Raw genomic sequence first — 140900 nt, forward strand, 5'->3', positions numbered from 1 at the left:
TTTGATGACACATGAGGGATAGGTGTGATTTTGGATGGTATAGAAGGAATTTTCTCTAGATACAATATCCATTTGGAATTGGAGGTCGCTCTAGCTCTATCTTTAGCTAATTAATGCAATTTAACTGATTTTATAGAAAAATATGCTAGGATATCAAATAAAATATTATCAAGATATGTTTCATGATGTATATGACGAAGCTAATTTAATGTTGTAGATATGAGTGCACTTTTCGATATACTTGGTCATGCCTAGATAAACCAAAGTTTGATACGAGACAAACCAAAGCGACTTGTGGAATATTATACATCAAACAAATTAATTGAGATTTTTGGTCGTATAATCTTCACGGGAGATACTCCCTAGTCCATGCCATGCATACATGCTGGCCTATTACATTCTTCTTTAGTTTTAAGGTCATTCACACCAGAATATTCCATGCAATTAACACCTTTTACTTTCCTACTAATCCTCTTTTAGGTTGTGTTTTGTTCGCGAAAAAGTTTGGGTTTTGGTACTGTAGCACATTTCGTTGTTACTAGACAAATAATATCCGATCATGGACTAATTAGACTTAAAAGATTCATCTCGTGCTAATCAGTTAGACTGTGTAATTAGTTATTTTTTCAACTCTATTTAATGCTTCATGCATGTATCAAAAAATTCGATGTAACAGATACTTTTTTTTGGAAACTGAACAGGACCTTATTACTATTCTCCCCACGCGCTGTGGCAGACGTTCGCTCTCAACGCGATCCCCATTCTCTCTCTCTCTCCTGGAGCTGGAGGTCCCAACTCCCAAGTTTGAACTGGACTCGCGGAGTCGCGGATCGATCTTTTCACACTGGCCAGCCAACTCCTCGCGCTGGCACGGTTTCTCGGACGCGAACCCGGAGACGAACGCGGGGGACCCCTAGCGGCCCACTGCCTCGCCCCGCCCCTCATATACCCCCCCGCCGCGCCACCCTCTGCCACCCCTTCCCTACTCGCTACGCGTACGCGCCCACACGTACACGCCTCCTCACTTCTCTTCTTCTCCTCCCCTCACTCCTCTGACCACGGCCGCTGTGCCTGCGCCGCTGCGCGTGTTTATAGCTGTCTCCTCCCCTCCCCACCTCCTCCTCCTCCTCTCTCTCTCTCTCTCTCTCTAGTCTCTGCGCGAGGAGTACGCGTCACTGCGCTGCACATAGAGAGGGAGATCGCCGCTGCGCCGGGGGATGAGATGAGAGGAGCCGTGTTCCTGGCGGTCCTCGCCGCCGCGGCGGCCCTCGGCGCGGTGGCGGCGGCGGCGGCGGGGGAGGGGCGGCCGGCGGCGGTGGAGGTGGACCCGAGGTGGCGGTTCCCGAGCCGGCGGCTGCGGGACGCGTACGTCGCGCTGCAGACGTGGAAGCGGCAAGCCATCTTCTCCGACCCCCGGAACCTCACGGCCGACTGGGTAGGGCCCGGGGTCTGCAACTACACCGGCGTCTACTGCGCGCCGCTCCCCTCGCCCTCGGCACCCCGCGGCCGCGGCGGCGGGGAGCTCGCCGTCGCCGGGGTCGACCTCAACCACGGCGACATCGCGGGGTTCCTCCCGCCGGAGCTGGGCCTCCTCGCCGACCTCGCGCTGCTCCACCTCAACTCCAACCGCTTCTGCGGCGTCCTCCCGCCCGCGCTGCGCCGCCTCCGCCTCCTCCACGAGCTCGACCTCAGCAACAACCGCTTCGTCGGCCCGTTCCCCGACGTCGTCCTCGACCTCCCCGCGCTCCGCTTCCTCGACCTCCGCTTCAACGACTTCGAGGGCCCCGTGCCGGCGCGCCTCTTCGACCGCCCGCTCGACGCCATCTTCCTCAACCACAACCGCCTCCGCTTCCAGCTCCCGGACAACGTCGGCAACTCGCCGGCCTCCGTCGTCGTCCTCGCGCACAACACCTTCGGTGGCTGCCTCCCGGCGAGCATCGCCAACATGTCCGGCACGCTCAACGAGATCCTGCTCATCAACAACGGGCTCAACTCCTGCTTCCCGCCGGAGCTCGGGCTGCTGCGGGAGCTCACGGTGCTCGACGTCAGCTTCAACGAGCTCGAGGGCCCGCTGCCGCCGGAGCTGGCCCTGATGAGGAAGCTGGAGCAGCTGGACGTCGCGCACAACCGCCTCACCGGCGCGATACCGCCGGGGATTTGCGAGCTGCCGCGCCTCAAGAACTTCACCTTCTCCTACAATTACTTCACCGGCGAGCCGCCAGCGTGCGCGCCCGTCGTGCCGCGGGACAGCGACCGGAGCAACTGCCTGCCCAACCGCCCGGCGCAGCGGACGCCGCAGCAGTGCGCCGCGTTCAACGCGCGCCCGCCCGTCAAATGTGCCGCGTTCCAGTGCAAGCCGTTCGTCTCGCCACTGCCCCCGCCGCGGCTTCCATCACCGCCGCCGCCGTCACCGCCCCCACCATCGCCGTCTCCTCCTCTGGCATCGCCACCGCCGCCATCTCCACCGCCGCCATCTCCACCACCACCATCACCATCACCGCCGCCGCCGTCTCCACCGCCGCATTCACCGCCTCCTCCCGCGCCTGTTCACCGCCCACCGCCACCCCCACCCCCGGCCGCTCCACATTGCCCACCATGCCCCGTTCTGCCCGCACCGCCACCCTGCACGCCAACGCATCCATGGCCGCCGCCGCCACCGTCTTACCCTGGCCCATTGCCACCCATAGATCCTGTTAGATACGCATCACCACCGCCGCCGCCGCATTACCCCGGCCCATTGCCACATACAGACCCTGTTCGATACGCGTCACCACCCCCTCCACTGCATCACCAAGATCCATGGCCATCAGTACACCCAGTTCAATATGGATCGCCGCCGCCCCCTCCACTGCATTGATTAAATCTCGAAGGAAAGAAATTTGCTGGATAGTTGGTTTGGTTTAGCTCTTGCCCCTCGCCTCCTTCAATGGCTAACGGCTGCCAGATTTCCCGATATACGTGGTCATTGTCATGCTTAGCTAATAGTGTTCTTGGTTGATGACGACGTGTGTTAAGAGAGCGTGGTAAGTTGTTGGCAAGAATTTTCTGAATTATGGTTTGTCGGTGTCGGTCCAGCCGTTGGTGCTGAAAGGGACTGGATTGAAGGCGATGGGTGGGACTTTGGAGCATTTAGGCTTGGGATTAGTGGTTAATTGGCTGTGAATAAGAAGAGATTGAGAGGGACAGAAGAGGATTGTAGCCTTGTAGGTGCAGGGATATCATATATCTGGGTGTATAGAGAACTTCAGTTCAGTTGTTCAGTCAGACATAAGTTTAGAACAAGAAAATTCAACTGCTATTTGTTCTTTTTGTATCACAGCTATTATCAGTTTTTTAATCTTATATTATTTAGTTCGATTCTTTTAACATTATCGTTTCTACTTATATCTTTGTTTTCTGGTTCTGTTTATTCTCTGCTGGATTTTCGCTGTGTCCCCCTCCCTCCCTTTGCTGTGTGCTGTGACTTTCTGAAGGTGGTTCATTGCATACTGCGGTTTGCACAGCAGTGAACCCAAAACAAGTTCTGGATGAATGTTTTTCATTTTTTTATGTACCTTGTTTGCACATTGTACCAACCTGAATAATTGGTGGAGGACCTGGTGTCCCTATTTAGTTTGAATGGCTATTTCTCTCTTGTTGATCTGAATGTGATGGGGGTTGTAATGGTTTATTAGGTCATGATATTCTCTCAAATCAAACTGGTTCCATGTCCTGCTACCTAGTACTAATTGGCATCTACTCTTGCTCCTTTTGATTTCTTTGAACAGCTTCCAGTGCATGCTAAAAACTTGATTAGCTTCCAGTGAATTGTTGTTCTGATGAAAGAAAATCCATTCAACATCTATGCTACTACTATAGACACCTCAATCATGCAGCAGACTTTTGAACTTTTCAATTCAATAACAGGATTTTAAATTAATACTATGGGTGTGTTTAGTTCATTTTGCAAAAACTTGTAAAGATGTAAACATGGCATTTGAAGTACTAAATGAAGTCTATTTGCAAATTTTTTTGCATAGATGGGTTGTAAATCGCGAGACGAATCTAATGATGCTAATTAATCCATATTTAATCAATAATTAGCGGATGATTACTGTAGCATCACTGTTGCAAATCATGGATTAAGTAGACTCATTAGAATCGTCTCGCGATTTACAGCCCATCCATGCAAAAAGTTTTGTAAATAAACTTCATTTAGTACTTCAAATTAGCAAGATTCTGTTTCACTTTAATGCGTTTACGGTTTTTTTGTGTTTACCTGTAAAGATCTAAATAGGGCCTATATGTATTGTGAAATGGCATGTTATCTTTCAAGTACGTACGTGGATGAGAATCTGACAAAGACACAACAAAAATATATAATGAGCCATGCTACTTTCTTCAGGATTTGGTGTCTTTGTCTCGGTAAGGCATGGTCGAGGTGCTGAAATCCTGGCTTTCCTGCCATGTGCTTTGCTTGCTTGCTTCTGAAGTATTCCGGTCAGGAATACGATTTTTTTTCCCTCCCAAGAACAACACTTCTCATCTTGTCGATAATTGTTGAAGAAGCAAATATTTTGCCTGGCCTTCAGCTCCTGTTACTACCATTTTTTATCATGATGTTTGCTGCTACTGCAGAGCAGGCTTGGACTGTGAATCTTCTTTCAGCAGCACTGTATCAATCAGGCCTTTTTTTAGCAGTTTTTAAATTGCTTGTTAATCCTTTTGGTTTGACCCACTGATTGCTGGTTGGAATATCTGCCGGTCATGAACTGCAAGTCTTGCAAGTGGCAGACATTGTTTATCCATCCATGTACCCTTTAACCCAGAAGGTTGTGACTGCATGTTGTTACTACGCTTTGCTTTTGGGGGACTGGGAGAGCTGTCCCACAAGTAGTGCTCACTTTGGTTAAAATAAAACTAACCAGGTAAAAACTACGCCAGCGAGCTTGACAGCCAAGCGGATGTGATTGGAGAGTGCCCGCCTTGGGTTCTTTTGAGGGGGAAAAGGAGAGATAAATCTGATATCGGTTTGCTTTTGTGGTGCTTGTGCCCCAGATGACCGTTATACCCGTTGGTTCTTCAGCTTTTGCTGCTGGAATCGGCATGCCCGATGCTTTTGCACAGTCCTTTTCTTTCTGCATCTACGATTTTTGGTTAAAAAAAATGGTCGAAGAATGCTACTTCATGTCCAGAAAAAAAAACATTTTTTTCACTGTTAGGTATTGAAGCTGCACTGTATCACTGTATGTGCAACTAAAAGCGCACTGTGGTCGTGGTCGACCGACTGTGCCCCGGTCTTTCTCCCATGTTAGGCACTGTAGCTGCAGAGCTTGGAGGCCCATCTCCACCGGCGGAAATGTTGCAGTGGACGGCGGGGGTCTCCCACTTCCACGCCATCTGTGGCCTTGGACACCGCAGGAAGAAAACAAAAGCTTTTCCTCATCTTTTTTTCGAAACAAAAAAAAGCTCCTCCTCATCTCTTGGAGTAGAGAAAGGAAACTCTCTACCAATCGCACTCAGGGTTCATCTAATAGGTGGGAACCGGTCCGGTTTGACCGGTAACCGGTCAAACCAGTCCGGCCCGGTTCCGGTTTGGGTCGGTACCAAACCGGCCCGAATTCAAAATTTAAATTTAAAAAAAATAAAAAATTCCTAAAAAATTTCTAAAAATACTTTAAGGTTCGACAAATATAATGGTGTCAAATTTTCTCAAAAAATCGTTCATTTAGTATAGTTTGCGGGGATTTGAAGTTAAACAAAAAAAACGTGCATACAAAAGTATACAAATACAATATAAAATTAGTACAAAAGAGGGTTGAAGGGTTCATTTAGACTAAAATATGTTATACAAATATTTATTTAGTATACTTTGCGGGCATTTGAATTTAAACCGAAAAAAGAAAAAAATTGAATTTGACCGGTTACCGGCCAAAATGGCCGGTATACCGGTCAAACCGGCCGGTATACCGGTACAAACCGGTTGAACGGCGAAATTTGAATTCAAATTTGAATTTGACCGGTTCTGACCGGTAACTGGCCAAACCGGACCGGTATACTGGAACCGGACGGCTCCGGTTTGGCCGGACGGAAGGTAAACCCTGATCGCACTAGCCCACTGCTGATCCTTGGTCGCATGGGATGAGCCTGGTGGTGCCGGTCCGTTGATCCTTGCATTTCCGTCGCCGTGATTGTCGCCTAAATACTCTCTCTCTCTCTGTCTGGGGTCAATGCTGTAGCTGGCGAATGGGCCACTAGTAATGGGCAGCTGATAGGGATGCTAAGTCCCATATTTTTTTGGGTTATTGGGTCGACCCAAAACGTGATAAAATAAACTAGAATGACATGCTATGTAATTAATTTGAGGAAGAAAATAAATTAAAATGAAAAATTCAAAAACACCAATAGGTATCCACTAACACCCCTAGCAGCTGATAACCTATCCTTTTCCTTCTCATCGTTGCGTACAACTGTACAAGGGCACCGAAGCGTATCAGCATGGAACCGTGCAGGTTGAGATGTAAGGTGCGTGACATTTCTTTTCAGAGTAAATGGATCGATGTTACCCAAGACCAGTGCATTTTTTTAAAAAAACAAAAAACTATAGCAATGTGAAGAGGAACTTTCACTCTTTGGTTTTCAGATGCTTTCAGCGTCCAACCACTCTCGAGCAGCAGTCGAGGCCGTAGGAAATTCCATCATTTTCGGACGAACCATTGTGATCCCGGGGAAGAGCGGAAATGGAGGAGTGCTTATGTGACAAGTGTCGGAGTATCAACGAAAAGCTAAAAAAAAAAGTTGTGATTTGGCGGAAGTGTCGGTGGCTTCTTTGATGGATGGATTTTTTTTTAAATCTCTTGATCGATGAATTTTTACCACGACAGTCCACAGGCTTCTGCACTTCTGCCTATTCTTCTGTGTGTGTGTTTTTTAGAAATGAATTGGATATCATTAAAAAATAACTCCTTTTACAATGGAGATCTCAACATAAAATAAAATTACATTGAATCACGCCACTGGGTCATAGAAAGAGGATTAGACCAACGTACATCGATCCATCATTGAAGAATGCGATGTCTCCGAAGAAAACGACACATCCACCGGAGAAGATCCAGTATGACATAGAAAGCCAGATTGAAAACATCAAAAAGACGATCTAAGATTTAACCTAATTATTCTAGAGAAAAAAATTATTGAAAAAAACCTAATAATAAAATAAATCTTCAAGCGAATGGACCCCGTCCCCTTGCCACCGGCTGAGAGTCCGGAGACGTGAGGAGCAGGGTTCACCTAATCGGTGGGAACCGATCCGGTTTGACCAGTTACCGGTCAAACCGGTCCGGACCGGTACCCAACCGGTCAAAATTCAAAATTTGAATTTGAATTCAAAAAAATGAAAAATTCCTAAAAAATTCCTAAAAATACTTCAAGGTGCGATGAATTTAATGGTGTCAAATTTTCTCAAAAAATCGTTCGTTTAACATACTTTTCGGGCATTTAAAGTTAAAACAAAAAAGAAAAAGAAAAAAATAAGACGACCCATTAAGGCCCACTTGGTAAACCGGTCAAACCGGCCGGTAAACCGGTCTAACCGGCCGGTATACCGGTTACACATGTGATTTTAAATTTGTATTTGAATTCAAACCGGTCAAATCGGCCGGTAAACCGGTCAAACCGACCGGTAAACCGGTCGGTATACCGGTACGAACCGGGTGAACTGAGTTTTTTGAATTCAAATTTGAATTTGACCTGTTTCTACAGTAACCGGTCAAACCGGTCCGGTAAACCGGAATCGGTGGCCGACGGTTTGGGGTGTCCGGTCGGTTAAAAGAACCCTAGTGAGGAGACGGGGGCCAGAGGCGGCGGGCGGCAAGCGCCTCCCGAGTCGCCCTGGGGCGACGCGGGGGACGAGGCGGCTGGCGCGATCTGATGTGTTCAGATGCAGCGGTTTAGACTTTTCTGTGTGTGTGTGTGCGCTTTGAGAATCGCCTGTTCTTCTTCTTCTTTTGTTTTTCTTTTTTGTTTTTTTGAGAGGAACCTGTTCTTCTGGTGGTCCAGCCTGCTGTGTGCGACACCTCCCTTTCTTAGCTGCAGTTTATTGGGCTGCCTCTGTATCTGCAGCCTTGGGCTTGTTGCCTAAACAAGACAGCCCATCCATGTGTGCTTCCCTTCCTTTCCTTTTTCTTTTTGAGAATAAAATGCGTTTCCTAGAATTTTGCCTGATAGTTTTTTTAAAAAAAAAGACTTTTGCCTGGCAGACTTGGGCTTGTACCTAAACAGGAATTTTCTAGAGCTTAGACTTAGTAATTTTTTTCTCATCGAAGTATTTGCCCGACCTAGAACGACAGATTCCTTTACCGTGTTGCGCAGACAAAAAAGACCGAGCAACACGGAAATAAACTACTACTAAGCAACACTGTAGCTGCGCGTGGCCGAGAAGTGCACGACACCATGTGTGCTGCCCGCAACCATGATCTCCAGCATGGATTTCAGGGACTTTTTTTTATTAAATCATTTTCTTGCAAGTGATGCTGGTTGTTGCTTGCTTGCTCACGGGCCACGCGGATTTCTGTTCTGGCTGCAGACTTGCACACTACTGCATCAACACTGTAAGTCTGTAACTGATCAGTAGCTATTGGCTCCATCATCATTCTCTGCTCCAGTGCGCCTCTTGCTTCTGCTGGCTCAAGGGGCCAACTTTTTTTTTTTGATAAGGCTGTAGGGGCCGACTTGGGTGGCACTGGCCACAACACTCGGCATCAAACCCATGCCAACGCTAGTAGCATCTGATCCTCTGGCTGGAACAGTAGTGTCACAGTGGAGATGCAAGTTTATCATCTGTACTACTCCCAGAACCTGCACCGGAAGCAACCCATTTTCAAGTTCCAATCTCTTACTACGTGTTATGCATCTCTGCGCTAGAAAAATTCTAGTTCATGCACCAGTGGAACAATTGTTGTTTGAAGCACCCGATAGTTCACACACCGGCCTAAAATACAATTTGACCCAAGTAGCCCAACAAGAGGTTTACTCGGCTGCTTTGAGGTAGACGGTTAGACTATGAGCATTCGTAACACATGTTACTTAGCCCAGTTTGAGGCCTTACCTATGAAATACAATGAGCAGAAAAATTACATTCATGTTACTTAGCCCAGTTTGAGGCCTTACCTATGAAATGAAAAGAAATTACAAACGTCTTGTTCAAGAAACATGACCACTAACATGTATCCGAATGATTTTAAATTCTAAAAATAGCAAATGAAGTCTAAAAAATTATGAGATTTATCATGATATGATGGTATCAGACGTGGAGGCTGTGATAAAAGTTGAGAAGATTTAACACATTTTGTCATAACAATGTTTAAAAAAATCGAAACATCTCACACGAAGTATAAGTGATTATATGTGAGAGAGTTAGTGGATGTATTTTTTTTAAAACTTGTTTATATGATCTCATATGAAAAAAAACTTTATACCAAAGTCATACAACTCGACAAAATATAAAACTTTTTAGTTTTCAACTTTTATATTTGAGACTGTTTAATACTTCAAAATGTCATTATAAGTTATTTAATTTGAAATTATAAATTTTAAAACTTCCAAATGACTTCGGATGTAAATAAGTTCTATACCAAAGTTGTAGAGATCGCGAGATCTAAAACTTTGTAGTTTATAACTTTTTCATCTGAACTCATTTGCCTGTATTAAAATGCATTGGAAGACAGTTAAAGAAACAACCACATCATCAATCTAAAACTTTAAAATGGAGCTCTCCCATTGATCCAAAGAATATGAGCCGGATTCCTCTCCCAAGTCAAAGCCGCTGGCTCCTCCTCCTCTCTCCGTCATCTCTCTCTCTCTCGGCCTCCTCCTCAAGACCTCGACGACGGCGATTCGGGCGGCGGCGTCGGGCCCAGGCCGGCCAGAGTTCCTCCACGGCCCTCTCCCTCCACCTCCATCTCGCGACTTCTCTCCTCCCCCTCCGCTCACCCCTCACCGGAATAGATCGACCGGTGAGGAGGGGCGGCGGGGCGAGGAGCGGCAGCCGCGGCCAGCAGCGCCGCCGCCCCGGCCTCGGCAACGGGCTCCTCCGCGCGCTGGAGACACTACGGCATGGATGCCGCGCTGCTCCGCCATCGAGCTCCTACGGCGTGCGGGCCCTGCCCCTACTCCGGTGGCGCAGCACGGCGCGGGGCCCCGCCCCTCCTCCGGCGACGTTGCACGGCGTAGGAGCCCTGCACCTCCTCCATCATCTTCGGGTGACTACGCGACGGCAGATCTGGTGGAGGAGCTCCGGCGTGGTGGCGGCGGCGTGGTGGTGGTGGTGGTGGCAGCGGCGGTGACGTGGCAGTGCTGGCTCGGTCCTTTTTTTAAGTTTTTTTTCAAAAATCTTTACCGAGTGTCGAGTACTGCACATGGCAAAGTGCCGTGTGCCCGAAATCTAGCTCACAGCAAAGTTGCTCGTTGCCGGCCGATCTATGCCGTGGGCACTTCGCCGTGTGTTACACATGACAAAAATGATTTATCGTGTGTAAATCGGCTTTTGCCGGCACACGGCAAATGCCCTGTGCCCCGTAGTGATTAGAAAAAATGGTACCGGTGGGGGGTGAGGTGGGGGCATGGCCCCTACTGCCTCATCCAATGTCCTAAACAAATATCACTATATTTTTTTACTTTATTCTAAATAGAATTTATCTAATATTAATACCATTTTTAGCACATTTAGAGGGAGGCATGGATTCCCCATTTGTTAACGCATAAAGGATATGATCCCGAAGGTTGTGTTGATCTATATTTATCGACCCATCATCCCTATATCGCTGTGGTAGTTCTCATCATGGCTCCGATGGCATCTCGTTGACACGCACAGTTGCATCATGTAATGCAATGGGAGAACCGGGGCATATGTCCCCATACCACCCTCTCCGCAACCGCACACCGTTTGAAATTCCGGCCTCTCTCCATCTCACGATACCTTCAACACGCCGTTTCGCATTCCGGCCTCTCGCCATTATAAATACTAGCTCCCGGCCGCTCTTCTTCTCCACTCGCCACCGTTGCCATCCCCTCACATCACACAACTGCTCTCACGCAGCCTCCGCCGCCGCGATGTCGGGTTCAGGCTCTCCCTCCCGCCGCTCCCGCCGCCGACGCTTCGTTCAAGTGGTGGACTCGTCGTCGTCGCCGTCGCCGTCTTCCTCCCCCTCCTCCCCTTGTCGCCCTCGCCTTCGTCCTCCATAACCTCTTGGCGGAGGACTTCGATCCGGACCACCCCTTCGGCCACGGCGACGCCTAGGCAATCGGCATCCTGAGGTAGTCGTTCAACCAGTTGAACGACTACCTCCGCCATGGGAGACATCTTGTGAACGCGCCACTCGTGGAGAGCGTCGCCGGATATGTCTACGCCATATTTAGGGTGGCGGAAGTTATCAGGGAGTTACCATAACTATGTATACCGTAATTTTAATTTTATGTAGCTATCAGAATGCGGCAAAGCAACAAGGTCGTCGTGGCTAACGCACGGCTACATCATGCAGCGCAATGGGGAGCCACATCATGCAATGCAATGGGAGAGCCGGGGCATACGTCCCCATACCACTTTGCATCCTTCAAAGTCTATCTATTCCGATACGTTTAAAAATTCGATCATATATGCTCGCTCCCTGTTGTTCATCTCTATCTGTACATGTTGCTCATTTCTCTCCGTACATGGATGCTAGCTGATCCATCTTTTTTCCCGGCCACTCGTCGAATTTCACCGGATTCAATTATTCCCAAGCGGTTGTGATACACAAGTTGTGATATTCGCAGGTGATACGCAAGTTGTGAATTTGTGTGCACGTGGATGTGCCGCTACTTATCACAACTCGCGAGACGTACGGATCACAACCGTGCTCCCAAATTGCTTGTGCCGCCGGAACCAACGGTTTGAGTTCACTTGGGCGTTTGGATCCTTCTCGCGCCGTCCACTTTTTTTTTCCCTTTGGACCCCGTTGGGGCTGAGACCAGAGGTCGCCCGCCCACTTTTATTGTGGCGCTCGTGTCCAACAGCGTCCAGACGACACGGTCCTGAAAAGATCCGGATGCGCAGCACGTGTGTGGCTGTTCTACCATTATTCAGGCCATTTTTTTTGGACGTGCCTTCAGGCTATTCCTGTGTTTCTGAGCACAATCTGCCCGGCCGGACTACTTCATTTTGGCGCTTATAGAAACAAACAAATAGAGGAGCTGGCGCCGTCGTAGACGACACGAGCAAGGAAGGAAAAAAAAAATCCGGCGCGGTTGGTTAGTTGTGGCAGACACGGCGCCCGCGCGCAGCGAGATCCACAGCGCCGCTCGCCGTCTCGGTGTAGGAAGCGCTGGTGCCCACCCGAACCGGGCCTCACGGAGTAACGGTGTCCTGCCAGGTCTCGCGCACCCGTTGCCTGCAGCCTTGGCCGCGCGAGAACGAGCTGATCTTGAGTTGGTGCGGACTCGGTCGGTAGCAACCCAAGCACATGAGCCCAGTGCAGTGCGCGGTGCTCGTCACCGACGGAGAGGAAAATGATCTGGCCCCAAACCGGAAAAAGATTCATTCGAAAATGATCCATGCCCTACCAGAGGGTCTGTCTCTCGATCTCAGTATCTGCATGCCTCTTTGGGAGCAGTAGATCGACAAACATGCATGGTGCGCTAGTTACCATGGTAACTTTGCAGATTTTTGTTTTTGTGGTGCCAGGAGCTCTGAATTTCTCTAACCTGCCTGCAGCAACTAACGAACTGGAGTTCCACACAAAATTTCTCCCGGCGACACGGGTCTCCAAGTCGAGCCAAGTAAACTTCGTCGGAGCTCGGAACATCTCACCGGCGCCACACGTTTGACGGTTTGAGGTTTGAACCCGGTGGGAAAAATTCGGGACGTTCGCCGGCCGTCGCTCGCTTCCACTGCTGGAGTGGAGGGCAACAAGGCGATTCGCTAAAGCAACGGGCGCGCGGCTTAAAGCCGCGCGTGCTCTCTCGCTGCGGGAGAGATGCCGCGCCGCGACAGCGACGGCCGCGCACAGACAACGCTACCTCGCCGTCGCAGCGGAGACGGGGGGTCGCGCGAGTTGTGATAGGCAGCGGCACACGCCGCCACAGGCCTCGGCTCGCCGCCACCGGCAGTAGAAAACAAGCCGGCAGCAGCGCCCGGCCGCCCGCCTGAGGCGGGGAAAAAACGGGCCACCGCCGCCACCACCTCCGCTCGCGGCTAGCCTAGCCTCCTCCGACTCCACAACAATATAAGCTAGCTAGCCCTCTCCGGTGAACGCCATCGGCGAAGTTACGGACGCGCGGTGGCCGCCATGGATGCCTCCAGGTAGCTTAACCATAGCTTTGCTAGCTGGGAGGACGACGGCAACGGCGACAAGAGCTACCTACTAGCTCGAGTCTCTTCTCCGTCCATTGCTGACCTAGGTGAGTAGCCTCTCCTCCGATCCTCGTCCCTCTCCCCCTACATAGCTGCTGGCTGCTGCTGTGCTGCTCATGATCTTGGCCCGGCGAGATCGTTTGGTGTTGCGTCCAAGTGAGCCTGCCCCCTTGCCGGCCCCGTCGCTACTGCGGTGTACGCAAGCGCCATCATTACTCTAATGGTTTTCGCTTTCCGTGGTCGGGGGTCCAAGCTACGCGGCGTGCACAGATAGATGTACATGTTGTTTCTTGGCTTGCATGATAATCTCTCTTGCTGCTTCCATTTTTTTTCTTTTCCCGTACATGCATGCGCCATAGATCAGTGCTTGTTCCTCGCTCGTTGTTGTGTTGTTTTCAGGAAGACGGTTTGGTCTATACAATTAGAAGATGAACTGAATTAGTATGTGTTTCCTGAATCCTGATCCCGATCGTCGTGTTATCTCTTAGTGATGTTTTAGGGAAGAAGTTCTGTAAGTTTTATACATAGTTTCTTTTGATTATACGATTATAACCGGATAAGATTGGACGTCATGTTCCTTTGGGAGCTAATGGAGTTCAGGATATGCTCCAGAAAAGGAAAAGCGGTTCGATTTGTGCGATGGCAATTGCCCGAATCAGACATGAGCACCTACAGCAGCTGAACCGTACGATTTTTTTTTCAGTTGGTGAATTCTAGTTGACAGTAGTCAGTAAAACGCACCTTAAGTTGATTCAGTTCTAGATTAGAAGATGCATGCAGTGAATTAGTATGTTTCCTGATCCTTGTTATTTAATTTGTTCTTGAATGTTTTCGGAGCTAGAGAGGTTCTGTTGGTTTCATACGTGGTTCTATCTTGGTTTGACGATTAACTGAATTACGTCCTCATGTTCCTTTTGCCAACATAAAGTTCAGGATATGCTCCAGAAAAGGAAAAGCAGTTCGATAGGTGCGATGAACCATTACCCAAATTAGACATGATGAACTCCTCTTCTGTTCATATATGCTAATAGCTACATGAAAGTTTCAGGATAACTGTCTGCGTGAGAAATAAAAGAGACAAAACAATCCAAACACGGCTACCAGTCCTCAAGGAATTCAGTCATCCTTCATGATCACCGTCCCTTTGCTTTATTCCCTCTTACAACCATCATCCAAATGCTTTAGTTTTCCCTGCTGCTGCAGCTGCTTTGCTCTTTTTTTTTCCACGAACATCCAAAAGCCCTGTGTGACAGTCACAGAAAAGCCATGCGTATCCTCTCCAGCAGTCCATGGAGCTTTCGTCACCGCCTCTCTTTTACCCTAATCCTTGTTTAAAGCCAAGCTTTGTTGTATTACACACCGGTCGCCTTGCTTTTCAGATGCCTTTCACCTCTTTATACACATATACCCCTGTCCCTGTCATGACAGTCAATCCAGACTCCATAAACTACATGTGCAGCAGTTGCAAGGCTAGCTTCTGAATTTGGAACACACAATAGCCCCAACTGTTTCAAGGAAGAGGATGAGTGCTATTAAAATGGGGGGAAAACAACACTGTTTCCTGCAAGCTGCAACTGCCAGCACTCAGCACGACGGATTTAGCACTAGGTGTTAATGGCAGTTTGTTATCAAATTGGCATCACGAATCTGGTCAATGCGAGTGAAACAGTAGCACAGTAGTATTACAGTGTCGGAACCGGCGGTAATCTTGCCCACAAAGCACGGCAAGAACAAAGCACTCCGATCCTTTAGGGCGATGCTTTGGGGCAAAGAAACACATCGTTTTCGACCGAGGATGTCAGTCGAGCGAGACGTACGTAACGAACTGCGAGCTCTGCTGCCGCATCACGACTTGCGTGTGAGCAACTCTGCTGCCTCTAGTATTTTTTTCCCCTGATTGTTTTCTTTGGCTATGTGGCCGTGTGCGCAGGAAGCAGCTAGCCAGCTCGCCGCGGCGTTTCTTGGGTGTAGATGACGGTTGGTAGCGGCGTCGACATGGAGGCCGGCGGCGGCGCGGCGGCGGGCGGGTCCTCCGACGGCGAGGCGCGGTGCGGCGGGCGGTTCGTGGAGGAGTGGTGCTGCGCCTGCGCGGGGCTCCTCGCCGGGCCCAACCCGATGATGGCGCGGTACCTGTACGCGCTCATCTTCCTCGTCACCAACCTCCTCGCCTGGACCCTCCGCGACTACGGCAACTCCGCCCTCGACGAGCTCCAGCGTGCGTGCTAGTATACTCTATGCCTAATTGCCTATTGCCGGCAGGCTAGCTCGTGTTCACGCAAGTCTCGCACGCGTTGCCTTGCCGCCGACCAGACGTCACTGACCGCCGGCGTGCTCGTGCCGTGTGCGTGCAGGTCTCAAGGTCTGCCAGGGCGCGCGCTACTGCCTGGGAGCCGAAGGCGTGCTGCGGATCAGCCTCGGCTGCTTTGTATCCTTGTCGCAATCGATCGAAAATGTTTCCGTTCTGATTGATCATTCACGACAGTGTTGTTCTTGGACGATCACGGATGAACTTGTTCCAGCTCTTGTTATCCTTGACCATGGATGAACTTGTTCCAGCTCTTCTTCTTCGTGATGTTCCTGTCCACCGTGAACACGAGGAAGGTGCATGAGTGCCGGAACTCGTGGCACTCGGAGTGGTGGCCGGCCAAGGTCGTCCTCTGGCTGGGCCTCACGGCCGTCACCTTCCTCGCGCCGTCGACGCTCGTCCAGCTCTACGGTCAGTCCCCGGCCGACCACCTCGGCTCCACGACGACCTTGCTGTTTATTTCCAGTTGCAGATTATTTCCTCATGATGTTGCTGACGACGCTGGTGTTCGATCCTCCGATCTTTGCAGGAAAGGTCGCACATTTCGGAGCAGGGTATGTGCCTGCATTTCTTTTTCTTGGTTTCAGACCTTTCGTGTTCTTCGGTTTACGATCCAGATTCCATATAGAACATGTGTTCTAACTTGCCTTGGAATCAAACGCGAGCAGGGCGTTCCTGGTGATCCAGCTCATCAGCGTGACCAGGTTCATCATGTGGCTCAACGACTGCTGCCAGTCGGAGACCACCCGGAAGAAATGGTAGGTTCCCTCGCGCTCTTTTGCTTCCCGGTGGCTGCTCACCGGCCGTCCGATGCCGTGATCTGACGGTGGAGGTTCCCTGCGAGTGCAGCCACCTGCAGATTCAGGTTGTGTCCATCGTCACCTACGTCGGGTCGCTGCTGGGGATCGTGCTCATGTACGTGTGGTACGCGCCGAGCCGGGCCTGCAAGCTCAACATCCTCTTCATCACCGTCACCCTGGTGCTCGTGCAGCTCATGACCTTCGTCTCCATGAGCTCCAAGGTAACTTACTGCATGTTCTGAACAATGGCGTTCGCGAGTGAGGTTTGGAAATGCCAGCTGAATGGTCTGATGGGATCGCCCCTGAAATTCAGGTAAAGGCAGGGTATCTGGCGCCGGGGCTGATGGGGATCTACGTCGTGTTCCTGTGCTGGTCGGCAATCAGAAGGTGAGATGGGGACCCCGAACCTGAAACTCTGAACAACGCGACTGATTGCATGTTTGCATCTCAGAGTTGTCCATTTCACAGTAAGATTTACTTCCTTTTCTCTTGCCGATTCAGTGAGCCTCACACGGAGATCTGCAACAAGAAGGCAGCAGTTGCAACGAGTGCGGACTGGGTGAACATCGCGGTAGAGTTACTAGCTCTCTTTGGCGATTGATTGTTCATTCTTCATAAGTACCCATAGAAGTTCAGTAGAGAGGCATGCTGTGTACTAGTCAGACGATGAATCCGGCATCTATCTGACAAGAGCTGTATATGTCTCTGGCAGAGCTTTGTGATCGCGGTCATAGTCATCGTGGCGGCGACCTTCTCGACCGGAATCGACTCCAAGTGCCTCCAGGTATGTTCTCTCGTATGGCGGCCAGGGGCTCTGCCACACTGAAACTGAAAGTCTGAAAGCCTGAACGGCTGAACCGCTGCAACTCTTGCAGTTCAAGAAGTCGGACGGGGAGTCGGAGGAGGACGACATCCCCTACGGGTTCGGCTTCTTCCACCTGGTGTTCGCCATGGGCGCCATGTACTTCGCCATGATCTTCGTCGGCTGGAACGCGCACCAGACAATGGAGAAGTAAGCTCAGAAAGAAAAACTTCCCACTCTCTCTGGATCCCTCTGCAGTTACTGCAGAGGAACTACTTCCATTACCTTCACCTTGTTAACCTGATACCATGATCGATCATCTGTCACCTCAGGTGGACGATCGACGTCGGGTGGGCGAGCACGTGGGTGCGCATCGGCAACGAGTGGCTAGCGGTGATCGTGTACAGTGAGTGAACTGACTGATCACTTGTATCGATTGAGCTGAGTCTGACCAAAGCGTTGTCAGAACGTTTGGTCGGAGCGGCGCAGCATTTCAGATGTGTTTCCTGCATGTCAGCCATGCTATGTGTTTTCTGACAGGCGAATGCTTGCTTGCAATTGCAGTATGGATGATGATCGCGCCCATCATCTGGAAGACACGGCAGGTGGGATCATCGGCGGAGACATGAACTGATGAACAATCAACCACTAATGTGACATCAGAAAGCACCAAAAAAAAGAAAAGAAAAGAAAAGGAAGAGGTCTGATCAAGAAGAGTTCAAGACGCACTGCCTGCTGGTCAGCTAATTTTTGCTAAGCAGAAGAGGTGAAGGGAAGCCAAGGAGGGAGCTAGTAGTATTAGTAGTAACACCCAAGTAACCAAGGCGGCTTGAAGCTCGGCTGAGGAAGCGCTCCTCATCGATCGGACGATCGCTGCACAAAACTGAAAGCGTCATCTTTTGCTTGTCGCTGATTCTCGCTGCATTGATGCCTCGACAAAAGCAAGGCAGCATGCTACATGCAATTGTTGTATAAACAAGCACGGGCAAGTTGTATCAGTAGCTGCAGAGGCCGGAATAAAGACTTGCCTTCGCAAAGGTGAACGGAGTTCAGAAACCAGGCTCAGCAATCGATCCTGACGATATTGGGCAGCAACCCGCCGCGCATCGGCAGCAGCGTCCCGAGCTCCTCGCCGGCGATCCACCGGAGCAGAAACAAGCTCGGCCGGCATCAGGCGACACGCTCGCCTCGCCGGAGGGGCGGGGGAGTCGCTCGGGCCGCACCCGATGCATTTTTTTTTTGCTGCGCGGGTAGTTGGGGGCTTCCCATTTAAGCCCATGAGGCTTTGCAGGCTGGGCAGTTTAAGCCCATCTCACCAAATGAGGGTGTTTGTGGGCCCTTTATGACTTTGTTGCGGGACGGGCCTCCAAATTGCCGGGGGCTATATATTGCTGGCATGATAAAACTTGAAGGGAACGTATAAGGTGCAAACCAATCTCTCCGTGCAAACTATGAAAACTTTAATCTGAGTCATTAGATCAACATCCAAGGGATATGGGAGATTGGATAATTTTACAATCTGGACCCGTCCTTGGATTGGGTAATCACACTTTTGCAAATCCCCTCCCACCTGATGTTGATCTGATGGTCCAGATTGAAGTTTCCATAGTTTGCACAGAGAGATTGATTTTCACCTGATATGTTCCCAAACTTGAAACCATCACCTGAAGGGAAACAACTTCCCATCTTCTTCCTCATGCTCCGGTGGGCGGCGACGGCATGCTAGGAGAGGGGGAGGGGTGGCGAGCGAGGGGTAGTTGCTAGGGGAGGGGAACGTTCTCGCAAAAGACAATTAACACCTTATCGACGCATCACAAAAGACAAGAGATATTTTTTTTTCTAATTTTATACATAACATTGATTTGTTTGCTGTGACTATTTATTTTGGGAGAAGGAGTACGTATATTAATCTTCTCCTCGCAAAAAAAGAATATTTTAATCTTTGTCTCCATACCACCCCTAATAATGCAAGTGGAGTACTAGGATGCTAGAAGTAGTAGGGAGGAGGGCTAAACCATACTCCCTCCATTCCAAAATAAATGCAACTATAGAGTTTAAAATTTGTCACACAAAAAATGCTAACTTTGACCCACCTAACTTTAACTATAGAGTACTCCGTAGGTCAGAAACTTGTGTAGGCGCACAATGATTCTGAGTCGTCAGCAAGAGCAACAAAAACTCGCAGGAAGAAGAGAAGCTGGTGGTCTCGGCTTTTCCAAGCTTCCAGCATGGTTTGCTCTTTCTGAGGATGTCTGTTAGACTGTTACGTTACCAGGAAGGACAGAGCGTCTGAACGTGCAACCGCTAGACTGATGCTGACAGATGCGTACTGGTAGAGTACATGAGAACGGGCCTGGGATGGGATGATTAGTAGAAGCTTCCAGTTCGTCCTGCATCCTCCTGGCTTCTAGAAGCTTAGGAGAGAGCGAGGCCGACTTTGGTCGGTCCTTGCTCGACTGCTACTCTCATCACCTCCATACCCCCAATCATGCAAAATAAGATTCGTACAAGAAATAGGAGGAGAACGCTAATTAAGCCATCCCCTGGCCACAAACAGCTGGGACAAGAGCAAAATAATTGCCCCAACTAAAGATATGTAGCATGTGTCAGCAAGAACAGCAGCATTGTTGCAGCTGAGATTGAGAAGCTGCCCGGGAAGGTCGGCGGCCATGTGGCCCTTGCTGGACTCTCGACGCCGAGATCAAGATCAGATACGAGCAGACCAGACCTGACGGAGGTCGTCGTTGTGCGTGCGATCGACGCAGCAACCGGATCCGGATCCAATTCACCTTGCCCGAAACTGTATCACGCCCCGTGCTCGTACGACGATCCGGCCCACCGGTCCCCGCAGGGCCGGGGGGCGCCGCCGCTCCGGCGTGATCCAAGCCTGCCCGCGCCGCCGCGGCGGTCTCTGCTTGGTCTTGGGTTTGGGGTTGGGGGACCCAGAAGGCGTCAAAGCTTCGGCCTGCAGATTGATGGCGGTTTCCCAAATCGAGCTCGGTACGGCACGTCCGGCCGAGCCCCGCGGATCGGGCCCGGGGATCACGCCACCGAACACCAGTCACATCGCCGGCCGGCGCCGCACGGCCGCCGGGCGCGGTGTCGCGGGGAACGGCGAGCCGTACGTGCGCGCGCTCCATCATCTCCGTCTCTCTCTCGGCCCGGCCGCTTCGTCGTCATGGCGCACGTCACCGGCGCCGTGCCTGCCGCCCTGCCCCCAGCCGATCACGCTAGGGGCCACGTGCGGGCTCCCGCCGCCGTCGCCATCGGCCGTATCCATCGCCGTCCACCGTTGGGCACTGGGCTCGCCTTTTAGATTCCGGCTTGGGAGACCGCTGCTGTCCACCAGCCAGTCAACTCAACTGGTTAATTCCCAATGCACTTTTCTCAGATTTTTCTTTTACAGGATCATCATCACAGGCTTTTCACCTCCTCAGCGATTTACACTGGATAAAAACTGGAATTCATGGTTCTCTATGGGTTTGTGCTGCTGGTAATGGTTGAATGTACTGATGATCAGTAAAAACTGAAAGAGCTTGATGCATGCATGTTTGAAGAATGAAGATGGAAGTTAATTTTCCAAAAAAAAATGTTTGAAGATGGAAGTTAATTTTCAAAAAAAAAAGTTTGAAGATGGAAGTCGGAGGCTCAACTTGCATGCATGCATCTCCTCAGCAAGCACACCAGAAAACAGAAAGGCAAAGGCCAAAACGAACACTTCTGGTGCACCCTACCCTCAGCTGACCTCTCTCCATCCAGGGCCAGGGCGTGACGCTGCACGCAGGCTCCTCCATCGCCACAGAACGACTTTCGCCAGCTCAGCCCTCCCGGCACGGCACACCATGTCCAGGATCCAACCCAATCGTTTGGCTGATGATTTGGGCTGGAGCTGTACTCCTGTAGCCTGTAGCAATGGATATCTCGCTGGCATCTTGCGCCAGGCTCCACACATCCGCTCGGAGCCCCTGATCAAACTGGTTTCAAACCGGCCTAAATTTAAAATTTAAATTAATTAATAAATAAAAAATCCCCAAAAATTTTTAAAAATACTTTAAGTTGCGACGAATCTAATGGTGTCAATTTTTTTTTCAAATATTCATTCATTTAGTATACTTTGCGGGCAGTTGAAGTTAAACAAAAAAACGTGCATACAAAAATATACAAATACAATGTAAAACATGTTATATATTATATTAATGTAAAAATAGTAAAAAAAGGGTTGCAGGGTTCATTTAGGCTAAAACATATTATACAAATTTTTAAATTTTGAACTAAAGTGGGTTTTTCGTCGGTTTTTTTGTTCACCGGACCGGTAACCGGTCAAACCGGTCCGGCTTATTGGTCAAACCGGTCGGCTTACCGGTTGGAACCGTTTGAACTGGCATTTTTGTTTGAAATTTGAATTTGTCCGGTTTTAACTGGTAACCGGTCAAACTAGTCTGGTATACTACTACCGGAGGGCGGCGGTTTACCCTCACCGGTCGGTAAAAAAAAAATCCTGCTGACCACACAGGCACGGCCCCTGCGGCGCTGCTCCCCTCACCGTTTGCGTCACGACGTCACCGGCGTCCCCTCCCCCGCCGTATAAATGGGTGCCAGGTCGCCCCCACTCCTCTCCACCAATAGCATCCCACAGCTCGCTCGGTCATTGCCTGCCGCAGCCTGACAGCCATCAGCAGCCAAATCAGCCTCGCTCGCTAGCTTCCAGGAGCAACAGCATTGTCGTGGTGGTTTCTTGACTCGCACATCGCAATGCCGGCCATGGGCCCATGGTGGAGGAGGCCCGGGCGGCGGCGGCGCCCGGGCCGCACTTCCTGGTGGTGACCTTCGCGGCGCAGGGCCACATCAACCCGGCGCGCCACCTCGCGCGCCGCCTGCTCCACGCCACGGCGGGGGCGCGGGTCACCATCTCCACCACCGTGTCCGCGTTCCGCAAGATGTTCCCTGGCGACGAGGCGGCGGCGGCCGGCGGCGAGGGCCACCGCGACGCCTCGGGGGTGTGGTACGTGCCCTACTCCGACGGCTACGACGCCGGGTTCGACCGCGCCGTGCACGACCACACGCACTACATGAGCTAGGTCAGGGCCGTCGGCTCCCGCACGCTCGGGGCCGTCCTCGACCGCCTCCGCGCCGCGGGGCGGCCCGTCACGCAAGTCGTCTACACGCTGCTGCTGTCGTGGGTCGCCGGCGTGGCGCGCGGCCACGGCGTGCCCGCCGCGCTCTACTGGATCCAGCCGGCCACCGTGCTCGCCGCGTACCTGCACTTCTTCCGCGGCACCGACGGCGTCGACAGGGCCATCGCCGCGGCGGGCGGCGACCCCATGGCCACCGTCCGCGTCCCGGGCCTCCCGCCGCTCCGCATCCGCGACCTGCCGTCGTTCATCACCAGCACCGCCGAGGACGGCCCTTACGCGTTCGTCGGCGACATGTTCCGCGAGCTTGTCGACATGCTCGGCCGCGACGACAGCCCCAGCGTGCTCGCCAACACGTTCGACGCCATGGAGCCCGAGGCGGTGGCGTCGCTGCGCGAGCACGGCGTCGACATCGTCCCCGTCGGCCCCGTGCTCTCCTTCCTCGACGCCAAGAGCGGCGGCGGCGGCTGCGGCAACGACCTGTTCAGGCAGGACGGCACGGGCTACCTCGAGTGGCTGGACGCGCAGGCGCCCGGCTCGGTGGTGTACATCTCGTTCGGGAGCCTGTCGATGATAAGCAGGCGGCAGATCGAGGAGGTGGCGCGCGGCATGGCGGCGAGCGGGCGGCCGTTCCTGTGGGTGCTGCGGGAGGACAACCGCCGCAGCGAGGGCGCCGGCGGCGACGCGGCGGCGCTCGGCGGCATGGTGGTGGAGTGGTGCGACCAGGTGCGGGTGCTGTCGCACCCGGCGGTGGGGTGCTTCGTCACGCACTGCGGCTGGAACTCGACGCTGGAGAGCGTGGCGTGCGGCGTGCCCGCCGTGGGGGTGCCCCAGTGGACGGACCAGGGCATCAACGCGTGGCTGGTGGAGCGGATCGGCGCCGGGGTCAGGGCCGCCGTCAGCGACAAGGACGGCGTGCTGGAGGCCGACGAGCTGCGGAGGTGCCTCGACCTGGCCACGTCCGAGACGGTGCGCGCCAAGGCCGCCGTGTGGAGGGACAAGGCGCGCGCCGCGGCGGCGGAGGGCGGCTCGTCGGAGCGGAACCTCAGGGCATTCGTCGGGAAGCAGCTCGCTGGCGGCAACTAGCTAGCCTGTCGCCCTCGCTCTCTCGGTCGCGTCGTCGATGCATTGCTCTATGCCAACAAGGATGGCATGGCATAGTAGGATGATGGATGGAGTCTACAAGGATCTAGCTAGAAGACACCTACATTTTACACCTAATAATATACTGGACTTTTTTTTTTGAAAAGAACCTAATATACTGGACTTACATTGCTGTATCCGGTTCTACTCAAGTAAAAGCATCAATATTGTCACCATGTTCTTGGGAAATACAGATTATCGAACATCCGTGTACGGATTTTACGTGGCGGTAATTACAAGATTTTTTTTTTTAAAAAACAATTACAAGATTTAGAAAATTTGTTTGAATTTTGCCTAGTACGTTAGATTAGACTAATAGTGTCAGCCATACCTAAGATTTCGTCTTGCACCCACCACTGATTTGAAGTTAAATTGTTGACTGGTCGGAACTCAGTTTCAACGGGATAACTCTTGCGTGTCAATGGCGTCCAGTCCGTGGTCAGCAACAAGTCTATGACGACATGTGTCTGCAGTTGCTGTCACATGGCAAAGAGCATCCAGCCATCCACAAACTTACAGCTGAAATGTAGTGTACCGTAAGAAAGCTGAAAGTCTATTGGTGATTAGATACGCAGAGATCATCTTGTTTCACCTTGCGACGAAAAATGGTTTTCATTTTCATTCTTGTGAAGTTTTCTAGAAAGTTTCCCTAAAACCTTTCTGCACAGTCTCTAGCGTGGTTACTAACGGAGCAGGAAAGTTCAACTGCTGAACTGCCCCAGCATAGAACAAACCAACACCACGGTCAGTTCTATTGTATCACTCACCTTGATAAGCCGCACGTTCCAGTCCTACAAACTCTGTATGTTTATTGTATATTTTACAAAAACCCACGTCTCGAAATAATTGATAATTTTCACTTTTATTGTCAATTTTTTACTATAGTTTTTTTTGTTCTGGTATTAGTTACGTAAATCAAGAAAAGTACTGATAGGTTTGTAACTGAAGGTGCTTTAATTATGTCATATGTTTAAAGATATTTATATTACTATTTGCATAAAAGATGAATGGTCAAACATTGAATAAAGAAATGAAAGAAAATGACACGATTGATGTTTCGACCAAAGATTCGGGATCCGCAATAATGTTCGATTTTTTCAAGGTGAATTGTTTTTTTGAAGAGAACGGCAAGAGATTTGCCGTAATTTTTATTAAAAGGAGAAAAAAAATAAAGAGAAACAAACACACTTTCAACCCCAACACAACTGAAGATTTTTTCAAGTTGAATTGTACTTCTGCGTTCCCTGAATAATGGAATTATTGTCTGGAGTAACCCAGCTGTAACTGTAAGAGACTAGTCTTATACTGTAGGTCACTCGACAGTCAAAACGATTGCCTAGTATCATTTTGTTGTCATGTTCTAGGTGAGGCTGAAGAAACGAGACGCATTTTTGCGGATTGCTCTGGCCCAGAAGGATCTCCCAAGCTTGAGTTTGACACGAGGCTTATCGCTACACAGAAGCTATTCCATGCTCCAGTAATCAGCAAGTCGCTACTTTTCTTTGGTAGAGAGATATAGCTATCTGGTCTGTGGTTGTCTACACAGCTCCGTTTGGGCAAAAGAAAAGTTTCACATGGCAAGTTACGGATAAGAAACCATAGTTCTTATCGTACTTCAAATGCATCTCCTAGTACAAGCTTGCACGGTAGGTTTACGAAAACCAACAAGAAAGTGGACGAATTGAAACACGCCACGTTGTGAAAACAATTTCGTGACAATGGGAGAAAAGGGATGGTTCAATGTGGTAAGGAGGAAGTTGAATTAGCAAGTACTCCCTCCGTTCTAAATTATAGATCGTTTTGACATATTTCTAGGTTTGGTTTTGGCCATCCAACTATCGCCATGTGGCGTCCACGTTAGCAAACCACCCATTAAAACAGCCCAATGACCAAATTTGAATGGTTTTAATAGTTGGATTGTCAAATATTTCTAGTTTTGCAAACCAAACCGAGGTGATAGATGGATGGCCAGAAATAGATTTACCCTAGCAAAAACTATAGATCTAGAAGCCAAAATGACCTATAATTTGGAACAGAGTGAGTAATTAAACTCCTTTATATTTATTAAATAAGTGAAAATTTCTTAATTTCAATCATCATGTTATCCATTAGATCTACAACCAACCGTTCTTGCCACTCTCCTTCTCTCTCATCCTTATGTACATCCTATAATGCATTATTTTTTATGGGCACATCACCTACCACTTAAAAAAGTAACATTATAAATTCTAGATAAAGCCTTGTTTAGTTCTTGAAAATTTTTGCGTTTTGACACTATAGCACTTTTGTTTTTATTTGGCAATTAATGTCTAATTATGGACTAATTAGGCTTAAAAGATTCATCTCGTGCTAATCAGTTAGTCTGTGTAATTAGTTATTTTTTAAACTATATTTAATACTTCATACATGTATCAAAAGATTCGATGTGACGGATACTGTAGAAATTTTTTTGGAAACTAAACAGGGCCTAAGTCTAGGAGAATATGTGCACCATACTAAATTGAGGATTTGAGCCTATGTTTAGGAGAATAAGTGCTACTGAACAGTGAACAAACAAAAAAACAAAATACTTGGTTTTGAAAGGTATTGATAGTTGCACACCTTCGCAAAGTAGCATGTGTGGCCGCGCCACGCCCGATATATGGCCTTTGTGTCATTGTGTGGCGTGCAGTAGCACTTCACCAGCCACGCACTCACGAGTCACGACCATTGTAGACAAGGTTAGAAAACACCTTGAAGCCACATGTATGTGGATTTCCTCATTCACTGCTCATTTGTGCCGTACGTAGCTTGGGCACGGTTTACCTTGTTCTGTGTGGAGAATGCATATCTGCGACAAGTGGTATGCTTTCCGTGTTCGTGTCCTCGTTTACACCACTCTTATAGTGTATTCTTTGAGCTTGCAGCATTCTTGAAAGAAAGAAAGGCAGAACATGTATATACACCAGAGGGGCAACATGTCAGTTTCAGAGGCACTACACCCTGTACTGTGCCTTTCATTCATCTCTCATTGTTTTTGTATGATAGCGGCTAGAAGCCCCAAAGACCCAAACAGTCACATTCTATGGTATGAAGTGACTCAACCATGAGACAACATAGCCACTATGCGGACAACACGCCAAGATTGTACCAACAGATAGCTGACCTACAATTCTAGCCCATTCTTCACCGGGCAACATGCTAACCGGGAGGTCTAAAAAAGGAGGGGGGAAAAGAACAGTGAAAAACTATGTACAAGAGGTGCAAAGAGGGGAAAAGATAGGAGGAGCTGCTATCTACTGAGTCGGTGGACTGGAGCAAACAAGCTCCCTTCATCAGTGAAAGATCCAGCGAGTACAAGAAGCATGTACGCACCAAGAGCTCGCAGCAAAAAGAAGTAAAGAAAAACATGTCAGTGTTCCTCATCCCTTGAATCCCTTCTACCATCCCGGGAGGTGTCCCTGTTGGAGGATTTAATTGCGTCGGCGATCATGAGTGCCACCGTAGCCTTATGGAGGGCAAGATCAGCCTTGTGCATCAGGCAATGAGCCTTTTCCCTCTTGAGCTTCGCCACAGCAGCTGCATGCTGCGCTGCGCTCGCAGCATCACATAGTTTGAGCTCCTCGATATCAACGCGGGATGAACCTGGGATGAGATGCTTCGAGTTCTGCCATTCATGAATGACATTGTTCCAGTGGTCAGGCGCACCTCGCTTTACTTTCTGATGGCGGAAGGAAGGTGATGGCTGGTGATCATCAGAGAATGCAAAGCTTGCAGTCCTTTTAACACTATTGGTCCTGAAAAATCTTGGTGCAGAGCTTCTTTCTGAGGCATCAAATGCCCGAGGAGATTCTGTTCTTGTAGAAAACCTGGGAGAATACCCTGTTGGGGAATAAAGAGAACCACTTTCGTATGATTCACCTATCCTCCCATCTCCAAAGTATTCATTGTATTTCCTGCCTGATGCTGGACAAGAGGAATACACATCAGCAAACAGGAAAAGGCAAAACAATCATTCGATTGGTAGCTATTAAGGAAGAGTACCTTGTCGGTAAAAGCTGTCATGCTCTCTTGAAAAGCTATGGTAGCCTGTGGACATAAGCTTCTTATAAGAACGCTGCTTCGGTCCCTTGTGTGGTACATGGAGTCCGCGGGGCCTCAAACAGAATGCAAACAATGCAGGTTTGGGAGGTAATTTCTTTTCTTGGTACCCATTTGATGAACCCTGCATTCTGTATACTGTTGATTCCCATTCATGTAGCTGCTGCTCATAGATCTTCCACATAGCAGACTGAAAAATGAAAATGATGTAAAAGTTAGAATAAGTGTGTACCCATTTCTCAGCCATTATTTGGACCATAGCAATCTGTTTGGTAAGAAATATATGTCATAACCATAGTTCAGGAAAAGCAAACAATTGTTTACCAGGAAGCATTTGCTTTGTTGCCATTATTTACAACCATTCAAAAAGAAGAATTTCATATCTAGTTATGCAACAAATATAAAAATATCCCAAGAGGATCTAGCTCTATAGGTGGTCAGAACTCAGAACAATACTCAGGAAAACAATGAATTTGCAACCAAATGTAAAGAGCTTCAAAACCCTTCCTACTCACAGTATGGTGTTCACTTGATTGGCAGTATCAAAGCTGAGAACAAAGAAAGTAAAATTTTGTTTGCAAAATAATGTCAAGCATGCTTCAGTACTAAGCATTACTCCCTCTGTCCCAAAAAAAACTAGTCATTCTAGGATTCAAAATTTGTCCCAAAAAATAAGTCATTTTACCCTACTTAGAAAGTGCATGTGCATGTAAGAATCAATTACTGCCAAATATAGGTAATAAATAGGGGTAAACATGGTCATTTTACCTTCTTGTTAAGCTTTCCTAGAATTTCTAGAATGACTTGTATTTTAGGGCCGAGGGAGTACATGAAACATAATAACAGAGCAAGATAACAAATATCAAATGTTCATCTGCTTTCCATATAAATACATAAATATGTCCACAACTATATGCAAGTGTACTGCAGTATATTAAGTTGAAGCTTGGGACCATGAAGAAGCCCTGACCCCTTAGTAAACATTACATGAAACATGATAAACAGAGCTAGATAACAATTATCAAATGTTCACCAGTTTTCTGTATTACATAAACCAGAGAATCACTAAAACAATAACAATCTCAAGGCAACAGGCCGAAAAGGAAAACGCTAAAATATAAGCTCACCTGAAAATGTCGAATAAGTGGCATTCCTTTTTTCTGCCTCTTATCTTGCCAATATGCATGTATCACTTCAATAATGTCCAGTGGTACATTATTAATATCCAGTTCCTTCATCTGATCAATGCTGAGCTCATTGCAATTATGGCTATATGCAAACTTCTCTAATTTGTCCATAACCCTCTCAAACAAATCTTCTGCCAATTCATATGCAGTGATGTCATCTCCTACTAAGAATTTCCTCCAATTTGATATCCACTCTTCATCATCACTGTCCATGTCATATACCACACGGGATTCATCAAGAGCAATTTCAACATCTGTTCCAACGTGGCCAAGATAATCTTCAGATCGCACAAAGGATACAAGATCATTATCATCATGGACTTCAACCAAACGGACACCAGGGATTGGAATGTTTCTCACAGACGCTGCTCTGATGTTATGGCTATAACATTCATCATGCATTTGCTTGAAAATCAACCACTGGCTTCTATCAGGAAATTCTAGGCACCATTCAGCCCCACCTTTCCACATCATAGCATGTGTATAGCGGTTTGTGGCCCCAGGCTGCAAAACTTGGCAGACCTTGTGAGCATACTTGGTTCCTTCTGCAAGCTTCACACATATCCGCCGTTCCCTCTGACCATCAGAGTCCATTGTGATCTGGGTATCATACTCCCTCCAACCTCTATCACCCACTGTAACCAGAACATTTGCAACGCAAGTCAATGACTCCGGACTGCTATGCCCACTTCTAGAACTATCAGGAAGTTTCTTTGCATCATTTATCTTAGCACTGCTATGAGATTGTATCTTGCGAAAATGTCCTTTGTGTTTTATGCCAAATTCCTCACTTCTAGGAGAAATTGAGTATGAAACCTGACTTCGTGGCTTCTTAGAACCACCAGCAAAGCTCGTCAACATGAGGTCTTCTGGCAGTAATTTCGAACCATCTCCAAAAGCGTGTGATATAGATGTAAACCGATTCCGATGGTAGGTTGTCCTGGGGGCAGTTGGTGTAGTACGACCAATTGGATGTTCATTCAATTCCTGGACCAAATTAGATACTGGTTGCTTGTCTTTTTCATCTATGTTAAGAGGTTTGTCATCTGGCGCATCAATCACCTTATCTTGAGGAATATTGATGGAAAGATGCCTCTCAGAAGACTCATTAAGGTTGTAGGAACATGGTTTGTCAGCACCAACATAAGGCCCATTTTGATCTCGAAACTTTCTGCACATCGTGTTTGCATCACCAGTATTGCCACCATTACATTCTGGGCTTACATTGCATTCAGCAGTCTTGAATTCCCTACTAGCTGAGCTAGTTTGGTCTGTACAACTAGCAGAAGCTTGGTCTGTACAACTAGCAGAAGCCATATCCAATGGACTATCCGGTGACGAACCAAGATTAAGCAAACAAACTATAGGAGGTGCATGACGAACTGTACCAGATGCATGTCCTGTTACCAACTGCTGCTGATTCTCATCCAAAGCAAATGAAATGGATTGTTGAGAATTATTAATCGAACTGATTTCAGATAGTGATTTTAAGTGGTGGCAAAGAAGTAGAGAAGGTGCAGTTAGCATGTTGTGAGCAAATTTACACTGCTCATCAAGACAATAAACGACAGGATCGATATCCGAAAATTTTGATTCTGAAAGAAAGTCAGCCTCCTGAACATCAAAACCCTGTTTAAAAGAAAACATGGAACAATGATAAGTTGATTTTCTGCAAATATAGAAATTTAGCACAATGTTTTATAGCAATGCATTAGATCATGCTAACAACTATGTGTCGGACATGAATGACAAAATAATGGATTGCTCAGAAAGGAGCAGACCGCTAAACAAACAGCAATTAAAACGTGTATTTCCGCTGAAAACAGAAATCCAAAATTCATATATAAACCACAGGAGGCGTAAGCACAAGCAGAACATAAGGTGTTGAAGGATTACTGAGGCACAAATAACTTAACAAGAAATAATAAGTTGGAGGCATGATCAAGACAGAAGGATAATATAGAGACCATACGTACAACAATAACAAAATATTGTCAATACTAAATCACTAATCATTGACATGAGTAGGAAACAAAGAATACAGATGTTTCAATTATTCCAGTGCCCTGGAGTTTTTTAATGTAAATTACATAGGCAAGTATATAGACTCGATTGAACTGTAACATAACAGATCTGGCAAAGCAACATTATTGCAGAATTTAAACAATGCTAGCTGCCTAGCTATTCTAGTAAAAGGAGTAAGAAACAAGTACTCCCTCCGTCCCAAAAAAACAAGTCACTCTAGGATTCAAAATTTGTCCCAAAAAAACAAGTCATCTTACCCTATTTAGAAAGTGCATGTGCATGCAATAATCAATTAGTGCCAAATATGGATAATAAATAGGGGCAATAGTCATCTTACCTTCTTGTTAATTTGTCCTAAAATTCCTAAAATGACTTGTTTTTTGGGACGGAGGGAGTATATAGCATAATAATATACACAGTAAGAGAAAGACGACTGTCCATCACTTGGCCAGATAGCAGTTCAACTTCCTCAGATAACCAAAAACTGATAACGGACAACCTCAAAGAAATTCTAGGAGTACTTCCAAAAAGATGAAGCCAATTTAAGGCTATTGCTATTCTAAAAAAATAATAGAACATGTTTTGATTCGATACAACCAGAACTAAGCGTCGACAGCCCCATAAGGGGCTCCTGCTCCATACGGAGTGATATTGATGCCTCTATTTGTTAATGAGGGCAGTGCTCACAATATGAAAAGCATGCAAGGTTGTTTACATCCTTTAGGGAATGCAATTAAGATAGTAAGTGCAAACATCACTTAAAACAGCATCTGAAAAGCTGGAATGGTACCTTAGAGAAGAGATTAATCGAAGAAAGGCCTTTCTGAATGGCATCATTTGTGCAATCTTTAGAGAACTCCCTCTTTGAACAGTGGTACTGCAGCTTTCCTTGCAGGTGTTTCCATTTTGATTTATCTACCCCAACGAAGCTGAATAGCATAAACACTACTTGGCTTCTACCATGCACGCCAGATATCTGAAATCTGATTGAGGTGCTTGGCATTGTCAATGCCTTGGTAGTTCTCTGCCTAGAATACTGCTTGATGCTTCCAACAAGTAAACAAAAAAGAGATACTGCTGATCTCAAGCATGTCTCAAGAAGAATGTGTTTGAAGCCTAAAACATTATCGACAAGAAGCATGTCTAGATGAACAACAGGCCATAAGGCAACCAATGTACCATGCTGAAGGAGGAAGAGGGCATTGGAAACCCAAACACAACAGGCTTCACGAATCAACTTATAAACAGGTTTCAGTGGGTGGTTCAATAGCAGTATGACATATGTCAGCGAAGCACCAGTTTCAGTACCAGATTGCATACAAGGGAGTGCGCTAATTACTGTGGCAGGACTTGCACTTCTTCGGGAATTAAAATTCTGTTCTGACATGTTGAGAAAACCATTCTTTTTTCTGCAAAATCGCTTCCTAGAATAAACAAAGCGAAACCTCCTGTCCTCAGGTGCGATCCTATCCTTGAGAACTTCTGCGCCACCATTTGCAGGTGAACTACCTGGTATAGGATCATTAGGCCACAGCCCATCCTGCTTGGCAACATAACTGTGGCACTGCTTTTGATCAAATAAAATTGGAACATCAGAATGAGGGTGATCTTGCTTACTGATGTTACAAAATGTAGCAGATTTTGCTTGGTTTGATCGAGCCAACCATGAGCTGATAGCACCTGATTCAGAACTCTCTGTATCGCTTCCATCCATGCCTTCTCGGTCACCTTGTTCATACCTCGGTTTAAACACTGACCTTGAATTGTTGCATTTATATCTATTGCGAGCTTCAGCAGGCAAAAACAGGAGCTTAATCCTCTCATTTTGAAGATTGATCCATTCTTCATCCTTATCATCATACCTGACATGATGCAGCTTTTTAACTGGATCATATTCCTTGACCAGGCCAAAGTACCAAGTCTCATCAAGAGGCCAAAACACCCTAATCCTTTCTTTTACAATGCAAAATGGATCCACATCACGAGGGCTGACTTCATAAAAGTGCCGCCGTGGACGACGCTTCCTGAATGGAACTTTATCATCACGCTTCCTCAGCAACCTAGCTGGACCAGGTACATCCTTGTTCTTTTTGTATGAATTCTTGAAATGATTTGAATGCTGAGCAAAAGGTCTCTTTGATGACCTATCAGGTGATTTCATTCTCTTCCTTGGTGATCCTGCACATCTGTTATCTGATAGAGAACAGAGCATCCTAGCAGCATTTTCTTCCAAATTAACACCATCATCGTCTTTTACATGGACACAGCTACCCTTGTCAACATGAACAGCTTGAGGGGGTTCTCCTGAAAGATGGGACTGTTTTTCAACTGAGAATTCAGTTTCAGAACAGAACTTTGCACCAGTATCATGATTGCAAGTACCATTCTCAGTTCTCAAGCAACTCACAGGGTCATCACCACCAACTCTGTTTCCCTTGAGCTTAATCGATTCCGCCCTCCTGTTCCTACTCGGGAGTTGGGTAGATCTAGGATCTCCATTGGCTTGCGGAATATTATGACCACCAGTCCAACTCTCGTTACTGACGTATTGGGGCAGCTTCCTCAACCTCAGAACACCACGAGGCTGCCTGATCACTGTAACTCCAGCAGAAGTAACTGAATGCTCAGAGTGGTCATTCTTATTTCTCAACAATGAGGGTTGGTGATGGCCATCCAAACTATCTATACTCCAAGTGGAATCACCTGAACTGGAGCTCGGAGCCCCTGGCTCATTGATTTCCATTTGATCAGAACCCAAGTTGTCCCGCTTCCTCTTGCTCCCCGCAGATGAACTGCTTGAAGGAGCCTCCTTTGCACCCCCATTAGGCAAGCCAGGGACTTGCCTCGCTCCAACAGATTCCCTCTCAGACAAAGTCTCCTCACCATCTAAACCCAACACTGACTCAGTAGCATCTGTTGCAGTGGGCTTATCACCGCCACTGGATTCCATTCACGAGCCAACGGATCAAAAGAACAGATTTTCGCAGAATTTCTCCTCCCATCATACGTAAAGTCCCGCACCCAGATCAGGGGCAGACTTGGCGTGGGGCATGGAGGTTCAGTTGAATCCAAAGCAAGTTCAAAGAAAAAGTTTCAATCGTATCCTTTCATCTGCAATCCTACACCATCAATTCATCCACAATCACCTCATCAACCCGTTTTGCCATCCTAACATTAAAAGAAATCGCAGATCTGTGGACGGAAAAAATGGTTTACCTTAGAGGCCTATGTCAGCGTCAGACGTCGGTGGCGGACCAGCAAGGACAACTTGCCTCCGGGTCCCGGCAGCGTCTGCTGGGGCGGCGGAGGGTTGACGAGCGGCGGAGTGCTTAGTGTTTCGCAGACGGATCGAGAGAAAGGGGAGCGGGAGAGGCGGCGGGCGGCGAGAAGATCCAGCCACGGATCGGCGCCAAATTGAGCTGCCGAATCGAATCCGGGGGCGGGGGAGCGCCGATCTGTGGCAAAAGCCCCTTGCCTGGGCCGATCCAACGCGGCGAATTAGGATTTCGTCGGCGCCACGGGAGCCTAGGGTTTGCTCTTCTCGAGCTTTTTTTCCTCCTTTTCTCGGGGTTTGTTTTTTTTTTGTTTTTGCCGATTGAAAGCGGGGAATGGTGGGGTACAGCTAACTGGCGAGCGAGAGAAGGTGAGGCGCGCGGGAGTTGCGGGAACACGTGCCGTCCGATCTCGATTGGACGGAGACGATGAGGGGTTGCCGCTTCCGGGGTTTGGGCGGGCTTCGAGGCGCGCGTCAGTGAGCCAAGCAAACTTTGCAAAGGAGATTTGTAATTAGCCAGGTTTATTTATTTGTTCTTTTCCTAGAATTTCTTCTATGAGAAGGGAACCCCTCCTTTTTCTGTATATATTTTTTCCCATGAAGAAAGCAATGACGTGGAATTGCAGTACCTCTTAAGGAATTAAATTGCATGTGTTTGGTGGACTTTCTTCTCTCTATTATAATTTAGAAAGATAAACCAACCACTTTTATTTTTTACCAGGATTTACGAAATTTGAGGTAATTAGTTGAAAATGTGCATGTGCCGTTGAATCTTCCTTTATGGCACATAAGACTGGAATGTACATCGCCGCTCTTGGTAGGTAACGGACAGTTAAGTCATTCCTGAGACGACATTGCCATATGTTAGGATGCAGTTATACGTACACACTTTCTGTATTTGAGGTGTGGAGCTCGAATGCAATTAATGGTCAGGAGTCTCGGTGGGAGCCACAGTTATCTAGACTGAGAATTAGGTAACTGTGTCAGATGAGTTTTATTGTGATGAAACTCTTCTTACATCCCATGAAACCTCATCTTTCTCTTCTTGTCATGTCAGCAAAACTGATGATATTTAATATCATAAAACCCCCGTTAAGAAGTTGTATGGCAGCTGGATTTTGTGGGAGGCATTAATAGGTAGGTTTGCCCGCAAACATCGTTTTTAGTTTGCATTTTATAGTGCTTGCCAAAGCATGACTTGTCCCTACTGTCAAGTGCTCACAGCATGCACTGCAATTGCTACAACCTACGACATCTTATGATACATTGACATAAATCCACTTCCCACTGCTTGCCTTCTTTAACAACACATTTTCAAGCACTTCTTTGTGTGTTCCTCTTCCAGCTCCTTGTTCTCACAATTTTCTCTCCATTACACTCCCTAGAGATGTGCAAGATTGCTAGTGATTTAGTGAAGCAATTGCCTTTTGACAACTAGAGGCTAACGGACATCCGTATTTCCACTTCCTCTCTCTTTCTCTCTCAATCGGTGACATGTGGCTATAACCGACATCTTTCTATCATATATGTTTCTCTACTTTCTTTTTTAGGAAAAAATGGTTTCAATGATACAAGTTGAATTTTTTATTCTATTTTTACTAAGCTATATTAATTATTTATACATTGTCAAAGTGGCCAATGTTTTTGTGAAACTCTTTTAGTTGAAATTTTTTTTACAAGGAAATTTTAATCAAAGTTGATGCGAGTCTTCTATTTTGAAATTTTCATCAAAACACTATCATCAAAATTTTGATAAGACTAAAACATATTTTGCAAAATCTTTTTACCAAATCTTTCCCAAAAAAATTGATCTCAAAATTTTTACAACATTCTACTTGTTCTGGCACATTAGCAATTTTTCCTGCTTCTCAGTTGCATGCTGAGTTTTTCAACTTTTGGTTAAAAAGTATGATATTTACCTTGTCAATGTGAGTATATTGTAATTGAAATACTCCTTGTTGCCATATTAGCAAAGCTCAATGAATTGGGTCTCTGATTATAGAAGTAATTGATTATACATAGCAGTCTAAAAAATAAAGTAACATATACTCCCTCCGTTCCAAATCATAAATCACAAGAAAATACACATGCAACTCCATCTGCCAATCTTCTCGTCTTCTCCGACTCCGGCCACCGTAGCCAACTCCATCTTCACCTCGATGGAAGCCTCCACGCATAGGAAAAGCCGCATAAACCACCTCAATTACGCTGAACGGATTTCGGCAGCCCCAACATCAAGATCCAAAAGAGGAGAACTGCCATTGTCGAACGGACCCGGCCACCGAAAGAACAATCCAGAACTGCCGACTCCGCCGCCAGCCCAGACAAGGCACATGGGGGTGCATAAACCTCCCCACCTTTAGCAGAAGATAAAGAGGAACCCTAATCTCATAGTAGGGCCGTTGGAACACGCACCTCCGAAACCCGCCTAGAGGAGACCCATCCTCGTATGGTCCTCATTGGAGATGACGCCAACGGAGAGGAGAAGGATGAACAAAAGCTTCATGCCGCCGTCATCACCGCCGACAGAGAAGAAACGAGACACCCCATGGCAAACCAACTCCATGGGAGAGCTTATTTAGCACCTAAACTAGATATCTAGAGCTAAATATGTATAGCACCCGGTAGATCGAGCTTCCCCTCCACCTCCGGCGCCGACGAGGCCACCTAAGGGGAGGGGGAAGCACTAGAATCGAGCCGAAGCCAAGCTGTCGCCTTTCTCAGCCGCTCTGAATTGTAGCAAAGTGGAAAGGAAGGAGCGAGTTCGGGACTCGTATGCTACAATTACCAAATTTAGAATTATGCAATTTGCGAATTAGAGGATCGCAGCAACACATGTGACAATTTGCAGAAGCGCTCATGGGCTTTACTCTTTTTTTATAATTGGATGTGGAAAATTTTCTCTTCGGAATCCTTTACAAATGAGTTTTATAAGTGTCGGGTACCATGACTATGGGGCACCCTAACCCTGGGCTAAAACACGCGCAAAACATAATACGGCACCCGGGCCGGATCCTTCCCGAACTCGGACGCCCGAAGCCTCTTTAGGCACGGAAAGCCCAAGACGCGCTTGGCCCACGGCCCAGCACCACAATTCGGCCCCTCTAAGGCCTCGCTGACCGGAGACGAAATCTCCGCCTCACTCGAGGGTCGCCCGTCGGGGCCCCTCGGTGCGAGGATGAACTCCGCCTCACTCGAGGGTTGCCCGTTGGGGCCCCTCGATGCGAGGACAGACTCCGCCTCGCTCGAGGCTCCCTCGGCTGAGCCCTCCACGGGGCCTCAATGTGGGGGAAATCTCCACCTTGTTCAAGACTACCCTCTGCGGACGGAAGCTATGGCTCAACCACCCCACTGGACGGGACACATTTACTCACCAACCACTCCGCGGCGGGGGAGCGGGTGGCGGATGGTGTCAAGCGGCGTCAGCTGGCGTTGGCCATCATGCCACACAGCGGACGTGACCGACGTCTCATCAGCCTGCACCCGCCACTGTGCCGCTATTCCCGGCGCGGGGCGGGACTGTGGAGCTCTGTGCGGACTTGCCTGACACCCCCCGCTACTGTCTCGCCTACCCATTTTACTTTTCCTCTCCACATGACTTTCAGAGGGCATGGGCGGCGACCCTCGAATGTAGTACGGCTCTTGACCGAGGCAAGATTTGGGCGGCAGCACCCTCGACGCCTCACCTCATCCGACGTGGGGTTCCGCGCACTTTTACAGCCATCACCATGCCATTGACTGGCGCCACAGGACAAGGACGCGCTCCGGGCATGGGCGGAAGGATTCGCAAGGACGATGGCCATGACTTGCGCCACGCCCCACAGCGCTCGGCGACAGGGAGGACCAACTGTTCTCCTCCGGACCACGAGGGGAGAAGTAGACGCCCTCACTGATCCCCATGCATGTAACCCTACTTCCTTGAGTCTATAAAAGGAGGAAGGGGGAACGAATCGAACAAGGACGACGAGAGCTCACGCTCATCCCTACACGCTAACACCCCACCTGATATTGGCACTTGCCTTAATCAAACCCCTACGCACCAAGGGACTTGGGAGCTTTCCTCCCTCTCTCACCACAGCTTGTACCCCCTACTACGAGCACTTAGGTGCAAGTAATATAGTGCATACCCCTCTCCTGGACGTACGACCTCGTCGGCCGGAACCAGGATAAACCCGATGTCATTGTGTTTCTTCTTGCATCGACCATCTGGAGGCAGGGACACGCAGCATACTCACTAGTCGGTGCTAGACCGCGAGGTCCGGACACCGATAGTTTGGCGCGCCAGGTAGGGGAAAGCTGCGTGACAACTCTTTTCTATTTCCCAGTTGATCTCCAGATGGCGGGCAGACCAAACCCGTTTCCGATGGGCGTGTCGGATCCGTTCCCAGCCAGGTACGTGATCTGGTTCAGGAGCCTTGAGTTTCGGGCAACCGGCAACGGTTACCTCATGGAGCGCCCCCACCCAGAGTCAACTCCGACTTTCTTACACCACCACCATGACACCAGAGCCGCACGGGTCGACGCGCGTGGCAAGTGCGCGCCCAACGGCGTAGGGTGGCACCCCCTAGCCCCCCCCCCGCGTGGGTTGGAGCGAGCGTGCCACGAATTGGCGCCATGGGGGGAGACGCCGCCCCTTCACTGGCAACACCGACAGCGACGCTGACAGGAGGCGCGTCAAGGCCACCGCCCCTCCCTCACGGGATGCGGTCCTCTGCCATGACCTACGCGTCATCTGTCAGTAGGGATGAAAGCGGTCGGGAACGGTCGGGAAAATACCCTAACCATTTTTGTTTTCATATTTTTATGCGGGAACGGGTACGGAAACGGGAGAGCTCGATCAAGAAAACAAAATCGGATACACGGAAAATCGAAATCGAAATAATTCGATCGGAATCATGTCGATAACGGTCGGGAAATGGTATTTAAAAGTGGGAATATCAACACATATAACCACTTCAAATGTTCAACTCAACGCCATAGATTCAACCATGCATACATAATATATAAGAAAATAAAACTATGGTCCATAGATAAGTAAATAGCACCACGACATAACATTAAGTCATTAACATAATGATAGCATGCCATAGTCTCACACTGTCATAATAACCGATAACATGTCACCATAACCGACAATAGAAGTCCACACTCTCATACTGTCATACAAGTAACAAGCCGTGCACACTCATACAATACAAATATCAAGTCCACTGTCCACAGACAATCACACACCGAGACACACTGGACACACCATTTAACTTGAACATCCCAAGCGCTAGGGGCAGGCTGCAGGGAAGCAAACGGTCAGGGCCTCCTCGGCGGCGACGCGCTTGGCGAGGAGCTGAGTTGCTGGTCACCACTCACAGATCCAGGGCGCGACGACGGATGATTTGTCTCTTGGCAGAGGAGTGAGCCTGGACCCTGGAGGAGGGGTGCTGCCGACCTACCGTGTTGGTGCGGCTACTGCGGCGGGAGGGAGGCGCGCCGGGGCGGGCAGCAGTGCGCCGGCGCGGCCGCGCGGCCGCACGTGAGGGAGGCGCGCCGGCCCCGCGGGGCGGCCTAACAGGAGGGAGGGGCGCCGGGGCGGGCTGCAGCTCGCCGGCGCTGCGGCACGGCCGGACGGCAGATGGGATCGATGCAGTGCGGCCAGGGCCAGGGAGGGGAAGGATCGATGCCTTTGCCTGATGCCTCGATGGGGTGCGGCGGCTGCCTGACTGCCTGGGAGGTGGGAGCGGACTAGGGAGTTTGCTAGGGTTTGGACTTTGGAGCGCTACGCGAGTGGCCTCTGGGCCTTGGGGTGCGGGGTGCAATGGCGCTTGGGGCATGGGTGCTGGATGGGCTACTGCTAATTCGGGAAAACATACGGGAAAAACCGGATTAAAAACGGGATCCGCGAATTCGGTCAGGAAAAGTCCCCAACCGATTTCGATCTCGATTTCGCCGAATTTTACCGAATTTTTTCCTGTTTCCGTTTTTTCCCGAAAATGCGGTATTCGATCGGTAAAAATGAGATACGGTGTCGGTCGGTACGGGATTTTCCCGTTCCCGCTTTCATCCCTATCTGTCAGCACCAACATGAGCGCGTATGAGGATTTGCCTGGGCATCATCTGCTCTCGATCCGCAACCTCATCGCGTCTACGCCCGACAACTCATACCCTGGCTCCTCGGACGAGGAGTCTATCACCGCGCGAGGTCGCATGAACCCAGAGTGGGATTACGCTGGGGTCTGTGATCTCAAAGCTTTCTTGTCATTTCAGGCCGCGGCGGACTATTGCCTCGCCTGTTCCGACGACTCCAGCGAGAGGGACTACGATCCAACTCAGGAGTGCTTCGTCGCTGTGATAGGAGAGCCCGGCGACGACGATGACGACGTCGCGGCTGACGCAGCCCGTGCCGCGATGGCCGCGGCGGGTCCAGCTGCGGCACCTGGGCCATCCACCCCGGCAAGCGTGGTGGAGCAGCAGGCACAGCTGGCGTAATTCCGAGAGCTTGAAGCCAAGCTCAACGAGGAGCGCCGGCAAACGCAGAAGCTGCACCACACGCTCGAGAAAGGACGCACCGGTCACGGAACGGGAGCTCGGGAGTCGGGACGTGTTGCCCGGGAGCGGATCCTGGCGGAAGGCCGCGAAGGAAGCCCCTGGCGTTACCCAGGGCCAGCCAGAAGATCACCGCGGCGGCACTCCTGATCCGCGCAATGCCCGAGCCATCTACGCCCGAGGGCCGCAACCTGCGCAAAGAGGCACAGGTCCTCCTCGAGGAAGCTGCAATACAGCAGGCCGAGAGTTCCGCGTCTCGGCTGCTCTCAGCGGCCTCGGTGAGAGCTGATGAGGCGACGCGGCAGGACCATGAAGCCTCGGTGCATACCCCACTGGTGAACAAGGCGAAGGCACCCTCTGTGCACGATCGTGTCAAGCCGACTCCTGTGAAAGACTGACTTCAGGACACGCGCAGTAACGCCCACGACGGCGACGCCCGCAACGTCCTGAACCAGAAAAAGGAGGATGGTGCCGCTCACGGTTACCACCCTTGATGTGGCGGACGCTACGATCGCAAGGAGGATAGGAGCCCATCACTGGAGCCTTCGGGCACCCGTGCGTTTAGCCGGGAAATCCGTACCGCTCCCTTCCCCCCACGCTTTCGACAACCCACCACACTCACCAAGTACTCGGGGGAGACGGATCCTGGGCTCTGGCTCAACGACTACCGCTTGGCGTGCCAGCTGGGCGGCGCGACTGACGACGCGGTCATCATCCGCAACCTTCCTTTGCACCTCGCGGACTCTGCACGAACATGATTCAAGCATCATCCGGCCAACCAGATCTACGACTGGTCCGACCTGGTCAAAACTTTCGTGGAAAACTTCCAGGGCACATACATGCGCCCTGGGAACTCCTGGGATCTTCGAGGATGTCGTCAGCAACCCGACGAGCCCTTGCGGGACTACATCCGGCACTTCTCCAAGTAGTGCATCGAGCTCTCCAACGTCAAGGACTCCAAAGTCATTAGTGCCTTTCATCGGGGCACCACGTGCAGGGATCTCGTGTGCGAGCTGGGACGGAACCCTCCCTCCAGCGCGAACGAGCTGTTTGACATAGCGACCAACTTTGCCTCTGGCGAAGAGGCAGTTGGTGCTATCTTCGACAACGAAAGGGGCAAACGCAAGGTGGACGCGCCTGCGGAGGGCAGCAAAGCCAAGGAAACCCCGAAGAAGCCCAAACAGGGCAAGAAAGGCAAGAAGAAGGGCCCGCCTAACCAGCACGGTCAGGGGCGAGAGGAGGACTCTGACGAGGCTCTCATTGTCACCCCCGACGGCAAAGGTCCTCGAGGCCCCCTTGAGGTGGCGGTCTGTTCGACGATATGCTCAAGAAGCCATGCCCTTATCACAAGGGCAGGGTCAATCACACCCTCGAAGAGTGTGACATGCTCCACAAGTACTTCAACTGTCTCGGCCGCAAGGACGAGGCCAAGAAGGAAAAGGATGAGGACGACAAGGGTGGCGACGGCTACCCCTCGGTGGAGAACGTGTTCTTTATCTTTGGCGGGCCTACGACGAACATGACTGCTCGGCAGCGCAAGCGGGAGCGCCGAGAAGTCTTCTCCGTCACTAAGGCTACACCATCCTACCTCGACTGGTCAGAGGACACCATCTCTTTCAGCCGCGACGACCACCCCGACTACATCCCGAACCCGGGTCTATACCCACTTGTTGTCGACCCCATTATTGGCAACACCCGATTCTCCAAGGTGCTCATGGACGGGGGCAGCAACCTCAACATCATGTATGCCCACACCCTTGAGCTCATGGGGATCGGTTTGGACAAGCTGCGTCCCAGCGTGTCGCTGTTTCATGACATCACGCCGGGAAAGCGAGTTCGACCACTCGGACAGATCGACTTGCCCGTCTGCTTCGGCGCGCCTTCAAATTTTCGCAAGGAAGACTCACCTTCGAGGTGGTTGTGTTCCATGGGGCGTACCACGCCATACTCGGATGACCATGCTACGCCAAGTTTATGGCGGTCCCCAACTACACCTACCTCAAGATGAAGATGCCGGGTCCGAAGGGTGTCATCACCGTCGGCCCGTCGTTCGAGCACGCCTACGAATGCGACGTCGAGTGCGTCGAACGCGCCGAAGCTCAGGCGGACGACGAGGCCCTCGCGGCCACCCTCGACAAGATGGCAAGTGTCACACCCTGAAATTTTTGGATTTTCAGGATGTTATTAAAATTAAAAATAAAACAACAATTTTCTCACAATTTTAAAATTTTCTCAACATTTATTTTTCTTCACAGAGAATTTAGTGTAAAAGAAAATAAATATAGGTTGTTTATTTTTGAATTAAATAAGGTCATTTTGCTTATGTTGCATTCATGCTGCAATGCTATATTTTATTTGTTTGTTCAATTTGAATTTGAATTCTCTGAATTTAAATTTAGATTGAATTGAACTTGTTTGCTTCCTTTTCAAAAATGCAAAACCAATCTCCTTCCTTTCCCTGGTTTTCAGCCCAACCCACTCTCATTCTTTTCCTTTCTCCCACGGCCCAAAACTCCTCTGCCGGCCCACCTTCCTCTCCCGTGAAGCCCAGCCCGACGCCTCTCCATTTCCTCTCTCTGCCGCTGACAGGCAGGTCCCGCCTGTCGGGGTCGTCTACCTCGTGTGAGCGTCGCGGACTCAAGGAGTCCGGCCGCCGCACGCCCCGCGCTGCTCCTTCCTTCTTGGCCCGCACGCCAAGGCCCCAGCCCCGGCCTATAAAAGCGATGCCCGCGTACCCCTGGAACCCCAACCCGAGCCGCAGCCGTCGCCCAGTTCGCGCAAACCCTAGCCGTCTCCATTGACGAGCTCGAGCTCGGAGCCCGCCGCCGCACCGCCGTTCTGCGTGATTGCCGTCATCCCCGAGCCGTCCGAGAGCTTCGCGCCAAGGTTGTGGATCCCGCAGGCCCCTTCTCTCCCTCTCTCTCGCTCTGTTCCGCCCGGTCTTGTTCGCTATCGCCGCCATGCGTCGCCGCGAGCTCCACTCCGCCCGCTCTAGCTCTGCGCCACCTCCCTAGATGAGTTGCCCGCGCCGCGCGCTTGCCCCTAGTGCAAACCGCGCTCGAATCGAGCACCAGAGGACCAAATTTGGTCTACGCCGGCGAGGCGCCACCGCCACTAGCTCGCCGCCGGTCGCTTGCGCCGCTGCCCTCCGCCCCAACCGACCCGAGCCGTTAGATCGCGATCCGACGGACCGGATAAGATCTGACCCGAGTCAAACAAGCCTTATACCGGTCAACCGGGGAACTTTTACAAAAGAGACCCTTAGTTTAGTGCAAATCAACCCGCGGTCCAGCGTAGTTGAAAAATAATTAGGTTTAAGTCCTTTTATTTCTGTTTTAGCCCCTACGCTTTTGCAATTTTGAACCCGCTGTCCCAGAGCTACAATTTTGCAGGCTAGCCCCTATAGTTTAGGTTTAATCTCGTTTTAGTCCCTGGTTTCTTTAGAGCTAGCCCCTGGAAGTTTAAATCTATCGCAAACAAGTCCTTAGAACCTTGTTTTAGCCATATCTTTCACGTTTCAACTCCGTTTTCAGCGATTCTTGCGCTCACGTGATCCTTGCAATGTGTGCAATAGCTTTATAACCTTTTTTACCCTCTGTGAGCACACTTTGTTGTGTCTTACAAATCTTTTCTGTTAGTCCTTAACCTTTTAGTTAATCGCGACTAGATCCCTGAAGCACCGTTTAGTCTATAGAATCACCGTTTTAGTTCCGTTTTCCGCGTTTCTTGTGCTCTCGTAACCGTAGCAGTGAGCCCTATCCTTTAGTACATTCTTTTAAAGCCTTTATTTGTTTTGGTGTATTGTTCTTAGTTGTATCTTTTGTTTGTTGCTTTGTATGTTTGCCCGAAGATTGTTTCGAGTAGAAGAATCGCTGTTCGAAGATTGAAGATCAAGTTTTCCATGCGAGCAAGAGCTAAAGAGCAGTAAGAGTAGCTTTTCGTTGGAGAAAGGCAAGTGACCCTAACCATCTTTCTGTCTATGCTTATTTACGAGAGTATTATGATGATTTAATTGGAACATGGAGAACCACCCAAGAAAACAGTACAACCACAATATTATATGGCTCTGGTCTTGGCTGATTAATTAGAGACTCTAGCTTGTGACAATCTTACCGAAAGGGCAAGAGGGGATGCATCGATGGGGTATAGCTCGGTCCTCTTGGGGCAATTGGTATTGTTTAATGGTCCTTTGGCAAGGTACCACCTCATTAGGACAGTGTTATGACTGTTTTGACTTGAAACCTTAGCGGATTGTCATAGGTTAGGGAATCTTTGTAAAGGCCTCGTAGCGTCCCTATGCAATCACACCTCGGAAATGTGGTATTATGCCTAGCTAACACATTGCGTGGTTGGGTTCAAAGTTCTTCGGAACTTTTACGCGAATTGTGGTGAAAGTGTACAACCTCTGCAGAGTTAAAACTAACCGGTTAGCCGTGCTCACGGTCAAGAGTGGCTTGGACCCTCAAATGATTAATAAACTTAAAGATGGATATAAATCACATTCTGGTTATTTCTTGTGGCCTTGCTGAGTACCAACCATAAATGTACTCACCCTTGCTTACTGCTGCTCAGAAGGAGAAAGTTGTGGTGAAGTCTTTTGAAGATGTTGCTGAGTTCTAGGCGTACGCAACCCCAAGTCAATTGCCTGTGAAGTTGAAGCCATTGTTTTCAGGATAAGCTGTATAACTCTGATAATCTTTTAATTATTACTTTTACGTGATACTGTTACTGATTATTAACTTATAATGTCTCTATATGTATGAAACTTGATCCTGGCATATATATAGCTATGCATTCGGTTTTGTCCTTAAAACCGAGTGTGACAGCAAGTGAGGCCTTGGACTCCACGCGTCGGCACGCAGGCAGCTTCGAGCCAGCTGAGGGTATCAAGAGGGTGCCCCTCGACCCAAGCCATCCCGATGGCAAGGCGTTGAGGGTCAGTGACACCCTCAGCAGCAAATAGGAAGTGGTGCCCGTCGACTTTCTCCGCGCCAACGCCGACATCTTTGCGTCGAGTCCCTCGGATATGACGGGCATACCAAGGGAGGTCGCCGAGCACTCCCTTGACATCCAACCCAACTCCAAGCCGGTGAAGCAGTGCCTGCGACTCTTTGATGAGCTCAAGCGCTGGGCGATCGGCGAGGAGCTGCAAAAACTTCTGGCGGTCGGATTCATCAAGAAGGTATTTCATCCTGAGTGGCTAGCTAATCCTGTATTAGTTAAAAAAAAGAACGGAAACTGGAGGATGTGTGTAGATTACACTAGTTTAAATAAAGCATGTCCGAAGGTTCCCTTTCCTTTGCCACATATTGACCAAATCATCGATTCAACTGCGGGATGTGAACTTTTGTCCTTTCTTGATGCTTACTCTGGTTACCATCAAATCAAGATGAAAGAGTCCGACCAGCTCACGACTTCTTTTATCACACCTTTCGGCATGTACTGCTATGTCACGATGCCCTTTGGCCTCAGAAATGCCGGAGCTACATACCAGCGGTGTATGCTCCACGTATTCGGAGACCATATCGGGCGGAATGTAGAGGCATATGTCGACGACATCGTGGTAAAATTCAGGAAAACGGGCGACCTGGTAACCGATCTCAGAATCGCGTTCGATTGCCTAAGGGCCAAAGGGGTAAAACTCAACCCAGAGAAGTGCGTGTTCAAGGTGCCTCAAGGCATGCTCTTGGGTTTCATTGTCTCCCAGCGAGGCATCGAGCCCAACCCTGAAAAGGTCGAGGCCATCAGACGGATGGGACCAATCCGAGACTTGAAGGGGGTCTAGAGGGTCATGGGTTGCCTTGCAGCCCTCAGTCGGTTCATCTCACGCCTCGGTGAGAAAGGCTTGCCTCTGTACCGACTCATGAGAAAAACCGAATGCTTCACATGGAACCCCGAGGCTCAAGGAGCCCTCGACAAGCTGAAGGCGTCGCTCACTCACGCCCCTATTTTAATGCCACCAACGGACGACGAGCCCCTCTACCTATACGTAGCTGTGACGATCCAAGTGATCAACGCGGTGATCGTAGTGGAAAGACAAGAGGAGGGTCATGCTCTGCCTGTCCAACGGCCGGTGTACTACATCAGCGAAGTGCTGTCCGAGACCAAGACACGGTATCCGCAGATCCAAAAACTGTTGTACGCAATAGTCTTGGCTCGGCACAAGCTGCGTCACTACTCGAGGCCCATCCCGTCACCATGGTCTCGTCTTCCCCCTCGGAGAGATAGTCCACAATAGGGAAGCCGAGGGTAGGATTGCTAAGTGGTCAGTGGAACTCATGGGAGAAACCCTCACGTACGCGCCCCGCAAAGCGGTCAAATCCCAAATACTAGCTGACTTCATTGCTGAGTGGACCGACACCAAGCTGCCCCCACCACAGATTCAAGCAGAATGTTGGACCATGTACTTCGATGGGTCTGTGATGAAAACCGGCGCTGGCGCCGGCATCCTTTTCATCTCAACGCTCGGAGAGCACATGCGATATGTGATTCGCCTACATTTCCCAGCGTCCAACAACATGGCGGAGTAGGAGGCGCTCCTCAGCGGCCTCCGCATCGCCATCGAACTCGGCATCAAATGCCTCGACGCGTGTGGTGACTCACAGCTTGTCATTGACCAAGTGATGAAGGAGTCCGGCTATCACGATCCGAAGTTGGAGGCATACTGCAACGCAGTGCGCCGCCTCGAAGATAGGTTCGATGGCCTAGAACTTAACCATGTCCCGCGCAAGCATAACGAGGATGCGGATGAACTAGCTAAGATCACGTCGGGGTGGACCACCGTCCCCCCAAACATCTTTGCTGGAGACGTTGCCAAACCCTCCGTCAACTTCAAGGATCCAGAGGAACCGGGCCCCTCAACTGCCGAGCTCTCCGACGGGAACCCCTCGGCGGACGAGGCCGAGCCTATGGAGACAGAAACTGAGATCACCTCAGCGGATGGGGGTGAAGCCATGCAGATCGACGAGGCTTCACTTTCGCAAGACTAGCACGACTAGTACCTCGACTGGATCAACCGAGGGGTACTACCCTCGAATCGCGCTGAGACGCGATGCGTCGCCAGGCGAGCCAAGTCCTTCATCGTGATCGACAGAGAGCTCTACAAGCGCATCCCCTCGGGGGGTCCTGCAACGATGCATCCCTATCCCCGAGGACAGGGAGCTGCTTCGAGACATCCACGCCGGAGTCTGTGGCCATCATGCGGCGCCACACACCCTCATGGGCAACGCATTCCGACAGGGTTCCTACTGGCCAACTGCGGTCGCCGATGCCACAGAGATCGTGCGAACATGTGAAGGTTGTCAGTTCTACGCCCGTCAAACGCACCTCCCGGCTCACGCTCTGCAGACCATTCCCGTCACATGGCCCTTTGCCGTGAGGGGACTGGATCTCGTCGGACCGCTACAGAGAGCGCCCGGGGGCTACACCCACTTGCTAGTGGCGGTGGACAAAATCTCTAAGTGGATCGAGGCACGACCCATCGCCAAGATCAAATCCGAGCAAGCCGTGCAATTTTTCACCGACATAGTCTACAGGTTCGGGGTTCCAAACTCAATCATTACGGACAACGGCACCCAGTTCACAGGCAAGAAATTCTTAAGGTTCTACGATGCGTGGATTAGTCGGCTGTGGCGCACCCACAGACGAACGGTCAAGTAGAACGTGCCAACGGCATGATCCTACAAGGCCTCAAGCCAAGAATCGTCAACAAGCTGAACAAGTTCGGCCGAAGATGGCTCACGGAGCTACCCTCGGTCATCTGGAGCCTAAGAACAACCTCGAGTCGAGCCACAGGGTTTAGCCCATTCTTCCTGGTCTATGGCGCCGAGGCCATCCTCCCCATTGACCTGGAATACGGGTCCCCGAGACTCAAAGCCTACCAGGAGCACCAAAGTCGACAAGCCCGTGAGGACTCACTGGACCAGGTGGACGAGGCTCGAGACGTAGCGCTTCTACTCTCAGCGCGCTAGCAACAGTCTCTGTGATGATACCAGGCGCAGAGGGTTCGACGTCGTGACTTCAACAAGGGAGATCTCGTATTGAGGCTGCGGCAAGATAGCCGAGGGCGCCACAAGCTCACGCCACCATGGGAAGGCCCATACATCATCGCGGAAGTCTTAAAGCCTGGCACCTACAAGCTAGCTAACGAAAAGGGCGAAGTCTACACCAACGCTTGGAACATTCAGCAGCTACGTCATTTCTGCCGTGAAACTCCAAGTCGTTTGTACATACTTTGGACTCGTATCTTAAGTTTCCCAGGACAATAAAAAAGTATGCTTTACTTTCGAAATTTCTTGGGGAGTCGCCCGAGCCCTCGGGGGCTCGGACGCGCGCACAACACTGAGTGAGCCTCGGCTTTGCCCTCGGCAAAGCCGAGCCTCCCTCGGGGGCAACAATGGGGGGGAACCCCCAAAACGTCCCCAAAACGCTATGTTTTTTCCAAAAATTTCTTGCTTCCAAGTCTCTCGAGCGCTTAGAAAAACAAACGCAAGGCGTAAACGACTTGAGCGCGGGATCGGCCGAGCCGCGGGATCGCCTACGCCTCAGGGATACGACATCCTCACTCACCTCCCTATGCTTAAGTAGTTTACTGTTGGCGCTCCTTAAGTACCCATTTTATCCCTTATTTATCCTTGATAATGGCATGAATTTAATATCAAAATCACTAACCGTCCTAATCCCGGTCTAATTATTGGTCATTTTCATATTTGCACATATATTTTGGAGGAACTTCGTTTTTGTAGGTTTTTGGCCTATTTTGGAACATGAAATGACGAGGCCCGTGATCGAGCGCTAACACGGAGAAAGACGAAGGCCAAAGCCCAAAGGAAGGACCAAAGCCCATGTTGATTCGAAGGCCATTCATGCACATCCATCCTCCAAGAGAGCCCAAAGGACCAAGCCCATGAAGATGAGATCAAGATACTTCAGGATTAAGCAAAGCAAATGAAGATTTAAGGAAGGATTCCCTATCCTATCCTTTCCTCGAAGAAATCTTCAAGATAACGACGTCCAAAGGGGTGCAATCGTGAAGGACATAAACTCTAGAAGATGCGAGGAGTCTACAGGCGAAAGATGAGACCGAGGCGGGCCCGAAAGAGGGTAGGCCGGCCGGCCTAGGCCCAGGAGCCGGCCGGCCTAGCCTGTTTCCAAGGCGGTTCGGCCTCCCCTTCGACCGGTGGCTTCCTCGGCTCATAAATAGCTCGCACCTTATTCAACGCGGGGCATCCATCCACCCAGAACTCGACGAAAAGCTAGGGCCAATACCGGAGGGAGACAACGGCCGCCGCAAGTCTTCGAAGTTGTCTAGGAGATGGCTTAGGCCGCCCCTAGCCGCCATGGCCTCCCTGCATGGTTGTGCCATGGCGGAGTTCATGAGCTAGTTGGATTCATCGATGGTGTGCACACGGCAGTGATGATCCAAACACATCTATTATGTGAGTAATGATAATCATGTCTTCCGAATCTATTAGCGATCATGTCTCTCCTTTTTTATTTCGTTCTTGCCTTGGGTGCGCTTATTCCTAGATCTATTCTCGAGATAGATTGCATGGGGTGTTCTTGTAGCTATGGTGGCTAGGAGTTCATACCGGATGTACCCAAGGGGGTTCGACTCGTCTAGTGTGCTTCGGGGTGCTTTTGTCCAAAGGGAGCATCGTGACAGGGCATGGCCTGAGTAGGGGGTTCCCAAGGGGTTGGATTGGAGGTTTTGATTTAAAGATGCTATTGATTGAGATGCATGATTTATTTGATCGTTAGCTTGAACTACAACTAGATGACGATAGGCCTAGTCATGTCTTTGGTTTTGATATGGTTACGCCTAAGTTCATGGATGAGATCAACCTTTACACAACACTCATATCTATTAAAGGTTTACTCTATATGTGCAATTCATGCTTCATGTTAGGATAGACCCGTTAGATTAGATGGAAAACCTTAGGTAGTTCTTTGTCGATCCACAGATTGATAAACCTTGGGGGAGTACTCTAAGGGAAAAGCTACCACGATCCGTGCGCTTACGATACATAAATTGGGGCGCTAAGGAGCGTCAACAAGCTTTTCTGGCGCCATTGCCGGGGATTGGCAACTCGAACCCTAGGGCGATCTATCTAGTTTTTTTTGGACTAACCCTAATTTTTATTATTGCATATACCCTTGTTTTCTTGTTTGTGTCCTTGAAAGCAAGTGGAAAAAGCTAGACACCAAACTTGGACTTCGAGAAGTCCATAATCCACTTCAACAAATTTCAACAATCGGCAACAAGATGATCGAGGAGCCTCGACATGGAACATGACGGCAACAACATCAAGATTCGCTCTTTAGTGGTAGGTGCTAACTTTTGTTAGTGGCCCAGCATCCGCTATCGAGTCCCCACTCCCCAAAGTAAAAGATGATAAATAAGGTACGCCGCCGTGTCAATTAATTTTAAAGACTAATGCTTTTGGGAAGAAATGTTTGTTCAAGCAATAGGTATGAAGCATGCCCGCGAAGAAAATTTTGCGATCATCATCATCTATGAAGTGTTACTGTTGTGATGAGTTTTTCGTCCAAGATCAGAGAAGTACCATGAGCAAATAATAGATTATTTTGAAGCTCCATCAAGTCTTCTTTCCAACGGATCAAGAACCGTCAACTTTGGGAATCGGTGTGAAGAGTTATGGTAAAATCTTTCAACGCTGCGCGTTCTGAAATCCCTCTGGACATATTGCAGCGCCGTAATAAAACAAGCATAACTTCTTTATCCGGAGTCCAATTGGGGCGAATGATCACTTGTTGGAAAGATAATTTGATGAACCTTGCAATAGAGCAGAAGTTTGGTACATTTTTTGCACTAGATGAAGGGGAATTCAACGAGGACAGAGGCAGTAGCAACCGACGAAGAAGGTGATGACGATGTCAAAGGATGATTGGAAGGCTGTGTACGCAAAAGATGATGATTTAAAGTTTACCAAAGCTGGAGGCAACAAGATTAGAAGAACCGCGACACCACCTATCTTCTCCAGTGGGATGCTCGATATACTTCTAATCGAGTGATGCTATCAAGGAAGGAAACCGTTCGGATCATCAACACGAAGCACAGGAGCATCTTCCAATCCCGACACCTTGGGTAAAGCAAGAACAATGGAGAAGACACATCATTGAAGCCGTGATATGCTGGTAATCAATGGTGATGACCTTGAAGCCTAGGGATGCACGACACTACGCTCCAAAGACCACATGATCGAGATCATTGACATCTTCGGATGAATTCACAAGAAGATATTGTTCTCATCAATGTCCAGCTCGATCTCAGAAGCAAATAGCAGCATATTTTTGGATATTCAAAAGCTCCACGAAGTTCCCGTTCCAACGAATCAAGAACCAAGTCAATCGGAGATTCCTACAAGCGGGTATGGCCAAAACATTGAAGGTTTTGCACTTTGAAAATTTCTAGACAGCACGCAGCGCCAAAAGTGAAACGGGCATAACTCCCTCGTTTGGACTCGGTTTAAGATGAATGACCACTCATTGGAAAGGTAATTTCATAAAAATTTCAATAGATCTATATTTTGGTATATGTTTTGTTGAGTATATAGGAGAGATTCCACGAAGAAGAGGCATGAGCAACGCGATGAGAACAAGATAGAGAAGATGACGATGACAACAATAAAGGGGAGCTTGGGCGATGCTTTCATCAAGCATACATGATAAAATGCAGAGGCTTAGAGATGAGGAAGAACCCCAATGACATTGGCAAATGGAGGCACAAGCGATCGACCTTCGACAAACGAAGATGTTGCAAACAAATCACGACGGATTACAAGAGCGCAACATTCAACACATGGAGATGTGAGAACCAAACCATGACGGACCACGAAGAGTGCATCAAGATGACATCTCGCACAAAGCACCATGACTCCAATGAGTATGAAAAAGCTCTGAGGCCAAGGTATACATTGAATTCTCAAGCTCATGCTCGAACCGATAGTCGGAATGAAAGTTTAAATTTTATGCCTTGTTCTTTTCATGATGATAGGCTAGAGTTTCTTGAGAATGTTAATTTCATGCTTAAAGAACCTCTGCCTAATAATGAGCTCCGCGCTATGTAAGAAACACATGCTGCATTTAATTACACCATTATTGTTGATGAAATTTAATTGAGGAAGTGATTATGTTGCATATGTTTACAAATAATTGCAAATCTCGATCTTGCTTTGCGCTTGGTCAAGCTCATGACCCTAAAAGAGCACATGTCGGGAGAAGCCCCGAATTTCACTAACCATGCAGGACATGAAACTCAAATAATAAGGAGGAAAACCGTGCCTAAAATTTTGAACACCATCATCAACATCTTCAAGTTTCAAGAACGGACGTCGCTAAGCCTCATCAATTTTGTGCACAAGTCCAGAGATTTACAATGCAAGAAAGTTGAATATTCAGGATCTCCATCAAGTTCTCGGTTCAACGCATCCATGATCAATACAATTGAAGACCCACGGGAGGAGCTATGTCTCAAACATCGGAGATGCACGTGCTGAAATCAGCACGAGGCAGATTGCCGTGACGGGGAAAAAGGGGCATAACTCCCTCAATTGGAATGCGTTTTGGGCAAATGAAGACTTGTTGGAAAGAAGATTTCGTGCACCTTGCATTGGATCAATTGGTTGGTGCAACTCCCAATCTGGACAGAGAGGAAAATCCGTGAAAAGAAAGGTAGCGACGAAGGACAACAAAGAAGGAGGTGACGATGATGTGAGAGACGATTGGGCAAGTTTTCCATTAAGCGTGATTGATCATGTCCAACATGGGAAGTGGAATAAGAGCTGCATGGAACACCTTCACCTCTTGCATGAAGGACCATGGCTTCACATCAATTTGAAGGTAAGAAAGTCGAGCTCTATGACTTTAAATGAAGCGCTTTATGGGAGGCAACCCGATCTTTTATTTTATATATATTAATATGACCGTCTACATTGCACTCTTTAATCGGAATATCAAGTAATATTGTACCATTGCTCTAACAAAAACCACAACTTCATGTTGTTCATTCTAAATGTTATTGAGGGAGCACTTTGTTATTTGATCTTGGGAAACTTGTAGACCTTTTTGTGTGCCTATTAGTGTTTTGAGTCTTTTTCTTTGTGTCTTTTTAGAGAGATTTATGAAGCATTGCACCACCCTTTGATTCTAAACTTGTGGCTAGTTAACTTATGCTAACTTTTTATTTTGTTTTAGACCACCTCATCATGTCATATCATTTTGTTCACCCACCCCGTGTTGCATTGCATACCATGTTGTTCATCTCACCCTTGCATTGCATTGCATGTTGCATTAAAAAAAACTTTTTCTAAAAACATTGACTAGCCTCGCTTTTGAGATTCTAAAACCCTTAGAAAAACCACTCATAGAGCAATCCTAAAACCATAGGTTATGTTTATCATTCAAAAAAAATCTAACTTTTGTTTCTCTCTAGTTTTTTAAAACTAATTTAGATAGAATTTCTATACCCAACACTCTCTCTTCAAAATTTTTGTTTTAAGCCAAAAATATAGGAAACACATAAACCTACTTCTAAAACCTTGTTAGCTCGGTTGCTTGGTCCTTTTCGATAAATAACCTTTTCATTGACAAAAGCCTCACTTCTTATGAAGTGTCGCGAAGGCTTTTTGTCACTCTTAGCAATTGTTTTTGAATAAGCTAGTTGCGGAACAACATCGAAAGGTCCTTTCAACCCTGCTAACACTTGTTTTTGCTAACTTTGCATTTGCACTTTGCATCCATTTCATTGTTCATGCCCTCATTTTGCTAGCTTGGTCTCAATCTTATTGATGTATGCTTTCCTATCCATGTAATGCTTATCATGATATCGTTTACCTTTTGCAATCTTGTGTAAACGTGGTGTTTAAACTTGTTTGCGGACCTCCATCTTTAAGCTCTTTTGACCAAGATAGCAATCCATTTTTTTCTCATATTGCTTTAGGTTGATTTATAAGCTTTGCAATGCGCTTTACCTTTCTTGCGTCGTGAAGAATTTTTAACCTTGAAATGAACATGGTATTTTGACCTCGGTTATATCTTTATGGCTATATAGAAAATTAAGCAACCTAGTTGTAAACATGGTGTTTAGAACTTGTTGCAAACATTGTTATTGTTTATATATCTTTCTTTCATCTGCATTTACACTTGCACACACGTACACTCATCAGATTTCGCTAAGCTAGCTATCCCACTAGTTGAGATTCTAGGGATGATTGGTTTGTTGGCATTTGTCTATACTCCCGACCGTCACCTCGGGGGTAGTGTGTGCACTTGATTGTGTTGCAGGCATGACAAAGCGTTCCCATGAATTCGTGATCAAAGAAGAAATCAAATTCGTTAATATCTCCAAAGTTCGAGAGCAAGCCCCGCTGTTTTCATCAAATTTTGCACATGGACAGAGACGTACAAGGAAGAAAAAGTTGATATTCAGAAGCTCCATGAAATTCCCGTTCCAACGCATCCAAGATCAATGAATTTGAAGACCCTTACTAGGAGATATGGCAAGAACATTGGACGTTGCGCGTTCTGAAATTCGTCGGGACAGATTGCAGCACTGGGATGAAATGAACAGAACTCTCTTGTTCGGAATCAATTTTGCGCGAATGAGGACTCATTTGAAAGGAAAATTCGTGCACTTCTCAATGGAGCAATATTTCAGTACATATTCTGTTCTGGAAATTGAAAGAAAAATTCGTGAAGATGAGGCAGCAATGGGACAACGAGGAATTGAAGGAGGCGACGACGATGTGAAGCAATGATTGGGACCATGACTTAGTACAAGAAGAAGTTGAAGGAAATTGAGGCAACAAAGGTGAAGACACATTGAATATGATATTCATACACATGAGGAAAGGACTTCAAGAATTGCAAGATGGTCCATCTTCTCCTTCCATGCCTAGCATCATGCTAAGCATGGGGGAGGATTTCGTGGACAAGGAAGAAAGATCTCATGGAGTAAGATAATCTCGGTTGCCACAAGATGCCCATGATTCTTCTTCCATGCTTAGCACAATGCTTAAGTATGGGGGAGGCCGCGCTACACTTCATTACGAGCATCGAGAAGGACGGTAATGCTTCCTCAACTCTCTCTTTTTCTAAATGCTTGTACATATATGCCTTCAACCATAGATGCAACTTTTGTATATATCTCTCAACCTATCACATGGCTTCTAGGAGGACAACCTAGTTTTGTTTTTGTTTTCAATAAGTGTAGGATCACCATAATTTGTGCTCACCACATTGATATATTTTGGCAATGCATTTTGCTTATGGAAAAATGATGAAAGTTGCTGCTTTGTTTTACCTACGCTATGTTGTATATGACTTGACCATTTGCTCTCAATTAAATGTAATTAAAATGATTAAATACCGGCTCTTTTATTTGTGGAGGTTAAATGACTAAATTCTAGACCCACATATTTTATGTTGCTCTTTGATTTAAGTCTACCGATGACCTTACACCTTGTGTTGTTTAATTTGAAATCTTAATTCATATGCTATCTACATTTGTGAATCTCTTGCAAAGTTCTACCTACCAAAGCCTATACATACATATTCTTTCATGATGAAACCTTTAGATTGCAAACTTATATTTTGATGAGTTGGATTAAGATTGATTTCTTTGGTATGAGACTAAGAAGCTGGTCATTCCAATTTTTTGTGTAACCTTCTTTTTGCTAGCCTATTTATCCATGCATTGTGAGTTTCTACTTCGGGAATTTAGCAAACCTCGCTGGATATCCACCCTAAACAAAAAATATCTTTTTGTGATTACCTCCTTGACCACAACCCAATTTGAGTATGGATTATCATTTCGACGGAATCAAAAGAATCAAGGGCACCATATAAAGAAAAGTTTTAGGAGACAAGGCTCCCGAAGATTCAAGAGGTTCTACGAAGAAGAAGGTGAATTTGAGATACTGACCCTAGCTAGTTGGTTCTCCCACTATTCATACTCGAGGACGAGCATTCGTTCAAGCATGGGGGGATGGCTGGGTAAGTATTCTATGTTATCAAAAGTTCTAAGGAGCAATAAGAAAGAAAAAAGAAAGAAAGAGAAAAATAGAAAAATGAAAAAAAAAGAAAAGAAAAGAAAAATGAAAGAAAAAAGAGAAGAATAAAATGCTCCTTAGCTCTTTTTGGCTTCATTAAATTTCCAAGTTACTTTGAAGAATTATTACATACTCGAATCTTCCAACCATATGCAATCCGATAACGAGAACTTTATTTGTGTCTTGGGATTATCTATTTCCCACTTGCACATGTCCACCTATCTAAATGTGTGTGTTTCATCTTTCTCCCTCTCCAACATTATTTTCCAATGGCCTTTTTGACTAGTCTCGGTAATTCCATTAGATCTCTCTTAGTTTGATAATATTTCAAGTATAATGTTTTGCTAGGATTATTTTTACCTACCAAGCTCCACATAAGCCTTCCACTTTTATATATGAGTAGAATAGGTTGAAGACAATCTAATGTAGGCTTAAGCGACTTGATGAGATGAGTGTTTCCATGATCTTTTGCAAGAGAACCTCACTTATGTTTGATATGCATTCTTTTGAAAACTCTTCACGATGAAACAAGATAAAGGTTTGAAGTTCGCTTAAGTTTGAGAGCATTGCATTTATTTATTATTGTGGCTTGTTCTTTAATTTCTAGTCTATCTTCCATAATGAAAAAGTAGCCGGTCACAACATGAACTTAAATGCTAAATACTTGACAGAGCAATATGTCTTGTTATGTATGACTAGGTGCAGAGAGAACATTGAGGGGCAACGCTGATTTCTTTATAAGCAAAGCTCCTGGACTTACTCGAGGACGAGAAAGGTTTAAGCATGGGGGGAATGTTGGCGCTCCTTAAGTACCCATTTTATCCCTTGTTTATCCTTGATAATGGCATGAATTTAATATCAAAATCACTAACCGTCCTAACCCCGGCCTAATTATTGGTCATTTTCACATTTGCACATATATTTTGGGGGAACTTTATTTTTGTAGGTTTTTGGCCTATTTTGGAACATGAAATGACGAGGCCCGTGATCAAGCACTAACACGGAGAAAGACGAAGGCCAAAGCCCAAAGGAAGGACTAAAGCCCATGTTGATTCGAAGCCCATTCATGCACATCCATCCTCCAAGAGAGCCGAAAGGACCAAGCAGACGAATATGAGATCAAGATACTTCGGGATTAAGCAAAGCAAATGAAGATTTAAGGAATGATTCCCTATCCTATCCTTTCCTCGAAGATATCTCCAAGATAACGACGTCCAAAGGGGTGCAATCGTGAAGGACATAAACTCTAGAAGATGCGAGGAGTCTACACGCGAAAGATGAGACCGAGGAGGGCCCAAAAGAGGGTAGGCCGGCCGACCTAGGCCCAGGAGCCGGCCGGCCTAGCCTGTTTCCGAGGCAGTTCGGCCTCCCCTTCGACCGGTGGCTTCCTCGGCTCAAAAATAGCTCGCACCTTATTCAACTCGGGGCATCCATCCACCCAGAACTCGACGAAAACCTAGGGCCAAGACTGGAGGGAGACGACGGCCGCCGCAAGTCTTTGAAGTTGTCTAGGAGATGACTTAGGCCGCCCCTAGCCGCCATGGCCTCCCTGCATGGTTGTGCCATGGCGGAGTTCATGAGCTAGTTGGATTCATCGATGGTGTGCACACGGCGGTGATGATCCAAACACATCTATTATGTGAGTAATGATAATCATGTCTTCCGAATATATTAGCGATCATGTCTCTCCTTTTTTATTTCGTTCTTACCTTGGGTGCGCTTATTCCTAGATATATTCTCGAGATAGATTGCATGGGGTGTTCTTGTAGCTATGGTGGCTAGGAGTTCATACCGGATGTACCCAAGGGGGTTCGACTCGTCTAGCGTGCTTCGGGGTGCTTTTGTCCAAAGGGAGCGTCGTGACAGGGAGTGGCCTGAGTAGGGGGGGTTCCCGAGGGGTTGGATTGGAGGTATTGATTTAAAGATGTAATTGATTGAGATGCATGATTTATTTGCTCGTTAGCTTGAACTACAACTAGATGACGATAGGCCTAGTCAAATCTTTGGTTTTGCTATGGTTACGCCTATGTTCATGGATGAGATCAACCTTTACACAACACTCATATCTATTAATGGTTTACTCTATATGTGCAATTCATGCTTCATGTTAGGATAGATCCGTTAGATTAGATAGAAAACCTTAGGTTGTTCTTTGTCGATCCACGGATTGATAAACCTTGGGGAAGTACTCTAAGGGAAAAGCTACCACGATCCGTGCACTTGCGGTACATAAATTGGGGCGCTAAGGAGCGTCAACATTTACGAACGCGATAGTCCTTGCAGAAGTTTGTCTGAGTTACACGCGAGCACGCAAGAGAGCGAAGAAATGCACGTTGGCATGGTGACCAGCCCCCGGCCCCCTCTGTATCGGACTCGGTCCACATCGAGTAGTCGACTTGGCCCGCCGCTGCTGAGGACGGAGACTCCGGCTCCGGCATAGAGTCGGGCGTCGGGATGGGCGGCTTGCCCTCCTTCTCCTTCCTCTTCTGGTCACGCCGTTGTTTCTCGGCGTCCTTCCGCTCCTTCTTCCTTTCCGCAAACTCGCGGTTCACGGTTCGGATCTCGGGGAGCGGAGGAACCGAGGGGGTACCCTTTGCGGCTCACCCCCTGCGAGCGAGACCGGGGTCAGGAAAAGAGGGGCAATGTCAACGACGAAGCCTGGAAACGAAACTTACCACTTGAATGTACCCCGCCTCGGGGCGCATCGAGACCCTCCAATAGTCCGCGAGGTCGCTCGGGGGCTGGGACACTACCCGCCCCGCTCGTTGCACGGACACGCCGTCGGACAGGAACTCCTCCACCATCCGGGTGCCTTCGTACGGGGCGTCCCCCGTTATCTGGAAAAGAGGAAGCTTTCTCTCCATGAGGGGAAGCACCCTCCGCCGGTGGAAGTTGGCGATGACGATGGCCGCGGTCAGCCCCTTGCCCGCCAGGCGCTAGAGCGCGTCGGTGTACACCTCGAGCCTCGCCTGGCGCTCGAGGGGCGACACCCTATATGACCAAGCATCCGGCTTCTCCAGCAGCACCTTGTCGGTGTACGCCGGGAGCCGCCCGTCGTCGTTGCGAAGGTAGAACCACCCTCGGTCCCACTCACTGTTGTTGGTTGTCATCTTGCAGGGGATGTAGAGGTCCTTCCTCGATCCCCGCAGCTGGAGCGTCAGGCCCCCGGTGCGGACAGGCCTCCTCACCCCGCCGAAACAGACTCGGAGTAGAGCTCGCCCCGGAAGAGATGCCTCCACAGGTCCCAGTGGACCGGGATCCCCAAGTAGCCCTCACAGACGGCAACAAAGACCGCCGCCTACGAGATGGTGTTTGGGGCGAAGTTGTGCAGCTCCACCCCGTAGTGGTGGCAGAGTGCGCAGATGAACCTGCCGGCGGGGACGCCGAAGCCCCGCTCGTGCAGCCGCGCCAAACTGACGGCGTAGCCGCTCGGAGGGTTCGGCGTCGTCTCCGACTTCGGCGTGATCCACACCGGGTGCGCCAGATCAGTGTTTGGCACGAGCAGCCCGGTGGCGACCAAGGATTCCAGATACTGCTGATCGGCGGTGGACCGGCCCCATGGCACCGGGTTGACGAGCTGCACCATCACCATCACGACGATGGATGGCAGGTGGAGGAAAAAAGGGCTCGAAGAAGGGGAAGGTGTGCCCGCTCTCTCTCTCTCTCTCTCTGCCTCTCTTTCTCTTTCGTCTGTTTGCTCGAGCGAAGGACGGCGAGAGGAGGAAGAAGGCAATGGCAAGGTAAGCCGAACCACCCCGCCCGTGTCTCCCTATTTAACTGCAGCAGCGAGGTGGAATCCCCGCGACGGTTCCCAATCTACCGCATTCAATGCGGTAGATACCGCTGACACCGACAGCTAGGCCCCACGATCACGAAAGCACGCATGCGCGCGCAGTAACTGCAGCGGGACGGCTCCCAAAGTGGCGTAGGCACACTGTTGATGGTGTCCTATCATTCTGCGGCCGCCCGTGCCGTTCCGTCTGCCCGAGAGCACCGTCTCAAAAGGCACGCCCGCTCTGCGCGCATCGAGCCATGACGCGCATTACTCCCCGATTCCGCGCTACGCCGAAAACTGTGACGGAATATTCCTTTCCAAGAGGTGTTCCTTACGAACGAAGGAACAACTATTCCGAGCCCTACTGAATCAGGGGTTCGAAGGCTGGCCCGTCGAGGGTTCGACAACCTCCCCAGATCAGCAGAGTCAGGGGCAACCTGGGCATGCTCATACAAAGCCTAAGCCTCGAACGCGGAGTTCGAGATGCCCGATGTTGTGTTCGAGGTCGGACAAAGGCGGCTAGTTCGAGGGATCCCATCGAGGGAGAGCATCGAGCCCTCGAACCCAATCGAACGGGTCCAAGCCCTGCCTAGCGAACCTCTGCGAGGGCTTTATGGAAAGTGTCTCCGGACCACGAGCCGACCCTCATCGAACGGGGCACGGATGTTCACTCGAACTACGCACTAACATCTCGCTGAAGCATCCATGTCTCGTGGCCCGGGCAAGGGTAGCATGGCTTGTTTCACCCCTCCTCCTCGCGGAGAGGATGACCGAGGGTCGTACCAACAAGACGAGGGTTCCCTTTGATCGCCCTCACATGGGCTAGGGCTCGGGGGCTCCTCGCACATCCCGGCAAGAGCCATACCCTCGAACGAGCCGGCTGCCGCCCGACAGTGAAATCCTACGTGTCGAACGTACCCCCTTGCACTCAGTGAGCCGTTTGAATCGGTCTAGAGGAAATACGGGTCGCATTTCCAGCTGAATGCCGATGCCGACTGAAACGAATGCTGAATGGCCTTGCTACCCGGTCAACCGTACAAACACGATGCTCATAGCCCTTGGACGAGTGTTCCCACTCCTCCAAGGCCTCAGGGGCTACACCCGCGGGTGCGCTGATGCGCCCCCATGGACAAAATTTCACAAGCTCGAGGGACAAAACCCCAAGTAATCCATCAAAGGGCAAAACCACGCCAAAGAAGTAGGAGACTTCATTGCTCCTTGCAAACAAAAATTACAAAGAGTTACCGGCTCGAAGCCGTCAAAAAGTACAAACTCATTGCCATCTGCATGGCAATTTTCCCTATCTTGGGGAGGAGCGAGCGCCGATGAAGAGCACCGAGTCCTTGGCCGACATCATGACCAGACTGCTCGGGATTGCGAGGAGCAGCCCCTAGACCGCACGAGTCCAAAGGGATGCCCTTCTCGCAAGCTTTCTTCTAGCTTCTCTCCACCGAAAACCTTACGGGGGGGTCAAGCTAGCGGACAGCGCCCTCTACGCCACCTCCCCGAGAGCGACATTATTGCCAAGAGGGACGGTGCGAAGAACGGCCGCCAAACCTAGTGCCGACGCCATGGTCAGGCGTCTCAATGCCCCTTCGGGCTGAGGGACATCGCAGAAGCAGGACCCCACGGACCCAATATTCTTCTGCTAATCCCACTGAAGCTGAGGGATGGTAAGCATGCCCTCTCCAGCATTCGCCCGCCACTCGCAAGCATTCTTCTAGCCTTAAACCTAAGTACTTGGACCACCCAGTCTGGGGGTCGGCCATGGGAAATGAGAGGAAACATTGCAAGTTAAAGGGAGGCTAGGAGCAAGAGCAGGGAAGCTGGAGCGGCAAGGGAGACCCTGGACCCCTATTTATAGCCCCATCGGACGCTAAGCCTTAGCCCAGCAGCGTGGGCAAGGTCTGTAGCACCCGTGAAGGCACAACGCCTCACAAGCAAAAAATGCCCTCGGTGACCGTGCCGAGGCGTGAACAAACAAGGCAAAGCCGAAGCCCCTGGACGCTGGGCAGCGCAGCACCGGCGCTGGCCAACTGCCCTCGAACGGTGCATCGTGAGGCAGCCAGGGAAGACAGAGCTGAGACCTTGCGCGCGGGACAGCGCGACGTCAGCACTGGCAGCGGAGCAGCAGGCGTCATCATGATCCTGGCCCGCTCAAGGCATTGATGCGTCTCGTCACCGAAACAAACAAGAAGGGGCGCGCGCCTCGGAGTGTTTTTTCTGCAGGTGCACTACCCCGGCGCCTGAGCTGTCGCATCCAGCAAGAGCGCTGCGCCGATCGATCACGTCAAGAAGTAAAATCGCCAAAATACCCTCTGGCCGAGTCCCCTGACTCGACCAAAGGCTCGGAGGCTACTGTCGGGTACCATAACTATGGGGCACTCTAACCTTGGGCTAAAACACGCGCAAAACATAATACAGCATCCGGGCCGGATCCTTCTCAAACTCGGACGCCCGAAGCCTCTTTAGGCACGGAAAGCCCAAGACGCATTTGGCCTACGGCCCAGCACCACGATTCGGCCCCTCTAAGGCCTCGCTGACTGGAGACGAAATCTCCGCCTCGCTCGAGGGTCGCCCATCGGGGCCCCTCGGTGCGAGGATGAACAACCGCCTTGCTAGAGGGTCACCCGTCAGGGCCCCTCGATGCGAGGACAGACTCCGCCTCACTCGAGGCTCCCTCGGCTGAGCCCTCCATGGGGCCTCGGTGTGGGGGCAATCTCCGCCTTGTTCAAGACTACCCTCGGCGGACGGAAGCTACGGCTCAACCACCCTATTGGACGGGATGCATTTACTCGCCAACCACTCCGCGGCGGGGGGTGGGGGGCGGACGGTGTCAGGCGGCGTCAGCTGGCATTGGCCATCATGCCACACAGCAGACGTGACCGGCGTCTCATCAGCCTGCACTCACCACTGTGCCGTTATTCCCGGCGCGGGGCGGGACTATGGAGCTCTGTGCGGACTTGCCTGACACCCCCGCTACTGTCTCGCCTACCCCTTGTACTTTTCCTCTCCGCAGGACTTTCAGAGGGCATGGGCGGCGACCCTCGAATGCAGTACGGCTCTTGACCGGGGCAAGATTTGGGCGGCGGCACCCTCGACGCCTCACCTCATCCGACGTGGGGTTCTGCGCACTTCTACAGTCGTCACCATGCCATTGACTGGCGCCACAGGACAAGGACGCGCTCTGGGCATGGGCGAAAGGATTTGCAAGGACGATGGCCATGACTTGCGCCACGCCCCACAGCGCTTGGCGACAGGGAGGACCAATTGTTCTCCTCCGGACCACGGGGGGAGAAGTAGACGCCCTCACTGATCCCCATGCATATAACCCTACTTTCTTGAGTCTATAAAAGGAGGAAGGGGGAACGAATCGAACAAGGACGACAAGAGCTCACGCTCATCCCTACACGCTCACACCCCACCCGATATTGGCACTTGCCTCAATCAAACCCCTACGCACCAAGGGACTTGGGAGTTTTCCTCACTCTCTCGCCACAACTTGTACCCCCTACTACGAGCACTTAGGTGCAAGTAATACAGTGCATACCCCTCTGCTGGACGTATGGCATCGTCGGCCGGAACCAGGATAAACCCGGTGTCATCGACCATCTGGAGGCAGGGACACGCAACATACTCACTAGTCGGTGCTAGACCGCGAGGTCCGGACATCGACAATAAGTTTCATAACTACTTATGTTTAAAGAATGCATTCTATAAGTAGTCAGCTTATGTGGCATCAGTGATAAGTATTCTCGATTTGATCGCCAGCGATGAGCAGTCAACATAATGAATAAGATGCTCCGATTTAAAACATCATTACCAATTGTTGTGCAGATTATATCTTTTATTGAGGTTAGGTTTCATGCGGTATGGATTAATTTCTGGAATTACCGAATTAGTGATCATGTCACATCAATGTATGGATGATGTATGTTGATTTTTATTATCAATTTCAAGGTCAGTCACCAAATTCTCTATGAGGTGCTCAAAGGTGTGAGCATGTGCACGGATGTGCCTGTTATTTACAATGAGTTTAAAAAACTTATTTATTTACAGTAATATTTTTCTAGCAAGGAATCAAACCACGGCATCCATTTATTCAGAATAGCATGGGCAATGGTTTAAAAAAAACTCCAAGTGGCTTGTCACCGTAGATTGGTTTATTATTTACAGATAATAGTAAATTGATCTAACGACAACTAATATGGGAATATGGGATGACTCACCCGTTACACAAGACATAGTAGAGATGATCTTTCTTAATTACTCCCTCCGTTTCAAATTATAAGACATCTCAAGAATCTTGGAGAGTCAAAGCAATCTCAAGTTTGACCAAGATTATATAGAGAAATATAAAGATTTATGATATCAAATTGATGTATTATGAAAATATAACTAATAAAAAATCTAATGGTACTTAGTTTATATAATAAATATTATTATTTTATTATATAAATTTGGTCAAACATAAAAAACTTTGACTCTCTAAGATTGTTGGAATGTCTTATAATTTGGAACGTAGGGAGTAGCTGGTAAAGGACTCTCAGCTCCCTCAGCTCAGTGTGCTGTAATAAGACCCTTAACTAGAAAGATTGGCGTGGCATTGCCGCGCCATGACCTGTAGCCCAGCGATTGGTACGAAGGCTTGGAATGTTTTTCGCAAAATTTTAGGCTACAGATTAATTTATAGAAACTTTAGTGTACTATTATTTAGTTAGAATGTAGGAATTTATAGAAACTTTAGTGTACTATTATTTAGTTAGAATGTAGGGGCCGTGGGTTGATCGTCATGAATCTAGTGAGCCTTTTCTGCAAAATTTCAGGCTGTGGGTACATTTTTAGGAAGTTTAGGGTTTTTTTCATAAAAGTTTGTGGAGCGTGGGTTACATGGATCGCGGGTTGGTTGTCGTAAAATTACCTGAGAGGTGGCTGGATCGAAAGAGTTGTCGTAAAATTGTTGGAGAGGTAGCTTGAATAAATGGTATTTATGAAAAGCTCGGGGGGGTGTCCAGTAAATTGTCGGAGGAGTGGTTGGACTATAGTTTAATTTCAATAAAGTTTGAAGGAATTTTGTAAAATTGGCAGCCTTGCTGGCATTCGTTCAAAGTTAGCTGTGGTTTTCATAAAACTGCCTGAGAGTTGATTGGATTAAAATTGTATTTGTATGAAGCTCGAGGGGGTTGCCGTAAAACTATTTGAGAGGTGGCTTGAGCAAATACTATTTCAGCGAAGCTCAAGGGGATTACTTATAAAATTAACTGAGTGTGGGCTGGACTACATATTAATTTTAATAAAGTTCAAGGGGTTTTTTATAAAATTGGCGAACCTCATGGATAATCCTAGCTATCCATGCGCGATCCGACGGCCGAGAAATTCCGGATGATGTGGCTCAAATTGTATTTCTATAAAGCTCGAGGGGTTGCTGCAAAACTATTTGCGAGGTGGCTTGAGCAAATGCTATTTCTGCAAAGTTCAAGGGGGTTTCTATAAAACTGAGTGTGGGCTGGACTATATATTAATTTTGATAAAGTTTGAGGAGTTTTTTATAAAATTGCCGAGCCTTCCAAATAATCTGAGCCATCCACGTGTGATCCGACGACCGAGATATTCCGGATGATGTGGCTCAATAGGGAGGCAAACCCCCCCCCCCCCATTTTAGGTCTTTTAAAGATAGGTCGTTTGACCTTTTCAGCACTAAGTTTGACCACTCGTATTATTCAAAAAATTTGTACAAATATAGTCAAATTTAAATCATTCTTGAAGAACTTGTATTGATAAAGCAAGCCACAATAAAAAAATGATATTTTGCATAAATTTTTTAATAAGATGAGTAGTTTATATATTATTTTTCTAAATATAACATTTGTAATTTAATACCTCCTACTCTGTTCGTTTGAAATTGTAGTTCATTTTGACAAATATACAACTTTTGCTATACATCTATATACACGCTATATCTAGATACATGTATCTAAATTTGCCCAAATAACTTACAATTTGGAACAAAGTGAGTAATTTTCATTAAGCTTTTGTTATGGGCAGCTGTACTTCCCACTATTTTAAGTGGGTGCTCCATGGGAGAATGTGCACTTTTGGATAGAGTAAGAAGAACATTTACTTAGCCTGAACTTGAACAATGCACAACAATAGATCACTAGGAGCATACAATGGGATAGCCAAACTAGTTAGTATTTTTGCTGATATTGTGTACTTTAGCTCTGATGCAAGTAACAAGCTTAGCGCGAGCTCAGCAGGCCAAGGTTCAAGTGGGATGTGAGAAAAAGAGTTAAGGTATGAGTAAGAACTACCATCATCATATAACAATAAACATGTTGTAGACAAATAAAAGATCACTGTTGTAGAACTTGCTAGCTGTATTTTTTATGGCAAACTTTCTAGCTACTTGCTAGCTGTACTTTGACTTGTAGCCAAACAATTAGATCTAATATTGGACTTGCTCTATAAAGTCAAAGAATTGATTGATGTTGGTGGCCATCATCGCGAGCCAGCCACCTAGGAGACGTCATTGTTGGAACTTGGTGTTGTTGCCTTTGCCAATGGAATCAACAGATAATGATCATAACAAGGGGTCGGGACAACAACTAGAGAAAGGGGGATGCGGGACTGCGGGAGAGAGGTAAGAGTTTATGATACAGAACTACACCTATACCATGACCACACTTCCACATGCCAAGCCACAGGCACACAAGCACATTTTGTAACCGAGTCCATACCAAAAGCCAATTTTACATATGGATGGCGATGCAGCAGAGACCAGGCGAGTTAATTCATTTATACATGTGTTTCTTTACATCCGACACTAAGATCGCTTCCTATTATTTACAGCCTCAGAAACTTTGTTTCCAAGAAAGAATGTAACTACCACAGAGCAGATGTACATGCACAACTCCTTGTCAAAACTTGCATATCTACAAAAACAATTAATCAGGGCACCTAATCTTCATATAGACAGCTGCTACGCCCGGTTCCTGCTGTGGTGCAATGGCAACAATGAATCAATCCTGCGATGTTGCTGAGTACTCGAAGAGAAGCCTATTGGATGGGGTAGACTGGAAAAGAACACGGAGCCTACTAGTTAGCTGATATATCAGCGTCCACTGCATCGCCATTTCTGAATCTTTCATTTGCCTGACAACAGAGGCCTGCACATTGACCACAGCAATTAGATCAGTTTCTACTCTGACCAGTGTTACAACACATTGCACCTTATCTGGCTGAAAGGTCTAACTATTTCCTTTTTTAAGAGAAGTTATACCTGAAGGCGTTTTCCAAGCTGCACTTCCACCTCTGTGGCAAAAGAGATATTGTTTGCTAGTGATTTTAGCGGATCAACTGTTGGGTCCACAGATAGTAAACTTGGGATCTGCGGAGCATAAACCAGCCGCCACCGTGCCTGTCCAAACTCACCCTTGCCTTCAATCCTTGGCATCAAAGTCTCAAGCGTTGCAGTTGCAAGCTTCTTGAATGCAAGCTGTCCATCACCTTCTAATAGTGATTCTGCAAGCTGCGACTCAAAAACCTTTGCAGCCTAAAAGACAAAGAAAGCAGGTTTAAGAACTGCATATCAATATATGATTGGAAAATAATGCAGCAAACCAATTCTTTAATGACTAATCTTCATGCGCTCTCAAAATGGATTGGGCAAACACCCAGAAAGAGGTATATTGTATATAAACATAAGCAGTTGCATCTGACTAACATAGCTGAAATTTGAAACTTGCAAGGCATTAAAGTCCTACAGTAAAGTCACTCGGTTATTATTACTCATTGTAGAATTGTAGACTCACCTCACTAGGTGACAGAACATCCTGGTCCACAGAGCGTGTTGATGTTACCACCAGATTGTCTTGCCACATGCTTGCTCGACTTTGGATTTTGAATTGCCATTCAGATCCAACAAGAACAAGATCAAGAACAGGATCCAAACCAAGATCAGGTTCAAATTTTGCCACATTTAAATGATCATTTTTTAGTCTAACCTGCAATTGAGTACAGAGTGTAAAGCCATTATAACCATATCAAATCGGATGTATGCTCCAATAAAATAAAGATATGCTAACAAAGGCTTAGGGCAGTTAGGCTTACTTGAGTAGCTACCAGGTTGACCTCACCATTTTCAAATGTTAAGATACCCTTAGGTCTTATGTACTTTGGATGAACCATCCCACTAAGCTCTAGATCACCACTGACAGCAAAATTCAGAATTAGAGGATAAACAATCCTTAATTCTGGTCCCAAGGTAAGCTTTAGGTCATTTAGCCGGGCATCAATGTTTGGCTTAAACCTTCCATGCTCAAGAGCCCTTTCTGTGCCTGATTGTTCCCCTAGACATATTAGTAGAAAATGAACAGCTTCAGTTGGCTCATCAAGTCATGAAGGAAACAGCACAAGTACTGAGAAAAATGGCACAGAAGTTAAAATAATATACCACTTATTCAAGCCAAAACCGGATTGCACCGGTTGTGGTGTACTTATGTGCAACAAGAACAAGTTGCATTTTTAGAAAAAATTTGATACTAGTTTCAATTTTTTCTGATTTAAAATGAATTAGTTTTGCTTTTTTAGATCTAATCAGAATTTCTTTAATTTTAAAAAAATACAAAACCACCTTGGAAACCACCCCAAGGGCCAAATTTTCCCGGTTTCGACAGTTGGATGGCCTATGTTATCCGGTTTTGTAGTTGAAGGTTGAAAATTGGACTTCTGCGATAGTTCGGAGGTGTAATTCGGACTTTGCCCTTTTTTGGATGAAAGTTTAGCAAAATATTATAGCCAAGAATATTTGGTTGCAGAATTAGAGAAGCTTCAATTTACAGAATACTTACTCTCTGGTGATGCTGAAAGTGAACCCAGAATGCGTGAGACATCCTGCGAAGTGGTTGATTGGTCAAAACCAGAAGCAAGATAGCTCGACTTGTTTGAAGCAAGCCTAGTGGCAGCAGCACCATTGCCTTTATCATGAGGCAAATATGCTTCACCATGACTCAACCGGATCATCCCAGAGACATCTGGTCGCAAAATTGAGCCTGTAACTTGCAGCTGGCTGTCTACTTGGCCACTACATAAGTCAACAAAAAAACAACAAAACAAATTTTAAGGAGCCATAAATCCACGGTGTTGGGTCCTACATATTACTCCCTCTAGTCACAAATAAGTGACGTTTTGGAGATGTCTTAAGTCAACCATTTTCAAACTTTGGTTACAAATTACTTTATTTGTTAGGTTGAATATTTGAAAATGACATGAGTAGATTTGTCTCGAAATAAAAAGTACGCTTTTGCTATGTTTATAAATGTATAACAAACAAAGATATTAGTCAAAGTTGTGGTTTGGAGGACCATGTCGATCTCCAAAACATCACTTGTCTGTGACAAGCTCTCTAGTCGCCATTGATTTACCCTATCCTTTTATGAAATGCATGTAAGGTCAGCATACTATTGCAAATGCATTAAATTGATCTTGGAAGACAGTACCGAACTACCGATTACTATTATTATGCCCACGGTGCCAATCCCAGGATCCCTTAAACCGCCTAGGCTGAAAAGCTCCAATCTCGACTGAGTAACTATTGAATGTATACTCCTCTCTTTAATGCCAGTGCCAGGACATCCAAAAGTACATATATATTCTAACCAAAATTCATCTCCCAAATGATACTCTGTCCAATTGCTAAGGTAGGATGTATTAATCCTCGCAACTATTCTCTAAGTTCAAATCATCCTAAAATTTACAGGTATTTTTTTTTCTATTTTCTTCCTCCATTGCCCTTGCTTAATAAATACTACCCCTCTCCTAAATAATGCAGCCATCTTTCCCAAGGTAGTATAAATAAAGGGCAATAAGATCATTGACCTACTTTCTTAAACATTGTGAAGAGTCTAAAATGACCTAAATTTGCAATAAGAGGGGGGCGTCTATTTTAGACTGAAGCATATACCCTATGAAGCAATTACTAGTATGCAATCCTGTATAAACAAAAGGATAAAGCAACAACAATGACCTCAAAATATTTTTTGCTCGTATGTCCAGAACTTCACATTTCAAATCAATCTTGTCGTTGGCAGATGGCTCACTGTTCTTCAGAGGTAGGGTCCCTTTCATCGACAATCTCCCTTTCCTCCCAACCCTGCTTTCCATGGAATTGATGCATAGTCTGTTGGATATGACATGAATGGTACCAGCAAAATTTGTCAATGGTGTCCGAAGGAAAGGAGAATCCACAATCGCTCGGTTAAATGTTGCAGACCCATCAACAACAGGCTGATCAACTGTGCCTTTAACCTTGATAAAGAAAAGATAAGGGGAAAAATATCAAGAACATAGTTTCACATTAGATTAGAAAAAAAAAAGATATTCTAAAGGTTTCACAAGAACAACAAAAGAACCAATATATAAATACAATACTTATGCTTGAATATTATCACTAACTGAATAATAGTAATTAAAAAAGAATGATCTACCTGGAGGAGAACATCAGCATAGCCTTGAAGCCAGTTTGCATAAGGACTCAAAGCAGTTATCAACATCATACCCCCATCTTTTATGTCTGCATTTATCCTCACTTCACCTGGTTCTAGCATGTTCCAACTTAAACCTTTAAGGCTTTCAGCTAATTGAAATTCCCATCCCTCCTCCGTCTTGTCTCTCATAATTCTTGTTTCACTGATCTCATTAGATGGTCCTCTGTCTTTTGCCCAAACAGGGATTCTTATGATACCTTGTTTCCCATCTTCCTCCTCCAGACTTTCCTCTGTTGAGCTGCTGTCTACATAAGTGACCGGGACACTACCTTGAATGTTTACATGCCCACTTTGTATGGTTGGTTCGAAATTTGCATCAAATACGAAACGGCTTGTAGGGGTAACAGAAGCTAATACTTCTGCTCTTCCAAGATCAATGCCTCCAATAGCGCCATCAAGCAGCCTTATTTGAACATCACATTCTGGTTTTGCAAGAGTACCTTTCAAATCTCCCTCCATGTGCAAAATGCCTTTAATGGGTGTCAACCATTGCCTCAGAAAATGAATTGAGTCTGTGGTTGATGATTCTATAGCCTGAACTAAAGCTGGTATAAGACCAACTGGGAAGTTAAGCACAGCAAAGTGAAGATTTGTTAGTGGTCCAAGAATCGACCCATCAGCATGAAGGGTGGCATTATCTTTCTGAATAAACAATTTATCAAGACGCAGGCCATCATTATTGCTGAATGAACCAGATGCGAGAACACGCTGGGTCTTGTAAGTTCCCCATTCCCAATCTTCACCATTGAAATCAAAATCAGCCTGTGGTACATAAGTGTGTTATGAATCATGTATATGTACATGCATCCCATATTCAACCATAATTCTAGGAAAATCATCCTGTTGCAAGTCACTAACATATACAAAACAAATGCTTGGAAGGAAACAAATGGAAAACGGAATTAAACAGCAAAGTACATGTACAATCATGCCAAGGAGTCAATTTCTGAACATGCTCACCATAGTATCCCCATTACCACCTCCACTGGCATCAAGAGAGCCACGCCAATAGCCTCTCAGTTCAGCTAAGCCAGGAAGTGTTATATCTTCCATGGTGTCATCATCCAACCACTCATGATACATTTCTAATGCCTGGAGCAAGTATCATGAAAAAGTTTACTATAAAGAATCAATGTCATCATGAGACATATAATTGGAGAAGACATCAACCCTATGCCTGTGAATCTATTCAGCTAAAATCACTAGCTTTAGTACAATACCTTTAGCTGATCACGAAGACTTTCAGCATTGAACCCAACAGAATGCAGACATTGCATAAAAAGTTCCTGACAACAAATGGAAAGTTACATGGCCATGGGCCATCTGATCGACCATAAACACCAACACGTATTTTGTCCAACCAAAGCAAGAGGGGAATTCAGGGACCAAATGTGTACCTTTGATCTAGAACGAATAACTGGGTCTGTACTTCGTGAAAGAAGCCTTGCTAAAGGAAGCATTTCAGCTACTTCAGCGCCAGGAACCTCCAGTCTCATCCTCCACCTGCCCATCGAAGACATTATGCTACCAAGATGCCCCCCCATTGCTTTCTCTATGAATCCATTACTCTGACTTTCCACAGGAAATCTATCACGTGTTCCGGGGAAAACATACTCCCCTTGAAGCTCATACTTGCTATTAGCTTGCTCCAAGATAGATTTTTCCATAGTAATCTGTGTATTAAAAATACAAAAAAAAGAAGGCTAGTGAGAGAAAGAAAGAGAGATGGTTCCGAAACAGTGATTAAAATCAAATACAAACCTCACTAGAAACGGATAAATGATGTCAGGAAAAACCTAGGGTTGCAAAATAGATTTACGCTATACACCACTTAGTCTGTGCTAACTGCAGCACATTACTATGACTTGCAGAGATCAAAAGCAGAGTACAACTAATGATAATTGCTGCAAGTAATACAGGTCTAAAGAAGAGTATGGTCATAGATTTAAAGCATAACGTGAGTTGTTTCTTAAGAGTGCATACCCAGTATACACCTACCAAGGATATAATAGTGTCTCCAGCCTAACGCATTATACTAGATATCAGAATATACACTAGGCTGACGCATAACGCCTGACACATCATTATACCCAGTATAATGTCTGACGCATCATTCTAGATATCAATATATCAAATGTTTCGTAAAGGGACAATAAACAACATATGATAGTAACATACTAAGCTCGGAAATGAAGAAAAAGTTGAAAAGGAGTACTCACAACATCACCACTCCATCGAGCAGCTATATCGAGTGCTTCACCAAGCATGCCACTAAATTTGGGACGAATTACTGATAACAAACCATGACCTCTTCTTTTCTGGAAATTAAGCTGAAGTTCTGCCTGCAACAAAAAAGAAATGATGTATCAGGCATTAATAGTGGATCACCCAGTAACACAGGTCAATGATTTTGGACCTTCCGGATTCAACCTGTCCGTACACAATATCCTATTAAAAGCATGGGCAGAAAAGCATACTGGAACTGGATGGTAATAACAGAAAAATTGTTACACCAGTAACCAAAAAATACGTTCCAAAAGTAACAAAATGAATACATGAGTATGTTGTGAACAATAGGCAATATAAATAGCAGTAAACCAGAAAGTTACAGCACTGCAAATATAGATGGCCAACGGGCCAGCCCGGCCCGACCCGGCACGATGTCGGGCCAGCACGGGCCGATGGGCCTCACGGGCCGTGCCGATGCGGGCTTCGTGCCTAGCCTCCGGCCCAGGCACGGCCCTATGGGCCATTTTTCGTGCCGTGCCGGCCCGTGAAGCACGGCCCAATCCACAGGCCGTGCCAGCCCACAGCCCAGCAAACCAACTCCTTTCTCTCTCTCTCTCTCCGATGACCAGAAACGGGGCGGCGGCTAGCGGGGCTCCTCGCTCGCCCGTTGATGGTGCGTTCAGCGGGCCGTTGGAGCATAGAGAACTCTGGCTCAGAGGGGCCCGCCTCGTCGGTGTTGGCGGGCTTGCGGCGGCGGCGCTTGGGGAGGCGGAGCACGTGGACGTCCCCGGGATGGTCCAGCGGGATGGTCTGGTTGAAGGCGTTGGACGCGAGGCTAAGCGCGACGAGCCTCGGGACGCGGCAGAGCGAGGCGGCCGACGACGCGCACGCGTCCGAGGAATGCGCCGCCAACAGGCGCGCCGGGATCCACCTATGGGGCGGCGAGCCACTCAAGAGGAGCGCTGGGAGGGCCGGAGGGGACCCCGCACGGCGCGCCCTGCCAGGATCCACCTCTGGCCGGCGAGCCGCTCAATAGGAGCGCCGGGAGGGGACCCCGTGTGGCACGCCCATGCCGGTGCGGAAGGTGGAGAAGTGGCGGCGCGGTCAACACCGGAGCCGGGACGGTCGGAGGCGAGCAGCGGGCCAGCAGCCAAGCGCGAGTTGCGGCGGGCGGACTGGGGGAGGGGGCGGCTTGTTAGGGTTTTGAGGGGGCGGGACGGGGCAGAGGGATTAGGGCGCGGGGGCAGCTTGTGGGCTGGGCCGGTGCCTTAGGGCGTGGGGGAGAGGTTAACGGGCCGCCACCGGGCCGACTATTGGAACAGGCCGTGCCCGTGCCGGGCCACGTGCCTAGGGTGCGGCCTAGGCGCGGCCTGCTCCACCGGGCCGTGCTAGCCCGAGCCCGTAGGTCAACGGGCCGGGCCAGGCTTGGTCCGGGCCAAAAAAACGGGCCTCGTGCCGGGCTAACGGGCTCGGGCTGCATGGACAAGTATAACTGCAAATAACCACACCTCAAATTTAAAGCTCAACAACTAAACTTTGTTAACACAATCATAGCACAAAATTCTTATAGTACCACATACTAATGATGATTCCAATGGTTCTCTAGCCTGTCTATAACAACATGCTTGCAATTAAAAGTTGTGTTGTCATCAAAGATGTATCCAAACTTGGATATGCTAGTAATTTAGTTACAGCTACATGATACAGAGCAGCACTAACCAAAGTGATCAAGACAAACATAGCACAAAGAATCAAAGATCATAGTACAAAACCTGCCATTGCATTATCCTAAAAAGGAAAAAAATCATAATAGGTCATATATTATTATCTAAAAACAACATTACCTTCTGAACAAATCCACGCAATGAAGCAAATTCCAGCTCATCAAGTGGCAGATTACGAACCTTTTAAACAAGGAAACAAGGCTCAAAAAAATGGGACATTAAATTCAAAAAGATCTACTGGCAAACAAAATACAAGCATGTCAATATTGTACCTCTAGACTGGACAAATTCTCAGGATGATAACAGATATTAGATCTCAGCTGCCCCTTTTGGAAGAAAATTGACAGAAGCCTTACATCTTGAATAGCCTCGTTCGTAGTGAAAAACAATGGCCCATTCACTTCTATGGAAAAATTCTCATCAGGCCTGCCAGTAGCATTCAACTGCTTGACCAGGGAATAGAGATTGTAAGGGGGAGATGGACAGGAACCACAGTGAAGTCCATACAGATAAAATAATAAAATTGATACAGAACAAACATGATTGCATGCTCTATCCAATTTTTTAGAGCAAAACTTCATGTGGAAAACCATCCAACTCATATACGTCCAAGAAGACAAGATTCATTTTTGTGTGAAACCAGTTAAGTGTAAATGGAACTAAAGATCGATTGAAGTCCCAAAAATATAATATGCTGTTATTTCAATGAAAACCCTTTTGCAAAGTTTCTGCAGTACTGGTGGAGCCTAAGGTTGTTAGCCCAGTTGGTGCGAAGCAACCGGCAGCACTCCACAGGTGGGGGGTTCGAACCCCCACCGGGGCGGATTTACCCCGCCTGTGGGAAAAAACCCCCTCGCTGTGCTTCCGTTGAGCTTGGCTGTGCGACACGGCTCTTGGGCGACGGAACCCGGCCCATGTGGCTACGGCCCGGCCCAGTGGGCGATGGAACCCGGCCCATGAAGGTTATGGACCGGCCCAGGGCCAAGGTGCCGCCAGTCCAAGCCCGGAAGCCGGCTTTCGGGGGTTTTCTCGGCCGGGGTCAACTGGCCTCTTCTTAATTGAAAGCCGTGGGGGCGGTCTTTCCCCCGCCGGTCGAGTTTTTTTTTTTTTGCAGTACTGGTGGATATATTTGTGCACAAAGTACCATCATTGCTTCCAATTATGTTGATAACAAAAAATCTAGAAGCAAAAGAAGTTGAATATGGAGTATGATAACAAGAAAACAAACAATTTAATAAGTAATTACCATCACAGAATCCCGTGAAATGGAAAGGAAGCCAGTAGACTGTGGCGCTAGCATGAGTTGGTTGAGTTTTATTCCAGATAGAGATATGTTGCCAGCAAGCTTTGACGCATTGGTCTCAAGCTTATTTTGGTCAATGTTACTTTGCAGAACACCCTTGATCTTGTCATCAGCTATATTGCCAGATTTCATGATTTTACCTTGAAATTTGACCCTTCCAGATGCTTTCAAATGTAGCGGTCTTGGTGAATCAAAAGGTATTGAGGAGGCTATATGAGCAAACTCAAAGCCTCGCATACGTAAATCTAAATCAACACCCTCCACAATTAGTGGCATGATTTTTTTCATTTGATATGTCTTCTTGTTCAGCAAGTAATCATCAATATATGATGTTTGAACTCGAGTGTTTAAATCGAAGGCAACAGATGATGAGTTGACCATAATATAATCATGTGCAATAACAATATTGCCACGTGCATCTGAAAAAGAGTCTTCTGCATTTGGTGCAGCCCACTTAATGTCAAACTTCCTATAATAGATTTATTGTTGTTAGATAAAAAATAAATACTAAGCCTCCTTGGACACAGGACATCAGACACTACATTTGAGATACTCACGGTCTAATAAGGGAACCAGAAAGTCTAGTCTCTCCATTGAGCTCTCCAATCTTGAGTGGAATCAACTGGATTCCTCCAGGAATGTAACGATGCAAAACTTTATCAAGTAAAATGGTCCCAGACAAATTGATATCCATGGCAGAATCATCAACTTCCCCCTGTAAAGATTGAAATCTATAAACATATTTTGCATAATGTGATTACTTGTATTGATGAGAAATGCATGGTTATCCATAATTCCATATATTCTAGCTGTAAGGAACTTTAACAGAAAGAAGGATAGGTTGTAGTTTGTTGTTGCTTTCTAGGCACTTAACAAAACATTTACTACAAACCCAGGGAAATGAGCAATATAATGACTTTGCTTGGCGCCAACTACATTTCTAGAATGTGAAAAGTTGTGAACATCGTCTGGACCTAATGAATGCCCTTTGGGAATATCCTTAATTCTATTATTTCATACACATTTTCATGACTTGGGTGTCATTGTATCATCATTTATTCATCATAATCCAAAACTGTTCACTTTTTCTAAGTCCGGCTTGCCACAAACTGAAGCCACCATGGTCGAAGTAGAAAGAAGTTAGTCTGACTCAAACACAGAAGTATGACTGACTGGAACAGTAGGACACTGCGTAACAATAATACCTCTGGGCATATCCATGCATTACCAGCCCCTCGAATTTCTCCGCCATCCAATAGGCAAGCTCTAATACCATATAAATCAGCCACCTGCGTCCAGAGAGAGAGACGATCACTAACTCTTAAACTTCCAAAATAGCAAGAATTTTGGCTATATTTGTACTCACACAGTTGTCAAGGTTGAATGTGAAATTGGCAGATACATGAGAGAATGGAATATGGTCAAATGCAGCAACTGCACCAGCCTCTTTGTTTTGCATCACAGCTTCGGAAGCTGCAGATGGCGGCATACCAGATATTGAAAGAGACTTCCTTGAGACAATCCCACTCCCAACAAAAACAGGAGCATCAAGGGGTCCTTGACAGTTAAATACAGCAGTAACAGCACCAGCCAACTGAAAAGATTAGGTTATTGTATCAGAAGTCTGTATTAAAAGGCGAAAACAGAAACATAACGCATAAATGAGCTCGAACACATTACACCATAATTGGGGATGATTCCAAATTATTTTTTACAAAATGATGTCAAACGCATAGCCCATAATGACAATTAAACTAATCACTTTGATTCAACCTGAGGCTATTTCTTTTTATCCTAAGAACCAATTTAATGTTATTTTTTCTCTCCATACAACAAGGACAGTACAAAAAGAGAATATATCAATTATCAAAATCTAGTTATCTTTACTCACTCTACAAGACATGTTGGTTAAATTAGTGAATTCCATATATGACCTTGAAAAGTTAAATCAACACATTCAATAAAGCAGCACAACTTCTTTCCCAAGAATTAAACTGAAGTTGTGCTGCTTTATTAAGCTGGGTCCCGGGCAAACGCCGTTTTTTTCTTATGGACAGTAGCACACAAGAAGTGCTGGACAGCTGACAGACTAGCAAGAAAGGGATTAAATCACCCTGCAGCTTGTCCTCTTTGTCACCAAACCGGAGAAACAATTGATCACTTGCTAGTCTCTTGTGTCTTCAGCCGACAAGTTTTGGTTTGCTGTCCTACAGGGCCTTGGCTTGCAAGCACTTGCACCACAAGCTGTGGATCTTTCCTTTGAGGACTGGTGGACTAATGCGAGTAACAGGGTTACTGGTCAAGTGCAAAAAGGACTCAATTCCATCATCATTCTAGGAGCCTAGTCCATTTGGAAGCACCGCAATAGCTGTGTGTTTGATGGAGTCACTCCTAACTTACCCTGCGTTGTTGCAACCATTCAAGAAGAGATGCATCAGTGGTCGGTCGCTGGAGCTCAGGGGGTTTCTCACCTCCTCGCCCTAGCAGCTCCTGCCTCTTAGGTGGTTCGGGTCATGTGCTTTGTTTGGTCTAGTACTCTAGTTTATTTCCTTTTGATAGAATCTTGTTTTTTGTAAAAGGGCGGGTTGCAGGCCCTTAATTCTGTAACACTCCGGGGTTTCTTTTCCCCCTTTTTTCTGCTTAATATATTGATGCGCAGTTCTCCTGCGCGTTCGAGAAAAAAAAAAGCAGCGCAAAACTAATTTGCAATATGATATTGTTCTTTTTACAAAACTAATCAATAATATCCTGTCCTTTTGAATCAAAAAAAAATCCTGTCCTTATTTGTCTTAGTTGACACTAGTATATTTAAACATTATTTCTAGCAAACTATAGTTGAAACATCTACGACATTTCCATATATTACCAGGCAACTGAGTCAAAAGAGGTCAATCAGCTGCATGCAGAACTGAAATAATCATAACAAAGCAATCATGCAGCAGCAGAGAGGGAGGGAGGGTATGTTGTACCGGGAACATAAGAGGTTTCATTTTCATTGTCCTCATAAGTGCATTAACTTCGACAGATGGAACCTGGTACAAGAATCAAAATTACAAAACGATTTAAGCATTGCTGTTTAGAAACTGTGTGTGACATAAACCTATATAGCCAAAGGGCCTCTAGCTGAGTTGGTTAGAGGAACCCAGCGGCACTCCTCAGGTCCTGGGTTCGACTCCCCGTGGGAGCGAATTTCAGGCTGAGGTTAAAAAAATCCCCTCGCTGGCCCCGGTGCCAATGCACTGGTGTGGACGGCCCACCAGGTCGGCCTGAGGACCCTTACATGGCCCAGGCAGGATTCCCATGGGCTACGGCCCCCAGTGTCAGGGCGGGGCCAGGGTTCGGGGATTTTCTCGGTCGGGGAAGCCGAGGCTTCTTCTAGAAAGTCAATACCGGTGGGGCGGTCTTTCCCCACCCAGCCGAGTTTTTTTCATAAACCTATATATGCAGGTAGAACATTTTACAGTACCTGGCACATTAGATGGAACTCTCCGTCCTCAGGATTTAGTCCGAAATCTCCAGAAGCTTCAACTGGAGCATCACCAAACCATCCACTTGCATTGTGTAAAAATACTCTTTGACCACGAAATGAAAGTTTTGCCACTATATCCTGAATGTATTCAGGCTTACTATTAAAGTGGTAACAACACTTTGCAATGTTTCCAGCGCTAATATTTCTATATTCTATAGAACACATGGGATTAAGAGTAAACATACTGAAAATGATGATGGGGCATCCAATATCTGAAAAGCCAGGCCTTTCACATCAATCTGACCATGAATGCTCGGGAAACTATCACCCTTTGACATACAGACATGCACCTGTAAGAGGAAAGGTCAAAAATGCTCTCGTAAGCATATTGAAAGGTCAAGGAAGACATAAGAAAGCTTCCGTGAGATATGGATGTCTTGTCCTAGGCTCCTAGCTGACAGTAAACCCAAGTTCAGCCACTCTCCTCCAGTGCATGTGAAAAACACATGTCAAAACTTGTCTTTAAAAATAAGAAGGGCTATCAACACAAGCAGTGGGAAAAAGGGAAGTACCTCACCGGTAGCTCTTCCTTTGTGCCAAACCACAGGTATTTCTAAAATCCTTTCAAACAGCTGCACATGAAAAACTCCATTTCAACAGACACTAACTTCCAACATCCGAGATTTTTTTTGTCCAGCAGAGAATATGAGATAATAAAATTACGATAAAAAATCATAAAAGTAGAAGAATTACCGGAGCAAATGCATCGACTACATTGAGATTAGCATGCCATGTTTGCTCAGCTATGTCAACGAAAACATCTGTAGAAAGATAACCCCCTCCCTGAGAAGTCCGGTCTTGCCTCCACTCCATGCAGTTCCCAGTTACATGCACGTGTACACGATTATAACTGTTTTTAAACTTAACGTGTCCACTAGCATGCTTCATTTCTCTACAGTACACAGGCTGTCAGTCCAAACTAAGTAGTGGGATCATTTTAGAATGTTAATACTGGGCAAGATCAAAGCTGTAGCACTTCAAGCTGTATTTAGTTTCAAAGTATAAAAACTTACATCCAATTTTGACAAAATTAACGTTTCAAAAGCCTACAACTTGTGTTAACAGACTAAAATGTAAATTACAGCGCATTCTGCATACTCTACCCCAACTCTGTGCTATGCTTTAGCAATTTTATTGTGGAATTGTAACACCAGGTTATAAGATATGTTAATGTGAATACGAAAGCCTAAATTGAGAATACCTACTGTTCACAATGTTGAGAGTTTATTGGGAACAATGTGTCAGAAAGGGGGAATAATAACTACAGAAGAGCACATATTTGAAATGAGATGGCAAATAAAGTGGTCATACCTGGGTTCCTGATCACCATACCCAAGAAGCATCAAATTCCCTCCATTGAAATAAACTGAATCAAGGGTGATGGGTAGGGTATTCTGAACACCACCAGGATGGACCTGACTAACCCCTTCTGTAAGTTCAGCAGAGATATCTCCAGGACCAATAGCGAATTGTGACTTCAATTTCTGAATTTGAACATCCAGAGATGCACACGGTGCATTAAAACTGAACCCCTTTAGTTGGAAAGGCCAAAATGGCACCCAGTTGTGACCATGCGTGCATGAACCAAAATTCCCGATAATAGTTTCTCGCTGAGGAACAAATTTGTTTTCAAAAGATTTCTCTAATTTCTCCAGTACAGGGCCTTGAGGGAAGTTGGCCTGACCTATCTGCAGATCTTCCAAATTGTGGCTTACTAACACGTTACCCAAATTACATGATCTAAACTGACTAGATTGTTGATTAGCTGATGGTGATTCAGCCAAACTTGTTGAGGCAGTCCCAGAGCTGCCAACAGTGCCGTCATTTGAAACGGTTCCACTGCCACCAACATTGGCAGAACTTCCATGTGATGAGCTTTTTCCTGGGCCAGGGGATGAATCATCAATATTACTGCAACCTGTGCTCTGAAAATATGCTACAGCAGCATCCGCACTGCGTCTAAGAATCCTTTGCTGAGAAGAATTGTCAGCATCTGGCACCACCCTACTGTGAGCCTTTCTCCTGTACCTGAGCCTACTAGGGCTTGAAATCATCCTAGACCAGAGGTTGATCCCTGGAATCCGTGATTTGACACCAAAAGATTTCTCTAAATCTGCATGCTTCGAACCAGAGTCTATGCCCGTTGCCAAATGATGATCCTTCTTGTGCATCTCATCAGCGCAAAGGGGCGGACTGGACTTCCCAGTCTCCGTAGGCCCATCAACCTCCAGCATCTCATCAGTGGACGGAGAAACAAATTGGCCACTCGGAATAATGTACCCTTTTTCAGCGGCTTCCCTTGCCACCTTATCCCTCTCATCGTTCCATTGATCTGCGGCCTTCTCCCTGGCGAGCCTCCTCGTCTTGGTGCGGTAGTCTATGCCCTCCTCCCCTGAATGCCTCTTGACTGTGCCCTCGGACGGCCCGGGAAGCCCAAGCCACGAGAAGTCCTTCTTCTGCGCCACCAGCGCGTAGGGCTCGGACAGCACGGCGTCGACGACGACCTTCCCCCTCCTGAGGCTGGCGAAGGGGCGTACCCTAATCTTCATGACGGGCACCTCGGCGCAGGAGAACTCCTCCGCGTGCGGGCCGATGGAGCAGGTCTGCAGCGTGATCCCGAGCGGCGAGATGCTGCGCACCTTGCCGAGGCGGACCTCCCGCTGGAGGTACTCGCCGAGCGCGGCGCAGGCCGCCGGCAGGAGGCGCGCCTCGACGAAGGAGCGGGCCCGGAGCTGCGCGACCCACGAGAGCGCGGCGGCGACGGAGACCACGGCGGCGAAGACGGAGCAGCGCACGAGGAAGAGCCCCTCCCGCCATACGGGCGCGAGCGAGCCGATCAGGCCCCGCAGCCCTGGGAGCAGCGGCGGCGCGTGGCTGTGGCTGGCGTCGGCGGGGGAGTCGCTGGAGTCGGAGACCTTGAGGCGGAGCAGCGGCGGCGGGTCCAAGCGGGCGAGGGTGAGGAGGGGCCGCGAGGCCAGGCGGCCGCGGGGGCGCCGGCGCCAGCGGGTGCGCGGGAAGAGGAGGGGCGGCGGCGGCGCGAGGAAGGCCGAGGCGCGGGGGCAGTACGACATTGCGGCGCGGCGGCCTCGCCCGCCTAGGTGACCATTTGCGTGGGGCGAGAGGAACTGGGGAGGGCCTGGGAGGGAAACGAGACACGAGAGGTGGGTGCCCACAGTAGCGGTAGCCTGGCACGGGCGCACGGGGCGAGACGCCAGAGAGATGCTTGTCTTTCGCGGGGCCCGTTTCGCCGCGGTGCCGCTTTTCCGACTTTGCGCCCGTTTGATCCGGCGGCGCGGGTGTGTTCCGAAGGTGTTAAGGGCAAGTAATTTAGACAGCTACTGTCTTTTTGCGATATATAGACAACTAAATAGACAGCTTATATAATAATTTAGATAGCTGCTGTCTTTTTGGCTGTCTATAAATTATTTAACTCATCCTTGGACCCATAAACCATGGTGATCTAATACACATTTGATCTTTGCAGCCATTTTATTGCTTACAAGAGAGAAGACAAATAATTCGCATGAGTATCTTATAGAAGCATATATAATTTAATTTAATCTTTAATCTTTATCAAAATATAAGCAGAATTTGAGTATGTGTATGTAAGCAAAGTTGTAGATCTTATTTCATGGATTTCAAAACATTTTAGTTTGAATTTTTTGAATTTTTCTATGATTTTATATGCATTTTACAATTTCACTGGTTTAAAAACAAAAGCTGAGTTTGGTTTTACAATCGGGTCCCTAGAACCTTGTATTAGGGGCCCTGAAAAGAATTCAATCGAAGTAATTGGGTCCTTGGCGCGGCTGCCATGGTTGCCGGCCAAAATCCGGTGAGGGGGCTCGCCGGCAACGAGGGCAAGGTGGGGGATGGGCATGGGGAGACCGAGCACTACCTTCCGGTGGTCTTGGTGAGGCCGGAGAGGGTCGGATGGGGTCTGGCCGAGGGAGCAGTGGCTCACCGGCAATGGCAGGCGGCGGCGGCGGCGCTTCGGCGAGCTGGAGGCGGCATGGCCAGGCCAGAAAGCACCAGTGGGAGGAGGGGATTCCGTTCTGGGGGTCGGCTTGGGCTGCTGTGGCGCGGAAGAGGGAGGTCGGCGCGGAGGTCCGGGAGGCGGCGGCAATGGTGGTGACGGAGAACTGGAGAAGCCTCGAGCATGTAGTAGGGGATTTGGGAGAGGTTTGGCTGCCACGCGCACGGGATCCTCGCCGCCGGCGCCGACCGGCAACGGGTCGTCCAACAGGGGCGACGAGCCGTCGGTTTGCATCGGGCCACGGGAGTTTGCCGTCGACAGAGGAAGCGACGGCTTGTTTTCTCTCCGTAATTAAAATGGTTCGGGACGTCGTATTTCATCAGAATAGAGGCAAGTCGACGAGGTTGTCTCTGCGTTGTACTTGACCTAAGTTGAGTGTGCTAAATTTTAGTCAAATTTTAGCTCATCCTCTACTTATGTTTGAATACACTAGCGCTAAAATTTAATATTTTTATCCATTAGCACTTAGATCTAAACATAGCCTAAATTATTCCTATCATATCGAATGTTTAGTCGTTAATTAAAAATATTAAACATAGGCTAATAATAAGACTAATTGCATAATCTCTAGGTTAATTCACTAAATAAATCTATTAAATCTAATTAATCCATGATCAGCACATGTGATGCTACGGAAAAGATGTGCTAATTATGGATCAATTAATCTTAATAGATTTGTCTCACAAATTGGCTCGATTTCTGCAATTAGTTTTATAATTAGCTTATATCTAGTCCTAATTGGTATCTAAATATCCAATGTGGTAGATCTAAAAGCCTTTAAGAAGGCTTTACAATACAATCTCTTCTCGTCGGTTCTCTCTTCTCTGGCGAAAGCGCAGCAGAGCTTTCGAAGTTTCGCATCCTCGCACCCAGTTTCCTTCTTTCCTCCTCTTTTCTTTTCTGCTTATATCTAGGCTCTGATTCCTCAATTCGTGTAAGCTTTTATGTCATTCTTTCGCCTCGCAATTATTCGATTTTTCGCTGTAGTACTGCTGTACCTTTGCGAGTTTGTCCATTCCATTTCCGTTGCTTTATGAATTGTTCGTATCCAGACAACCCAGATGCAGTACGCAATGCGAGCGATCGTTTGTCCCTACGCAACAGGTTGCACCAGCTTGCACAGGGCAAGAAGATGTTGTCAATTTGTAAGTGGTCGGTCGGCTCACAAGAATTCTGACAGACTTACCACATTTTTTCTCATTTTGTTCTGATTTTTTCTCATTTTGTTCTGCTGCCAACCAGAAGCGGTGCTTTTCTTTCACATCAAATCAGCACTAGCCACCAACAGTATTTTTTCTCTTATAACAAATAAGCACCGGACATTAGCCACAGCCAGCCGAACTACAAAGAAAAGGGTAAAGCACAGCATCAGCGCAGTTATGTCCTGTGAACAAGACTAGCAAGTGAGCGCGATCATGACTAGAAGTACCTGAATACCGAGTGCCGAGCATCATCTGCCAGACTGCCACGGGTATGGTGATGCAACAGCAGCTCGCTCGCATCCACGGCCCACTTGTGAGATAAAACGCTACTGTTATTAGCAGTACAGTAACAAATATACTGTCCTAAAAAATAGAATACACCATCTGTTACACTCAGTGAGCTGCAAAACAGAGCACGTGTTGCCATCCTGCCGATGATAACAGGGTATGTTTATAAAAAAAAGTATTATGGTAGAAGAAAGCAAGCTTAGGATAATTTCGACAAGCCTAGCCCAATGCAAGAATGAAAGAGTAGGGCTACAGGACTACAGGAGGCAGCACGAGATAACCCTGACTGGCCATGTTGTCCATTAAGTTCCATTGGATGAACAATTCAAAACACAATTACACAACTGTTTTGCGACCATAAAGGCCATTCATGAATTCTGAAATGGAACTCAGAAAGGCTTCACAGTCATAAAGACAACTCAAAAAAGTTTTATTGTGAGTCCAAAACGAACAAGGGGATATCAAACTCAGCATTTCAAAACTTTTTGCCCATTTACCGCACGGGCTGCTGGTTGTAATGACTCTTCTCTTTCTTCTTAGCTGCCGCGAGCCTTGCACTCCTTGCTGCAGCCTCAGCAGCAGCAATTTTGGCAGCAGTGTCCGTCTCTTTGCTCGATTTCTTCTTCTTCATAGAAGCCATCTTCTTTAGGCGCTCCTTCACATCCACAGCTGCAGTGTCTTCATCAGGTTCTGCACTGGCAGTCTCCTCTGACCCATCAGCTGCTTCTTGTGTTTCTTTTGCCTCCTTGGAACTCTTGTCTTTCTTTTTCTTCTTCTTGGAGGTCTTGCTCTCTGAAGGGGCTGGAGCATCTTCCTTTCTCTCTCCATCACCAGTTTGGTTCACACCTTTCTTCTCAACTGCAAGAGAATATAACATGAGAAAACAAAATTCATGCAAACACCCAACCACAGAGAGATTGGAATCAGGAATTTAGGTTCTCTCCAATCCACAGTGATCATCCAAGCATGATTCAAGAACCATAAAACACAAGAGGGGAAACATAATGTACTGTAGCATCTACCATTCTTATCATCCTGTGCAGCATTGCTTGAATTCCCAGAAAGTCCCAGCTCAGTCAATACCGCATCAAGTTCTGCTAATTCCTTCTTTTTCAACTCCTTTTTAGATAGCTGCCTTTCTGTATCTTTGGGAGGTGCATGGGGTGCGATTGTCTTCAGAGGTTCAGCTGGGGCATCTCCCGCTTCATGCTCAGGTTCATCCTCAGCACCATCATCAACCTCATCATCAAGGTCCTCATCATCGCTCTCAATGTCCTGCAGCACGAAGAAGCAAATACATCTGAGAATACCATCGCTCAGGCCCATCATTAAGACAAACAATCAAACATGTTATATGCTAAAGCTGTACAACAACAACAACAACAACAACATAGCCTTTTTTCCCAAGCAAGTTGGGGTAGGCTAGAGATGAAACCCGAAAGAAATAAGTTCAAGGTTCAGGCACATTGATAGCTAGTCTCCAAGCGCTCCTATCCAAAGCTATCTCTTTAGAGATGTTCCAATCCTTAAGGTCTCTCTTAACCGACTCATCCCACGTCAGTTTAGGTCTACCTCTACCCCTCTTTACATTATCGACTAGCTCAAGGATCCCATTACGCACCGGCGCCTCAGGAGGCCTTCGTTGGACATGTCCAAACCATCTCAGCCGATGCTGAGTAAGTTTCTCCTCAATTGGTGCCACCCCGACCCTATCCCGAATAACTTCGTTCCGGACTCTATCCCTCCTTGTGTGCCCGCAAAACCACCGCAACATCCGCATCTCTGCTACACTCAGTTGCTGCACATGTCGTCTTTTTGTAGGCCAACATTCAGCACCGTATAAGAGACGAAATAAATTTGCTAGTTGTTGGATTATATGCTTATTTCTTCAGATAAATAGAACTAAAACAGTAATAGAGAAAATAAATTTGCACGCACTATTTGCCTTAGTGCCTCTGTAACTATTTACTACTAATCATCTATATATACCCTTCCAGGACACATAACACCCTCGCACTCACTGCTGAAAAACATCATTAACTGCCAAAAATAAATATACAGCATTAACACACTAATTCTCTAATTCCATATATATAGTTACACCATGTTGATGTGTCAGCTAAGCATATCTTGTACAACAAGAAAATCATTCAACAAAAGTATAAAATCATATGTTCAGCACACGGACCTATCTATAACTGCATTTTCCCATGGAAAATTACCATTTCCAATACACAAGAAACTGATTGCCACAGTGCATACTTGCATCCATCACCAGCATTAATTAAACGGCACAATAATCATAAGCCTACAGGATTTTTCATGCCTGACTCAAAAATTCCGTGTACGCAGCTACATCGTGTTGTTTTGTCAGCTAAGCATGTGCTCTGCAACAAGATAATCACTCAATCAGAGGACAAGCACGTGGCTGTAGTATACACCTGCAGAATTTTGCAGCGGAAATTTAATGTTTCCATACCTACACTGAACTGATTACCAAACTGAGCATGCATAGCACGACTAAACTGAATTCATGCATCCGTTACCGACAGCAATCAAACGGCATAACACACAAGTGCACCTACAGAACTTTTCATTCCTCACTCCAACAATTCCGCGCCAACACTCGACTAGCCAACCAACCAGTTAGCATAGATTAAACAACAGCAACATTTCAAAGGTATTAACACATTTCCAAGCACATTTCATCACCCAGATAGAGAGGCGCATAGAGGAGGGGAAATAGACCTCCTGAAGGGCGGCGCGAACAGCATCCTCGACGTCCTCCTCGTCCTTCCCCGCCTCGTCGCCCTGTCCGGCGGTGCCCCAGACGGGGCGCGGGGGCGCGGTGGTGGCGAAGTAGTCGTCGTCGTCGTCGTCCTCGACGTCGGCCCAGGACTTGGTGGTGAGCGGCGCGGGCGCCCAGAAGACCTCCTTCTGCGGCGGCTCCTGCTGCTGGGCCGCCCCGTCGCCGTGCTTCTTCCTGGAGGACGACGACCCGGCCGCCTTGCCCTTGTCGCCCTTCTTCTTCTTCTTGAGGGACTCGAGCGCCGCGAACACGTTGCCGGTGTTGAGCTTCACCTCGTCCGCCGCCCCGCCCCGCCTCCCGCCTCCCACCATGCTCCCCGACCGCCGCGGTGGGACCCCGACGAGGCGCCCAGGCGCGAACCCGAATCTGAACCCGCCCCGCCCTCGGCCCGGCCGCCGATCTGCGGAGGCGAATCGGCGCGGGGGGGTTCCTCGCCGCCGGGGATCGAGTCGGGGATTGGGGTTTGGGTGGGGATGGAGGCGCAGGCGCAGGCGCTAGGGTTATGAGATGGGGTGGAGGTGGAGGTGGAGTGGAGGAGACGCGTGCAGCGGCGCAGGGCGAGAGAGAGGAGGATGGTTTGCTCGCGTGCCGCGCGCTTGGTTTATCGCCAGCTACAACTCTATCCACCCGAATTACGCATTGCCAGATTGCACACGCCACGCGCTGTGGTGCCGTGCCACGGGCGCTCCCCTCGTCCAGTACTCCGGCGCCTGATGTGAGTGTGACCTCGCAAGAACTCGCCTGTACTGTGCCCGGGCTACGATTCCCTGCAGAATTGTGAGCAAGAGGACCTGCCAGAAATGGACATAGCAGAGCCGGTGCCTGCTATCACTGCGACACTGTTGTTTTCCAAAAAAAAACTGCGACAGTGTAAAGGTCACCAAAGGCGTTATTATTTTTGCCGTGCCAAAAGGAGTCTGATTCAAGATGCCAGTATTCATCCATGTTTACTGGGACACCTGCCTGAGCTCTCAAGGCATACCTGCGATCAACAGATCGTAAACACTAGTTACTGGGAGAAGATTACCAAAATTACTGAAACAGATGCAGCAGAGACCACAGAAACGATCAGAAAGTAGATGACACAAACAAGTAGTGGCGATCCAACAATGATGAACAGCGATTCTGAAACATTGCTATCACCTATTACTGTTTGGTTTGGTCCCGAGATAATACATCAAACATGTTGTGGAAACATCGCCACTAAAGGAGTCAAGAGCAACAGATCAGTGCAGGAGCTTGTCCCAATTTACATGACCACAGAAGGGTGAACGGTTGCTTATCATCCGGGGTGAAAATGTGTACATGGTATAGTAGTATGAGCAAAAATTAAAGAATATTTCGCATAGCAGCCATCTACGCATAGCATGAGCAGAGAGATGGTACAGAAGGAATCAAGCGACGAAGAATATGAAGATCATGAGGAACACCATCAGTACAAAGAATATCTTCATCATCAGCCACCTGTTCGATGAGATGCTGTTGAGGTACTTGAGGAGCTGGCCCTGTGCTCCCTCAACGTTAGCCAACGTGTCATCCATGTTCTCATCAATTCTGTCATAGACAAGGCAACATTAAGAAGAAACATAGCCAACAGCCCAATAGAAAGCATGAATCGTCAATGTAACATCAATCGTCAAATTTTGACTTTGGACTTCTAATGACTGTTATAGGGATGGTGAAAACTAGTGATACAGTAGCTGTTTGGGGGTAAAGATCCCGGGACCGAAGTAGTGTGACATCACTCTCTGACACCAGGCTTGATCCCAACCGGCAACCGCAACCAGAATCTTATATTCAGGTACCACACTTGTTTTATGTCTTCTGGATCATAATGGGATAAATGGTATCTCTTTTAGTGGAAAGACCTTTTACCCGTGATACGGTGCTACAGTACTAAGGTCCTGTTTGCATGTGCAAAGAATAGCTTGGCCCTTCAGAAAATATCCACATTCCTAATAAATCATTCCTTCCCAACAAAATCAACTTATTCTTATCCTCAGGGTCTAATCAATTTGCGGGCACTGCTCATATTCCAACAAGCTACACCAACAGCTAGGCAGTCGACCAATGCAGAATGCACAGATTCTACACTAACATTTCAGACAATGTTCATCTCTGATAAGGCCAACATATTCTCTAGGTGAGGTCACGTCCTTATACTTTGAAGGCATTAACACTTCTACAAAAATGAAGTTACATATTTAAATTCAAGCACAAGATATTATTCTCCAGATAATAAGATGTTTCAAATAAACTTCGGGTGAAGGTTCACCTGATTGCTAGCTCTCCCTGTTGAGAAACCATGGTTGCCAACTGTGTAAATATATTGCTCAGCTCATGGATGGTTGATTCCACATTTTGTAGAGCTTCAGCTCTGCTCTGCATGTAACTGTCCTGCTGTACTGCTAGTTGCTGCTGCTGCATGAAAGGCTGGGATGATGATGATGCTCCATGATCTCCATTAGTCTTCTTCCTGGTGATCAGGAGCACAAATTTGTGAATAGAACTCTTAAAGGTCACTGACAATATGTTACATGGTTGAGCATGAGATGTATCCTGCCAAAAATGATATTCTAGCCAACTTTATACTTTAACATTAGCACGGCCATAGAGAACAAACTGAAAAGAAGTGTCTTGTTTCAACATAAACATTTGTGCCAAAACAACAATATAGACAGTAAGATGAACCTCCACTGGACTAGCCCGTGTCTGGCATAATGTTATTCGATAAATTTTGTGAGTAAGCATTGAGGGTGTTCCATCACAATGGCAACATAGAAAATACTCACCTCAAGTAGATACATCTGATAACATTGAACCATGTAAACAGGGCTAATGCAAAGGCTGCTATGCCTCTGGAAGTGATGGTAGGGATGTGCGTGGATTGGGTTGGGATGGGGATCTGGTTGTTGGTTGTTTACATTTCCAGGCACAAAATAGTTGTCCAAGGCAGACTGGTTTTCTCAAGCTTCCTGATCAGTTGCTAGTGGTGCTATGTACTTGGAAAGATGTGAGGAGTTCTATAGAAAAGTATCTCTTTTGTACCATGTTACTCCCCATACAGAATGTAAATACCAAGTGAAATAGAAGAAAACTACGATGATTGTGAATAGACGTGTGATGTTAGAAGCCTTATTGCTAACCTACAGCTAGCATAGCATGTGATAGAACTAAAATAAGGTGATTTTGAATGGATGGTCAAATATGAAAAAATCAAGTTTTGTATGGGAAACAGTACCTCTGGAACAATTGGGTAGATGCAGAGTCGCTAGCCCATGGTGCTGGGGGCACAGAGGACTCAGATTGGTCCCTAGCAACAAGCGGACGTTGACGAATGAATGGATTTGACGCATCCTTTCCAGCTGACGAGGAGAACATCTGCCTTCTATTTTCATGAACCTTCAAATTCTACATATCATGGGAAGAAAGGCTTTAATCAACCATGTGTACTATAGACTTTAAAAAGGGGGGAGTATAATTGAGTTTTTTTTGTGCGTGCGTGTGGTGGTGGTTGGGGGGGGGGGGGTATCTGACCTCTGTTCGCATGGTAAGAACTTCTTTAAATTCTTTTGTCGCACTCATCAGACGGTTTTTTAGGTTGTCCACAACTGAAGTGGAGTGATTCGTTGTGTCCTTGGATAGATTCCCACTCTCATTTTGTGAATTGCAGAGAGCTTGTAGGTCTACAACAGCAGTATTCAAAGCAGTGATATCCTTCTTGATAACTGCAGTCAGCTCTTGAATCTCCACGGTAGGGTCATCAAAAACTGATGTCCTCTTTGCCACTGCAAACATTCATTTCATAATATCAGTATTATATTATCATAGAAATAGCACAAACTTTATAAATGCGTAACATATGAGTATTCATGATAAAAAAAAGGCTTGTAGCATGAGGTCACCGATGATGTTTTGTAGTGATACATCGCATGTAATGCCACTAGAAGTCTAGAACTAATGTACATAATTAGATCTGACGATAGCACCCTGCTACCATAGCATAGAATACTGTAGATCATATGATTAAGGACTTGGTAACATATGAATATATAATGTCGGATTCAACTGATGTAACTAGAAAATAAGTCTATTCACAAAAGGAGGCAACAACCAGATACACTTGCACCCACAAAATGAGCACACATCTCAGAAGCATGTAAATAGACTAAGATAAAAGAATGGTCATCTAGCTTGCTTCGCGGCAACATGATGCTAATGGCATCTCTAGAAGAGTAACATCATCACGACTTAAGCGCAGCACACCCATCCTGACCCTAATAGAAAATAGCACAAGTAGCTACTAGTAGGCAAATGAGCACCCAGAGGATCAACCAGGTTACAGCAGACATCTACGCCAAACAATCAAACATCCGGAAACACTGAGAAGTGAGAACAGGCACTCTCACAGCAACTTCAAGCAAAGACACGTATCGATCATCCGCAACCACAAAGTAAATCACTATTCATACCAACAATCGCATCTGGAGAATGGAGATCTCACTGATCGTAGCGCTATACCAATTCAACTTATCTGCAACGAAGCGAGAGAATCAGGAGGTACGAGGGGGAGCAGGGGGGGCGGAGCATACATTTGGCGAGGCGGGCTAGCTTCTGGGAGGTCTGGTGGATCCCGAGCCCGATCTTGGACGCGCGGTTGTTGAACTCCGAGCGGGCCGACGTGGCCGCGATCGACCCGTCGAGGGGCCCGGCGCCGCTGCTGCTCGGCGCGGAGGAAGGGACGGCGTGGCGGCGCGCGCTCTCGACGGCGGCGTGGAACTCGTTGGTGCGGTCGCGGAACGACGCCTGCGCGGGCCGCGTGGGGTTCATGGCGGCCGGCGGCGGTGGATCTGGGGCCCCGGATCTGGATCTCGCCCTCGCCCTCCGCCTCGGTGGGTGGGAGGGGGAGGGGGAGGGGGGAGGAGCACGCGGTGGGAGGGGGAGGGGGAGGGGCAGGGAGAGGAAGCACACGGTCGGTCGGTTCAGGGGTTGGCGGCGATGGGGAATCGAGCTGGAAATTGGGGGAGATTCTTGTCAGATCGCATGAGTTTTTGCTTCGCGGGGAGGGTTGGGTCGGAGAATGCGGTTAAACGGCGCTACGCGGGGAGGGGGGGCGCTGGCGTCCCCTGCCTGCTGCGCTGGCTGGCAGTCTGACTGGCCGCGAGGCAAAGGCTTCGATAAAAGTTTCCTTTCCTTGGGCTAAATTTGGGAATTTTTTCGTAATGGGCCAAGATTCCCCATAGCCCAGCCTAAAGAAGAAGAAGGCCAATGAAGCATATAGCCACAGTCACACAGTAGCCCAACTGACGCAACGAAGGCCCAAAATTGAAAAGAACTGCACAATCCCCCTTGACAGGGGCCATCCTCAAGCTAATGATTAGCTAGCTAAATTTCACTATTATAGGTCAGCTAATAGACTAGCTATTGATACTCCAGCTAATTAAGACAGTATTATCTTTTTTTAACATAAAAGACAGTATTATCTCATTAGCTAAATGTAGCCTAGCCATGCTTAGTCTTCTCTTTGCTTCCCTTCAAAGATTTTGTCCTATTGTAGCTGAATTTTTGCCAGCCTAATTTCATCTGTTCGCTGCAACCAGCCAAAAGTATTTTCTCTCACATCAAACCAGCACCAGTCAATAGTACTTTTCTTTCACAACAGATCAGCACCAACCACTAGCCATAGTCAGCCGAACAGAGTGTATCTAAGAACTAGGTAGCGTACAGACTTACATTTTTGTCGGCTTATAGGCTTACATTTTTGTCGGCTTATAGGCTTGTTGTGGTGGTTGTAAGGTACCTGTAGTACTTTTTTTGCGGGTAGGTACCTGTAGTACTTGATGGCACTTTTTTATCTGTTTTTTGTCAAACGTTGATTAGAGACGGATTAACTGAAGAGTAGAGGGACAATTAGAAGGGTATTTCAGTTATTGTCTAATTTTTCAAGTCAATTTACCCCACGTCAAAATAGCTGACTAGCGGTCATGCGTTCTCTCCGTACGCTCGTAACAAAAAAAACTGCGTAATTCGCGGGACAAACTATGTGAATGTAACAAAAAAAAACTAACCTAAGCTATGGACTGTGGCATCGTAATTCGGACCAATCTTTCTATCTATTAATACAACGATGGATGCAGCAAATTTTTTTTTCGAACAATTCGGGGGGTCCCCACCTACTTCATTTCATTGATCAAAAGCAACACAGCTCAATACAAAACATAACCCTGCATTCCAGGATGAGATTACATGAGCTGTCACACACGGCGAGAGAAAGGATTGAGAAATAGAGAACATAGAGAGTGCATTCCACCGATCGTCAATAGGAGCCGCAACCAAACAACTTGCTTGCCAGGTTCACACAAGCCAAATTGCATCCAACCACCCCTCGCAGCTACGCCGCCCTGTGAGCCACCCTCCTACGAGTTGGGAGGGCTCGCCCAACAGAATAGGGGCTAAGGATGGAGGAGACAACTTGACCGGAATGTCACCGGAAACGACGACCTCCCTTCAAGCCGACAACGACACCAGTAAGGCACATCCGGGCGCCGCCCACCGCCATCCAACGCCCTTTGAGGGGAGGAAGCCCCAAAGGAGGGAGGGCCGGCCAAGAGCGAACTTCACCACCCGGCAATTGATTTGGAGTCACCATCAACAAGGAGAGCATCGACGAAGTAAAGGCGCCAGCAGCGGGCACTTGCGGAATCACGGTAGAATCCAACTCCCGCCGATGAGAACCGCAACCGAACAACTTGCTTGCTAGTTTCACACGAGCCAAATTGGATCCACCCACCCCTCGCAGCTACGCCGCCCTGTGAGCCACCCTCCTACGATTTGGGAGGGCTCGCCAAACAGAATGGGGGCTAAGGCTGGGGGGAGACAACTTGCCTAGAATATCGCCAGAAACAACGACCTCCCTTCAAGCTGACAATGACACCAAGTAGTGCACATCCGGGCACCGCCCACCGCCATCCAACTCCCTTTGAGGGGAGGAAGCCCCAAAGGAGGAGGGTCTGCCAAGAGCGAACTTCACCACCCCGCAATTGATTTGGAATCTCCATCAACAAGGAGAGCGCCGACGAAGTAGAGGCACCAGCAACGGACCCTCGCGGAACCACGGTTGAAACCATCTGAAGCACAAGACGAGGCAGCCGGCGGCGGCAGGGAGGAAGGAGAGCGAGCGGGAGCTTCGAGGCCGCAGCAGAGGACGCAGTCGTCGGTGACGAAGAACACTGGGTTGCCCGCCAGGCAGGGGCGGCAGGGCAGGAAGCCGTGGATGAAGAGCAGCACCAGCACCGGCGCGCGGGCCGCAGTGCGCGGTCCGGGTGGGCCGCGGGCCCCAGCAGCGCGGCCACAGCGCGCCGCGCGAGATCTGCAGCGACGTCGCGGCGATGGACAGGTCGACGCCGACCGGAGCCCCGCGCGGGAGCGCTAGTCCGGCAACCTGGACCCCGAGGGGAGCCCCGCGCGGCAGTCGGGCTAGAGCGCGAACCCCAGCTCGGCCTCCGCGTGCGCCAGCTCGAGCTCCGTGAGGCCCGGGAGCACGGCCACCCCGGACGCCCGGAGGTGGGCCAGCACCGCGGCCGCGAGCAGGGCGAAGGAGTGCAACCCGCGCCGTGGGGACGCCGACACCGACGCCGATGAGGGCCCCACCGTAGCGCGCGGGGACAGGCGCCACCGCCCCATCGCGAGCGCACTCAGCGGCGGCGCCGTCGGCAGCAGCAGCCGGTGAAGAAGCCGGATGTCGCGGTGCCGCCTGTTGCCCAGATCTAGCACGGGAGGGAGTAGATCAAGCCAGGGGGAGGACTGTCGCCAGGAGGCCGAAATTGGAAGCCGGCCGTCGAGGTCGTCGGCGGCGAGCGCGCGAGAGATGGCGTCCCCAGGCGCGAGGATGACGAGTGCCTCGCCGCCGCCTTCCTTGCAGCAGCTGGGCGGACTTCCGCGCCCTGCTCAGGCGGCGGCGAGGGAGCGGGGCGCGGGGAGGGGAGTGGCGGCGCGGGGTGCTCGGGGGTCCGCCCGAGTCGCCCCCGAGGAGAGCGACCGACCCAGATGGATGCAGCAAACTGGTATGCAGTCACGGTCTGATATTAGTCTAACCTGTACCTGAACCTTTTCAGACTTAGCAATGAAAGTCGGATACATTGTCTCACAAGTGTATAACGCAACAGCGACGAAACGCTGAAAGCCTGAAACTTTTGACCGCGAGCGCAGTTGTTGGCCTTGGTATATCAGCTAGCCGACAGCGCTGCAGAAGGTGAAGGATGGAGGCATCAGTTGGGTTGGCAGCAACCCATCCAAGTTTTAGGCACCACGAGAGGCAGACTTCAGTTGACAGAAGCAATCGCTCGTCACACTGTAAAATGCAAAAGCTGGTGGTTGTTGAAGGCTGCTAAGGCTCCACTTCCACCTGATGTTCATGCATTCTTGACGCTATCCCCATCGATCTCTAGCTACATGGATGAATGGATCAGATATGCTTGTATTTAGCCGTGTAGGGCATCTGCTAGGAAAGGCAGCAGCAGCCATACGCAGATTATTCAGACAGAGCATTGAAAACATGCCTGAATAGCAGATGCATGAACTGGGACAGCTAGGAGCATAGTAACCTTTTAACTTTTGCACTGCGAGCTAAGATGAGTGGAATCTATCTCTGATTATTGCTTTTGCTCCACTTGGGCAGATCTCTGTGTATACATGCATGTGTGCCTAGTGGTAGCCCCATTAGTATCCCTCACCCGTGGATGAGTTGAACTGAAGAAACGATTAGGTAGTGGGTGAGCAAGGCTGTAAGAGAGACCGGCTAGCTAACCTTTTTTCGAGTGGAAGAGGTTCATTGAGATCACTTTCTTGACAATTACTTCTCTGCGCAAGACAAACTAATTGTTAGATTGCCTGTCCAGATCACATTTCCTTCGACGTTGTTTCAGGCAGTTTACTATGAGAAAGTATTCTAAAAGACGATTGTTTTTCAACTGTCCTGAACAGAGACACTGGCATACAATAATCGCATCACAAACATAGGTGCATATATAAGAAAATCAGAGAAGGGTTACGTTATTTCGCTCAAAAAATCTGCCAGCGTCAGCTAAGACTAACCCTAGCTAGCAGCCCACTGGGCAACTAATCGGCCAAATTAATGGATGGATTAGATGGATTATCTATCATTCAGATGCGCCATTACAGGGGAAACATACATCGGCATGATGCTTGCCATTTCAACAACCAACTTTTCCGTATTCGGTTCATGTGTTAAGTATGAATGAATGATCGGCATCTCTGACCCCCTGTAGCTGGCCAACAAGGCTATAATGGAGCAGCCATTGAGGAAGCTGCGTGTGCTTTTGGCTGTTTGCGTTGACATCATCGTCATCATCAAAGAAAGCTAGTTGGTCGTGCTATACATCAATACGAACAGCTTAACAATTAGTTGTTGCCTTTTATTTTTCAAAAAAATAGTAGTTGTGCCTTTGCATTTATAATTCCCATGAAACAAATCATCGCAAAACCCAAAATTTAGCTCCAAGCCGTCAAAGAAAAACTGTTGTTGCCCCTTTCAAAAAAAAAACTGTTGTTGCCAAGAGGCTTAGCTTCTGCGTTGATTTGTTTTTTGGTCACTGCAAAAATACTAAAAAAAATAAATCCCTGTTCGGATGAGGGTAATCATCCACAGGGGCGACGGCATATGTCACTCGCGACTACTACTGCACTGGAACTAATATCCTTGTTCGGCTGGGCCAATTAGCCAGCTGCAGCTGCAGCTGCTGCTGGGCGCTCCCCTCACAAAAGTACTGTTGCTACAGTACGGAACAGCCAACTCCAGCCGGCTGATTGGCCCAGCCGAACAAGGTGAATTAGTAAACGACCGTTTGAACCAGGAAAAGGCGTGTTGGGTTCTGACGAAACAGGCGCGAAGTGCGGAGCAAACTAACACAAATTTCTTTGGGTTTCTTTAGTTCTATCTTTTCTTATCCCACACACATTCTGCATGCTTGTAAGTTTGTAGCTCTTGTTTTCAAATTGAGCTACCATTTTAATTTGTTCTTCTGCGTATCCACCCACCCAATACAACCTCCTGAAAAGAAAAAGCTGATGATGCCACACACACACACACACACACTTGGCGTATACAAAAAAAAAAGACAAAAGCGGAAAGGCAAAGGTTCCCGTGCGCGCATATGAACTGCATGCGCGCTGAAGCCCTCCGGCTGCTGCTGCCGCCGCCGCCGCCGCGCGGGCTCGCCGTGCTCGCAGCCTCGCACCCACCCAGCAATAAACAACTCACAGCTGCATCCATGGTGCTCTGCTCTGCTGCTTTATACCAACTCACGATTTCTTTCGTGCTAAACTGGCTTGGCGCCTGCCGTCTCTATCTCGCTACGATGATTAATTAATTAATTTCCCCCTTTTTGTTGGTTAATTGACCGCTCGCTTCTGCAACTGGAGCTGGAGGAAGCAAGCTGCAAGCACGAGAAGAGGGCGTGACTTCACACTGGACAGTGGTTATTTTTTCATCTCTGATTAACTAGCGACGACGCGCTTTGGCTTGGACCGTTTCCGTCTACGGACCCGGTAGATTTCGTTGCGTGCGTGCCTTGCTTGGAGGAAGCAAGCAAGCGTGACCTCACTGGAATCCGTCGTCGTGCGCCTCAGCTCCGAGTCGTTTGCTGCTGGGAAATCTCTTTCAGAGGAACTCGTACCGACGGCGAAAGAGACGCGTGCCGTACGTACCAGGAATCAGGAGTGCCTCTGAAACTTTTACTCCCTCCCGGCCGGCTTCTCTGTCACTGTGCTACCGTAGACAGGCAGGTGGCAAATCAGTTTCAGGCTTCTTTCCGCAACTGCCAAGAATCGTATCTAAAAAAATGGAGTACTGATTACCTGACCAATTTTAAGGCCAGCAAAGCCCGTGCGAATTCAGGAACAAACAAACTGAACCAATGCGAGGGCTCGTGCCAATGGAGGGGTGGATCAATGGTGGATCAATGGAGGTCCGGAAGTAGGAATGGAGACGAAGCAGCCCAGCTCGGATTGGATAGAGCCGGGAAAGCCCAGCTCGGCTCCACCGTGGCTGGCAGCTGGCACCTCCTTTGACCCCGACGTACTAGCAACTAGCCACCCCGCCGCCGGAGAAGAAAGGCCCGAGCGCGTGGGCCCCCGTGGTCCGTGGACGCCTTCCATTTCCATCCGACTCTCATCCTCGTCACCATGCCCCGGTCCACGCACCTATAAATTTGCATCCTCCCTTGCCTTCCGAGCCAGGTCAAGCCACCAACCAAATCAAAATCAAAGCCAAGCAAGCAGGGAGAGCAGAGCACCCGCGGCCACCAGCTCCAGCTACCAAGTCGTCTGCCTCCTTCCTTGGCTTCCTTCCAGCAACTCCATTCCGCGATTCATGGCGGCGCCCAAGTCCATCGAGCGGCTGGCGGCGCGGCGGGTGGTCCCGGCCGAGCCCACGCCGGCCGGCTCGCTCCGCCTCTCGTGGCTGGACCGGTACCCCACCCAGATGGCGCTCATCGAGTCGCTCCACGTGTTCAAGCCGGCCCCTGACCGCGTCACCGCTGGCGGCGGCGACGTCGACGCCTCCGCCAGCCCGGCCAGGACGATCGAGCGCGCACTGGCCCGCGCATTGGTCAGCTACTACCCGCTGGCCGGGCGGCTGGTGCTCTCGGAGGACGGCGCGCAGCAGGCGGTGGACTGCAGCAACGCCGGCGTGTGGTTCACGGAGGCCGCGGCGGCGTGCAGCCTCGAGGACGTGGACTACCTGGAGGCCCCGCTGATGATCCCCAAGGACGAGCTCCTCCCGCCCACGCCCGCCGGCGAGGACGCGCGCGCGCTCGTCCTGCTCGTCCAGGTCACCGCCTTCGCGTGCGGCGGCTTCGTCGTCGGGTTCCGGTTCAGCCACGCGGTCGCCGACGGGCCCGGCGCCGCGCAGTTCATGAGCGCCGTCGGGGAGCTGGCGCGCGGCGCGGAGGCCGTGCCGGTGGACCCGCAGTGGGGCCGCGACGCCATCCCGGACCCCGCCGCCGCCCTGGTCGGCAGCCTCCCGCGGCCCGACGGCGCCAGCAAGCGGCTCGAGTACCTCGCCATCGACATCTCCGCCGACTACATCAGCCACTTCAAGGCCCAGTACGCCGCGGCGCACGGCGGCGCCGCCTGGTGCTCGGCGTTCGAGGTGCTGATCGCCAAGGCGTGGCAGAGCCGCACCCGGGCCGCCGGCTTCGAGCCCGACTCCCCCGTCCACCTCTGCTTCGCTATGAACGCGCGCCCCATGCTGCACGCCTCCCTCCCGCGCGGCGGCGCCGGGTTCTACGGCAACTGCTACTACATCATGCGCGTGTCGGCGCCGGCGGGCAGGGTGGCCGGGTCGTCGGTGACGGAGGTGGTCAAGATCATCAAGGACGGGAAGCGCCGCATGCCGGCGGAGTTCGCGCGGTGGGCGGCGGGGGAGATGGGCGCCGCCGACGGCGTCGACCCGTACCAGATCACGGCCGACTTCCGGACGCTGCTGGTGTCCGACTGGACGCGGCTCGGGTTCGCGGAGGTGGACTACGGGTGGGGCCCGCCGGCGCACGTCGTGCCGCTGACGAACCTGGACTACATCGCCACGTGTATCCTGGTGAAGCCGTGGGTCCACAAGCCAGGGGCGCGGCTCATCACGCAGTGCGTCACCCCGGACCGCGTCGCCGCCTTCCACGAGGGCATGCTCGACATGAACTGAACAAGTCTGATGAATGTCTGCCGGAGGAGAGCGAGTCAGTCAGTCAGAGAAGCCGAAGGCGAAAAGGGAGCTCGTGATTAAGGCTAATGATGATGTGATTGGGTGGGTAATTAGAGATGGTTGTTGGTGTCATGTGGGGATTGGTATTGGATTAGCTAACCGATGGGGGGTTGATGAGTGTTGTTGGTTGGTTGGTGATGTGTGCGTAGCACTAGCACCTGAATAACCGAACTCCTGAATTCAGGAAGGTTTTGGGGAACTGAACTGTATTGCATTGCATTGCATTGCATCTGGTGGGAAGCCACCACCTGCTTACACCAATATTGGATTATTTCATCTTTGATCATTTATTCGAAGAGGATTTCATCTTTGACCATACTAATACCTACCTGAAATTTTGTTAATTTATGTTGCTTTTAGGTGCCTCAGTTCTTGTTCTGTTGAGCGCTCCAGGTTTTATACTCAAATGCTGGTACTGTAGTATTAGTGAGTGCTCACTCCTCAGCAAATCAATGGTGCCATCAGTAGGGGATGTTAACACATTTTTTTTTTCTGAAAAACACATTTGACACGTTTTCAGTCTCGTTCTTTCAATCCATTTATGCTCTCCATAGCATGACTTCTTTCATTGTTCCCTGTCGCTCGTATTTTCGGGAACACGCTTAACAAGAAGGATCAGGCAAGCAGAAATTCTCCAATGACAGCCCGACAAAGCATCTGATGCTGCAGTTGCCCATGCCCAGTTGCAACTTGCAATGCAGAGCCAATAGACAGGGCAACCGCAATGACCGACGCAGATCCAGCAGAAAACGAGCTCATCGCCGGATTTCAAATCGTTTCCTATCCAGGGAACCGTATTATTTACTCATGGGAAATGACAGTATAATGTTTCAGACAGACAGAAATAAATCTAATGCTTCTTCGGTCGGATCTAACTCCAGTGAGTCACACAGACCAGTGATCGGTCAGTATGCAGAAGACCAGACTAATAAAAACCTGGCTGGAAAAAAAGATTCAGTATGCGAACCGAGCAGTTGGCACGGATCAAATCTGACTGAACCCATCTCCAGCCTATCTGCTCCTTGTTTATCAGCTGCACTGTCCGATTGCTTATTCTTTCACCAAGTGGACGCGAAAAATCAGCAAAGCGAGGAGGCAGCGTGCTCTCGCCATTGGTATCCTCCACTGAAGCAGCGGGTGTCGCCATTCTTTTAGCCGCCGATAGGTGCTGCCACACTCCCACACTCAAGTTCTTAGCAGACGAGTCCCAGTCTACGCACATCCGCCAATCAGGACTGTTTGCAGGAAAAAAGGTCTCTATGGATCCATGCTCCTCATAAGTCATGATGCAATGTTTACGACGCTTGCAACTTGCAATGTTTTTGCGCTCAGCTCACCCAGCTCTGGAAGTGTTTCGCTGTCCTGAATCCTTATGCTCTTCCTCTGCATGAAAATAGCAAAAGAAACATTCATAAAAAATGCCGCCCAGAAATCCAACAATCCCTATTCATGTGAGAGGACAGAAACATTTTATCCAATGTTCACTTCCTGTTTTCTCCCCAAAAGAGATCAGAGGACTAGAGAAATTGCAATTGCCTGCTGGATTCAAACACCACCATTGGTTGCTTAAACTACGACCACAACATCCATGGCCTAATTAGAAATTCCCTTATAATTAAATAGATATAGCATGGTACTCCTTGGTTCTAAACAAATGATTCTAGCATATAAGATGATCTTACCTAGTTGCTCATTGTCCCTATAATCACTGATGGTGTGCAGCCTTTGACCATTGTGGTTGGTTGATCCTGTCTATCTTATAGAGTCCAGCTAGCGGTTGGTTAATCCTTCTGACTATCTGCAAGGTCTCCTAACCATTTGATCCGCCACAAGAAACGGATCAAGATTCCAAGAACCAGGTTAACGAAAACATATCCATGTAGCGCCAAGTTGCACCAAGCCACCAACCCCGATAGCTTCAGGAATCAACTGAAGGATTCAAGCACATGATCTTGGCAATGCGCTATTATGACCAGCATCAGCAGGAATTCCAAACTGTAGCAAATCACAGATCGAAACCTATATTGATCATGAATCGAGTATAACAAGATTACTACTGTAACAACAAATCAGCTCTTTTGTTTCGAAACATAGGTATGACTACTGCAGAAAATGATACGCGGAATCTGACAAATTTGTGTAGCTGACTAGCTGTTTAACTAAATATTAGACTGAACATAAGGTTATCAGTTATCACCCAGCCATGTGCCAATAAAAATGTTTGAAGGAACCCATTCTCCACACCAGCCTGTTCTTAAGCCCAACTTGTCAGTGTGTTTGCTTCTCAAATTCTCAATCTCAATGCTGCTCTGCATTATCCAAAAAAAAAAAACTAGTGCAAAACTGCTGCGCTTCCTATCTGAACATCTCGTGTCACCCCTCAAAAAATAAAAATAAAACTCACCCCTAAAAAAACATCTCGTGACTCATGTGTTTATCAGAGAACTCAGGGTGTGTTTAGTTCCCCTCTTTTGAAATTTTGAAAAGAATTCTTTTCACATTTGAAGTATTAAATATAGACTAATAAAAAAATAATCACAGAACTCGTCTGTAAATTACGAGATGAACCTAACGAGCCTAATTAATCTGTCATTAGCATATGTTTACTGTAGCTTTACTATAGCAATTTAGTGTCCAATCACGACATAATTAGATTCATTAGATTCGTCTCGCGATTTACAATCTATTTGTGTAATGCGATTTTTTTTCAACTACATTTGGTACATCATGCAAACGTTTTACAAATCTTTTGAAATTCTAAACAAGGCCTCGGTCGACTCAACTGGCTGTTGCTTAGAGCGTCGAATTTGGCCCAATTTTTGCGCTATTAAAATGCAGACTAACAAATAACCATAACAGCCGCACCACCATCTCTACGCGTATTCAGACATAGAGCGCGACAGAGACGGCCGCGACGCCGACCACCAATACCGCGAGGCCGATCTCTACGCCGCCGTCACCACGCGCGAGCTTTCTCGCGCCATTTTCCGAACGCGCGCGAGACGGACCTGCCACCGCCATGATTCGAAGCTTCACGGCCGCATTCTGATAGGAGTTTGGGAGACCGCTTGATTCCGATTCGGATGCGTGGCCATAAGCTTGATTCGGGGATAGGCGGAGTTCGATTTCGCTGCAGGCAGGTGGATTCGAGCTCCGTCTCACAACGAGGAGCCATGGTCGCAACGTGAAGCGCTGCAGACTGCAGAGCAGAACGTATCCATGTGCTGCGGTTCTTCAGGCAAGAGCGCCAGGGGGACGACGGCGAAGCGAACCAAGCCACGCATGGATGACGAGAGTGCGGCGCCGACAACGAAGGGGAGTAATGGTGCGAGCGTGGCTTGAAGTTGAGGCCGAGGCGCTGCTTGAAATCTCAGAACTGAAGGCGTGGGCAATTGGGCATTTCGCGATTCAACAATCAAGTTGTTTGTTGCAAATTGTTCTTTAAATTTAGACGGAAACTGGAATGTCGCTAACAATGGAGTGGCATCAAATAGGCCACTTGATTAGATGGAGTAAACATGTCATGTCTAATGACTAACGGGAGACGTTCAGACGTGGCACACGTATGGTACACGTGTGCTCTGCCTCTGCTTCGTTCGTTGGCCTAGCTCTCTGTGGCTCAGAGGCCGCCGAGCAAGTGGCTGCGGAGCGCCGTCGCGAGAGCGGCGCCGGCGGCCGCCAGCCCGGGGAACTGCGCGGCGACGAGCGACAGCATCGCGAGCCCCGCGCCGAGCAGCCAGAGGGCGAAGCCGGCGAGCACGTGCTCGGCGTTGCAGCGAGCGAGGCGGCGCCGCGTGAGGACGAGCGCGCCGAGCACCATGAAGGCGCGCCCGGAGTCGAGGAGCTGCCGCGCCACGCCGCCGCGCTCGCGGCCCACCCGCGCCGGCACTAGGAGGTTCTCGCCGCCGCCGCCGCCGTTGGCACGGCGGGGATAGCCCATCTCCGGGGGAGCGGCGGCAGCCATCATTCGGCCTACTCCCAGGCGCGCCACGTTACTGCCACGCACCGGGGCGGCAGAGCGTGCCGGTGCAATGCAAATCTGGGTGCTCGGCGCTTTTGCCGGGGATGCGGGCGCCCTTATATAGGAGCAGCGGCGCCACCACCGGGCTCCCATTTCCCGGTGAGCACGAGCAGTCGTCAGTGTCAAGTCGAGGCTTTTTCGGAGACTTCCTCGGCCGGAACGTGTTGTCAATGTCCAGGGTCCATGTGGCCATTTTCGGGGCGGCGGACTCTCGGCGGCAATTAATCGGTGATCAGGACTGCGGAATGGGATGGATCGGATAAGTGTTTGAATCCGTACGCCGTCTGAACTCTGAAGGACGCATGGCACACTCGGAATAGACGCTTGCCCACTGGCGTCCCGGCAAGCTGGACAGACAGGCACAGCTCGCAAGTTGCCCCGAGACGAAAGCAACCGCAGTAGTGACCCTTGCCACTGGTCGGTGCGGTAAGGATTAGCCTTTGACCCTGTCACTCTATGACACTACCTTCATGCTCATGCTGGTGGCGATCGATCCGTTCCAAGACCCAACTTCCGCCAATTCTATAGGCTCTCGAGGCCAATTTTAGACACCAAAGACTCCAGTTGAATGTATTTAAGATGTATCTTTGTTTTAGTGTAGAGGACCTACGGCAGGCAATAGCCGGCCTGAACTTTATAAAAGTGATGCAAGAGTGTAGCATACAGGATTTGTGAAGGTGAGGGAGACCAGAGAAGAAAAGGCTCAACCTATTACATGATCGAATTTCTCGCACCAGCTGCGTAATGCAGCATTACAGTTGTGATGCCTAGCACGGTTAGGCATAGGTCATTGCTTAAGCAGCGGAGCACCCCGGTCGTCTTAGTGTCCAGATCATCAAACGCCTTCCAGATGTTCAAGACAATGCAAGTACTGACTGTGGAACGGACTTGCTGACTGCTGTCTTGGAACACTTGATGAGTCCACAGATCTTGTATCTGTAAGTGGAGGAAGGAGTGCTGTGGCCATATAGCAGAGACCAGACCATCTGGGCTTTGTGACAGGAGAGGAAAATTTAAGATGTATCTAGCTGAATGCAGCCTACAAGAACAGCTGTCATAATTTTTACTAATTTAGTGGTATGCCAAATATTTCTGTTTATGAAATGACTACATTTTCAATTCCCAGGCTGCCCTTCGATTTGTTTTTCCAGTCAACGTAAGCTGATGTGAATTGGTACTAGGTTCTTCAATTGTCAGACTAGTTCTCTAACGCTGAAGTTTCTTCACAAGCAGAAGAAACAGGTTGGCTGTGCCTTTCATCACTCACTCACTCACTCACTATGAGGGCATATTCTGACAGTAGGCTGTACTTGTTTCAAGTTTCACCTGATATTCTCAAGTCGTACTCACCAAGTGTAGCTACATATGTTGCTTGCCTGAGAAAACCTGTTCATTGTAATGTTTATAGGAATGGCCAAATTCTAGGTTGTTTTCAGCATGGAATTAATTTTAATATTTATTTACTTTGATGCTCTTGAATATGTGTTTCAGTTAAAATGAAGCTTCTCATAGCAAAACTGCACTGTGGCCACTAACCTTGGCTTCAATTTGCCTGATGTATCCAGTACTGTTTCAATTGCTCGATCCCTTTTGTTACCGTAGTGTGACCAGAGTTTGTTATTTGTGGGGCAAAAACTCATGCACACTAGCTATGTTCCCCCTTTGTATGACCTCAACCTCAACCTGTCTTATTCCACTTATTAGTAGAGATACAGTTATTACCAGCATGTTTACACCTTTCTTAGCCATCTGTTCTTTGGCCTAAGCTAGCCAAGGTTGGGCACTTCGAATGGAACTCTCATTTGATGTGCAGGTGTATATGTAAAAGGTTTTAAGTTAGCTCTGGTTTCATGTCTCAAACTTGTTTACCGGAGCATATTGCTTAGTACAACTATTCCTCAGAGCTATTACGGCAATGCCTGTATGGGTCATAGCTCTAGTAGCTAGAGCTGGGACTTGATGGCGCTGACGTCGTCTGCCGCCGGGAAGCACCACGGACAGAGCCGGTGGTCGGTGGCGGACTGCTTCTCCGGCACCCGAAGCCAGTTTCATCCTCCGGCTGCTCGGCGCGGCGCTCGCGATACTGCTGCTCGTCCTGCCTGCGAGCCGGAGCAGGCACCAACGGAGCGGGGCTGGCCGGGCATGCCCGCCCGTGTCTAGGAGGACCGCCTCCATCATCTCGTCGCTCCTCGCCACCCTCCCTCGCGCTACACCCTTCACCCGCGACCGTCAATCCGGCGACCTCGTCGAAGAGCGCCTCCCACTCCCACTCCGTCGCCGTCGCCGAGCCCGAGCGTCCCGCGCGACGCACGCGCACGCCGGGCGGCATAGCCCCGGCAGAGCGGCAGCGGCTCCCCGGAGCACGCCAATGGCACGCCGACCGGCGGGGATAGTGCGGGAACGTGCAGAACGGGAACCGGCGCTCCCGGGCGCGTCCGAGAGCGACGAGGAACGCCGGAGCCGGACTCGGGGACTTGTGTGGCCGATCGATTTGAATAGTTGGCAGGAGAAGTTTCCACGGCTCTCGCGCGCTGGCCCGTCCACTGGGCTGCCATGCCACTCCCCCGTCCCCCGCACGGCGCACGCTGCCGCCGCGTCGACGCGCTGCGCGGAGCTTCCTCCGGTGAGCCCCGGCGCCGCCCGAAGAGCACGCACGCCTCACCGGTAGCTCGTGGTAGCCTGCGGCGGCGAGGAAAGCTTGAGTGGGCACGACCTGACCCCGGCGGCCGGCGTCCGTCCGACAGCGGGAACTCCGTCCGAGCCGGCGCCCATAGGAACGAAGCACGCTGACGCCGACGTGCGCGTGCTCGCCAAGGGCTCTAGGAATTGGCGGGTGGAGGTGCCGAGTGCGCGCACACACGTCGTCCGCGCGGCTTGTCGCGGAGAACACGCGTACATGCATTGGCCGTCCAGCCCGTCTCCATTGCCTGCTGGAGCGGCAGCGACGACACCCATCAGGGACGCCACAGGATCTCCGCGCCCGGGCGACTGCGGGAACATGCAGGTACGTTCGCCGGACACGCAGAACGGGAGCTGTCGCTCGCTGGCGCCTCCGCTGAGCTGCGCGCGACGAGGGATGCCGGACTCCGAGGAGGACGATATTTGAGTTCGGATCCAGGGGTGGACGGTAAATCAAATACCGTCCGCCCCTTGGCCTTTCCTGGTCGTTCGATCAGCCTCCTGCGGCCAAGATCGATGTCACTAGTTGCAGGCTGCGCCAGGTCTCCACGGTTCTCACGCGCTGGGCCGCCGTTCGCCTAAACAATGCGCGGCGCGGCGCGGAGCTTCGTCCAGTGCGCCTCGACGGCGGGCGCCCGCCGCCCAGCAAGGCCGCCGCTGGGCGTTGGCTCGCGCACAAGTTCGTCGCCATGATCTTGCGCACGTTGCCGGCGTGGTTCGCCACAGTGAGCACGCGCACATTGCTAGGGCGAGCAGAGCGACAGAGCACGATCTGCCCCCCTGCGCGGCCGGCGCCAGAGGTGGCCGTTGAAAAGCGCGTTCACTACGCACTCGCTGGCGCTGCCTGCATGGCCGGCGCTTGCCGTTGTAACACCCCAGGGTTACTACGAAATTAGTAAAACTTAAATGTGATTAACCCAAAACTAATTGACTTGATTGTCTGCTGCTTGTCGTCGCCGTGGTCAAGTTGGCCATGAACGCCGCCCGCACGCGTTGCGCGCGACGTGTGTCCCGTGCCCATGCCGTGCCTATCCCGCCGCGCCCTTATCCCTTCGCCCAGGTGCCTCACTCCCTCCTCTCCTTCCCAGACCACGCCGGCCTCTCTTGCTCGTGCCCGAGCTCCACCATCGGCTGCCATGGCCACCGAGATCCACTTGGCAGTGAAATCCCACTTCCGGTCATCATCTTCGACAACCAAAGGCTAGAATCGACTTTCCTCGACTCGCTGAAGCTCATGCTCTCCTCGTTCCAGCGCGTTCCGTGAGTTTCCGCGCTCGTTTCCGAGCCATGCCACCGCCGGCATGCTGCTGCTCGCCGCGAGCCGCGTGCACGCGCCCTTGTGCTGGGCCGCCGAGCACCCCCACTCCGTCCGGCCTTGCTGAATCCTTCCATGGCCGCCCCATCATCCTCCCTCGCTGGAGCGCCACCGCACGCCACCATCACCGCTGCCGAGGTGTTGCTACCGCCGCCGGCGCTTCTCCGGTCGCCCCCAACCCCAACCAAGCCCACCTACAGGTAGTCCTCGTCGCCCTCATGCTCCTCCACCCCTCCCTCGCCGCCAGCAAGCCCCCCCATGGCCGGAATCGCCGTTTCCCTTTCTCCCCTGCTTCAAAATCGCGACCAGGGACCTTGTGCGACAATTGAAACAAGTTCAGGGGCCTATCTGCACAACCGTAGACTCATATGAATAGTGCTGCGAAGGGTTATTTTGCAATAAATTGGCTGAAACATTGAAAAATCATAGTAAATCATAGAAATAACAGAAAAATGCAAACTAAATTTTGTTGGATTTCTTGTTCTAAGATCTACAACTTTCCTTACAGGTTGATCTTTAGTTTCTAAATAGTTTTTGCTCTAGTTTAAATATTAGTTTAAGTGGCGGTAAATTTTGAAAATGCATAGTAAATCATGGAAAAATCGTAAAATAGAAATGAAGATGTTTTGGAATCCTTGTTAGTAGATATATGCAGTGGGTACATAATATGATATGTGTTAGTAGAAAAATATTGTCCTAGAATTTTATTTATATTTGTTAGGAATAAATTTATATTTATAGTTTATTGCTCCGTTTGCTATGAAATTTTTATGGTAGGCTGTTCATGTGATGCATATGCTGTGGTAAAGGTGTTAGATTTATTTGGTGCATGTATACATGAGTCAATGATTTAATGTTGATGCTTTAATGTTTCTTCTATTAAAAATAAATCTCTATGGATAAAAATCATGAGACTTAGTTCAAGACTTTAATTATGTAACATACATCAGTTTTGCATCCTTACAGGATCATAGGAGCTATAAGTGTTATCAGGTGCATTTCATTCCTTTTTGCATCAACGATGTTGTATTTAACAATAGTACTTTATAAAAGCTATTAAAAATCATCCAAACTATAGGCTCTGTATTTATAATTAAAACCCCACTTTAGAGTAGTAGTATTTATTTTTGAACCAAAGCACCTGTCTTTATGAAATGTTTGCAAATTTTCTAGCTTGGCTTTGTAATTAAAATGACCGTTAAGTAGTAGTAAATATGACTTTATTTAGGTGTAAGTGCTGGTTTTAGATGATCATTTATTGATACATTTGTTTGTGATAATTATGCTCTTTTCGAAGTGTGATTCATCTTTTCTTTAATATCAAATGATATATTATATAGTGCGTTGCACTTTTATGAATGCTTTGCGCGTTGTACTTTCATGTATTTATATATATGCATTATTGCACCTCATTTAGGTACGATAGATGAACCACGTGAAGGACGTGATATTGGAACCAAACACGAAGACGATGTTTGATGGACATATCCAGAAGAGGCAAAGAACCAGGAGTACATGCTTGGACCGAAATACTCGCCAAGCGAGTGTCATCTAACAAACACTGACCTAGTGTTAATCCTAGGCAAGCCCCGGTGCATAACCTACTATTTTAAATTATGAATTATTATATGTGTATTACTTGTGCATTATGTTTTTAGGAGTTGTCTGGAACCTTAGTTGCATGATCCCTAGGTTTCCTTGGTCTTATACTCGTATGTATAGGTCGATAGCACTGCTATGCTTAAATAAGTCTCGGTAGAAGTCGAGTGATTTCCTGTCACTCGCGAGCTATAAGGCCAAAGTCGAGTAATTTCCGGTTATTCGCAAGATTTATAGTTATCTTTATATTCCAGTATATGAGATATGAAATACAATATGGAATGAATGGAAATTTGAGACCGGACGGGGGAATGATGATGAGATATAGGTATGGCAACAGGACATGGTTCCTGGTGTCTTAGCCTCGTCTGTGTCGATTGAGGACCGTACCGTTGTTGGCCCTGCTGATCATGTTTGAATTGTACTAACTGCATGCCGGGAATAGGAGGTAGTCGAAACCGGTAAGTCTAGTACTGCCTTGTTTCGAAAGTACAGAACTTCTACCCACCCCTTAGGGCAGTCGAGTGGCCGCGGAGAATTGGGATGCATATATTTACTTTTGGTGGTCTCTCGTAGGGCTCGGTTGACTATATGCAGATGGGGCGGTTCTGTAGTTCGAGGCGGGGAGGGGAATGGTTGGTTCGTATTGTCCGACTGGGCAAATAGGTACCGTGTTGGTTAGGTCCACCTTGTAAGGTTAAATCGGATCGATTCGCCGTCAGTCGCTCTCGGACATGAGCACATTGATCTCCGAGTCACATCGTAGTAAGGAAATGAAACAAAACGACTGCCGGAGTTCAGCAAGCCCCCCCATGGCCGGAATCGCCGTTTCCCTTTCTCCCCTACTTCAAAATCGCGACCAGGGACCTTGTGCGACAACTGAAACAAGTTCAGGGGCCTATCTGCACAACCGTAGACTCATATGAATAGTGCTGCGAAGGGTTATTTTGCAATAAATTGGCTGAAACTTTAAAAAATCATAGTAAATCATAGAAAAATCAGAAAAATGCAAACTAAAATTTGTTGGATTCCTTGTTCTAAGATCTACAACTTTCCTTACAGGTTGATCTTTAGTTTCTAAATAGTTTTTGCTCTAGTTTAAATATTAGTTTAAGTGGCGGTAAACTTTGAAAATGCATAGTAAATCATGGAAAAATCCTAGTCACACGAGCGATGCTCGGCATTGTTGCGGCCGGAGTAAACGGGGTATTTACTACCAGCGCAGTTCCCGAAAAGCCTGGTCATGCCAGCGCTTTATGCGCGCACGTCAGCTCAGCTTCCGCCTCGCTTTGCGCGCGGGCGACGGTTCAGATCCCGCCTTTTCACACCTTTGTGGTTACCCGCCCTCCCTCACAGGCGGGCCTGGGCCACCTTGTAGTGGACTTGGCGGTTAACACCAGGAATGCGCATCACTTAGGTTCCAGCGACGGTTCCGGGACGCGCCGGTTGGGTCAGGCTTCATAAAGGGACGAACCGCATACCGCAGTTACTTTTCCGCATTCGCCTTCTTCCTTCCATACTTTGCACCCCTTTGCCTTCGAGCCTCCTTGCCCCCTGCTCTTCTGCTCAGATTACTGCTCGCCTCCATAGCAAGATGGCGTCCCTTGTTCGCCCCCGTCGTTTCCAGACCGAGGAGGAGCTGAACACGGTGCGCCGCCTGCTAGGGTGGAGTCCACAGGAGACTGCCTGGGGGGATTCGAGCAGGCTCGGTTCCCCTCGGCGACCTGCGCACCGGGGAATTTGTGCTGTTCATCTCGCACATTTCCAACGGCCTGGGGCTGCCGATCTCCTCGTTCTTTCTGCTGCTGCTGGAAGATTTCGGCCTCCAGCTTCAACATCTCATGCCGCACTCCATCCTCCTGACGGCCATCTTCGTCCACCTGTGCGAGATGTTCGTGGGGGTGCAGCCCTGCGTCATCCTCTTCCGCCACTTCTTCATCCTGGTGAAGTCCGGGAAGGGCAAAGACGAAGTGGGGGCGTACTACTTCCAGACGAGGAGCGACCTACGGACGCCGTACATCCCCGGGCTCACTGGCGGGAAGTGGGAGGATTGGCGCAGGGAGTGGGTGATCGCCACCACCGAAGCCAACGAGTGCCTAGTCATGCCGACCGGGGGACCCGCCTCCGACCGTCAGTCCTGGAGGGCCAAGCCGTCCCTGCCGTCGGAGTTCGACTCCGTTCTAAGCAAGATCAGGGCACTGGCGGAGGGCGGCCTCACCTCGCTGTACGTGCTCAGGGACTTCCTGAAGCGCCGGATCGCCCCCCTGAAGAAGCGGCCGCGTCCTGCCTGGAGCTTCACTGAGCTCCAAGACTGCAGCAGGACCCACCGCGGGGAGGACAGCGACCTGACCCAGGAAGCACTGGAAGTCCTGGTGCGGCCGGTGACCGGGGAGATCTTCATCCCGCAGCACCTGATCCTTCCTCAGGGTGTCGTCCCCCTCTGCGAGGACTCACGCCAGAGGACCGCGGTGCTGGCTACCCTGCCGACCCTCGATGACGGTGGGCTGCAAGCGCGCCAGACTGGAGGCGACCCGGACCGTGGGATCCGGATCCCTGGTGCGTCCGGGGAGCAGGCCGTGCCGAGCGCCACGGGGTCCGGCCCCACTACCAAGGGCAAGTAGGCCGTGGCTGGTGGCTCCGTCACGAGCGGTCCCAGCCAGGCCCGAAGCAGCTCCGACGCGTCGTCGGAGGAAACGGGCCGGTGCAGGTTGCACCGTGGTGATGGGACCCCAGTTATAGAACCCATCGCGAAGCGTCAGAGGACCACTGAGGACGCGGGCCAGGGTAGCTCCCGGGCCCCCGGCCCTCGCGGGACCCCTGGAGTAGCCGCGTCGCCACCACAACCGCCGGGAGATACCTCCCCCCGGCAGCAACAGTAGCAGCAGCAGCCACGGGTTACGCCTCCGCCGCCGCCTCGGGAGCAGCAGCGGCGGCGGCCGCAACAGCCGCGGGGTGCGCCTCCGCCGCCTCGGGAGCAGCATCTGCAGCAGCCGCGAGGTGCGCCTCCGCAGCCGCCTCGGGAACAGCAGCAGCAGCAAAGTGCGCCTCCGCCGCCGCCTCGGGAGCATTAGCAGCACCACCACCAGCAGCCACAAGGTGCGCCTCCTCCGCCGCCACGAGAGTAGCAGCAGCAGCCGCGAGGTGTGCCTCTGCCGCCGCTTCGGGAGCAACAGCAGCAGCAGCAAGGTGCGCCTCTGCCGCCGCCTCGGGAGCAGCAGCAGCAACAACACTAGCAGCCACAAGGTGCGCCTCCGCCGCCGCCACGGGAGCAGCAGCAGCGGCTGTCGCCGAGCCTCCATGGGCGCTGGAGACCCGGTGCTTCAGGGTAAGTGTTCTCCGGTTCACTCCCCTTATTCTCGGTGCTTCGCTTTTTGCGGAAGGATTCTTCTCTTTGTTTGCCAGGGCCTCTCGCCCAGGCAGCTCTTCCACCGCCGCTGGCTCGTCAGCGGGGGTCCAGGCGATCGGGGCCTCGGCGACGGCGGTGGGAGTGACGGCAGGTGCGGGGAGCTCGGGTGCGGCGACTTCCGCTAACCCGATGGTGTAACACCCTAATTTAAAATTCAGCATTTATTAATAAATTTAATTGGCTTTATTTAAATTTCTAAGGTTTATTGTGTTTAGTATGGCATTTAATGCAATTTTGTTCCTTAAGTAATTAAAATTTTGTCTAAGGTTAAAAACTTTGGTGTTGCATTCATGCTGGTGCATAATTTTAATTATTTGAGTGTGGTTTGAATTCAAACTTTGATTTGAATTCAAACTTTGTTTAAAATAGAAATAGAAAAGAAAACCCAAAACCCAGCTAAAACCCCAGAACTCGGCCCATTTCCATTCCCGCGGCCCAGTCCGGCCTGAGCCCAAGCCAGCGCCTCAGCCAGCCCGCGCCCACACTCTTTCCCAAGCCCAGTCGCGCGCGCCCTCTCTCCCTCACGCGCGGCCCAGCACGCGCTCGCGCCGGCCTGCTCCCCTGGGCCCGCACGCCAGCGCGTCGCCCGCATCGCGCGACGCCTCCCCGCCCCGCTGCAGCCCGGCCCCACACGCCAGCTCCACCCGCTCGCTGCCAGCCCGGGCCCGCTCGCCAGGTCCGTCTCCCTCCTCCCGCAACGCCCGCCCGCGATCCTCGCCTGAGATCTCGCCGGCCTTCCAAACCGGGCACGCACGCCAAGGTAGCCGCCGCCCTACAAAAGGGACCTGAGCCTCCATCTTTCCTCCCATCCGCCGCCACCAGAGTCGCCCCAAACCCTAGCCGCCGCCTCCCTTTGCTCCGCCGCGCGGAGGCTCTGCTCCGCCGCGCTCACGCCACCCCGCTGCCTCTCCAACCCGGCAGACCCTCGCAGGAGCACCGCCGTGCACCCAGGGAGCTTTCTCGAGCTCGCTCGCCCCGGTCCAAGTCACGCCCTCGCCGGATTTTGACCCAAAGTCCACCGCCGGTGAGTTGCTCCTCACTGAAATTCCTCGCCGCCGGCCCAGCTCTAGTCCCCCTGACCTCCTTCCACCTCTGCAGAACCACAATGAATCGATCCGCGGGGACCTGACGCCCGGGACTCCACTGCAACGACCACCTCGAGCGCCGCCCGGACCTCGCCGCCGGTCCGCAACGCCGACACCCTTCACGGCCTCCCTGCTCGCCCAGACCACCTAGGTGAGCATCAGTGCCCTCTTCTCCTCCTTTTGCGCTGGTTGTCGAGACCCTTCGGTCCTTTCCGAGCCCAGAACGCCGAACGGCGCAGCGCCGCCGTGCGCAGGGCCGCCGTCGCCCTTGCCTTCCCCACTCCGGGGCTTCCCGAGATCCAAGAAGACCCCAGGTGGACTACGCATGGCGCGTAGTCCATCCTAGGCCAGACCGCGTGCCAATTGGAGCCCGGGAACGCCAGATTCGCGTGCTCCGGCGAGCCTAGCGCCCCGCTGCCGCGAAAAGGGTCGCCGGCGGTGGCACGCCGCCGCCCCCACGCGCCCGAAACCCCCCTGGCCGCCCGATCTCGGATGGACGGCCACGATTAGATCTAGATCCAATCTGTTCTTAGCCATCCAATCCTGATCCAAGCACCCAGATTCAAGCATACCCCTTCGCGCGTTACTTTTGTTAAAGAGGCCCTCAGTTTTTCTTTATTTAACCCGCAGTCCACCTCAGTTGAAAAATAATTCCAAATCTGCCCTTCCTTTTATGATTTAGACCCTGAGCTTCTTTAAAATAGAACCCGCCGTCCTGCTCTGGTAGATTTGCGAGCTAAACCCTGAAGCTTTAGTTTAATTACGTCCAGGCCCTCGGTTTTAGCAGAAAGCCCCCTGGAACTTCAGTTTTCTTACAAATAAACCCCCAGAACTTGTTTTTAGCCTAGATTATGCGTTTTAGCTTCGTTTTTAGCGTTCTTTATATCCACGCGATCGTTGTAACGCGTAGAATAGTTTTAGCTTAGTTTTTCTTGCTGTTTTTATGTATCGATGTACCGTTTCTTAGTTTTTGCTAGTGTTTGCTTGTATGCTTATTTTTGTGCATTGTTTAGGCCATGTGTTCGTGAGTAGACGCTGAGCTATCTGAGGAGCCCCAGTACCAGTACCAGGAGCAGCCGTCTTCCGAGTAGTTTGAGCAGCAGCCAGAGCAGTACGAGGAAGGCAAGTATAACATGAACAACCTATCACTTTTAAATACATTTTCATACTGCATTTTAATACTGTATGCCTATAAGGATTTCCTAGCCACTTTATATCCTTTATATATACCTTTGGGTTGCATTTTGGTTAGTTGTGCTAGGTTGCTGCGCTATAACACACTCTGGTCCTTTTTAATTAATTTGATTAATGGTTTACTTGAACTTAATTCTGAGAGTGGCCCTCTGTGTGGATGAGTGGCTCACGTCTCGTTAAAAGATGTTTTTTGCAGAAACATGGTTTAGGGGGCCAGCACGGTGCTTAGTGCTTGGTTGGCCACTCTCCATAAGGACCGGTTCATAGAGCGACAACCTGGGACAACAGCGCTACCACAAGGCTAGAATGGGATAGACTTGGCTTACTAATTAGGTCTTTTTGGTTTGGAGTAACTTACCTGCGGGGCAAGAGTAGTAAGCTTCAATGGTCCCTGCTCCTCCGGCTGGTCTGTGCTTGGATTGCGCTCCTGTGCTTGTACCCCCGTGAGGTGGGCCCCATCGTCGCTGACCTATCTCTCGCGGTTACGCCTTACCAACGAGATTCTTTGTAACGGCCTCGTAGTGAGTCGCTAGTCATCTCACCTAAGGAAGTGTGATGAACCTCTGGCGTAGCTCACGACTTGTGGGTAAAGATGTGCAACCTCTGTAGAGTGTAAAACTGGTGTACTAGCCGTGCTCACGGTTATGAGCGGCCCAGATCCTCCTTTTGATTAGTGAAGTTATCTCCTTCCGACGAGGGAGGTGCTTCTCGGGGTTACCTTGGTGGCTTGGTTTGGTTTTCAGTAGCAACATGTTTAATCTTGATTAATTACTATGTAACTGGGTTAAAGGTAATCCATCAACTTGTAGTAAATAGTTCTAATAAAATTTTGCCAAGATTAAAAGCTAATGCAGTTGAGTCAGCCAGCCTAGAGCCTCATAGTTTGTGTTATACTTGTTGAGTACAAGTTGTGTACTCACTCTTGCCTCTTCTCTACTTTTTCCTCTTGGCTACGCTACTGCTGCTTAGTTCCTGCCGACACGAGGGAGTTACGTGATATGTGCTATGATATACTGTTCATTCTGTTGTATATACGTGTGACTTGATCCTGGCACGTATATGATTGCTCGGTTTATGTTCTTTTATAAACCGGGTGTTACAGAGTGGTATCAGAGCCGTATCGACTGTAGGGCGAAGCCTAGATAGTACTGGTAGAGTATTAGGACTTCTTCTCTTCAATCCTTGCCTGCTGAAACTATTTTACTATTATACCCCTTGACTTCTATGACTTTTACCCTTCTTGCCTTGATTTCTCTCTCTAAAGAATAGTTTTCGTAGATTTTGGCCTGAATCAGTCATCTGACCACCATGAGTTAGCTAGGTGACCCTTTTATAATAATACGATAGCCCGCTCTGCGACGCGTTGTGTTAGTCGAGTCGTGTGTTAAACTCGGCTAAGTCGTGAAAATTGTCTGCTTGTTATTATGATACATGTTTGATTTGGATTTTTGAATGATTGCATAGCTTAGTAGTTTAAATTTGTTTAAAGAAAATCACTCAGATGTTAAAGTTAACTAATTAATAAAATGAGTTAGATCGTTGGGGGTAAAACAGTCAACTCTATCCTGTCTACTTTATCATGGCTGAGTCTTTTTCCGCAAAGAGTTACCATATCCATCTGAGTTTATTCCTGCAATGTCCTTACTCGTGAAATCTTTTGTTCAAATCAGATGGTGAACACTAGGAGCACCGGTTCCGGTTCTGGCCAGCAGCAGGGTCAGAACAACCAGGGTACCGGGATCCCGATGCCGCCGCCTTTGACTCCGGAGCAGTACTTCCAGCTCCAGATGCAGATGATGGCCACCCTGAACAACACTGTTCAGGCTCTTCAGCAGGCTCACACTCAGCCTCCGCCTCCTCCACCGCTGCAGCCTCGCGACAGGCGTGCTGAGTTCCTGAGGGGTCACCCGCCGACGTTCTCTCACACGTCCGACCCTCTTCAGGCCGACGACTGGCTCCGTGCAGTGGAGCGTCAGCTGGACATCGCCCAGTGCGATGATCGTGAGCGCGTCTTGTACGCAGCAGGACAGCTGTGAGGGGCAGCTTTGGACTGGTGGGAGTCCCACCCAGTTCATGACCGCGAGGCTCTCACTTGGTTCCAGTTCAGGGAGCGTTTCCGCAGCCACAACGTCCCCGCGGGCGTTATGAAGATGAAGCAGAAGGAGTTCCTTGCACTGAAGCAGGTAATCTTAAGTATAATCATTCAGCGGTTTCCTTTGAGCTAATGCCCCTTGTTCTATCCTTATGAATCTTGAGTTAATCTTTCGATATCTATCTGTCTTTGTCAATTCAGGGGACTATGTCGGTCACGGAGTATCGTGATCGCTTTCTTCAGCTGGCTCGCTACGCCCCTGCCGATGTTGCGGATGGCCGCAAGAAGTAGGAGCACTTCATGGAGGGCCTTGAGGACTACCTCCAGTACGCGCTGCTCAACCTCCGCTTCGACGACTTCAACCATCTGGTTGACAGCGCGCTCAACACTGAGCGCAAGCACTTGGAGATGGAGGACAAGAAGAGGAAGATTGTCCCCGTTGCTTCCGGCAGCAACACTCGTCCTCGACTCCAGCAGCCCCAGCAGTACCAGCCTCAGTACCGGCCTCCTCAGCAGTACCAGCAGAGGCCACCACAGCAGTACCCGCCTCGACAGCAGCAGCAGGCGGGGCAGGGCCAGAGGTTACCGGCACCTCCGGCTCGTGCTGCTCCACCGGCACCGCAGGCTCCACGTCCGGCAGCTCCTACCGGACAGCAGGCTCAGGGACCTCCTCGCACCTGCTTTCACTGCGGCCAGCCGGGGCACTACGCCAACGCTTGCCCCCGGAAGGCGCAGGCGGGACAGCAGGGGCGCCCAGCTCAGCCCAGGGCGCCACTTCAGGGCAGAGTGAACCACGTGACGGCCGAGTCAGCGGCCGAGGCTCCCAACGTGGTTATTGGTACGTTCATGGTTAATTCATATCCAGCTACAGTGATTTTTGATACTGGTGCTACGCATTCCTTCATTACTCAGTCTTTTGTCGAGCATCATGGTATTCATACTAGCACATTAAAGAGGTGCCTGTTAGTATCTTCACCGGGAGGACAGTTGAGGTCTCACACTTACTGCCCGAGAGTCAGTATTTCCTTGAGGGGAGTAGAGTTCTGTACTGATCTGATGGTGCTAGACACCAAGGGCATTGATGTCATTCTGGGAATGGAGACTCTGGCCAAATGGGGAGTTCGGATAGATTGTGCTCAGAGGACAATCTTGCTATCAGCTTCCAGTGGCCAAGAAGTTGTTATCAGTGCAGTAGAGCCTTCTGGATTTCTTCATCAGATGGAGGCTAGACCCACGGACGGTATTCGCGTGGTGTCTGAATTTCCGGATGTCTTTCCGGATGATTTGCCAGGTATGCCGCCTGAACGCGCCATTGAGTTTTGTATTGATCTCTTGCCTGGCACAGCTCCTATTGCAAAGCGGCCCTACCGTATGGCACCTATAGAGCATGAAGAGGTCAAGAAAACTATTGATGAGTTGCTAGCCAAGGGCTATATCCGTCGCAGCTTCTCTCCTTGGGCTTTTCCATTGTTGCTGGTAGATAAGAAGGATGGCTCGAAGAGGATGTGTGTGGATTATCGTGAGCTGAATGCAGTCACTATCAAGAACAAGCATCCACTGCCCCGTATTGAGGATCTCTTCGATCTGCTTCGAGGTGCTCGTATATTCTCGAAGATTGATCTTCGTTCGGGATATTTTCAGCTGAGGATCCGTCCTGGGGATATTCCGAAGACGGCATTCACCTGCAAGTATGGGCTATATGAGTATACGGTCATGTCCTTCGGCTTGACTAATGCCCCGGCTTACTTCATGCATCTGATGAACATGGTCTTCATGGATTATCTGGATGTTTTCGTGGTGATCTTTATTGATGATATTCTGATCTTCTCCAAGACAGAGGAAGAGCATGAAGAGCATCTGAGGCTCGTGTTGCAGAGATTGAGAGAGCATCAGCTGTATGCCAAGTTCAGCAAGTGCGAGTTCTGGATTGACGAGGTTCCATTCCTCGGTCATGTTATCTCTCAGGGAGGCATTGCTGTTGATCCGAGCAAGGTGAAGGATGTGCTAGAGTGGGAGACCCCGCAGACAGTAAAGGAAGTCAGGTCTTTCTTGGGCTTAGCTGGATATTATCGGAGGTTCATTGAGAACTTCTCCAAGATCGCGAAGCCTTTGACTTCTTTACTGGAGAAAAATGTGGCTTTCGTGTGGACTGATGAGCGTCAGATGGCCTTTGATGAGCTGAAGAAAAGGTTGACTACGGCGCCAGTCCTGACTCTGCCAGACCAGACGAAGAGGTTCACGGTATATTGTGATGCTTCGAAGGATGGTCTTGGGTGTGTTCTGATGCAGGAGGGCAGAGTGATTGCTTATGCTTCACGGCAGTTACGTCGGCATGAGCTGAACTATCCTACTCATGATCTTGAGTTAGCCGCAGTGGTGCATGCTCTGAAGATTTGGAGGCATTATTTGTATGGGCAGCGGTGTGATATCTACACTAATCACAAGAGCCTCAAGTACATTTTCACGCAGAATGAGCTGAACATGCGGCAGAGAAGATGGCTAGAGTTAGTCAAGGACTATGACCTGGAGATTCACTATCATCCGGGCAAGGCCACTGTTGTAGCAGATGCTTTGAGCAGGAGAAGCTATGTCAACATGATCGTGGCTTTCCAGATGCCTCCAGAGTTGTGCGAGGAGTTCGAGCAGTTGAGTCTGGGCTTCTTGCATCATACCTCCAGTGCAGCGTTTGAGGCAGTACCGACTCTAGAGTCAGAGATCAGGCAGCATCAGAAAGATGATGAGAAGCTGCAGGAGATTCGTGAGTTGCTCAAGAAGGGCAAGGCTCCTCATTTCAGAGAGGATGATCAGGGTACTTTGTGGTACAAGAACCGGATCTGTGTGCCAGATGTGAAGGATCTCCGGAAATTGATTCTGAGTGAGGCCCATGATACAGCTTACTCTATCCATCCGGGCAGCACGAAGATGTATTATGATCTGAAGGAATGTTTCTGGTGGTATGGGATGAAGCGTTCAGTGGCTGAGTACGTGGCTATTTGTGACACTTGTCAGCGTGTCAAGGCTGAGCATCAGAGGCCAGCAGGTCTGTTACAGCCTTTGAAGATTCCAGAGTGGAAATGGGAGGAAATCACGATGGACTTCATTGTTGGATTGCCTCGTACTCAGAAAGGGTACAACTCTATATGGGTAGTAGTGGATCGATTGACGAAGGTTGCTCACTTCATTCCGGTGAACACTACTTACTCCGGCGCTAGACTTGCAGAGTTGTACATCTCTCGGATTGTCTGCTTGCATGGTGTGCCCAAGAAGATCATATCTGACAGAGGGTCTCAGTTCACTTCTCGTTTCTGGGAGCAGCTCCATGATTCATTGGATACGAAGCTGCGTTTCAGTACGGCTTATCACCCTCAGACAGATGGGCAGACAGAGAGAACCAACCAAGTGTTGGAGGATATGCTGAGAGCTTGTGCTATTCAGTATGGTACTAGTTGGGATAAGTGCCTGTCATATGCTGAGTTCTCATATAACAACAGCTATCAGGCCAGTCTGAAGAAGTCTCCCTTTGAGGCATTGTATGGCAGAAAGTGCAGGACTCCTCTCTATTGGGATCAGATTGGTGAGAAGCAGCTCTTTGGCCCTGAGATCATAGATGATGCAGAGCAGATGGTTCAGGCTGTGCGAGAAAATCTGAGGATTGCACAGAGCAGGCAGAAGAGCTATGCTGATGGCAAACGGAGAGACCTGACTTTCAGTGTCGGTGATTATGTATACCTGAAGGTGTCTCCGATGAGAGGAATCCGCAGATTCAATGTCAAAGGGAAGTTAGCACCTCGGTATGTGGGGCCATTCAAGGTGCTAGAGCGGAAAGGCGAAGTTGCTTATCGCCTGGAGTTACCTCTCAGCCTCTCAGGAGTTCATGATGTCTTCCATATATCTCAGCTGAAGAGGTGTTTGCGAGTACCCGAGGAGCAGGCACCTCTGGATGGAGTCGATGTCCAGGAAGATCTGACTTATACTGAGCATCCGGTGAAGATTCTGGAGACGTCAGAGAGGGTTACTCGGAACAAGCGCATCAAGATGTGCAGAGTTCAGTGGAGTCACCACAGTGAAGCTGAGGCTACTTGGGAGCGAGAAGATGAGCTGAAGAAGACATATCCAGATCTCTTTGCTAGCCAGCCCAGCTAAATCTCGAGGACGAGATTTCTTTAAGGGGGTAGGGTATGTAACACCCTAATTTAAATTTCAGCATTTATTAATAAATTTAATTGGCTTTATTTAAATTTCTAAGGTTTATTGTGTTTAGTATGGCATTTAATTCAATTTTGTTCCTTAAGTAATTAAAATTTTGTCTAAGGTTAAAAACTTTGGTGTTGCATTCATGCTGGTGCATAATTTTAATTATTTGAGTGTGGTTTGAATTCAAACTTTGATTTGAATTCAAACTTTGTTTAAAATAGAAATAGAAAAGAAAACCCAAAACCCAGCTAAAACCCCAGAACTCGGCCCATTTCCATTCCCGCGGCCCAGTCCGGCCCGAGCCCAAGCCAGTGCCTCAGCCAGCCCGCGCCCACACTCTTTCCCAAGCCCAGTCGCGCGCGCCCTCTCTCCCTCACGCGCGGCCCAGCACGCGCTCGCGCCGGCCTGCTCCCCTGGGCCCGCACGCCAGCGCGTCGCCCGCATCGCGCGACGCCTCCCCGCCCCGCTGCAGCCCGGCCCCACACGCCAGCTCCACCCGCTCGCTTCCAGCCCGGGCCCGCTCGCCAGGTCCGTCTTCCTCCTCCCGCAACGCCCGCCCGCGATCCTCGCCTGAGATCTCGCCGGCCTTCCAAACCGGGCACGCACGCCAAGGTAGCCGCCGCCCTACAAAAGGGACCTGAGCCTCCATCTTTCCTCCCATCCGCCTTCACCAGAGTCGCCCCAAACCCTAGCCGCCGCCTCCCTTTGCTCCGCCGCGCGGAGGCTCTGCTCCGCCGCGCTCACGCCACCCCGCTGCCTCTCCAACCCGGCAGACCCTCGCAGGAGCACCGCCGTGCACCCAGGGAGCTTTCTCGAGCTCGCTCGCCCCGGTCCAAGTCACGCCCTCGCCGGATTTTGACCCAAAGTCCACCGCCGGTGAGTTGCTCCTCACTGAAATTCCTCGCCGCCGGCCCAGCTCTAGTCCCCCTGACCTCCTTCCACCTCTGCAGAACCACAACGAATCGATCCGCGGGGACCTGACGCCCGGGACTCCACTGCAACGACCACCTCGAGCGCCGCCCGGACCTCGCCGCCGGTCCGCAACGCCGACGCCCTTCACGGCCTCCCTGCTCGCCCAGACCCCCTAGGTGAGCATCAGTGCCCTCTTCTCCTCCTTTTGCGCTGGTTGTCGAGACCCTTCGGTCCTTTCCGAGCCCAGAACGCCGAATGGCGCAGCGCCGCCATGCGCAGGGCCGCCGTCGCCCTTGCCTTCCCCACTCCGGGGCTTCCCGAGATCCAAGAAGACCCCAGGTGGACTACGCATGGCGCGTAGTCCATCCTAGGCTAGACCGCATGCCAATTGGAGCCCGGGAACGCCGGATTCGCGTGCTCCGGCGAGCCTAGCGCCCCGCCGCCGCGAACAGGGTCGCCGGCGGTGACACGCCGCCGCCCCCACGCGCCCGAAACCCCCCTGGCCGCCCGATCTCGGATGGACGGCCACGATTAGATCTAGATCCAATCTGTTCTTAGCCATCCGATCCAGATCCAAGCGCCCAGATTCAAGCATACCCCTTCGCGCGTTACTTTTGTTAAAGAGGCCCTCAGTTTTTCTTTATTTAACCCGCAGTCCACCTCAGTTGAAAAATAATTCCAAATCTGCCCTTCCTTTTATGATTTAGACCCTGAGCTTCTTTAAAATAGAACCCGCCGTCCTGCTCTGGTAGATTTGCGAGCTAGACCCTGAAGCTTTAGTTTAATTACGTCCAGGCCCTCGGTTTTAGCAGAAAGCCCCCTGGAACTTCAGTTTTCTTACAAATAAACCCCCAGAACTTGTTTTTAGCCTAGATTATGCGTTTTAGCTTCGTTTTTAGCGTTCTTTATATCCACGCGATCGTTGTAACGCGTAGAATAGTTTTAGCTTAGTTTTTCTTGCTGTTTTTATGTATTGATGTACTGTTTCTTAGTTTTTGCTAGTGTTTGCTTGTATGCTTATTTTTGTGCATTGTTTTGGCCATGTGTTCGTGAGTAGACGCTGAGCTATCTGAGGAGCCCCAGTACCAGTACCAGGAGCAGCCGTCTTCCGAGCAGTTTGAGCAGCAGCCAGAGCAGTACGAGAAAGGCAAGTATAACATGAACAACCTATCACTTTTAAATACATTTTCATACTGCATTTTAATACTGTATGCCTATAAGGATTTCCTAGCCACTTTATATCCTTTATATATACCTTTGGGTTGCATTTTGGTTAGTTGTGCTAGGTTGCTGCGCTATAACACACTCTGGTCCTTTTTAATTAATTTGATTAATGGTTTACTTGAACTTAATTCTGAGAGTGGCCCTCTGTGTGGATGAGTGGCTCACGTCTCGTTAAAAGATGTTTTTTTGTAGAAACATGGTTTAGGGGGCCAGCACGGTGCTTAGTGCTTGGTTGGCCACTCTCCATAAGGACCGGTTCATAGAGCGACAACCTGGGACAACAGCGCTACCACAAGGCTAGAATGGGATAGACTTGGCTTACTAATTAGGTCTTTTTGGTTTGGAGTAACTTACCTGCGGGGCAAGAGTAGTAAGCTTCAATGGTCCCTGCTCCTCCGGCTGGTCTGTGCTTGGATTGCGCTCCTGTGCTTGTACCCCCGTGAGGTGGGCCCCATCGTCGCTGACCTATCTCTCGCGGTTACGCCTTACCAACGAGATTCTTTGTAACGGCCTCGTAGTGAGTCGCTAGTCATCTCACCTAAGGAAGTGTGATGAACCTCTGGCGTAGCTCACGACTTGTGGGTAAAGATGTGCAACCTCTGTAGAGTGTAAAACTGGTGTACTAGCCGTGCTCACGGTTATGAGCGGCCCAGATCCTCCTTTTGATTAGTGAAGTTATCTCCTTCCGACGAGGGAGGTGCTTCTCGGGGTTACCTTGGTGGCTTGGTTTGGTTTTCAGTAGCAACATGTTTAATATTGATTAATTACTATGTAACTGGGTTAAAGGTAATCCATCAACTTGTAGTAAATAGTTCTAATAAAATTTTGCCAAGATTAAAAGCTAATGCAGTTGAGTCAGCCAGCCTAGAGCCTCATAGTTTGTGTTATACTTGTTGAGTACAAGTTGTGTACTCACTCTTGCCTCTTCTCTACTTTTTCCTCTTGGCTACACTACTGCTGCTCAGTTCCTGCCGACACGAGGACTTCTAGGTGTTCGTCTCCCAGTCGACGTCCCTGTGGCGCCCTGCTTCAGCTTCGGAGAGCTTTATCGTATTTTGTACTTCGCTTCCGCTGTATCAGACATTTTGTCATTATTGTAATAAATAACATTCGCATTCACTTTATTATGTCTTTTTACGTGATATGTGCTATGATATACTGTTCATTCTGTTGTATATACGTGTGACTTGATCCTGGCACGTATATGATTGCTCGGTTTATGTTCTTTTATAAACCGGGTGTTACAGATGGCGCCCAACGCGGCGGCGGCGGATGCGCCAACGCCAGGCGCAGCAACGCCCGACGCAACGGCGATGGGTGCGCCAATGCCAGGCGCAGACACACCCGACGCGGTGGTCCCCGAGCCCTCAGCTACGGCAGCAGTCGAGCCGACACCGGGCTTGGCGACGGCGAGCGCAGCGCCAGCGGGCGAGGCAACGGCGAGCACAGCGGCAGCGGGCGCGGCGACGGCGAGCACCTCGGTTCCTGAGGTCCCGACGCCTGTACCGGACGTCCCCTCCCCCGCGTCCAACCTGCGGCAGAGGAAGAGCTGGAGAAGGTCTCTGGTAGGCAGCTCCTGCAGGGTCCCCCGGAGGAGGAAGCGGCTCCCCTCCCCCAGGTGCTGGTCCGGGTCCGGCAGACGATAGAGGAGGCGACCTCTACCGCCGAGGTGGCCTTCCGGCGGGAGTGGGCTGCTCTGGAGAGCGAGCCCCAGTGTCTCGGCGACTAGCACACCCGCATGGAGGGGTGCACGAAGGCCGAAGCCTCCCATGCTGCGTGTGTTCGGTCCGAACTCAAGGCTGACCTTGAGTCCTACCGAGCCAATCTTTGGAATGTGTTCGACCGGGAGTTTGCGGTGGTGAGTCGGGAAAAGGCCGTGGCGCTGCGGGAGGATGCTATTGCCAAGGAGGAGGCCAGCCTCGCGGCTCAGTGATCGGAATTCAAGTCTCGCAGCCAGGGACTCGAGGTCCGCAAGCTGGAGCTCGATAAGCTCTCCGAGTCACTGCACCAATGGCGCCAGGAGCTACAGGAGACTGCCAGCAAGCAGGATGCTGCCGAGATGGAGCTCGAGGAGGATAGGAAGTCCCTTGCAAAGCGGAAATCCCACGCCACCAACATGGAGCTCCAGCTTGCGCGCCAGCGCGAGGCCCTCAAGTCCCTGAAGGAGTCGGCGGTGAAGAGGGAGGCCATGCTCAAGGAGAGGACCCACGAGGAGGAAGCGGCCCAGGCAGCACTGGACGCCCGGGTGCATGAGGTGGTCCGGAAGCTGCAGGAGGACCATCTCAGGGGGGGCCCAGCGAATCGTCGACTGGGCGAGCGAAGCGAGCAAAGCGCTGGTGCCACTTGGAATGAGTCCAATCCAAGTGGCAGAGCCGCCAGCTTCGATTGCTGACGCCCTCCCAGTGCTGAACTCTGCTTCAGACAGACTCCGGCGACTGGAGCCGATCCTCGCTGGCCAGCTTGAAGCCGAGGGCCGCGAGCTGATTCGGATGGTGGCGGAGCACATTCTGACCTGCCTCCGGAGCCACGACCCAGCTATCTCGCTAGCCCCCGTGGACGACGGTCCAGTGGCGAAGACGGAGGCCTCTGCTAGAGAAGGCATGCGGGACGTCGTCAACTTCATCGCTGCTTACTTCAAGCGTGAGACTGCAGATTCCGGAGCTTGGCCATCACAGCAGTAGCACTTTTGTTTTGTTTTTTTGAAGATGTAAAAACATTGTACTTGTTGAAATTTTAAATAGAAGAAAATTTCAACTTAGTTGTTTGTCAGTTGCTGTGGTTTGCGGTATGCAGCACCCCGGCGCCCTGGCCCCCTGGTAGATAGGTTCAGTTGTTAGGACCTATCTGCCATCGGAGCCGAAGAAGACACTCTGGACCCCCGTATGAGGTTGAGCAAGCGTCCTTGGGCATAGGTGTAGCATAAACTGCAACTCGAACGAGTAACTTATTCCCTGTATAGCAGAAAAAGCCACAGAGAGGAAAATTAAACTCGCTTGTATGGTAGTAATGATACTGCAACTTAGCTGTTTGACGCATGCAGAATCGATCCGTGATGTCTGGCTCAAAGCGAACGCTCCGGGCCCCTTGGGAGACAGGCTCAGCTGTTTTGAGTCTGTCTACCACAGAGACTGGACCTCAATCTGCATGAAGCCTTAAAGCGGATGCTGGGACCCCCTGGTAGGTAGGCTCAATGGTTTGAGGCTAACTACCACCAGTCAAGGCTTAACATGCGTACCACTCAAAGTCACAGCTTAGTAGCAGGCCCGCGGGACCTATTCTGGACTGGCCCCCAGGCTAGTATGAGGTCCGGAGCTCCGGATACACAGGTCCAGGCAGTTCAATGTTTGTTACAGAGTGGTGGAGTGTGTAGGCTTAGGATGCAGAACCAGGCTAAGGCGCTACATAGGGTTCCGGACCACTCCAGGAAACAAACACGACTTTACCGGACCTGGCTCCGACATTCCAAACCCCTCCTGGCAGTGGGTGAGGTCATTCTGTCGTACTCGATTCTTTGAGATATGGAGCTGGACCTGCCGTGCAGGACTTAGGAAGCCAACCCTTGAGCTAGAACGAGGTCCGGGCCCCTAATTACCCAGCTCCGGGTACTAGAGCACTCGTTACAGGGTGGTGGAGTGTGTAGGCTTTGGGTACGGAACCGGCTAAGTGGCTACACAGGACTCCGGACCACCCCAGGAAACAAGCACCCCCTCTCCAGAGCAAGTCCTTAGGGGTCCGGACCCCTGTCCCAGCAGCAAAGGGGGTCCGGACCTGTACGGCAGCCCGGCAACTCAATACAGATCTTAGCTGTAGCGACAAGAGTGGAAGTCCGCGCGGGGGTTAGAAAGAGAAAATCTCGAGAATCGAAATGCGAAATAAAATTTGACTCAAAGACAGAACTGGGAGCAAATCTTTCCTTTTCAACTCGATATGCATGGCTTGCGCGATGGATGCCAGAGGCCGGGTTTATGAGGGCGGGCCTCTACCGCTCTGGGCCGCGCGTTAATGCTAGCCGACGGTGCGATAGATGCCAGAGGCCGGGTTTACAGGGACGGACCCCCACTGCTCTGGGCCACACACTAATTCTATCTTATTACAAAGGAAAAATTCATTTCCCTGCTCTGCCTAAGTGTAAAACTTACGCAGATGCTCTATATTCCATGGGTTGGGTAGCGGCACTCCATCTTCTGTGGCAAGGAGAATGCATCCGGGCTGGCATACTTCTGTAACCTTAAAGGGCCCCTCCCAGCTGGGGGAGAGTTTGTGGAGCCCTGCTCGGTTCAGGATTGGCCTCAGGACGAGATCTCCAGCCCGGAGCTCCCTACTGTGCATGAACCGTTGATGATAGCGCCTGAGCGCCTGGTTGTAGCGTGCATTTCGGATTGCTGCTCGCCACCTTCGTTCATCAACGAAGTCCACATCGTCACGCCGCAGCTGTTCCTGCATGGATTCGTCAAAAGCCTGGACCCGTGGTGAGCCAGGTGAATTTCTGGGGGAAGGCATGCTTCAGCCCCGTATACCAGGAAGAATGGAGTCTCCCTGGTGGCTCGGCTGGGTGTGGTCCAGTTGCCCCATAGCACGCACGGAAGCTCATCAACCCATTTGGCACCATGCTTCTTCAAGCAGTTGTAGGTGCGGGTCTTGAGTCCCCTGAGGATATCTGCATTCGCTCTCTCGATCTGTCCATTGCTGCGGGGATGTGCCACGGACGCGAAGTAGAGGAACCGGTACCCGCCGACGGCCCGGGGAACGGCCCCAGGATATCCATGCCCCATACGGCGAATGACCATGAGGGCAGGATCATTTGCAGAGCTTGAGCCAGTGTGTGTATTTGCTTTGCATGGAACTGGCATGCTTTGCAAAACCTTACCAGCTCAGCCGCATCCTGGAGTGCTGTCGGCCAGTAGAAGCCATGCCGAAAGGCCTTGCCAACAAGCGTGCGAGATGAGGAATGACTTCCACACTCGTCTCCATGGATCTCCACGAGCAACTCGTGGCCCTCTCCCTAGGAAAAGCACCGCATTAGGATACCATTGGCGCCACGGCGGTAGAGATCCCCTTGTACCACCGCGTAGCGTTTAGCCAATCGTACTATGCGCTCAGCGGACACATCGTCATCAGGGAGGATATTGTCTTTCAGGTAGTCCCGAATCTCGGAGATCCATGCATCGGGAGCTCCCTGAGCAGGTGGGAGCGGCTCTATGAGGTCTCCAGGATCCTCAACAGAGCACACAACCCAGGGCGGGCACCACAGGTGGAATGCCGCCGGGACCGCTAGCTTCGAGGTGCTAGCTTGATCCCCTTCACCCAGTTCGGCAGGCTAGGCGGTAGGTCTCAGCAGCTGTCTTTCGAAGACGCCCTCGGGCATGGATGCCCAGGTAGATGCTCTCGCGGAGAGATCATCTGCTGCTGAGTTGAGTTCGCGGGGAACATGTTGCAGTTCCAAGGCGTGGAAGTCCTTCTCGAGCTTCCTCACGTGGATGAGGTATGCCGCGAGCTGGGGATTGTTGCAGCTGCAATCCCCTCGGACCTGCTTGATGATTAGCTGAGAATCTCCCTTCACCAGGAGCTGCCGGACCCCCAGAGACAGGGCTTGTGTCAGGCCAAAGATCAGAGCTTCGTATTCCGCCATGTTGTTGGTGGCCTTGAACTCAAGGTGCACCATATACTTCAGCTGATCTCCGTTTGGGTCAATGAGGACCACACCAGCTCCAGCCCACTTCTTGCGGATGGACTCGTCGAAGAAGAGTGTCTAGTGGGGCTCAGTGAAGACTGGTGTCCTGACTTCCGGCTCCGGGGGTCCGGCGTTGAGGTCCGGACCCCCAGAATTGCTTGGGGAAGGAGTCCATTCTGCTATGAAATCAGCCAGGATTTGGCTTTTGACTGCATGGCGAGGCTGGAAGTCCAGTTGGAACTCAGCCAATTCTGCTGCCCACTTGGCGATGTTGCCCGTGGCGTTGGAGTTGTGCATGATCGCTCTTAGCGGGTAAGAGGTCAATACAATAACTCGGTGTGCCTGAAAGTAGTGGCGCAGTTTCCTGGACGCAATAAGTATGGCATAGATAAGCTTATGCGTCTCAAGATACCTGGCCTTTGCCTTGTGGAGTACTTCGCTGACGTAGTAGACCGGCTTCTGGATGGTCCGGACCCTAGTGACCGGGTCCGGCTCGCCCTTATCCACCACGTCAGGTCCTTGGGCCCCCAGCGGTTCTGGGTTCCCACTAGGACGAGGCTCCTCCGGACCCCCTTGTCCGGGGTCCGGACCTTCAGACAGAGGAGTGGCTGCCGAACCCCCATGTCCGGGGTCCAGCTCACCATCCTTGGCCGGGGAGACCCTGGTATCCCCTTGGCGTGCTTGCTCCGTCCTCTCGGCGACCAGCACCATGCTGACCGCCTCTGCAGACGCAGCAAGATACAGAAACAACGTCTCACCTGGCTCTGGAGCCACCAATACTGGCAGTGAGGTGAGATGCCACTTCAGCTCCTGGAAGGCTTGTTCAGCCTCTTCAGTCCACGAGAATGGACCAGACCTCCTCAATAGTTTGAAGAAGGGGAGGGCCCTCTCAGACAGCCTCGACATGAAGCGGCTAAGAGCGGCCAGAGATCCAGTAAGCTTCTGGACGTCCTTGATGCAGCCAAGAGGCCTCATCGCCTCGATCGCCTTGATCTTGGCTGGGTTTTCCTCGATGCCTCGATGCGAGACCAGGAAACCCAGCAGCTTCCCTGCCGAGACGCCGAAGATGCACTTCTCGGGATTCAGCTTCGTGCGCGTGGCGCGCAGCCAGTCGAAGACGAGGGACAGGTCCTCAACTAGTGTTGACCCAACCTTAGTCTTGACCACAATGTCATCAACATACACCTCAACAATATCTCTAATTAGATTATAGAAATTTTTGTTCATAGCTCGTACAAACGTGGGTAAGGCATTCCGCAGACCATATGGCATGACAATATAGCAATAAAGTCCATCCACTGTTACAAAAGCAGTATGTTTCCTATCCTCTCTAGACATCTGAATCTGGTGGAAACCAGAGTATGCATCTAGGAAAGACAAAAGGTCACACCCGGAGGTGGAGTCCACGATCTGGTCGATACGTGGAAGAGGATAGGGGTCTCTAGGACATGCCTTGTTGAGGCTGCTGTAGTCGATGCACATCCGAAGCTTCCCGTTGGCCTTTGGGACGACGACCGGGTTGGCCAACTACTCGGGGTGGTGGACCTCCTCGATGAAGCTAGCGTGTAGCAGCTTGCGGACTTCTTCACGGATGAAGTTCTGCCGCTTCACGAACTGCTTCCGAGGCTTCTGGCGTACCAGCGTGGCGTCGGGGTAGATCCTCAAATTATGCTCGATCACTTCCCTGGGGACTCCGGGCATCTGTGATGGTTCCCAGGCGAACACGTCTACATTTACCCGGAGGAAAGTGATAAGCGTGTCTCCCTATTTCTCCTCCAGGTTCCCCGCGATGCGGGTGATCCTGGAGGAGTCCGCTCCGATCTGCACCGTCTTCACGGGAACATTGTCCGGATCAGACGGCTGAACCCTAGGTGCCTTTGCAGGCGCCCTGGCTTGCGAGGTGGATGGGTCCTCCTCGGAACGTGCAGCCTCTGCCGCCAGAGCATGCAATCTCTCAACTGCAGCGACGGCAGCGGTGCGGTCACCCCGCACGGTGAGGACACCGGCTGGGGAAGGCATCTTCAGGACCAAATACCTGTAATGGGCAATGGCCATGAAGCGGTAGAGAGCAGGCCGGCCAAAGATGGCATTGAACGGGAGGTTCACATCCGCAACATCAAACTGGACGCTCTCTGTGCGGAAGTTCTCCTCGGTCACGAACGTGACCAGCAGAGTGATGCTCCCCAAAGGGAACACCGGATGTGGGCCCACTCCGGAGAATGGGCGAGAGGGAGTCAGCTTGGACCCCGGGATCTGCAGCTGCTTGAACGCTGCATAGCTGATGACGTTGAGGCCAGCCCCACCGTCAATCAGCACGTGATAGAGCCTGATGTTGGCTATGACAGGGGCGGTGACTAGAGGTAGTACACCAGCCCCGGCCATGTTCTCCGGGCAGTCAAATGGCCTGAAAGAGATGGTGGTGTTCATCCACCTGTGGTGCGGCGCCGCCTTCGGGACCCCCGGCTTCACCAAAGGACCTCTCGGCGAAGGGTCTTCATGTCCCGCCAAGAGACAAGCTCTCAGCTTCCACCGTACATTACGTACAGCTTCTTGCGGTGCTCCTCATTGTCGGAGTCAGAGTTGTCATGGCGGTAAATGCCCTTCAGCTCCCGAGCGGGGGATTGGTACCCCAGCTCCTTCTCCCCGGCAGCGGTCTCGCTGTCGGAGGCTTTCTCCTTGCCAGACCGCTGGCAAGGAGGGGGTGAACCGTCCTTGGAGGACTGCTCACGCTGCCCGCTGATCCGCTTCACGAGTTTTTGGATCTCGCGGCAGTCAGCGGTGCTGTGGCGAGTGGTGGGATGCACTGGACATGAACCTCCGCTGGCACCTTGCGGGCGCGGGCATTTGCCATGCGCATTTTGGCCCCCAGCCGCTGCCGCAGTAGCTGGTGCCGCTGCTGCAGCGACTGGACCGCCGGGCTGTGGCTCCCCGCGACTCCGGTTCTTGTTCTTCTTTTTCTTGCCACCGCCCTGCGCGGTAGCCCCGGAGCCACCAGCCTTGGCGTCTCCGTCTTGGGGGGCTGAGTGCCATGCGCGGCCCTCAGCGGCCCTGGCACTCTTGTCTGCCAGGGAGAAAAGCGTGGTAACGCTTTCCACCTCGGGCGTCGCCAGCTTCTCGAGCATCTTCTCATCACGTACCCCCTGGCGGAAAGCAGTGATAATAGATGCGTTAGAGATACGAGGAATGGTACCCCGTACCTTGGTGAAGCGCGAGATGAATGCCCGAAGCGTCTCTCTGGGTTTCTGCCTCACGGCGTGGAGGTGAGCCTCCACACCATGCTGCTGGTACGCGCTAGCGAAGTTCGCAGTGAACCTCGCACAGAGCTCCTCCCAGGACTGAATCGTCCCAGGAGTAAGGTTCATGAGCCAAGTCCGGGCTGGCCGGTCAAGGCTACATGAAAGTAGCTCGCCATGACGGCGTCATTACCACCAGCTGCTGTGATGGCGGTAACGTACACCTGCAGGAATTCCGACGGGTTAGTGGTACCGTCGTACTTCTCCGGCAGGTGTGGGCGGAACTTGGACGGCCATGCCACAGTGCGGAGGTGATCCGCCAGCTCAGCGCAGCCCATCCCAGCCACCGGGGTGCCTGCCTGTATCCGGGCGTTTACCGGTGACTTGGGTGCCGCTACATCCAAGTCGGCATTGAGGTTGCGGCCCTCAATGTTGAGGCGGCGCTCTCGCGCCCTCTCCATGAAGATGCGGGCGTCCTCACCTGCACGCCTGCGGTTGAGCTCCGCCCGCAGGTCTTCTGTTCGTGCGCCGGTGGTAGGGTACCACCGCATTGCCAGGCGGAAGTCGTTGCCCAGTCCTTCCAGAACTGGGGGAGCCCTGAGCCAGATGGAGGAGACGGTCAACATCGTCCTGCCACTGCCTCAGGGCATCTGGTGAGGCTGCAGCAGCCGGAGGGTTGCGAAGCAACTCCCTAGCTGCCGCCAGCGCTCCGCCGCTCGCAGCTTGTGAGGGGGCCCTTGACGGGCGCCCTGACTCTTGCCGACGTGCAGCGCGCGCCACCGCCGACGGTGGCTGCTCCGCGGGCACAGTTGCCCCTGGAGTAGGAAGGCGAGAGGCACGTCGCGCGGATGACGCCACACCCTCCGTCATCTCCACGTCGTCGTCGTGGTGGGAGTGCTCAGCCACCCGAACCATGGAGACGAGCAAGAGATGAACTAAAACCAGCTAAATTCCCCCTACCTGGTGCGCCAAATGTCGTGGTGTGGTAAACCACAGCCGGGTGGCGTAGTGCACCCGCCTAAGCCCAGAGGGTGAGTACTCAGGGGTTAGCTAGGACTAGTTTGATCTTGCTGGAAGAACACGATGAACACAGCAGGTTTAGAGTGGTTCGGGCCGCCGGAGCGTAATACTCTACGTCCACTGTGTGTTGTATTGCTTTAGTCTCGAGAGAGTCTGCGAGAGCTTGTGCTTGAGAGCTTGTCATGTGTTGCGAGCGCCTCCCTTTTATATTTCAAGGGAGGCGCGTACATGGCCGTTGAGTCCCCGACAAGTGGGCCCAACGATGTAGTATATAATAACATACTGTACAGATATTATGGCATTGCAGGCGGCGGAGATCTCATTCCAAGATTTCCTTGCCTGCCCGCGGGATTCCTCCGTCCAGCATATCCATGCCCTGTCTTGTAGAAACGGCGCGAGGGTGTAGCTTGCAGCGTTGCCTGCAGCATAGCTGAATGGGCCGTGTAGCTTGCGGCGTAGGCGGTATGATGGAAAAGTTCCATGCCGTCGTATCTATTTAATGCGGCAGACGGGCTCTGCGCATATGCGGCGCAGGCGGCTGCACTGTGTACCTCGGTAATACGCGGTCTACAGTGAGACCTGATAAAGACTGCCCCGCGTGCCGCGGCATCAGAGCACGCCCCAACCACCCGCATTGAATGCGGTGGGCGCGCCCACGGGACACGTGGCGCCTCCGGACCCCGCCCCGGCGGTATGCTGGTTCTACGCGCGTAGGAGTTCCGAACGGGCGCGAGGAGGTCCCGGACCGCTATGGGAGGTCCGAGCCCTCGATTGTTGGTTCGGAGCTTCCCCTCCTCAGGGACACGTGGCGTCAGCGGACCTGTCCCAGAGCGGGGAGCGGGTCCGGGGCCGTTGGCCCGGTGAGGTAAGAGCCTGACCCGTGGGGCCCGGCTGCTCCGCCCCTTATGGCGTAGTTACGGATGACTACGTGAGTCCTGCCTTGCTGCAGTAGAAGTGGGTATCCCTGCCACAGGGTACTGACAAATCCCTATTCATGTGAGAGGACAGAAACATTTTATCCAATGTTCACTTCATGTTTTCTCCCCAAAAGAGATCAGAGGACTAGAGAAATTGCAATTGCCTGCTGGATTCAAACACCACCATTGGTTGCTTAAACTACGACCACAACATCCATGGCGTAATTAGAAATTCCCTTATAATTAAATAGATATAGCATGGTACTCCTTGGTTCTAAACAAATGATTCTAGCATATAAGATGATCTTACCTAGTTGCTCATTGTCCCTATAACCACTGATGGTGTGCAGCCTTTGACCATTGTGGTTGGTTGATCCTGTCTATCTTATAGAGTCCAGCTAGCGGTTGGTTAATCATTCTGACTATCCGCAAGGTCTCCTAACCATTTGATCCGCCACAAGAAACGGATCAAGATTCCAAGAACCAGGTTAACGAAAACATATATCCATGTAGCGCCAAGTTGCACCAAGCCACCAACCCCGATAGCTTCAGGAATCAACTGAAGGATTCAAGCACATGATCTTGGCAATGCGCTATTATGACCAGCATCAGCAGGAATTCCAAACTGTAGCAAATCACAGATCGAAACCTATATTGATCATGAATCGAGTATAACAAGATTACTACTGTAACAAAAAATCAGCTCTTTTGTTTCGAAACATAGGTATGACTACTGCAGAAAATGATACGCGGCATCTGACAAATTTGTGTACCTGACTAGCTGTTTAACTAAATATTAGACTGAACATAAGGTTATCAGTTATCACCCAGCCATGTGCCAATAAAAATGTTTGAAGGAACCCATTCTCCACACCAGCCTGTTCTTAAGCCCAACTTGTCAGTGTGTTTGCTTCTCAAATTCTCAATCTCAATGCTGCTCTGCATTATCCAAAAAAAAATACTAGTGCAAAACTGCTGCGCTTCCTATCTGAACATCTCGTGTCACCCCTCAAAAAATAAAATAAAACTCACCCCTAAAAAAACATCTCGTGACTCATGTGTTTATCAGAGAACTCAGGGTGTGTTTAGTTCCCCTCTTTTGAAATTTTAAAAAGGATTTTTTTCACATTTGAAATATTAAATATAGACTAATAAAAAAATAATCACAGAACTCGTCTGTAAATTACGAGACGAATCTAATGAGCCTAATTAATCTGTTATTAGCATATGTTTACTGTAGCTTTACTATAGCAATTTAGTGTCTAATCACGACCTAATTAGATTCATTAGATTCGTTTCGCGATTTACAGTCTATTTGTGTAATGCGATTTTTTTTCAACTACATTTAGTACATCATGCAAATGTTTTACAAATCTTTTGGAATTTTAAAGTTTGGTTCTAAATAAGGCCTCGGTCGACTCAACTGGCTGTTGCTTAGAGCGTCGAATTTAGCCCAAATTTTGCGCTATTAAAATGCAGACTAACCAATAACCATAACAGCCGCACCACCATCTCTACGCGTATTCAGACATAGAGCGCGACAGAGACGACCGCGACGCCGACCACCAATACCGCGAGGCCGATCTCTACGCCGCCGTCACCACGCGCGAGCTTTCTCGCGCCATTTTCCGAACGCGCGCGAGACGGACCTGCCACCGCCATGATTCGAAGCTTCACGGCCGCATTCTGATAGGAGTTTGGGAGACCGCTTGATTCCGATTCGGATGCGTGGCCATAAGCTTGATTCGGGGATAGGCGGAGTTCGATTTCGCTGCATGCAGGTGGATTCGAGCTCCGTCTCACAACGAGGAGCCAGGGTCGCAACGTGAAGCGCTGCAGACTGCAGAGCAGAACGTATCCATGTGCTGCGGTTCTTCAGGCAAGAGCGCCAGGGGGACGACGGCGAAGCGAACCAAGCCACGCATGGATGACGAGAGTGCGGCGCCGACAGCGAAGGGGGGTAATGGTGCGTGCGTGGCTTGAAGTCAGGCCGAGGCGCTGCTTGAAATCTCAGAACTGAAGGCGTGGGCAATTGGTGTGACAGACACGGAGTTAAAACGCTTAATTAACGGTAACTGTCATTATTTCACGCATTAGCTTAATTAAGTGTAATTTGACAGACTGTTTACAACCCACAGGCCGATCGAAACACACCAGAAGTCTCGCACGAAGGCGAACGCAGAAGGTAACAGCATGATAAAATATTATAAAATAGAAAAATAACATTAAGGATTTTACAAAACATCTTTAAATTTAAAATTTGCAAAAATAAATGACAGCACGGAAGAGAATCTAACTTACAGAGTATTTTTACTAGAGAATAAATAAAACAAACTAAATAATTCGATCACTACCGAGACGTGAAGATAAGGCGCCACATCGAGCCCACCGATATGACACATAGTTAGCTCCTAAATCTGAAATAGGGTAAACAACAAATCCTGAGCAACTAATACTCAGCAAGACTTACCCGACTATTGGGTATACTTAGCCCACATATCTAGACATGCAAGGCATTTGGCTGGTGGTTTATTTTGCAGAAAAAGCATCTAAAAGGTGGATCCTTATTTTCAATATTTTAGCTCCAGGTTCTATATAGATTAACTATAATCTAATATTTGCCTAAACTAACCAGAGCACACATAGTAGAGCAAATATATTATAATTCAAAGTAACTATCATCATAAATGTATAATTCATATTCCATATTGTATCACTACATTGCGGTGCTGCGATCAAGGTGCTCATATCTGAGAGCGACTGACGGCGAATCGATTCGATTTAACCTTGCAAGGTGGACCTAACCAACACGGCACGCGTATGCCCCGTCGGACCACACGCACCAACCATTCCCCTCCCTGCCTCGAACTACAGGAACCAACCCAACGACATATGGTCAGCCGAGCTCAACGTGAGACCACCAAAAGTAAACATATGCATCCCCAATTCTCCGCGACTACTCGACCACCCCAGGAGTTGGGTGCGAGTTCCTGTACTTTCGAAGCAAGGTAGTACTCGGCTTACCGGTTTCGACTATCTCTTACTCCCGGCATGTGGCTAGTACAATATCAAACTCGATCAGCAGGGCCAGACAACGGTACGGTCCTTAACCGACACAGACGGGGCTAAACATTTCCCGCCCGGTCTCCAACTCCTTTCTTTTCTTGCATCTTCCAGTATTCTATATATTCAATTTAATATTCAATTTATAGAGATTGCTGCTTGAAATCTCAGAACTGAAGGCGTGGGCAATTGGGCATTTCGCGATTCAGCAATCAAGTTGTTAGTTGCAAATTGTTCTTTAAATTTAGACGGAAACTGGAGTGTCGCTAACAATGGAGTGGCATCAAATAGGCCACTTGATTAGATGGAGTAAACATGTCATGTCTAATGACTAACGGGAGACGTTCAGACGTGGCACACGTATGGTACACGTGTGCTCTGCCTCTGCTTCGTTCGTTGGCCTAGCTCTCTGTGGCTCAGAGGCCGCCGAGCAAGTGGCTGCGGAGCGCCGTCGCGAGAGCGGCGCCGGCGGCCGTCAGCCCGGGGAACTGCGCGGCGACGAGCGACAGCATCGCGAGCCCCGCGCCGAGCAGCCAGAGGGCGAAGCCGGCGAGCACGTGCTCGGCGTTGCAGCGAGCGAGGCGGCGCCGCGTGAGGACGAGCGCGCCGAGCACCATGAAGGCGCGCCCGGAGTCGAGGAGCTGCCGCGCCACGCCGCCGCGCCCGCGGCCCACCCGCGCCGGCACTAGGAGGTTCTCGCCGCCGCCGTTGGCGCGGCGGGGATAGCCCATCTCCGCCGGAGCGGCGGCAGCCATCATTCGGCCTACTCCCAGGCGCGCCACGTTACTGCCACGCACCGGGGCGGCAGAGCGTGCCGGTGCAATGCAAATCTGGGTGCTCGGCGCTTTTGCCGGGGATGCGGGCGCCCTTATATAGGAGCAGCGGCGCCACCACCGGGCTCCCATTTCCCGGCGAGCACGAGCAGTCGTCAGTGTCAAGTCGAGGCTTTTTCGGAGACTTCCTCGGCCGGAACGTGTCGTCAATGTCCAGGGTCCATGTCGCCATTTTCGGGGCGGCGGACTCTCGGCGGCAATTAATCGGTGATCAGGACTGCGGAATGGGATGGATCGGATAAGTGTTTGAATCCGTACGCCGTCTGAACTCTGAAGGACGCATGGCACACTCGGAATAGACGCTTGCCCACTGGCGTCCCGGCAAGCTGGACAGACAGGCACAGCTCGCAAGTTGCCCCGAGACGAAAGCAACCGCAGTAGTGACCCTTGCCACTGGTCGGTGCGGTAAGGATTAGCCTTTGACCCTGTCACTCTATGACACTACCTTCATGCTCATGCTGGTGGCGATCGATCCGTTCCAAGACCCAACTTCCGCCAATTCTATAGGCTCTCGAGGCCAATTTTAGACACCAAAGACTCCAGTTGAATGTATTTAAGATGTATCTTTGTTTTAGTGTAGAGGACCTACGGCAGGCAATAGCCGGCCTGAACTTTATAAAAGTGATGCAAGAGTGTAGCATACAGGATTTGTGAAGGTGAGGGAGACCGGAGAAGAAAAGGCTCAACCTATTACATGATCGAATTGTTGGAAATTTGTGATCTCAGGATAACAACCTAAATTTGCATGGCAAACAAATTCCACAAATTAGAGATAACATACCAAATATATTAATGTACCGTGATTGACATGTGCACCTAATGTTTCCATCTATAAGTCGGCCCCGGTCCCACAGTGCTGTCTATAAATATGAGACGGAGGGGTACCCTCTGTAACTCTAATCAGTTAATCTCGCGATTAGCAAAACACCAATCAATTAGGGCACTGGAGGGGCTGGAAGCGCGACTTCCTCATCTACTTCGTGGCAGGCACCGACAGGAGTTGCTGGTCATCATCGACATCAAGATCTTCATCAACAATAGATCCAAATCTCTCTAATTGGTGAAGATTAAACTCTACTTCATCTACATCAGCCCTACTACTACAACTACAGAGGCGTTCATGGATTCAAAGGTTCTGGTCAGTATTAATCTAATTAATTCCGCATTAAGTAATTAGTGATCATGATTAGACTAAGCTAAGATCATGTTTATAATTAATTAATTCTAACAATCGGTATCAAGAGCCAAGTTAGTTCTATCATGATCCTAATATCCAGAGCCATCAAATTTTAAGTCTCTGTTAATAACAGATTAGATCTGTTATGCATAATTACATTATGTGCAAATGAGGGTGATGTGATTATTAGATTGGATCTACTAAGTCTCTCCAGCCTGATGTGTGTGCTGATTAATGTTCAAATTAGTTTATTTTTGTGCTTATCTACCTGCGACTAAGCTTCTGCAGTAAAGTTTTTCATGGGCGAATTATATTAAGATGCATGTTTAT

General features: G+C 49.6%; 8 protein-coding genes, 1 long non-coding RNA gene and 1 pseudogene across 14 annotated transcripts; 5 read left to right on the forward strand and 5 right to left on the reverse strand.

Moving 5' to 3' along the window:
• The first annotated feature begins 988 nt into the window (after positions 1-988).
• LOC120705800 (leucine-rich repeat extensin-like protein 3) lies at positions 989-3384 on the forward strand. The gene has a single exon (XM_039990319.1). The coding sequence runs from the start codon at positions 1223-1225 to the stop codon at positions 2855-2857; it is 1635 nt and encodes a 544-aa protein (XP_039846253.1). The 5' UTR covers positions 989-1222; the 3' UTR covers positions 2858-3384.
• A 9604-nt stretch (positions 3385-12988) lies between these two features.
• On the forward strand, positions 12989-18704 carry LOC120705801 (probable serine incorporator). Of its 5 annotated transcripts, none has more exons than XM_039990322.1 (14): positions 13101-13413; positions 13620-13642; positions 15297-15581; positions 15718-15791; positions 15923-16082; positions 16201-16225; positions 16340-16429; positions 16521-16692; positions 16785-16858; positions 16973-17042; positions 17184-17255; positions 17347-17483; positions 17606-17679; positions 17814-18310. In XM_039990322.1, the coding sequence occupies exons 3-14, from the start codon at positions 15338-15340 to the stop codon at positions 17900-17902; spliced, it is 1281 nt and encodes a 426-aa protein (XP_039846256.1). In that variant the 5' UTR covers positions 13101-13413; positions 13620-13642; positions 15297-15337; the 3' UTR covers positions 17903-18310. The 5 variants fall into 5 exon arrangements, with proteins under 5 accessions (XP_039846258.1, XP_039846254.1, XP_039846256.1 ...); XM_039990323.1 differs by lacking the exon at positions 13101-13413 and adding an exon at positions 14415-15179 and having other exon boundaries at positions 13620-14333; XM_039990324.1 differs by lacking the exon at positions 13620-13642 and having other exon boundaries at positions 12989-13413; positions 17838-18310.
• Positions 18705-21906: 3202 nt separating this feature from the next.
• On the forward strand, positions 21907-23755 carry LOC120705802 (annotated as a pseudogene).
• Positions 23756-26508: 2753 nt separating this feature from the next.
• LOC120705803 lies at positions 26509-34448 on the reverse strand. Of its 2 annotated transcripts, none has more exons than XM_039990326.1 (5): positions 34057-34448; positions 31631-33959; positions 28756-30444; positions 27572-27818; positions 26509-27493 (listed from the first exon to the last, which is right to left on the reverse strand). In XM_039990326.1, the coding sequence occupies exons 2-5, from the start codon at positions 33788-33790 to the stop codon at positions 26940-26942; spliced, it is 4650 nt and encodes a 1549-aa protein (XP_039846260.1). In that variant the 5' UTR covers positions 33791-33959; positions 34057-34448; the 3' UTR covers positions 26509-26939. The 2 variants fall into 2 exon arrangements, with proteins under 2 accessions (XP_039846260.1, XP_039846261.1); XM_039990327.1 differs by having other exon boundaries at positions 31631-33951; positions 34057-34445.
• Positions 34449-67213: 32765 nt separating this feature from the next.
• LOC120705804 (protein SUBSTANDARD STARCH GRAIN 4, chloroplastic) lies at positions 67214-83015 on the reverse strand. Its single transcript, XM_039990328.1, has 23 exons — positions 81137-83015; positions 80519-80717; positions 80338-80397; positions 80011-80115; positions 79763-79903; positions 79266-79328; positions 77663-77890; positions 77502-77585; positions 76854-77011; positions 76240-76765; positions 75266-75436; positions 75114-75173; positions 73260-73382; positions 72438-72713; positions 72261-72326; positions 72001-72132; positions 70981-71802; positions 70521-70801; positions 69346-69578; positions 68606-68844; positions 68308-68499; positions 67776-68048; positions 67214-67662 (listed from the first exon to the last, which is right to left on the reverse strand). The coding sequence occupies exons 1-23, from the start codon at positions 82894-82896 to the stop codon at positions 67516-67518; spliced, it is 6339 nt and encodes a 2112-aa protein (XP_039846262.1). The 5' UTR covers positions 82897-83015; the 3' UTR covers positions 67214-67515.
• Positions 83016-85625: 2610 nt separating this feature from the next.
• LOC120705806 (DNA ligase 1-like) lies at positions 85626-88775 on the reverse strand. The gene is made up of 3 exons (XM_039990330.1): positions 88100-88775; positions 86374-86626; positions 85626-86209 (listed from the first exon to the last, which is right to left on the reverse strand). The coding sequence occupies exons 1-3, from the start codon at positions 88469-88471 to the stop codon at positions 85845-85847; spliced, it is 990 nt and encodes a 329-aa protein (XP_039846264.1). The 5' UTR covers positions 88472-88775; the 3' UTR covers positions 85626-85844.
• A 481-nt stretch (positions 88776-89256) lies between these two features.
• On the reverse strand, positions 89257-93254 carry LOC120705805 (syntaxin-32-like). Its single transcript, XM_039990329.1, has 5 exons — positions 92753-93254; positions 91698-91948; positions 91402-91571; positions 90436-90636; positions 89257-89714 (listed from the first exon to the last, which is right to left on the reverse strand). Exons 1-5 carry the CDS (start codon positions 92988-92990, stop codon positions 89555-89557), a joined length of 1020 nt encoding a protein of 339 aa, XP_039846263.1. The 5' UTR covers positions 92991-93254; the 3' UTR covers positions 89257-89554.
• A 6086-nt stretch (positions 93255-99340) lies between these two features.
• LOC120705807 (acyl transferase 7-like) lies at positions 99341-101239 on the forward strand. Its single transcript, XM_039990331.1, has one exon. It carries the CDS (start codon positions 99550-99552, stop codon positions 100873-100875), a length of 1326 nt encoding a protein of 441 aa, XP_039846265.1. The 5' UTR covers positions 99341-99549; the 3' UTR covers positions 100876-101239.
• Positions 101240-104355: 3116 nt separating this feature from the next.
• LOC120710442 lies at positions 104356-105080 on the reverse strand. The gene has a single exon (XM_039996128.1). The coding sequence runs from the start codon at positions 105047-105049 to the stop codon at positions 104555-104557; it is 495 nt and encodes a 164-aa protein (XP_039852062.1). The 5' UTR covers positions 105050-105080; the 3' UTR covers positions 104356-104554.
• A 3951-nt stretch (positions 105081-109031) lies between these two features.
• On the forward strand, positions 109032-110856 carry LOC120710443. The gene is made up of 2 exons (XR_005689894.1): positions 109032-109150; positions 110368-110856. It is a non-coding gene; the product is annotated as an uncharacterized LOC120710443 (long non-coding RNA).
• Positions 110857-140900: the final 30044 nt, after the last annotated feature.

Source organism: Panicum virgatum, chromosome 5K (genome assembly GCF_016808335.1).
Source record: "Panicum virgatum strain AP13 chromosome 5K, P.virgatum_v5, whole genome shotgun sequence".
Classification (NCBI taxonomy): Eukaryota; Viridiplantae; Streptophyta; class Magnoliopsida; order Poales; family Poaceae; genus Panicum; species Panicum virgatum.

Coding starts and splice junctions, on each gene's coding strand:
- LOC120705800 (XM_039990319.1), top strand. CDS start 1,223: ATGAGAGGAGCCGTGTTCCTGGCGGTCCTCGCCGCCGCGGCGGCCCTC.
- LOC120705801 (XM_039990320.1), top strand. CDS start 15,338: ATGACGGTTGGTAGCGGCGTCGACATGGAGGCCGGCGGCGGCGCGGCG. Junction 16,693..16,784: donor TCGTCTCCATGAGCTCCAAG/GTAACTTACTGC, acceptor CCTGAAATTCAG/GTAAAGGCAGGGTATCTGGC. Junction 17,043..17,183: donor CGGACTGGGTGAACATCGCG/GTAGAGTTACTA, acceptor TGTCTCTGGCAG/AGCTTTGTGATCGCGGTCAT.
- LOC120705803 (XM_039990326.1), bottom strand. CDS start 33,790: ATGGAATCCAGTGGCGGTGATAAGCCCACTGCAACAGATGCTACTGAG. Junction 30,445..31,630: donor CGATTAATCTCTTCTCTAAG/GTACCATTCCAG, acceptor TCTTTTAAACAG/GGTTTTGATGTTCAGGAGGC. Junction 27,494..27,571: donor TGACAGCTTTTACCGACAAG/GTACTCTTCCTT, acceptor CCTCTTGTCCAG/CATCAGGCAGGAAATACAAT.
- LOC120705804 (XM_039990328.1), bottom strand. CDS start 82,896: ATGTCGTACTGCCCCCGCGCCTCGGCCTTCCTCGCGCCGCCGCCGCCC. Junction 80,718..81,136: donor TATGGTGATCAGGAACCCAG/GTATGACCACTT, acceptor TGTGTACTGTAG/AGAAATGAAGCATGCTAGTG. Junction 79,904..80,010: donor ATGCCCCATCATCATTTTCA/GTATGTTTACTC, acceptor GAATACATTCAG/GATATAGTGGCAAAACTTTC.
- LOC120705806 (XM_039990330.1), bottom strand. CDS start 88,471: ATGGTGGGAGGCGGGAGGCGGGGCGGGGCGGCGGACGAGGTGAAGCTC. Junction 86,627..88,099: donor TTCGCGCCGCCCTTCAGGAG/GTCTATTTCCCC, acceptor TTCGTGCTGCAG/GACATTGAGAGCGATGATGA. Junction 86,210..86,373: donor TGCACAGGATGATAAGAATG/GTAGATGCTACA, acceptor ATTCTCTTGCAG/TTGAGAAGAAAGGTGTGAAC.
- LOC120705805 (XM_039990329.1), bottom strand. CDS start 92,990: ATGAACCCCACGCGGCCCGCGCAGGCGTCGTTCCGCGACCGCACCAAC. Junction 91,949..92,752: donor GCTAGCCCGCCTCGCCAAAT/GTATGCTCCGCC, acceptor GAATGTTTGCAG/TGGCAAAGAGGACATCAGTT. Junction 89,715..90,435: donor CAGGGAGAGCTAGCAATCAG/GTGAACCTTCAC, acceptor TGTCTATGACAG/AATTGATGAGAACATGGATG.
- LOC120705807 (XM_039990331.1), top strand. CDS start 99,550: ATGGCGGCGCCCAAGTCCATCGAGCGGCTGGCGGCGCGGCGGGTGGTC.
- LOC120710442 (XM_039996128.1), bottom strand. CDS start 105,049: ATGGGAGCCCGGTGGTGGCGCCGCTGCTCCTATATAAGGGCGCCCGCA.